This window comes from Uloborus diversus, chromosome 1 (genome assembly GCF_026930045.1).
Source record: "Uloborus diversus isolate 005 chromosome 1, Udiv.v.3.1, whole genome shotgun sequence".
In the NCBI taxonomy this organism is placed as follows: Eukaryota; Metazoa; Arthropoda; class Arachnida; order Araneae; family Uloboridae; genus Uloborus; species Uloborus diversus.
This window is the reverse complement of record NC_072731.1, coordinates 169,713,612-169,857,790: the sequence shown is the minus strand read 5'-3', so window position 1 is coordinate 169,857,790 and position 144,179 is coordinate 169,713,612. Positions and strand designations below refer to the sequence as shown.

General features: G+C 33.4%; 3 protein-coding genes and 1 long non-coding RNA gene across 4 annotated transcripts in view; 2 read left to right on the top strand and 2 right to left on the bottom strand.

Moving 5' to 3' along the window:
* The window catches only part of LOC129217008 (fibroblast growth factor receptor 2-like), a 47,334-nt gene extending 1,373 nt beyond the window's left edge, over positions 1-45,961 (top strand). The window contains exons 2-14 of the mRNA XM_054851240.1: positions 2,746-2,806; positions 19,028-19,104; positions 19,753-19,921; positions 20,688-20,875; positions 24,432-24,549; positions 27,381-27,517; positions 31,002-31,173; positions 31,973-32,148; positions 34,127-34,172; positions 38,326-38,387; positions 40,264-40,478; positions 43,878-44,015; positions 45,516-45,961. Of these exons, the coding sequence (XP_054707215.1) occupies positions 2,746-2,806; positions 19,028-19,104; positions 19,753-19,921; positions 20,688-20,875; positions 24,432-24,549; positions 27,381-27,517; positions 31,002-31,173; positions 31,973-32,148; positions 34,127-34,172; positions 38,326-38,387; positions 40,264-40,478; positions 43,878-44,015; positions 45,516-45,642 (1,686 nt within the window). The 3' untranslated portion in view covers positions 45,643-45,961. The remainder of the gene's footprint in view (positions 1-2,745; positions 2,807-19,027; positions 19,105-19,752; positions 19,922-20,687; positions 20,876-24,431; positions 24,550-27,380; positions 27,518-31,001; positions 31,174-31,972; positions 32,149-34,126; positions 34,173-38,325; positions 38,388-40,263; positions 40,479-43,877; positions 44,016-45,515) is intronic.
* A 9,900-nt stretch (positions 45,962-55,861) lies between these two features.
* LOC129222900 (biogenesis of lysosome-related organelles complex 1 subunit 3-like) lies at positions 55,862-81,404 on the top strand. Its single transcript, XM_054857465.1, has 6 exons — positions 55,862-56,079; positions 62,240-62,333; positions 62,406-62,499; positions 67,845-67,864; positions 70,222-70,343; positions 77,031-81,404. Exons 1-6 carry the CDS (start codon positions 55,975-55,977, stop codon positions 77,148-77,150), a joined length of 555 nt encoding a protein of 184 aa, XP_054713440.1. The 5' UTR covers positions 55,862-55,974; the 3' UTR covers positions 77,151-81,404.
* Positions 81,405-85,110: 3,706 nt separating this feature from the next.
* Positions 85,111-113,044, bottom strand: LOC129222893 (uncharacterized). Its single transcript, XR_008580623.1, has 2 exons — positions 112,989-113,044; positions 85,111-85,854 (listed from the first exon to the last, which is right to left on the bottom strand). It is a non-coding gene; the product is annotated as an uncharacterized LOC129222893 (long non-coding RNA).
* An 8,002-nt stretch (positions 113,045-121,046) lies between these two features.
* Positions 121,047-143,779, bottom strand: LOC129222884 (transmembrane emp24 domain-containing protein 1-like). Its single transcript, XM_054857451.1, has 4 exons — positions 143,586-143,779; positions 135,107-135,228; positions 126,627-126,810; positions 121,047-121,403 (listed from the first exon to the last, which is right to left on the bottom strand). Exons 1-4 carry the CDS (start codon positions 143,766-143,768, stop codon positions 121,167-121,169), a joined length of 726 nt encoding a protein of 241 aa, XP_054713426.1. The 5' UTR covers positions 143,769-143,779; the 3' UTR covers positions 121,047-121,166.
* Positions 143,780-144,179: the final 400 nt, after the last annotated feature.

The following is a 144,179-nucleotide window of genomic DNA, read 5'->3' as shown; positions in this document are numbered from 1 at the left end:
CGTAAAATTTCCCTTCGTTGCTGACAGATCCCCTAACGTCAATAAAAAAACACTAAAAGAGACAATTTTTCAAAAAAAATTGGGAGCAAACTCAACGCGCCCTTTCTAATAAGTTAACTAAAATTGCGGTTTTTGACTTAAATTTAGCAATTTTCTCCAAATGTGGGCCCTTATCCCCCCCCCTTTTTTTTCTTTGGAAAGTATCTAGAGAATAATAGTCTTATTTTCTCATCAATTAAATTTCTAGCTTTAATTTAAACACGCTTGACAGTTTTGTATTAGCTATTTCACAATGAAAGGGCGGCAAATTGAGGAACCACCCCGGGCGGCAAACACGGTAGTTACGCCACTGATCATATTGTAGCATAAGTATATGGACAAAGCGCAAAAATTGTCTTGGGGTAAAAAAAGCTGAAAAACTAGTTAAAGTTCAGCGTTTTCTGAAGAAAAGTATAAAAGATGACGAAACCCAAGAATTGTGAAGTTTCAGATTTTTTAGTTTCCATGATTACCAACAGTTAAGGCAAAGTTACTTCTTGAGTGATAAAATCTATTGATCGTTTTTAATTACTACATTTTTTTTTTTTTTTGCATTTTACTTCATTGTATTTTATTTTGCTATGCAAAACTAGTAGAACCTCAAGTAGTTTAAATCCTTTTTTACTGAATTCCAGCTTAATCAAGACATTTCTTTGAATTTTATGTTACCTGTTTTTCTATTTCTGTGTACAGAGTAACAAATATTAAACTTTTTTTGTAAGATAATGAAAATACTGTACATCCTATTCTGTTTTCTGTCTGACCATTTGTAAAACCTGTTAATTTCTAAAAAAAATATACCTTGTTTATTCGAGATTTGTGACATGTTGGTTTGCAGAAAATAATTCACATGAAAGCCTTTTAGCTAGAGTAGTTTCCTCTCTACAATCTACAAATATTGAGAAAATCAGACATGACAGGACTTAGTCAAGATAATTTGAGTTATTTATTGACCAGTTAAAGAAAAAAATTAAATATATTTATTTAAAATCTTTGAAGTATTTTTTTAATGTCGTTAAGAAATACTCTTATAGTTAAAAATTCATTTTTTTATGTCCATTGTCTGTGGTGAAGACCAAATAAAAAAAGAAGTTTAAATTAAAAGTATTTAAATTAATTAATTTTTTAAAAAACTTCTCAGAAAATTAAAAAAAAAACCCGAAAGTGGGCTAAATAATGGATTTTTTTTAAATAGGTTTTTTTCAAAAGAACCCATTGAGTCAAACCCAATTGGATCCAATCCAGCCAACCCTGCTTTAAGGTTTTAGAAAACTTGTATTGGAAGTGAATTTTCTGCAAAAGAAACTTGATTTTTTTATTTCAAAACAACAAAAAACACCCTTCTAATTTTTGGAATATAGCAAGAGTTTGATTTATTTATACTAGCAAAAAAAAAAAAAAAAAAGACCCAAGTATAAGTTGGTACACTGGAGATATGACTTATTGAATCTCTCAATTACAAAGCATAAAAACTGATTTTAGATGAGGAGTGGCACCACTCTTCTTGTCTCAGGGTACTTTCTATTCTTTATACTGAAAAGCAAAAGTATTAGCTTGAAATAGATACCTAAATCAACTTAATTGGTTGAACAATAAAGAAATTATTTGGAAGATTTTCTAAATTTGTACCAAAAAAGCAACTCTAAAAAGTGATCAAAAACAAATTTTTAAAAAAATTCTTCAAAACCTAGTTTTTATTCAAAAGTATCTAAAAATTACTTTGAGCTTCTCTTATCAATATCTATTCAAAAAAAAAAAATTAAAAAATCTGAGATATGACGGCTTAGCTGACTATTTAATTTGGATGATTTTACGTTTAATAATCCAGGTTTTAATGTAGTAGTATTCACAACTGTCTGAATTAATATTTTGAAATGTCTGTTACATGGTTTGGTTTATTGACAACATACATTTTGAGTTCGTGTACTTGGTCACACAGGACCCACTTATAAACTCAGGTCCAATATGACAGATGGCACAATACAGTCACATAGGACAGAATTAAGAACACAACCATAAGTTACAACCAGGGCAAATTACGAGAATCCTATCCATCAGCTCGGGATTACTACAATGACACCCGAACCATTTGGGCTACTGAGACCCCCTGTTACACGTAAGAAGTATTTTTTCAACGGAAAAGTGAAGAGTTTACAGAAAGTTTTACATAAAAGAGTTTATCTCAAGGATAATCTCAAGGTTTTTACTGTATACATTAAAAATGGAGATGATGTACTTTCTATTATTGGTACAGTAATCTGTAATATATAAGTAAGTTATGATAGTTTTCTAATTCAAGCAATAAATTAAATGTTTTATAAACAGTGTTATTCCTATAAGTGGATGCAAATGCTGTATGTAAATCACATTTTATCATGCTGCAGTAAACCAGACTTATCAGTTCTTCTCTTTGTTGCAGTTACTTTAGAACTTGAACCAACAAAATTCAGTAAGGTGAAAACATGTTGGTTAATGGTCAAAATATATTGCATTAATTTGCTTTTCTGATTCAATTGTTCAAAGTAACTGGTTTAAATTCTATATAAAGATTACTACTTATTTGAAAGATTCCTTTCAAATAAGCAAAAGACTTATATCTAATCTGTGTAAATTAATTGCTATGCTGAATCACACACATAGTTTAATGTTGATCATTAATAATGTGTTCATCTGCTTTCTAATATAAATTATTTAACTTTTTTGCAGGAAAAATCTGCTTTTTGTGCCTCTTGCTTCAGTCTGAATTCTGGTAATGAATTGCTGCAAAGTATGTAAGGTTTTTAAAACTCTCATTTTTTTTTTAAATCTGTCTCCAGAAAAGTATTTAGTCAAAATATGCATAGCACAATAAGAAAGAATTGAATTAAATATGCTTTACAATAACAGCAAAATGGAAATCCCACACAAAAAAAAAAGAATGTCATTTAAGTACTCATTTTAATTAGAACAAATTAAATATCCCCTTCCTCCTGAAAAAAAGTTGTTTTCATTAAAATATGCTCCTCTTTTTTTGAATTAAGGCTCAACCAAAAAATTGTCCCCTGAGGAGTTATTACAGTTGTCTTCATTTGAAAAATTTATGAGGGAATAAACAAGGCTTTTGAAGAGCAAATTGATTTTGTTTTTGTCTGAAATCATTGTAAAAAAGAACTGCTTTCATGAATCATTTTTTTTTCTCTTACTTAATTCTTTTGTTAGTTGATATAAGTACCAGGGTTCGTACGGGTCATGGAAATCCTGGAAAGTCATGGGAAAAAAATAACAGAATTTCAGACCTGGAAAAGTCATGGAAAATTGAAATTTTCATTGAAAGTCATGGAAAATTATTTCAAGTCATGGAAAAATGTCCTGGACAAAGAGAAAGGAACAGTAGCTAAAGGAGCATTACAACTCTTGAGTGATTTACAGTATAGCACATAAAAGCTATTAAAAGTGGAAAATTTAACTATCCAAAAATCAAATCTGAATTTTGAAATCTAATAGCATCCACTTCTCTCGCAGCCTCTTGCCATTTTTTGCGATGTGATTTTACGGCCTGGACATCACTTATTTTGAATTTTCTGTTATTTTCAACATTTCTTATGTTTCATATTCTGTAGTAGCAAAATTTCACGTTCTTAGTTTTGCCATGCCCACTCAAAAAAATGTAATTCAATCTCATGCGAGTTCGATTCCATCACTCGTTAGGACTGTATTATTAAATTTGTCAGAGTTTATCTTAATTTGTTGAATGTTTTAGAAAATAAAGATTTTAAGTCAGGCGATATAATACAGAAAAAGAGGAATTCTAATGCTCTAAAACAGTAGTGCCCAACATATGGCACGCTAATCTAATCCATGCGACCACTGCTACGTTCAATGTCGGGAATGAAACGTGTTCTGGAATTTCTGAACCTATTAATTTCTATGCATTTGAAAATCTGCAAATGGTTTAAAAAAAAAAAAAATCGGGTTTAGAAACAAAGAACTAAACTATGTGGCTTTACTTTAAAGAACCAAAATACTGTCAAGTTACGTGGATGATTAAAGGCACTGTTGACACTAAAAGGTAACTTTTGAAGCAAATTTATTGAAACTTAGTGATGACTCATTCAACCTTTGTCCCATTCAATATCATTCTGCCTGTTTAAAAAAGAATATCAGACAAACTAAGCATCATCATATTCGCTTCACTGCATTTTTACTTTACTTAAATTTATATGATGAATACAAATAAGAATAGAGTTTAGTTTTTTAAGTGTGCACTTATATTTTTTCTATTACGAGTAAGTGCTTCAATGAGGCTGTGGCATTCATATAGACATTTGGCTAATGCTCATTTCCAAATATTACCAAGTTTGAGATTAAATAGTGCTATTCTCTTCGTGTAACGAGGTCATGAAAAATTTCATTGAAGTCATGAAAAAGTCTTGGAAAAGTCATGGAATTTTTTCATCCAAATAGAGTATGAACCCTGAAGTACAAATGTGACGACCAGCAACAGGCTCTAGACCCAGCTAGGCTGGTCCTAATCAATTAATTAGTTCTCAATGAATATCAATGGCCCTCTTAAAACTATCTACCCCCTTGCTCATTACCGCCTCTTCCGGTAAGCTGTTCCAAGTGCCCACAACCCTACTGAAGTAGTAGTTTTTCCTGATTGCCAAGTTACCCTGAGATTTAAATAGTTTGAAACAATGACTCCCTCGTCCTGCTTTCCATGCAAAAATTTAATCCATTTACATCTTTCATTTTGATAAATTTAAATAACTGAATCATGTCCCCTCTGACCAGTGGCGTACCGAAGGGGGGGCGGAGGGGGCGGTCCGCCCCAGGCCCCGCTTTGACATAGGCCCCTAAATTTCTGTTTTTGGTTTTCACCAATATTGTCGCATATCTTGGTTTGAATGCTTAAGGGGCATTCCACAGTATTTTCGACATTATGTAGAGTCCCTAACGTGACCTTTTTTTGCCATAACTTTTTAATTTACCGTTTGATTTGCAAATTATTTTAATTTGAGCTGGTGTGTTGATAGGAAAAGATCAAAATAAAATAATATGCTAATCAAACAGTAAATTAAAAAGTTATGACAAAAAAGGTCACGTTACGGACTTTACATAAATGTCAAAAATACCGTGGAATGCCCCTTAAACAAGTTGGCTTAATAAATCATAATTTTTTTAAAGAACAAATATTTGTTTACAGTGACTCCTCTTTGGGATCAATGGAGGGTTTATGATACCCAGGCCTCGCTTTGACATAGGCCCCAAAATTTTAATTCGTTTTCTTTTTCGCCAGACCTGCCTTATGTCATGGTTTAGATAAATAAAAAGTTGTCTTTTTATGTAGAATGAATATTTTCTCAGTGCAGGGTTGCCACGCACCGGGAAAACCTGGAATTGTCAGGGAAAATGAAAATGGCCGAAAATCAGGGAAATGTCAGGGAAAATGAAAAATTGCATAATCCGATCGTTCTTAGTGCGGCCTGCGGTCTATGACGTCAAAAAAAAAACTTTCTGCCTTGTTTTTTTCGCCGCCATTCCCTTCCCATTCGTCGTTTTGTCATTCCCTTTTTCTTTTTCCCCCTGCAGTTCTTTTTATCAACAACTCTGCCATTGGCACGTGCGCCATAGCAGTCGGCGTGCACCATAGCAGTCAGCGGCGGACATGCGCAGAAGGTACTTCTTTTCTTCCTCGTTTGAGCGGGCTCTGTTTAAGCGCTGCTTGTTTACGTCAGCAGTTCTGAAGTTGTTATGATGCACAGCACGTTGTTTTGTCTGGGAGTGCCACTGAAGTTTTTAATGAGCTGCAATAATCTTTTCATATTTTATATTATTTCTTTAAATTAATTAATGTAATCGTATTATTCTAAACAATTTTGTTCTGTACATTTAGTTCATTAGACAATTTTAAACTTAGAAAGTTTCTTTTTTACAGAAGTATCGCTAATCTTTTAGTATTTTGGTAGTGATCTTTTAAGACTTCCAATGTGCTTCTTTCTTTCAAAATAAAAGTAATCCGATTAAAAAAAAATCTGCACATCAGAGAAGTTTCTGATCAATGCTCAAACTTTAACTTTATGACAGGGTGCCCACAGGAGTGATTATGGCGAAAGTTGCGCCATCAATTTTTTTTTTGGGGGGGGGGGGGGATTTTTTAATTATTTATTTTACTTTATTTTAATTCAAATTATTTACTCATATTATTTTACTTTATTATTTTCATCTGTGTGTGTGTATTTTATTGGGGAGCGAGCACACTTTTTTTCAAAACAACAATAATTAAAAATAAATAAATAGGTAAAAAAAATAAAAAAAGAGGGTTAAAAATAAAAAAAGCGCTAAGGCGTTCAGAAATATTGGGGGGGGGGGGAGCACCCTTGTGTTATGAGCAACAAACAGGGGAAATATGTGAAGCTAAAAGGTGCATGATTTTTTTAAAGGCCAAAGTCTAAAAGCGCTTTGAGTTCAATGGATTGGAGGGGTAGACAGCAATAATTGAAAAAGTTTAGGTTTCATTAGTTTTAGTTCAGATTATTTTAGCAACTAACTTTATTTTTGTGATACAGATGTCACAATTGCTAATTCTGCAGTTCTTTCACTTGATGTAAGGCAGTGGCTCCTCGCTATTGAAAATTATGTATGCTACATTTACATTAATTGTTTATTACAGTGATTTGCTTCACTTGTGTTAGTACATTCGGGGAAGTTCAAAAATACACTTTAAAAAAAAAGTTTTCTCCTAGAAAACAGGACACCACTCAATGTTTTTAGACTTGTGGATAGTAAAATACTGGAGGAATTTTAACTTCCTATTCCAACTGAAAGAGGGTGCTCGACCCCCTCCCTCAAACTTCATAAGTATGAGGAGAGGGTTAAAAAAATTCATTGAACTGAATAAACAATGTTACATACTATAATCTACACGAGTTATATGCATATCCATTGCAATAAAATAATTACTTACATAAAAAAAAAACAGCTGGGGAAATTAAATGTTTCTAAATTTGACTTTTTCTATGCTAGAGCTAATGTTAAATGGAGGGGTCATTGAGCACCCTCCTAAAATTTGAGCAAGAAGCTAAAACTTTTACAGCACAATACTATTAGTAAGTCTAAAAAAAATAAGGGGTGTCTTGGACTCGAGCCGACAGAGGAAAAAAAAATTGAACCACCCTTAGTACATATTTTTGATTATTTCAGCTTGAGTAAATTAAATTTGGTAGCCATTGTTTGTAAAGTTTGAAAATGAGGTAAATTTTATAAAAATTTGAGATGTATATATTAATGTTGCAAGATGAAGGTGGAGATTGATAACCTGGAATTTTTCTCAAAACCAACTGGAAAACCTGGAAATGTCAGGGAATTTCATTCTTGAACTTCTGTGGCAACCCTGTCAGTGCCTCTTGCCTAAACAAAAAGAGGGCAAATTATGTCCCACAGGCCCCGCTTTGACATAGGCCCCGAAATTGTATCTTATTTTTTTCCAATAGACCTGTCATATACATCATGATTAGAAATATTAATCAGTTACCTATATATGCGAGTATATATCATAAATTTTGTTAAATATGACTTTTTGTTTCACAGTGACCCGTCCTAGTGTACAAAGGCACATGAGCGCTTGGGCCACGAACTTAATGGGGGCCCCAAATTTTTAAATTAACCAAACCTATAAAAATCGTTTGCTTTTATTTCGTTAAGTGCTTTCAGCAAAGTTTTATGCATTTTTGCAACAATTTATAATAATAATAAAAAAAAAAACGAATGCATAACAGATGCACGTTTATAATTTTTGATAATTACAGTATACAGCTAAAATATCTGTTTTATGTTATGTTTTGTGTATTAAGATTACGATGGTCTAGTCTTAATTCATACACTATTTTTGAAACCAAATTCAAACATATAACCAAGAAAATCCATTCCTAAATGAGCAGTTGTCTATCCTTTGGGGCGTTGGAAGAATCAGCCAGATAAATTTTTCTTTTTACCAGCTGCACTTCTGTAGTTTTAAGTTTCGTCTTCTGCCCGAAGCTATATAACTTCTAAGAGCAAATCGGACGGACCCCTTCTGACTCAAGCAAAGGGGACTTCCTTTTTGCTATGCCCCTTTCGACAGCATAAAACTGTTTAATTGGTCAATCCTTCGGGACCAGGGCCGATCCTAGGGTGTCGGCCGCCCGTGAGCTAAGACCTAATGCGCCGCCCCTGAAGAGCAATTTGCATGTTTTGACTAATACTTAACACCCATATAAATCTTTCTTCAAATTTCTCTATCAAGTTCTAATCATAAAAAAAAAAAAAAAAAAAAAAGCAGAAGAAGGATGAATTTATGCAAAAAATTAGAAACTCCTTAGGTACAATTTATATCTTTGAAGAAAGTAAAAGATACCGAAATTTACTAGTCGTAACAACGCATTTTATAGTCTGTCTTTGGTGACATCAGAGGAAGGGGGGGGGATCGTCTCCAGAAAATTTACGAAATTGGCGTATGGAAAATAGCTGTAATTTATCTTTGGTTGTGTTTGGTTGCACGGACAACGGAGTCGGGAACATTCAAGGTCCATGAAGAAATTTTCAATATTGACGTCAAAAATAGCAATTTTATCAAATTTTTCGAGATTTGACGGGAAAGTAATGTTGGAGTTCTTTCCTGAAATTCTTTCAAAACTGATGTCAAATTGCAGCTATTTTGTGTGACCTTAGTTTAGGAAGGATCGGCGCTCTTCTCGAAAATTTTCTGAAACAGAAATTTTAAACATGCAATTTCGGGTTATCTTTGTTGAAATTGCTGGAGGGAGGAAGGTTCAGTCGTCTCCTATCGGAAGTTTTCGAAATTGAAGTTTAATACTCAAATTTAGGCTGTCTTTGGTGACGTTATGTCTTCATTGTTTAGGGTTAATCAAAACTTGGGAGGCTGGGTGAAGAATTAGTGGTCTTTATAGAAGGCATCCTTTCATGCTTCAGGGGAGGGGGGAGGATTTTCATCACTGCCCCTCCCCTGTATCCATGCCTGATTATCAGTTCTGTCACAAACTTTGCAACTAAATGAAATATGTGTGTGAAAAGTTGATATTAATGGATGATAGAGCAACACAATGTGCTCTAACATTCCATTTTTCTTAATATGCTATGCTGTTGGAAAATTGTCCCTTATTTTGATAATTGAACATTTAAAATTCAGCATATTTATTCGACTTATTATGTTATCTTGTGAGAAATTCTTGTGGAATTTTGCTTGATTAAAAGAACTATATGATACGCGGCCTGCGGCCGCCCCTTGCTTTGGCCGCCCGTGTGCGGTGCACACTCTGCACACCTGCTAGGATCGGCCTAGTTCGGGACTTTTGACCTTGACTGCATAATACCTTTAATTTTGTAATGAAGAATTGCAACTTCTATACAACTAGATTAGAATTAGCTGCTTTAATTTGTTTTATATGTTTTTAAATATATACTTGGATGTTCAGATGCAATAAATTTTTAAGATACAATATAATTTTAAGACTTTTTTCTGTTTTTGATATTTTCCGACAAAGCACAATTTTATTAAAAATATAGTATTTACTTAATTTCACTTAAAACCATGTGTTTTACTGTGGTATTTACAATAGTGTCCGAAATCAAACCAACACTACCTGAAATATGTAAAACTGTACCACTTAAAAGTAATTACTGTAATATATGGTACGTACACATAGTTTGAGAAACTTCAGTTTCAATACCAGATAGGCCCCCATTTCGAGTAGCGCCCCAGGCCCCCATCCGTCTTGGTACGCCACTGCCTCTGACTCTCCTTTGCTCCAGACTATACATATTAAGCCTATTAAGTCTGGTATCCTAATCTAAGTCTGAAAGTCCCCTTACTAGTCTAGTTACCCTTCTTTGAACTCTTTCCAATACAGAAATATCTTTCTTCAGATAAGGCGACCAAAACTGAACAGCATACTCTAAATGAGGTCTTACTAAACTCCTATATAAAGGCAGAAGAACTTTCTTAGATTTGTTTGAAATAGATCTATTGATAAACCCAAGCATTTTGTTGGCTTTGTTACTTGCAATGCTGCACTGTTCACTAAACTTGAAGTCCCACAGGACCCACTGGATCCGATTTATTAAGATACCCAGATCCATAACATTTTCTGCCTGACTAATGACTGAACCGTGTAAACGATAACTCATACGCTTATTTCCATGACCTAAGTGTAGCCCTTGACATTTCCCTACATTAACTGCCATACCCTATTTATTTATCTGCCCACTTAGTAATATGATCTAAATCCCCTAGAAGCTGTTTTACTATTCTTCATTTTCGACAATCCCCATCACTTTTATATCATCAGCAAAACAATTCATGCTTCCAGAAATATTATCATTGATGTCATTCATAAAGATAATTAACAAAAGAGGCCCTAAAACTGATCCCTGAGGAACCTCGCTTAAAACATCACTCCATTTAGAATGATTTCCTCTCTCAACTACTCTTTGCTTCCTACCTGTGAGCCAATTTCTAATCCAAAGTAAAGTTTTTCCTCATATTCCTATGTCGGCTAGCCGCTGAGCAACATGCGGTCAAAAGCTTTTTGAAAATTAATATAAACAACATCCACACATTTTTTGTTATCTAAAGCTAAGATAACCTTGTCATAGAAATGCAATAAATTAGTAGCACAGGATTTACCTTTCCTGAAACCATACTGCAAACTAGTCAACAGACTATTAGTCTCTAAGAAATTCATGATCTTAATTTTCATCAAAGCTTCAAAAATCTTACTAATCACTGAAGTCAGACTTACATGTCTATAATTCCCAGCATTACCTTTAGACCCCTTCTTAAAAGTGGAGTTAAGTTAGCCAGCTTCCAGTCTTCTGGCACTGTCCCCGAGTTATAAGAAGCATTAAAAATATTTAAAATAACATTCACTAATTCCTCTGCACATTCAACTAAAATTTTTGGATAAATATTATCTGGTCCCAGAGCTTTAGTAGCTTTAATTTTTTTTCAAATGAAATAGAACCTCCTCCCTAGAAAATACAAAATCCTCAAGCTGTATAATAGCTTGTGTCTTGTTCGTGTTAGCTGTTGAGATACCGTTATCGTTACACACACTGGTTAAAAAGTTATTTAGAACATTTGCAACATCCCTGTTATTTTGGATTAAATTTCCGTAGTACTAATCAACCAATGGCCCTATTTGACTGTTTCGAGCTTTCCTTGTATTAGTGTAAGCAAAAAACCTTTTAGGGTTTGCATCAATGTCATCTGCTAGCCCTTGCTCCAATTCCCTTTTCTGAATCTGTACCAAACACTAAAAAGTTTGCCTGGCCTTACCATACTGGAGCCTGTCCGCACTCTGACCAGTTTCTTTAAACTGACAAAAAGCGGCTTGCTTATAATTTAGAGCTTCCTTAGTCTCCCTGGAGAACCACATCCGGGCCAAATTTTGGTACTAACACCTTTTTTCCTAAATGGAACATAATCCCCAACCGTTTTAGCAAGTTTTTCCTTAAATTCCATCCTCTGCTGATCTACATCGGGGCAGTTCTCAAAAGGTGGGAACAAAAAAGTTAACTTTGAGCAATTTCAAAAATTTTCGCTTTTGACATGAATTTTGCTTTTATTCTATAGTATGCTTACATAGAACACAATATATGAACATGAAAAGACAGCAGGTATTTGTAAAAATTGTTAATTAGCAAATTAAATCAGCAGTATGTAGGTAACAGATTTTGGACATTGTTGTCCTGTAGGTAACGGATTTTGGACATCATCTTAATGTAAGTTTCACTATTTTTGACAACTGTTAATCTGATTTTTAACTTTTCCAATGAAAATTTTATTTACTACTTTTTAAATTTTGCAATTTAATAATAAAGAGGATATTAATGAAATACTTGAATGGCTATACATGCTGCTCCTTACATATAATAAAGTTTTGGAATGATTTTGAAGAAATTGATGCAAGGTTAAAAAAAGCTTCAAATTAAAAATAATACAATTGTAAAAAGTGACATCAGTTTTAATAATGAATATTTTTTCTAATGTCATAAGAATTAAAATGATGTCTGAAAAAATTATTGAAGAAAGAAATTCGTATTTCTATTTGGAGATCGTTAAATTATGCTTCCAAACGAAAGAAGAGAAAAAGAATTCTAAAATAATAAAAGCGGAAAAAAAAAAATGCTAACGCAGGTGATAAAGTCTCCAAAACTGGTACAGCTGACGATAAACTACATTTGTCAAATTGGAATTCCCCTCTGGTAACCTTTAGCTTATCGTATACTGTGTTGTCGCCAACAGAGGTTTGCTTGGCGATTTTAGCGCAAAATGGCTTTTGGTTCGATCATAACCAGCCATGTTTCTACTGTAATTTATGTATTGTTCAATGTGTAACATATTAATTTTGCAAAATACCAATGGATTAAAGAAGATAACATTATAATAACGTTTTTTATTGAGGTTAGAAGACAGTAGATCATCAAAAATTATGAATAAATGGACAGAATTATCGGCGTCAAGATCGTAACGCCATTTGGACATCTCACATGTACGTTTAAAAAAAATTATTTTTCTTCTAAGATACTGCATAAAAGCTTATGAAAACACTTTTAAACAATTAAAAATTGATTCTGAGGCTCGATAAACACCTTTAAAATGAAAACATCATATACTTAGTTCTCAAAAAATAGCATTGTAAAGATCGTAAATTTTGGACATGCATCAAATTTCAAACTTACTATTTTCTAAAATCGTTTACAAAGTGAATAATCTGTCTTTACTTTTGTTATTTGTGTAAAATATTAACAAAAAATTATTCAGTGTAAGATTCATACCTTTGAATTTTTTTTTGAAACGTATGGAAATAATTTTAAAAAATTTTTCTTTAATGGTACATTTGCTCAGTTAACATTTTGGTATGTCCAAAATTGCGCCTTTTAGCAAAGAAAATATTTTTTTAAGGGCATTTAAAGAGCATTTTTTCCATAATTTATGTCAATTCTTGTCTCTATACAGTATTATAATTTAACTCAAAAATTTTTGAGTTAATTAAAATGAAAGTTATTTGGTGTTGAAGCTTCAAAGTTGAGGTCTGTGTTTGCTCCCACCTTTTGAGAACTGCCTAACGGCAACAAAATCAGTGTTTCTGAAATTGGGCACAAACCTAAAATTATCATCTTTGTACACTTCAAATCTAATCCGGAACCTAATGCTGTTATGATTGCTATCTCCAATATGATCCCCTACACACAACCCCTGAACAAAGCGTCCTATGTCAGAAAAAACTAGATACAAAATCGCCTCCTCTCGAGTTCCCTGAGTTACAACTTTGATCTAAATCCCCTATTATGATAACTGATCCCTTACTGGACATGTCACTAATAATACGATACATCTGTTCATCTTGTCCCTGGTTTGAATTAGGTGGCCTATATATGTTTCCAAAGCTTAGTTTTTTGCCCTTATTGCTCATCAACTCCAGCCAAACCATATCAGTATCATTTTTGACCAATTCATTGCAAATGAAATTGTTTCTAACATAAAATAAAACCCCACCACCTCTTTTGCCTAATCTATCTTGTCGGAACAAATTATACCCAGCAATATGTAATAACTCTGCATCAAATTCGGTAGCCCATGTCTCTGTAATTCCAATAACATCCAACTTTTCATCTGCAGTTATGATTTTCAATTCATCCATCTTGTTCCTAATACTTCGAGCATTGGTACAGAAAACTTTAAGCATCCCTAAATTGCTTTTATTTAACACCCTGAACTTTCCTAAATCACAATTGTTAAAATTACTACTCTTGTTTGACACTTTATTTCCATTTCTAATAATACCCAAAAAAATTTCATCCTCTCGATACCTGATGCTTGAACCATGCCCCATGCCTATAATTTCTGTAAGCTAAAAAATAGTCATATTAGGCTTTGTTTTCTTTTAATGAAGATTTTCTCTATTGCAATTAAAAAAATATTTCTGTGGTTTTTGAATTAATTTTTTTAAAGCTTCAGCAGTTATGAATTTTTCGACACCTCAAATTGTTTGCCAAGAATTACTTCACAGCAAGAAGAAGACTTATGGGCAGCTTTTCTTAGCATGGGAATTTAGAAGCACTTTCGACTTTTCCTTTGCTTTCTTGATTGAAGTTAAGAATGCTACGACTAATGGAGCTTGGCATTTTATTGGAATGGTAATTTAAATGTAGTTAATCCTATCATTGATGTTTTTATGAGTTCAACTGTTAAGTTGAAAAGTAGTATCACCCTAAATGTTTTTTGTACATTATTTTGATTTCACATATCCCAGCTTGTAACTTACATTCAAATATTTTAGACATGTAGAGATAATAAATACCTAGTTTTGAGTGAATGATAGTAAAAAATAATATAAAAAGAAAAAAATTAAATTATGATTTATATTGTGAATTTGAATTATTTAAATGAAATTAAATATGTTCAAGCATAATAAAATATATCAAAAATGAATATGACAGTAACAACACGCATTTTCATGTATCTTACCTTTGTTTCTCCTATGTTCATATCGTCGCCTGAGAGCAATAATAAGATATCTAGTGTTATTTCTGGGATTAGATATCTTACTGTGCTCTGAGGCGACAACATGTACTGTTTCAATTTGAAGGATTATAGCTGTTTCATTTTGCATACTTTAGCTAATAAAGCTGTTCTCTATTAACTTTTTCAACTATTACATACTGAATAGCCTAAATTTTCATACAAAATGTGCTGTAGCTCAAGGATTTCTCAATAAAATCTCAATTTGATTACATATTTTTTAGACAAATGAAACTACTGCAAAAATTACTAATTTAGAACTTCAAGTGAAGTATCGGTTTCGGGTCACTCCTGTTGCAGTATTCCATAAAAAATATGAAGCATTATTATCTGACTGGATTTTAATACCAGGTAAATATAATTCATAGTACAATGATTCAAAATTTTTTAAGTACACTCTCCACCAAATTAAAAAATAAATAAATAATTGTATTGTTTATTTTCTTACATAACAACTAATTTTATTTTAATAGTTTCTTCTTATTATTGATTTTCATGATTCAATTAAGAATTTTCCTATTACCTACCAGTAATGGGATCCTTTTTTAGAAGGCTAATTCATGAGCATTTTAGGATCAAAGCTGCTCTGCATGGTTGTCTTTTTTATAATAATGCTTTTTGGCAATGTTTTTACAACAAGCAGATTATTTGTGAAGCAGAATTGATTAAATGAAAGCCTTTTTTATGCTACTTTCTTCATATAATGTGAGTTTTTTTTTTTTTAACTTAAAAATGCTCAACAGATTTTTCATTATTTTGCTACATAAATTGCAGAAATCAAAGAAATTGTATAAGTGAAATAAAGACAAATGAATTAATTGATAAGAAGCAGACATAAAATTTTAAACTGTCTGTGAACTCAAATGAGTGCTTGAAAATTTTCTGCCAAAACTCTAAAGTTGAAAGTGAGTAGAGTGTACTACACTATGCAACCAGAAAGCTTTTCCAATTAAATTTACTGGTTTTATAATATTATTGATTGGGATGCCCCAAAATTGGAGATCAACATTTGTTGTTCATCAAAGAAAGAAAGTAATATCTCAGAAATTCGATATTGTTTTAAAAAATACCAAAATTTTCTGCAAATAGCCTTTGTGTGCTTGTCTATATTATCTTGGTCTGATAATAAGTATTGCTATTAAAATTTTGAGTTAATTTTATTTTTACAATATCATTTTTTTAATAAATACTTAAGATGTACTGATGCACACAGTATTTCTTTCGCGTTTTGAATGAAATCAGTTTTTTTTTTTTTTTTGCACCAATGTAATTATTTTTCATGCTTTTTTTGTAAATTATATTTTTTCTTTCCAGACGGTAAAGGAAACATTAGTTCACCTAGAGAAATCAGAGCTAACAATTTTGATTTTGGCCAAAATCAAATTGCTGCTACAATTGAATGGAGTGCATCTAAAGGTATTACTTCATTCATTTAACTGTAGGATATTTGTTCATTTTCGTTCGTACATTTTTTTTTTGAACATTATGCAATGTACATGTTGTGATGTAAAAAAAAGGTGCAATGAACAGTGATCTTTAAAAGAGTAAGAAGTCTAAAGACCCCCTTTAAGTCCATGTCTAAATTTTTTTTTTTCGCTTGCAAGAATGCAACACATTTCAGGTTTTTTTCTTAGAATTATATTTTCTCCCTTTTTGAACCAGCCTATCATCTATCAGGCATTGAAACAGAATACTGCTCAGACTGATTTTTGATGTTCCATTTCAAACCTGTGAATTAAATATGCATGTGTTCATGACAGTACCCCATTCCACTCCAGAACAACAGGGCTGCTAAATTCATCCATTAAGAATGCATAAAATACTTTTTACGTATTCTTAAATGCTACTAGATATACCAAAACTGGAACCATTTTAGAGTGTAACATGTCCCATGTATGTAGAACCGGGCTCTGATATGCCAGAGTAATGTGCTTCTACAATTGTTCTTTGAAACTGCTTGTGCTCGAAGGTTTTTAATTTTTAAGTTTTGTCAGATCTATTAGTATTCTTTTGCACTTGGCGTTTCTGGAGGAATTTCGTTTCTGTAACATCAATACATCCAATGTACATTTTTCTTTCCGTTCTTTAGTTAATGTGAAACGCCTGCTCAACTGCAGAAACTTTTTTTCTTTCAAACCAATAAATCCTTATAAGTCGCTCAGATACAGGCAGATACGTCAATTATTTTTATTTTTGCTCCCATTTAAAAGTCCACATGGAATGAATGCATTGACGTATACATTTTCAATCTTCAATGCAGCAGTTTCTGCAATAAGTGAAAAGCATGGTTCTTTGTTTCCACTATTTTTGCAACCAATACGTCATCCCTCGCAAGAGCAACTTCTTATGATGTCCTCAGTGGCGGCTCGTGGAAGGGGCCAGAGGGGGCCCGGGCCCCCTCAGTTTTTCAAGGCATGAGCCACCATTGGATGTCCTCATGTGCTGGCTGTATGAGTAAAAAATCTTTTGGTGTTCCAGAAATAGGGCATAGCAACATTTGTCAACTTGAAAACTTTAAATGCGAGGATTTTGGCATTTCTAATATTTAGCAATATCTCTAATCAGAAAATAATGACAAAATCCACAAAGTAACAATACAGATTTGTTAAAAAAAGACTGCAGAGGAAGCAAGTGAAAATACTGTAAAGGAATTGAAAGGATATAGCTTTAAACGAGTTAATGCCACTTGAAACAGGCATATGCTTTTAGTGCAGATCTACTATGCTTAGCTAGACAAAAAAGACTGGTCATGTGATTTACTGACTACTTCTATTTGCTTCTTGAGGGAAAAATAGGTGTATTTCACATTTTTGGCAGAACGCAAACAAGGGCGCCCATATAGGGGGGCAAGAGGGGCTTAAGCCCCCCTTTGAAATTAGAACTTCCTTGCTTTTAGTACTTTTTTTCTTTGCAGAGATGTAAAAATATTTCTTCTCCAGCCATTAATGAATAAGTTATTAAAAATGTCGAATTTTAATGACTCTAATCTGTCCTGAAATCAGTTTCCACGGGGAAAATATCCAGCTAAACCAAGGGGAAAATATTTGAGCCCCCCCCCCTAGAAACTTTGCATATGGTTGCCTATGAACGCGAACCTAATTTGCCGTGATTGTGAATTATGCAAGCAGCAAACAGTTTTTCAGCACCAAAATGCGTCAAAATTTCTAAAATTTGATACCAATGAGGTGGCAGAAGATATTAACTTATATTTCTAAATTCTTTTATGTTTAATGTTGTTGCAAATAAACAACTTTTAGGCACTACCCCTAACTTATCAAAAATATCTGGTATTACTTATTAATTTTTGTAGTTTGAACATTTTTAGTCCAATTTTCAAAACGTTTGGCCCACTGCACCGACAGAAGATATCAACCTAGAGTTTTAAGATTTCTGACACATTTTAACAATGGCAGTTCACAGCTTTTTCGCACTACCCCTAAAAGATCTGTGAAATTTCGATTTTTTTCTATATGCCGTATTGTGCAGCCAATCTGAGACGATCCCTCTTAAAAATAAGAAAGTGTCTTCTACTCCACCTAGATCTATCTGACTGTTGTGCGTACATGTATATTTTGTGTTGAATAGAAATAAAAATATTAGATAATAAATGTTGAAATAATAGTTTCATTAAATCAGAGGTGCCAAACCTATAGCTCATAAAGCTGAGTCATGTGGTCAGTTATTATGTTCCATGTCACTGATCGAAAAATATGTTTTGGAATGTTCCAAAACAACAGATCATTTTCACTCAGTATTACGGATGATTGTTTTTAATTTAAGCCAACTAGTCAGAAATTGGTTTCTGAAAACAAATGGAAATTTAGTATCTGTAAAATAAGCATATAGTGATAATAATTACAATTCCTGCGCTAGGATTAATTTTCTTTCTTTTTCTACATTTCTCCATGTGTTGGGGTTGAACGTTATCTCGTCAACTCTAGCTGCTTCTTGGTAGGCTTTCATTTCTTGGCGACTTCCACTGATGTCTCTCCAATGCACCGCACAATCGCTATGTTGATGTACTACCATTTGTCTTATAAGTTTCTTTTCAAATAAATGCACAATTATAATGATTGCTATCTAATTATTGAGCTCTTGTGCAATAAACAAGACCATGTTATATAAAAATGTTTAAATATATTTTAATTTTATATGTGTTCTGGCCCGCGAGATTCATCCTTAGTATAAGGTGTGGTCTGCAGGTAAAAAAAAAGGTTGGGCATTGCTGCATTACATGAACTCTAGAATTCATTTGCTCCCTGTGTGTATGGGTAAAAATATAAAAAAACTGATATCAAATCTTTTAAAACTAAGAAAATAACCAAGTATGAAGCTAAATCTGTGTAATAATGTGTGCTATCTTCAAGATATTGAAAAGAGTTTCTTTAAATTCAATAAATTTTATCATTCAGTTGTATTTTTCAGAGAGGCCGTGTTCATATCAACTCTACTGGTTACCATCCCTTGGTGGTGAATTCTTTGAACAAAAGACAGTTACTCTGGTATGGTTTTTGTTGCTTTTCTTCAGTCAGAATAATATATCCATCTTATAACACATTCTCTACATTGGTGTCATTTTTTGACTTTCATCAAATCCTGATAACTTTTTTGAACCCTTAAACAACCAGAACCACCAAGAGCCAAGACAGACCTTTTGTTATTTCGGTTGCCAGTTCCTCTTCCCCATAAAACTTACAAATCCCCCCCCCCCCCCCGCCAAGAGCCGGGCTCCTGGTTTCCGACTAGGCTGACATAACCTCTCTTTGACTGCATATTCAATTCTAGCATATTTGTATTTGGTAATTTGTTTGGTTGATTGCTTCATCATATAAAACAGTAGCTGGTTTTTTAAATTTCTACATTATTAGGTATTGCTACAAATAATTGCTATAAAAAAACTTGCTTTAAAAAAGGTATTGTTATGAAAAAATGTAATATAAGTTTCAGAAATGGATATAAGGCTGAAAATGATATTACATTTAATTCTATCTATGAACCCTCAAAATGAGGAACAACATTCAACTCCTTTTATCACATTCCTTTTCTTGGCATAAGCCCTTTAAAAGATTATTCTTTAATGTTTTTTTTTAATTTTAAATAATTTAAATTTTCTTTCTTTATCTTAACTGCAATATGACAATTTTTTTTAGCCTGGTGATAATTTATCTGCCATTTTACCTGGACTAAATTTTGAGACGAATTATACGATTAAAATATCGCCCTATGAAGAGCGTGAAGTAAGAAAAGTTTTTCCAGCTCAAGGATGGTTCATCACTCCATCCTGCTTATCCATCACGAATGGAAATTTTTCCTTGTGTGGTGAGTAATTGTTCCTTTTTTTTTTTTTGAAATTTATTAATTGTATTTCTATTTATTTTTTAGTGAAGAATCTTTTGTAAAGTTTAGTAATTTAAAAAACCACACGAGAATCAACAGAAAAAAATCTTTTTTTTTTCTTCTAATGAGACAAAAAGTTATAGCTACACTCCTACACTGAAAGAATGTTTTTTTTTTTAAGTAACTTATCATTATAGTAAAAAAATTATGGTCAACAGGACAGAATAATATCAGAAAGACTTTTAATGTGTGACTTTTAAATCATTTCTGAGAATACCAATTATCTCAATCTTTATTAAGCCTTACCATATTTTTAACCAAGCAGTTTTTTAAGCACTGCTAACTTTAATGAAATTTGAAAGTACCTTTAAATTTAACTAACTTTTAATGTTTCTGGTACTGCTTGTTTTGAGAAAATAAAAAGATTAACAGTATGTGATACCTCAAACATCTAAGCCTGTAAATATTCAATTTATAAACTTGTATGTTTAGAGAAACAAAATGAAACAAATTCTGTTGATTGTTGGCTAGTGATATTTGTTTAAAAGTAGTCAAATAATTTGAAAGGCAATTTTTACTTTTTCATGAAAGTTTTTAAGTTTTTTAATGCTAAATAAGGGATATTCTATTTTATTGGCCAACAACAACAAAGTATTACAATTCGGTACTGAACATTTGCTACATCTGTTCACAAGCAGCCTATATGCATGAATTTTACAACAGAACTACTTATAATTTCCTTCTCTAGCTCCTGGCCCACCATTAAACGTTACTGTATTTTGGTCCCCAACTGCATTGGAAGCTGTTCTTGTGTGGCTGCCCCCACTTTTTTCTTCAGTGAGCAATGAAGTTAGCAATTACTACTTGGCAGTTGCTGAAATCTCTGAAAAATTTGAAAGCATAATGCAGTATAGGGACCATATTCTTTTAGAAAAGGTAAGCAAATATATAATGTAACAGTTACACATGTTATATAAATACACATATGTATACAGAATGAGCTTTTTAGAACAGTACCCATCGTTTTTCATATTGCCTTTAAATCTGACAAATATGGCAACTATTGTATTTTAAGAGTGTAGTAATGTTGTTTTAATTTTACTTTGCCTTAGTATGAACCATTTCTTACGCTTATTAAACTCTTACAAATTTATTTGTGAGTTGAAACTAAGCTGTACGTTAAGTTCTAGAAGGATAAGACTGGGCTAAATGGTTTGTTCTCGATGTTCTGAATCTGGTTGTACTCATCTTGACCTGGAATAGACAGGCAGTCAAATAGACATGCAAAGATTTTAATATAATTTGGTGGTTTTATTGTTTTAGTCAAGAAAATTTTGTTTGCATTCCTTCTTAGTAAATTTCTTTCTGTGTCGGAATTTTGATTTTGAGCTGTACTTATTACTGTACATAGTACATACTGAAAATGTGTCAATAGAGAATATTGTTTGAGAGATGAGTTGTTTAGTTTGTGTGTTGAAACATCTCAGAGAAAATCTGAACATGTGACTAGAAAATGCATGGATTTCATAGATCGTTAGTACTTTGTTATAAAATGTCATGAATGTAGAAAGTAGTTGATTCCAGTTAATAGGGTCACTTCGGAACAGGATCATTTTGGTCCTACTGGCTGGTCCGATTAAACAAACAGGGTCTGTGTATCTTGACAAGCATGCTGTACAAAAAGCATTTAAACGTCTTTATGATTATTGTGAGTCCCCACTTGTATGGCAAATATACAAAGAAAAAACATTGTTGTTAATGAAATTTTACCATTAAAAGATAAATTAAAAATTTTTTATGCTTGTTCAACATACCAATACGATTTTAGTTAATTCCTTTCAGTCAGTATCGATTCAACTCAATAACCAGAAGAAACTTAAAGTGTGAGAGTGAAAAAATAAGTGCTAAAAAGTACTAATCGGTCATTAAAATTTCAATGAAATGTAAATTATGTATTTTACAACTAAACTCTTTTTTTGGAAAAAATAACATAGCATTCAACGTGCTACCTAAACTGAAGAAATTAGAAATTTCTCTGGAATTTTGATCTCGGCTGGAACAGTGAAACCATACAATGGGAGTTTTGTTAGCCCCTTTTTTCCCCTGTAAATATTGCTGGGTTTAGTTGAAAGTTAAAAATAGTCATTATTAATTTTTATTGCTCTAACTATTAAGTTCGTTGACTCACTAGAAACTTGCTTTAACCGGGCAATTTTTAATTTTTTCTCAATTTGTTCGCATGTTCCTCGGTCCGATTAAACGGGTTTTGGTCACAATAAGCGAATAATATTAGTAGGGTTGCCACTGGCGACTAAAAAGGCGACTATTTCTGACTGAAGGCGACTGTGGCGACTTTTTTGATCAAAACCGGCCTAAAAGCGCCTATTTTTAAAAAATTGGCGGCATTTTACAGTTTTAGGCGACTTTTTTCATATTTTGTGTTATTCATTGAAAAAAAAGGAGAAAGAACGATAGGTACCATGTGCTCAACACGTGTGTCAAGAAAAATTTTCCTTTGTTTTAGATTTCAGTCCTTTTGCATCTTGTAACAATTTTGATTTTTTTGACAATCGGAAATAATTTTGACATCTGCTATCTTTGATTAACTTATCTTTTGTTTTATTTTTCGTAAATAATAATTACATAAATTTTTGGAAGCATTCCAACATTTAACACGCTCGTCACTGATTATTCTTCCCATGTTTGAGATTTCAATACTTTTGCATCTAGTAAATATTTTTATATTTTTAACAATTAAACGTTAGATTGATTGTATGCTACCTTAAATTAATTTATTTTTGTTTTTATTTCAACAACTAACAAATTTTATAGAATTTTGATGACAAATAAATGCTACTTAAAGAGTCTATTAAAATCTGAACTCCTGACTATTAATACAAAAATAAATCTACACAAAACCCTTATTAGACCAATTATTTGATATGGTAGTGAGACATAGACAATTAAAAAAAAAAAAAATAGCTGCTCATTTTTGAACGAAAGATTCTGCGGCCAATTTTAATAATGAAAGAACTATAAAAAATGGCATATAAGGCACACAAGTTATATAAAAATTATTTGGGGGAACTAAGACAGTTGATAGAACACTTTGAAGGAAAATACAGCGGAAAGAGGAATAAATCAAATCTGAAACAAAATCAACTGAACAACTCAAAAGACAAGGCATAGCTGATTACACTGAAAAGAAACGCAATCAGGAGTCTCCAGATTTTGTATTAAAATTAGCAAACCAATGACTGAAATCAGCTATTGAGAAAAGTGATTTGTCCAAAATTAGCATAGCAAAGGGAATGATAGAAGGTGCGGAAAAGTTACAAGAAGGGGAAGAACAAAAAAAAAAAACTTATTATTAGCAAAAGAAAAACCAAGTTTTATTAATTATGTAACTAAAACCCCAAGAAATGTCTTAAGTTTTACTTTTTGTCATCAAATTTTAAAATTAAATGTTTAAATTTTTAACTATGCAGTAATTATATGCTTGTTTTAATCACACACAAAATCAATTTATGAATCCTTTATGTTTTTAAAACCAGGTAAGTATGTTTAATTTACCTTTTGTAATTAAAAAAAATACCTTAATTAAGTTTTCCTTTTACTTTGTGACACTTAAAACGTGACGTTGCATGTAAACACCTTCATGACATTACGTGAAAAGTAACTTCTGTTTTTAAAACAGTAATTCCATTCAAAAATGCTAAAAATAAACTAAGTTAATATTGAAACAGTTGTTAAATCTGAGAAATTAAGTTTTGATGTTCTTGTATTTACTAGATGTAGTCATGTTTCAAGATGTGTGGTGTGGTTGTGTCATACAATGTAGTTTTGGAGTTAGCAAATTAAAAAGAAATTATTGGTAAAATCAACTTTACAGGTTCAAAGTGCAACGCAACTGTTCCTCTGAAGAGACTATTTAGGCGACTATTTTTTAAATTTTAAGCTACCAAAGTAACTATTTTCAAGTAAAATCTTGATGGCAACCCTATATTAGGCTTGTGTAGTGAGATTTGTTTTGGTTCTTTAAGATTTGGTTGGAATAAGCCCCTAGTCCGATTAACCGATAGTCTAATTAAGCCTATTCCACTGTATTTTAAGGTAAAAAAAAGCTTGACAGTCTTGCCTGCTTGTGCTCCATAAGAACAAAACTTGAATGTATTGATTTTTTTTTTTTTGGCATGAACATTGTTTGGTTTTTTGACAGTTCTGTCTTAACAGATGAACCTTCCTGATGTGCAGAGGATTTCACTTTTATGGTGGCAGAGTGCCACTATAAAAGCAAAATATCTATGACATGTTATAATTAAATACCAAACTATTTTTAAATGAAACTATGTGATTTTTTAAGATAAGATTCTAAGAAAAAAAGAGAAACTTAGTGATTTCTAAAAGCCCTACCATTTGCATTTTAATAATCACAATATAATTTTTTTTTAGTTATATATATTAATGAATTTTTACTACAATATTATTTCAGAATTCATCATTTTTAACGCTAACTGACTTACAACCATATGGACTTTATATGTTTGAATTAAGAGCAATTAGTCCTGGCGGTACTGGTCCACCTGCAGTGACTGAACTCAACACAAAAAGTATTCATAAAAATGATTTAATATTTATGTTCTCTTTTATACATCTTCTCTTTTATGTATCAATGCATTGTTATTACCTATCGTTGCTTTTCAGATCTTTGCTCATGTAATAGTTTTAATTTTCTTAATGTCTAGTAATGTCAGTGTTTGAAACAGTTTTCATGAATATTTTATCACATATACATATCATTTATACATATCTGCCATTGTTTATCCAAGACATATGAAATTTTACTAAATTATTAATGACTGTTTATATTTATTGCTTTATCATATATTAGGCTGTTATGTTTCACGGATTTCAGCCTTTTCAAATATTATTTCATGAGTGTTAAGACCTTTGTAAATTTATTGTAGTTAAAATACGCATACTTTTAAAAGTTACCATACGCAGATATAAGCCTGAAGATCTGGAGGGGCGATGTTTTTTAAAGTTTATAGCAGTATTACGAACCAGTTTTTATGAGAACCGGGCAGAAATGGGGTGTTCGGATATACACCATTTTTGATTTTGCTCAAATTTTTATGGTGGATTCTTTTATAGATTTTAAAAGATACGTTTTTTTTTCTTTTCCTCCAAAAAATTTTTTGGTTACTTGTAAAAATTCGTAAAGTGAAGCCCGACGTAGAGGTTTTCCAAATCAGAGTTTTTAAAAATTTGATTATTTCTCTGCATTGAGCATCCGCCAAAAAAATTCTTGTGTTGACAATATGACATTCAATACCCAAATTGAAATATATCGAAAATTTTGTGGATGACCTTCAGTGAACCCTGGCAGGGGTGGCTTAACTGGGCCAAAGAAAGTGAAAAAGGCCAAAGAAAATGAGAAAAACCCTAAGGTAAGACCAACTTTTGGAATATTTGTGGGTCACAAAAAATTTCTTTGGAAGAAAAGAAAAAATAAGCATCTTCTAAAATCATTCGAAGAATTCACTGTAAAATTTTTAGCGAAATCTAAAATGGCATGTATCTGACCTGCTTGGCTATTATAAAAACTGGGTCTTAATTATTTGTATTATGACATTTTAGATGGCTAACAGGGGGGGGGGGACAGCTCTTCCGTGCTCTTGAACATATGTATGCAGCTACATTTTTGTTGCAATATTTGGTTTTCACTGTTTCTATAACTAGAGCTTGGATTATATGCAAATGCATCATGGGCGCCCATATGCAAAATTGTAAGGGGGAGGGGACTCAAATATTTTAACCATGGTTTAGCAGGATATTTTCCACATGGAAACAGTTTTCAGGACAGATTAGAGTCATTAAAATTTGACATTTTTAATTACTTATTCATTAATGGCTGGAGAACAAATGTTTTTACAATTTTTGCAAAGAAAAAAGTATTAAAAGCAAGGAAGTTCTCATTTCTAAAGGGGGGCTCTTGCCCCCCTATATGGGCACCCTTGAAATGCATATGTGCATATGCAGTTGCATATTCTTGTTTCTTTTCACATTACTGCGCTGATGAGGAGACTTTCAATGAACATTTATTGAATTCCCTTAAAATAAAGACAACAGTCTTTAAATTACAAAAAGTAACTAAAATATCATGTAACCCATTCTCTATCTCATTGGCTATTCAAACTACAATGCACGAAGTGCCAGTTGCTACAATTTGCATGACAGGGAATCCTAATTCTCTAAAACTTAATTGCATGCCTCACAAATAAATTTGCATTAACTAATGCAAAGAGCGGATACTGCGGGACTATTTCCCAGCAAGCCGTCTGTGGCCTTGTGATACAGTCAAGTAGCAAACGATCACTGACACACCTGCTTGCTGGCTGATGGAGATAAGAAAAAGTAAACACAAACCTAAAAACTTTTTAAGTATAATTGGACATCAGCATCAAATCTCCCAAATGAATGTACATCGCAGCCAAACACGGAGTACACCATCCAATTGTTTCAGAAGTTTCTATGTGATGTCATTCGCTACTGAGTTCCTGCCATGAGGCGAACAAAGGCAGGAGAAACAAACATACTAATCAACGTGAATCAATACCAGTAAGCTTTCGCCTTCCCTCCCCCCCTCTTGCAGAAGCCAAAGATAAGACGTTGCGAGGAACAAAAACATATTCATTCTTTACTATTGTTGTGAGTTGTTGAAATAGACTTAACTGTTGTGGCTAACAGGCATTTATGCACAACATACATTTTACTGCATAAAATGGAAAATTTTCAAAATCACTGCATATTACTGTATTTTTTACTCACTTTTCAATTTTTTTTAATGAAAGAAAGATTTTAAGCACAAAAAATTTTAACTTATTACCCAAAACACAAAAAGGCCATTCATGTTTTTATTCGGATGGGCTATATTATAAACTTTTTTGCATGACTAAAAAAATTTCAGTGCATATTTTTTGAATTTTCAGTTTTGATGATCTTATTTTCATATAAAATTTGATCTCTGTTTATGACTTGTTTATATGCAAAAATTATCCATTATATGAGATTTTTTTTGTTGTTGTTTATTCACATTGGGCCACTTCACAGTGTTTTGTCCAAATGTAGAGTCTGCAACGTGATGCTTTTTTGCCATAGCTATTTACTTTACTGTTTGATTTGCATATTATTTTATTTTGAGCTAGTTCTACCAACCCACAAACTCAAAACATAAAAATGTGCTAATCAAACAGTAAGTTAAATAGTTATTGCAAAAAAAGTGTCATCTTGCTACATTTAGACAAAATACTGTGAAATGGCCCTATTGTTGTTATTATTTTACGCTTACTTGAAAAAGAATTTTGTTCCAAGTTGCTTTATATTTAAAAAATATTAATGAATACCATTACTTGACAAACCAAATTTCATTTTTTTACAGCAGTAAAAATCTATACTTTCCATTTTGATGAAATACCTTGGCATTACATTATACCAAGTGGCATATGTTTACTGTGTGTTTTGACAGCTGCTGCCATACTTCAAATCATTCAATCTCGCCGAAAAGCAAAAACCCTGGTATTTTCTTTGTTTATATTTTTTCTTGTTTTTCATTTTTCTGGAAATTTTATATATTTTATTTAATATTAAATGTCTGCTTTATTTATTATTATTATTATTTTTTATTTTTTTTTTGAAAAGTGTTAGGAAAATTGTCATGATAATTTAAGTGTTTTTCTTCCTACAATTAAAATTTTTTTTGCTTCCTATTAACCGTGTACACTTTCATGTTCACAACCAACTCCCTGAACATTTAAATAATCAATCAAAATATCAGCCAAATTATAAAAGTTATCAAAGCAGAGCAATTTTCAAACAAAAACATAAAATATGATTACTACCTATGCTAGATTTTACAAATTCTTTGGCACCACAAAAAGAAAAATCATAGAATTTCAAATTTGTAAAATAAAAAATACACCAAATATTGGGATACCCTCTATATTATTTATATTTCCACAATGGGCTATATTAAAAACACTTTTTGTCTTATAAGGTGGATGAAATACATTTATGTTAGCACAGTGAAACCTCTGATAACAGGTAAGTCTTAAGCAGACCTGTCATTTGGGCAAACAGAGGGGTGGGGGTACCCCAAGGATTTTAGAAGCATAATTAAATTACGCACTTGTAATTTCTTTTTATATTTTTCTATTTGTGAAATGTATTGAATACAAACCCTTGCCCCCCCCCCCTCTTGAAAGTTTTGAAATGACAGACCTGGAATCCTCTTTGTATGAGCCCTTAGCAGACACTATCATTAATAGACCCAAAATTAGATTTGTAGCAAGTTTAAATTTGTGAAGTAAATGGCAAATTGTTAAATCTGAGTAAAATATTATTCAGTGTATTTATTCTGAAACATTTTAACAATTTTCCTTTTGAGAACATTTGAGCATCAGCAAGTAAACTAACTTGCATCCCTCATAGACATCTTTTGTCTGAAAGTACTCTTATGTGTCAGGATTGATATTTGTTGCTTCAGTAACAAAACCTACATACTTTCTATCTTCTACTGAAAGACTCATTTCAAACATAGTTTAACAAGAGCTAGAAAGAAAATACAGTATAATCCCTGAAACCCAATTTAGCGATTGTTAATTAACTGGAAAAAGTTATCTCTAAATCAAGGGTATTGTTAAATTGAAGAGTATTGACATTCAATGCAGTCAAATCCGGACCAGTGAAATGTATCATTAAATTGAGGAAATCGTTAAATCGGGTATGGTTAAATCGTTAAATCGAAGGTATACTGTATACTACAGCCCCCTCCCCCTTTAAATGAGATCCATTTTGTCAGTATCATTAAATGAGTTAAAAAGCCATTTGTTATTGATTTAGTGTACTAAATCATTTTAAATGCAGTTTCTAAATTTCATATATGAGTTTTCATCAGGTCCCAAATTCTTAAGACTGTTTTGGACACTTCCCATAACTCGAACTACCAATAACTCGAACGTTTTAGCCGGTCTCTTGGGAGTTCGAGTTATCGAGAGTCAAGGGCGGATCCAGACAGAATTCTCGGAGGGGGCCATTTGGAAAAATACGATGCTTTGGAAAATTTTTGAATTTTACAATTATCAATTGAGCCCAGCTTTAACTAGAGCATTTTTTAAAGAATTTTTCACTAGGCGACGCAAGTTTAACATAAAGGCTGTAAAATTCCCAATAATTTTCCTCCTTTCTTAACAACCGTGTGCCCATATCGTCGCCTCCAAGTGGTATTTCGCGTGATCAGTACTGTTTGTTTTGAGGCGCCTACATAGGACTTTTGATTTAAGAGGAACCCGATTTGAACCAACCGTAAGTATAATAATATTAATTCCGAAGTAAAGGGGGTACAAGGGTTTATCCCCCGAAAAATTTTTGAATTTGTAGTCGTAAAAATGCATTTTAGACGATCTTTGGTAATTTTAGGGAAGAAGAGGTTGGGTGGCGCTCCCCTGTCTATTTTTTGAAATTGTAACTCTAAGAATGCAGTTTTAGACGATCTTTGGTTATGTTAGAGGGAGGAGAGATTTGAGGGCCCATCTAAGGAAATTTTTCTGATTTGCAATCTTAGAAATGCATTTTCACTGTCTTTGGTAATATTTAGCGCTGGGGTGTAACCCCCCCCCCCGCCCATTTTTTGAAATTGAAGCCATAAAAATGCAAACATTACCTCCAGTAATGTTAAGAGGAGGGAGGGTGGGGGTTTCTCCGGCAGATTTATTTATTTATTTATTATTATTATTATTATTATTTGCAATTGTAATGCCAAAAACGAAGTTTAATACGGTGAAACGTTTAGGAGAAATTCGAGGGCCCACACCAAGTCTTAAAGATGCATTCTAATTATCTATGGTAATGGTAGGGCAGAAGAGGTTTGGAGCGCTCCCCTGAAATTGTAGCTCTAAAAGGCTGTTTTAGACGATTTTTGGTGATTTTAAGGGGAGGAGAGATTAAAAGGCCCATCGCAGGAAATTTTACTAATTTTTAGACTTAAAAACGCATTCCAGACGTTAGTAAGGTTAGGGGTTGAAGAGATTCTGAGGTCCACTCTCAAATTTTTTTTCAAAATTGAACTCTTTAAATTGCAAATGTAGGCAATCCATGATTCATGAGTAACTTTTAGCGGACCAGCAATTTTTAGAAATAGAAGCTCCAGAAACGTAATTTTTGTCTCTTTGATCTGGCTATTCTTGCTTGCTTTGTGGGAGACACTGGGTCATAAATCTTTCGGACACAAACTAACACATATCCCTTTTCTTTCCCCCATGGGGAATGTAAACGCATCTAACAAGACGAGCCCATTATGCTAAATGAACCCAAATATTTGGTATTCACTTGATATTTTTGAAATTTTTTTTTTTGGGGGGGGGGGGGCATGCCCTCCCTCTGGCACTGTTTCCATTCTTGTTAGACTGCACATGAATTTCAATGCAGTTTTATTTCAATTTAAGCTAGGAAAGAGTTTAAAAAACTATACTTGAAACTTTCTCAGTGTGATTTTATGGCTCCCAGGCATTTTTATATTCTTGTTCGACTTCGAGGAATAATAAAGATTTTTTCATATTTAGCTCAAAAAAGGTTTTTAACTATTTTTGAAACTTTTTCAAGGTTCCCATGACCCTCCTCTCATTGTTTTCCTTATTGTTAGACTTTGTAAGTATTATAAGGGAGTTTTTTTGCATTTTCTCTCAAAAAAGGGGATTTTTACTGTTCTTGAAATTTTCTCGGAGGGGGGCATGACCCCCCATGGCCCCCTCCCTGGATCCGCCCATGTCGAGAGTTGACTGTATTTGATTCAAGTAAGCAAATTGTATCCTTATCTGTAAGATTGTAAAAGTTTTTAATTTTATTTTGTTATTGCTGACTAAGTATGATAGCTTCATTTCAAAATTATTTTAATGGAAATTGGTTGAGATTACTTAAAGAGATTTATTTTATATTAGATTTCAATGTATGCAAGTTCATTTAAATTTAACACTTTTTAAAATTACTATTTTCCAATGGTTTATAGATATATCCTAATGGGCTGGCGGATGTTCCTGATCATTTACTACCTTCTTTGGTGCCTTCAAATAAAATTGAGCTTCAAGATATCTTAGGACACGGTGCATTTGGTGTTGTTCATAAAGGAATGTATGCCCATAAAAAGAGTAAAAAAGAAGTTGCAGTCAAGACGTACCCTGGTATGCGTCATTTCAAGATATTTTTCACATTGAATTGACATAGGTTGTTTTTTTCTCTGTAACCTAATATTTTGTTTTGGTTATTTTTCTTGTTTATAACTCAGTTTCAATTTAGACAACATGGTGATTAGGAGAGCAACATTTTTTTCGATGGTTTCGAAAAACATCAATGTTTCCATCATCAATGTTTAAGGTTAACATTTTTCTAACCTCGATCCTTGGAAGAACACGGATGTCAGTAGAATAAAACCCAAAAAGAGGATTTGTTCATTCATTTTGATATTTGATATAGTTTTGTAAATGGCCTAAATGTTAATAAGTATATTAATTCCCATTGAAGTTGATCTTTCTTTCAAATTTTTTTTTTACTTATGGAAGATTTTTTCATTGGATATTTTATGAAGTGTTTGGTATGTACGTAATATTTAAAATATGTATAAATGTTAAGCTGTTTTGTTGTAAAATTTTCAGAATTTTTTCGGGTAAATGTTTTTGTGAATTTTAATAGTTTTGTATTTTTCTTAAACATTAAATGTAATTATTGACAAATTTTATGTTGTTAGAGACAAATCTACTGTGAAACTGCGCATCTTTTTTTTGCTTTGCCAATACAAAAAATTGAATCTGTTAAGTATGTGTATATAATTTTCATTGTAATGTGTCAAGGAGTGATGAATTTATTTGTGAGTAATAAGTGTAACATTAATCTGTAAAATAAAATATTCATGTCTGTATGTAATTTATATTCTGAACTTTATTAATAAGATAACATATAAAAGTATTAATTCTTTATTATTAGCTGAAACTTCAACTAGAAAAAGATTGCTGGATGAAATTGATATCTTACGGTTGATAGGCCGACATGATCATGTGGTTTCACTAGTTGGATTTTCATTAAATATAGACAAAATGTATTTAATATTAGAGCTCTGTGCTATGGGAGATTTGCAGTCATATCTTCCCAGATTGAAAAAGGTGAGTTCAAATAGGGATGTGCCATTCATGAACGAATGGTTCTAATAGACAGATTTCTTAAAATGAATGATGCAGTACCATCTCTTAAAAGATGAACGGTCGTTCTTTTGAACGAAAATATTTTTTTAAATATAATTCTCTCTGTATCATTAGATTTTTTAAATTAATTTTGTTTTTCAAATGTGTTTTTTGGTATTATTTTTCATTTACACATTCAAAATCTTTCTTTTTTTGCTTTAATTTGTTTTAAAGGTTTTATATGCTGGTTTTCAACGTTTTTTTTTTTTTTTTTTTTTTTAAGTTTATTATTTTTTTATGATCAATTTTAAAATTTTTTTGACGCCATGTCAATTTCCTTTCTTCCTTTTTATTCCATACAATTTCATATTTTAAGTTTGGATCATGCAGGAATCCAGCTTGCAACTTTTATAATAAAATGTCTTACCACTTGATTACCGAAAAATAGCTAACAAAATGAACTATAATTGCTTTATACAGCTAAGCCAAAATAAAATATTTTTTGATTAAATTTTTATTGTTTTTTTTTTCTAAGTGTTATGTAGTTTTAGTTTCTTTTTCTTAAAAGAGTAATGAACTCAATGAAACATTTTCAAAGTACGAGTATGTTAGTAAGTCTTGTAGAAATATCACCTGCAACTTTTTTAATTGAAAAAAGTCGTTCATAGGAACGATTTCAGTTGTATGGGTCAAAAATCCTCTCATCCTTAAAAAGAACGATAATGCTCATCTCTACTTTCAAAATCAAACTTATAACGAATAACATTCCAGGGAAAATGCATTTCACTTATAAATGAGTCATCATTTACCTTAAAATATCATTGAATAGCTATGTGTATATTTGGTAAATAAGTTTTTTGGATAATTTAAGTTTTTATACATTTTTAGTATTTTTCAAAGTATTTCTAAAGATCTTTCCAAATAGAAATGTCTGTTTAAAATATTTTCTTTTGTTTGTTGCTCAATTCTGTATTTAGTGTCCATTTTATCCAGTCCATTATCCAGTTCCATTTTATTAAGTCCTTCTAGTGTTGCTGTATGCCTTTCATATGCACTGTGTCTGGACTTTTTTGCCATATTTTATCATTTTTATTGCTTTATGCTATGGTTTTATATCATAGTCGTTTATTTTGCATGTTAGGAAGAAATTTCACTATAACTATGTAATGCAGTAATATTCAAAAGCATTTCTTGACCAAAGATTTACAAAGGTTTTAAAAATATGCTCATTGAGGTTTTTTTTTTTTTTTTTTTTTTTGTGTGTGTCTTAATTCACTGTTTACCACCGATTTTTGTAGTTAAAAAAAAACAGCTAAAAAGTTGAGTTGATTAATGATTTATTAAATTTGCATTAAAAACACCTTCGGAAGAAAAATTATGCAATTTTGAGCAGATACTTAAATGTTTTGAAATATATATTTTGCCCGTATGTAGAATTTGCTTCACTGTTTAGGGGTATTTTGAACGATACTCCTATTCTTCATTGTAGTAGGATGTAGGATCCATTGCAAAGAACTATAACCAGGTGACAACACATAATACTTATTATTTATAACACAAAGCACAAGACAAAACACACGCGGGAAAAAAGACATCCGCCATCGCAGAACATAAACAGGCGTCTCTCCTCTTCCACGAACTCTCCGCCTGAGGGCAGGGTTGTACGGAATGAACATGATTCAGTTGCCAGCTTATTACGTACATGTATTTGTGGCATTTTAAGGTACCTTTTTTTGTTTTAAATATTTTTATATGTTTGTGTATTTTGCTAGAAATTACTCTAAAGGTTTTACACATTTGTTTCAATTTATTTTATTCTTATTATAATTTAATACCCAAAAGGAAAGGAAAACGAAAAAACAATCTCTTTTTTATGTATTTATGTAGTTATCCTAATGTATTGTAGGTACAGTTTTCATGTGTTCAAATATTGCTGTACTCATGTTTTTTTTTTCCCCAGCTTGTACAAGATTTAAAACGTCAGCAAAATATAGGTGGGTCTATCAGTAAGTGTTTCATAATGTTAATAACTTTTTTACACTCTTCTAATCTTTTGAGGCACAATGCAAAAAATATGGATTAAGTTATGCATAGTTTTAGACTGGTAAACATTTTTCAATGTGTTCTTCCACTCAGTTTTATTGCAAACTAGCTGGATTGCCCGCCTTTGCGACCTGGAAAATACAAGTAATGTCAAGTGACATGTGTTCAACAAACAATTAAGCTTAAATAATGGGAAAAAACAAAATAAAAATTCGTTAAAATTTCCTGTCAATAAAATGACCACAGTCTCTAAAATTCCCCATGAAAATTTGGACAACAATCCTTAAAAACCCCTGACAAAATAAGAGTTATAGTTTTTAAATCAAGGACAACTTTAAAAATATCTACATAGCTGGGTAAAATAACTCCAAACACCCTTATCATAATGAGAAAAATTTTCCAAACAACATCGGCATTCTTTTTTTATATCCCATCAGATTCAGAATAATAGCATCAAAAAAGTTCCTTTTGAATAGTTTAATATTCTCTAAAAGTTATCGTTAGAATAACAGCGTCAGTTCCTCAAAATCCACACTAGCAGCAACCATTCTTAAATAACGTCAATGGCAAATCTGAAAGTTCTGATTAAATTAAACACAACCCTTCATTAATACAAGTAACATACTTGGTTATCTTCTGCTGACAGTGCAAAAAAAAAAATTAAAAAAAAAACTGTAATTTGAATTCCGAAACTTTGAATTCAAATAATGTTTTTCGCAATCACAAGTTGCGACAAGACTCGACTGGTTAGAGTTATTGTTCCTAGAAATGGCTCCCCCGCCCAAGCATGTCCCTCCTCCTGGGTGCTTACGTGTATATAGTTGTGTGCGTGTGTGTGTAGGCTTACGAATGTGCATGTAGGCGTGTGTATGTGTATAAAGGCGTGCGCGCGTAGGCGACTGTGTATGAGTATGCGTGTGTAGGACATGGATGCCACCACCCAGCAAAAGTGGATTGCGGGGGACAGTGCTCAGGACCAGCCGCGCCGCCGCTGGTAGACGGTGGTGCTGCAGGCCTGTTTCCAGCTGAAAAAGGAACCGGAACATCAAGGACTGTCAAGTGAGAACAATAAGCAATCGTGATTGCTCAAAAAAAAAAAAGAGAAATGGCCAAAAAATAATCGAAAAGGGAAATTTTTAACTTTTTCTGTTACAGGAAAAGACTGAAAGCAAGAATTTTATTTGTTCTCACTCAAAAAAAACAACACATATTTCTTTTCAATGATTTTATTCACGCTGATTAAAACTGAGCTCGTGCAGATGATAAATTTCTAATTTAAAATTGATTTTCCCTCACTTAAAAATGCTTATAACTAGGGATGCGACGATTAATCTGCCATAATCAGCGACTTTGCCAATTATTTATAATCGGCTACATATTGCCGATTAATCGTTGAAAAAAATACTTTCCAAAATATATATATATATATTTTTGAGCATACCTTCAACAAGAAACTATGATGAACACATTCATTAGCAATAAATAAATGTCATTTTCTGCAAACATTACTGTAACTTGTAATATAAAGTACAGAGTAAAAACAAAGCAAACAGTTTAGAAAGTGCATTAAACTGAATGATATATTAAAGGATAATTGTTTTTTAATTTATGTTATGGCATATTTCACCCTAGGTTTTGATGACACATTTTTTTTTAGTTCTTTTGTTCCTTCTAACTATACATTTGATTGCATCATACATTTTACAACATACTCTTTAAATTATTAGATTTTAATTCAAAAAACATTATTATTAAATGTCATTTAGTTAAAAAAAACATGTACATACTTTATTATTATTATTTTTTATTTACAAACTGATAGTTGAAGTAAAGTTATTTTTATAATTTAATTTTTTCTATTTTGAATAAATACACATGTATTCAAAGCTGCAACATTTTTCATGTGTCAATACTTTACTTTTCTTCTTTTGTACAGTGCTTTTAGATAGCCTTATAATTTTTATAGGAAATAAAAGTCTCTGAATAAATGGCTACTTATAATTAAAAAATAAATTTAAATGAAAAGTGTTATTTAGTCTGGTGACCACAGGCGACAACTTAATATTTTTAAATTTTCATCTCTAGTTAACATTATGTAATTTTATTAACAATAACGTGAAAATAGGCTCAGAAAAACTGGATGAAATTATTTTGGGAAAATTTGAGAAGTGGAGAAAAATAAATCAGCTCTCAGAAATAAACTATTTACATTTCTTAAGTCAAAATTCTAAAAGAAAAAATATGATGGAGGAATTATTAGCAGTAAAAATAATTATTATGATCAATAATCGGCAGATTATCAAATGCTGATTCATTTTGCTTATTGGCGCATCCCTACTTATAACTTTTCTGTTGGTGATTTTAGGCGCTTGGTGGTTTCAAATCTGAAGGCCAAAAATCTCCTAAAGATGTATTTTTCCCGCACTTTCAAATGAAAGTAAAATCAAACCCATCGGATAATTATTTTAGGTATAAGAGCTATTTAATGCCATTTTCAGGTACTAAAATTAAAATTTGAACGGTTTAGTATTTTTTGGCATTCAAAATCGCTCTAAGTTCCTTCTAGGGTGCCCAAGTACCTACCTCCCTGCCAAATTTGGTTGAGATACGACGTAAACTGAATCAATTATTTCAGAAAGGGCATTAGTCCTACAGAAATCCATTGTACTTACGACTTTTCTGAAATAATAGATTCAACTGTGAATTTGTTTGGGGACATAAATATATATATATTCTCCATTTTATTTATATAGATTTGCAATTTAATTTTTCAATATACAGGGGTCGAAGTAGTCTTATATATCCTATATTTCCTATATTTTCAAAAAAAGCATCAAAATCGTCCTATATTTCCTATATTTTTCAAAAATGTCATATTTCCTATATTCCCGTTTTTTACCCTATATATCTTTTAAAAAGAACAGTAAATAAACTTTCTGACATCGGATTTTTCGGTGAAAGAACATGCCCAAACGAATTTCAAATTAAAAAACTCAACAGCCTAAATTCTACAACAGACATCTTCTCTCATTGGTTACAGTAATGTGACGTCACTCTATAGTGGACGGAGTTTCGAGAACTAAAGCTGAAGTTGGTTTTAGAATTTTGCGCTTGGGGGGGGGGCAACAGCCGTTTGTTTTGTTTTCCATCGTGGTTTTCGTTGGTACATTTTTGTGTTGAGTGCATTTTCTGATCGAAATGTTCTAATTTTCTTTTTGCAATTTTTTCTTTTTGTGGAATTTTGTGACCGTGGAATGTTAGTTCCTTATGATGTTAAAACGTATTTTGTTGTAACAAGTGGAATTATAATGGAGAAATCGCATTGCTTAACAAAATTTCGTGTGGAGTTCTTGAACCAGGAGGACGTTAATTCTGCAAATTTTGGTGCATGGTGCATAAAGGAAAAGATGATTTTACCGCTTTTTGCCATTTTTGCAACTGTTCAGTGCCCATAAGCAATAGTGGATTTTCGCAATCGAGGCAGCATGCTAAAACATTCAACCATAAAGAAAATTCTGAAAAACATCTGAAGGATCCTTCTCAAGCTTTGCTTTTCCTTAATACAATTGGTAAAGGGTTCAGTTTAGATATAAAATCAAAGAACAGTGGAATTGGTCATGAGTGAGGAAGAGAAATTTAAAATTACCTTTTTGTTATTTAGTCTATAAAGTACACTTTTTTCAAAAATTATTCTTTCAGCTACAGGAAAGTCATTTCAGATGTAAGGTATAATTTTGTTTGAGGGTTTTTTTTTAAACAAAATCATTGATAAGAATAAATAATATATGATATGTATTATTTCTTTTTTCGTAGCAGAATTATTCATATAATGTGTCCTATATTTGTCCTATATGTTTTGTGGAAAATGTCCTATACGTGACAAGTCAGTCACTTCTACCCCTGAATATACATTAAGTGTTGCTAGCATCTCTAAATTTTTCTTTTCAAACTTTGCATTTGTTTCTTTTAAAGGTTTGAGCTTCTTCTCAGAAATTCTTTGTCTTAAAAAGAAAAAGAAAAGGAATAAATAAAAATAAATAACAAAGCATGATCTTTCATTTGTGTAATTAAGTATATCATTGATTTATATAGTTATGGACTTGGAAATATTTTTAGGTTGTGGTCGAAAATATGCACTACAGTTGTGCCGTTATATTTATCAAGTAGCTGTTGGAATGGTATGCATGAATTTATCATCTTTTCTCTTTGCTTGTAATTGCATGAAAATTAGCAGTAATATGTTCATGTGTGAAATGAGTTTTCCTCCAATTTTTTACGTTGTATGAGGAGGAAATACATGCAAAATAATTCTCATGTTTGTACATTTTTTATGATCTCATCAAATGATAGGTTTTAATCAAATGTTCAGAATGATGTTGTAAAGTTTCTGAATAAGCATTGAAAAATAAAACTTGAAAATCTCTGAGTTTCAGCATAGACTTTTAGAATTTTAAACCTGTGTTAAAATTTAGATTATATTTTTAAGTATCAAAATATATTTTAGGATTTGTAATTATTTTTTCCCATATTGGAAGAATTTTACAGTAAATTTATGGTTGAACAAAAGAAAAGCTGTTAGATTAAAAGTGAGAATATTATGCTGTTAAATACTGTCAGTAAATAAAAATAAAAACTTTTCTGCAATAACTGAAGATTAAAAAACAATTATACTGAAAAAAAAGCCTTTCAATGAACAATACCAAAATAAATACAAATACAAAAGTGACGACCAGCAACAGGCTCTGGGCCCAGCTAGACTGGTCCTAGTCAATTTGGATTTACAAAGTAATAAAGGTAAACATTTTCCTTATTAAATTTTTACTTTTAAGGAAAGATTCATTATTAACTCACTTCATTCAAGTAACATGCAAAATAAGAGGGGGGAGACTTTTAATTATAAGAATTAACTCTAAAGAAAGAAAATTAGAATAGCTTCTCAGTTAAGTAATAACTTCTGCAATAAATATTCTTTTTCGAATTTAAAATGGCGACTAGGCTTGAAAAATATTTAATACACATGATAAATAAAACCATTGAAAATTCTGTAAGGAAAAATGAAGTAAAACTTTTGTAATAACCTTATAACATTTTCTAACAATGAAAATTTTTGTTTTCAAATATTAAATATTTAAGTATCCAATCTGAAACTAATTAAATCAAATGCACTTGGTTTTACTGAAGGATAGACTTTTGTGAGCATAGTTGATTGTTTTATCTTTAAACTAGCAAACCTACCTCACGTTGCCTGGGTCAGTAAGAATATTGAGAAACAATTTTTACTGTCCTTTATTTATTTTTAGCTGTGACCCGCGGTTTCACCCGCATTAATAAGACAACACTATTAAAAAACTATTTTGAGTACATCACGCTGTGATGCATATATGAAAAATATTTATAGAAAACAATTACACTCCCTTATCCATATCAATGCTTTCCGTTAAATAAAAAATCAGAAAAAAAAATCAATAAAAAGAATTGAAAACCCTTCATTTGTAAATTAGTTAATTTAATGAGTCAGGCAATAAATGCTGAAAATCTTCCCGCCCGCAGCCGGGTTGGATCCGAGACCCTAGGGTTGCTGGCCGAGCGCTTTACCAACTGAGGTATTCGGGCGACGAAAGTTCAAGCTATTGCTGCAACAAAAAATGCATCATGATTGCTATTGATTCAATTTCAATTCATTGCTGCTCTACTCCTATTAGTCAAAGCATGATGCTATATAGCCTTAATCAATAAATGGACTATTCAGCACAAAAAGAATTTTTCAATTCGAACCAGTAGTTCCTGAGATTAGCCGTTCAAAAAACAAACTCTTCAGCTTTATATTATTAGTATAGATAGAGAAAACAATCAAATATGCTATTGAAAAATTACTTTGAAGAATACATAGCTTAAGTCTTCCTGATGATGATTTTTTTTCTTTTTATTCAATAGTTTGCTAAATTTTTTATGAAGTTTTGCCCATACTTGTTGGAATTTCTCTTTGTTTTCCTTTACAAAATTAAATGTTATAACTTTGATATAACTACTCATGCAAAATATATTTGATTTCAGGAGCATATTTCCTCTTTGAAACTCATCCATAGAGACATTGCTGCACGAAACATTCTTATGTGTAGTGAAGAACATGTCAAAATTGCAGACTTTGGATTGTCTAAGGACATTTATGAAACACAAAATTACCATTCTATCACTCAACAAAGATTGCCTATTAAGTGGATGGCCCCTGAAGCAATAGAAAAGCGAAGATTTAATGTTCGAACTGACGTGTAGGACATGCATTTTAGTTATTTTGACTTTTGTCTGCATTAATGCTATCTATTTCTATATGAATACTCAATAGAATTGATTTGAATGCTCACAAGGATTCTATTTTTAACATTTAGTTTTCTTGCTAGTCATTCATCTCATGTTTCAATTTTATGGGATTACTATAAACAAGAGTATGAGTAGCTCAAGGGCCAAATTGCAAGTTGTTAGAAGCCAGTCAGACCAACACTCCAACAATATTTCAGTTCAAATCGTGTGGGTAGCCCTAGCTCCCAGCCCCCATATCAAAGGTAGATCCAGCTTCTGGTTTTGGAAATGGTTAAAGTGCAATTTTCAAGCTCAAAAAGGGTATACAAGGGCAATTTAAGAAAGAAAGAAATTAGTTTCCAAAGTGCCATTTTGGGCTATATTTGGTAGAGAACCCCTCTGGATCTGCATCTGGCCGATACACTGAAGGTTTTTTTTTTTTTTTAAATCAAGCTCTTGGTGGTAATTTTTGAGATTTTCTGGACATAGTTTTCTTTGAAAATGCTTAAAGGGAAATGGTTTGGTTCTCTTAATATGACCACGCTTAGTACAAAATCCTGACTAAAAAGGGCTATTTTTGTTGAACTTAGCTCCGTATTTTATTACATTCAAAATATCATGCATAATATGAAAATTTTGGGTTAAGATAAACAAAAATTTCTAACTAGTTCAGTAAAAACGTATCAAATTGAATACTGTAATTTTCTTCTTTTTCAGAAATTGTTCTGTGAGGTTGTAGAAAGCCTATTTTGTATTGAGAAGTATATTTTGAATAATTTTTATTGAGAACAAAAGCCATATATTAGTTTACGTGTGGACATTTCAAATTTGATTAGAGATAAAGCTGTCTATCTTTTATTTTTAATTACAACCTGTCACTCAATTGTAAATTATCATTTTCTCTCCCAATTGTTTCAAAAAACTTGAAAGTTTAAGAAGTAAGAATTTTTTTCTTGAATGTACTAATAATTAAATTACAAAGGTGTATAAGCAATATTAAATAGTAGTATTTCTTTTCAATTTGTGAAAACTTCTCATGGACTGGACAATATTTGTTCACGAGCCATAGGTTGGAGACCCCTGGTTTAGGAAATTCATACCACATTATCTTCTTTTAAATTTATCTTGAGTATGAGAATTTGAGGTGCGAAAGTATAAATTTTTTTTCATGCATTTTTCTATTAAGATTTTCCTCAGGGGTTATAATAATTTGAGGTGTATAAGTTTGTTTCATAAATTTCCTTATTAAGTATTCAGTACAAAAAAAAAAAAAAAAAAAGACTTAAACAAGCTTACAATGAGAATTTCTGAATCTAATGAAGGTTAATAATTTAACTAAGCTACACATTAGCCTCAGCTAGACCTTTGTTTCAGATATATTATTCAAAACAGCTTATTTCTTAGAAAGGATAGCAGTGAATCTTGTCACGTATGAAAATTACTGCCAGCTCAGTTATTCCATCCGAAGACTGCAGTTTCGTGCTTTTTAGCACTCATCAGCCCGGAATAGGAATCACATGAGCTGGAGGCGAAAAATCTCTTAAGGGAGCCAAGAGAGCCAAACAAACTGGTAGCTAAAGCAGAATTAGCAAACTAGATGAGCGACCGCAGCAATGGTGCGGTTCAACTCAAAGATTGAGGGCAAAGCTAAGGACTCATCAGCCCGGATTCCGGGCTGATGAGTGCTAAAAAGCATGAAACTGCAGTCCTCGGATGGAATAACTGAGCTGGCGGTGTATTTTAAGTATTTCTGCCTTAGCCCTGGCTTTTAGGTGGTAACTTACTACAAAATGTAAGTATAGCTGTAATTTTGAACCAGTGGAGGATGGGGGCTCTTAGTTAGATATGTGGTTCACTCAACTAGTAAAGTAACATAAATGGATTATTTTGTAGGTCACTAGTACTATTAAAAACTTCCATAGACTACGATATAATTTCGAAAACTTTAAATACCATTTCCAATCCAAAAATGTTGCACAAAAAGCAACATCTGAGCAGTTTTAAAAAGTAATGCAAGTCTTTGAGCAGAGTGTATTTAGGTATTCCTAGAAAAGCCAATTATGTAGTCTACCAACATTTTAAAGCTGTTTAAAAAAAAACAAATCTTTTCCCAGGAGTAAAAAAACAAATTTATTTCAGAGGAGGTCTTGGCCTTTGCCTCTATCTTTCTCATGTATGCCCCTGTTTTTGAATTTGAGTACAAATTGAAGGTCTACCATGCTGGGTCAAGGTGGGAGCAAGCCAGAGTCCTTGCCACGTGCGGCTACTTCTGAGGGGTGGGGACAAAGTCCCTTATCTCTATGTTTTTTACTTCCTTTTACAAAAAAGGAAGTATTGTATTCGTGAAAAAATGTTCACTCAAAAATTGGCCCTAATTTCCATTTTTCTCACCCCTGAATGAATGTTGAATTTTTTTTCAACCCGACCACACGTGGATAAGTGCCTAAGAAGGTATAAACCCCCGAAATATCCATTTTGACAATCCCCGAGCTAATTACTAAGAGTTTTCTCGTGACGTCCATATGTATGTATGTTGCATAACGCAAGAACGGTATGTTCTAGAAAGTTGAAATTCGGTATGTAGACTCCTAGTGGGGTCTAGTTGTGTACCTCCCCTTTTGGGGGAAAATCGTTGTTAACTTCAATGCAAACTCATGTGATTTTATAATTTAACGGACACTTGGCGATATATCGCCAGTCTTTTTGTCCCCAACTTGGCGACAAATTTGGCGATTTTTTTTTAAAAATCTGGTTTCAATTTGGTCATTGTTGGGGATATTTTGAGAGTTTACTATTGAATCACATTAAAATTGCCAATAATGGGGAAATAATATTAAATTGGTGTAAAAGGAAATCATGTGATGCACACATCAGCTCGTTTCATTGAAACTTGATGAAAGATTGTTAAGGATGTCAGTTTTAAGTTTTTGCTATTGCTTGGAAAAATCTTAGATCCGGCACAGGGAGTGGAGTCTCTGATGAAAAAATAATTTTGTCTCCCCCCCCCCCCACATTCCAAAAAAATATTTTAATATAAACTTTTAAAAGACAAGAACAGTTTCGAAAAAATTGGAAAAGAAAAAAGCCACAGAACTTCTTGTACTAATTTTTATATTTTTATAATACTTTAATAATGTTTATTGACCTACTTTTTTACTGTTTAAAAACAATAGCTTGCTAATGAAGTTATTTCTTGTTTTCCTTTTTATATGCACAGTATTAATCTTAGATATTCGTTCTTATTAGCAATTTCATGTTTTTCTCTGTTTAATTTATGACTCTTTAGTTTATTTTGAGCATGTGTTTACTTTTAGTAAAAAGGGTACACTAAATAAAATAGCTTTTTTTTTTGTTGTTGTTGTTTTTTGCAGGTGGTCATTTGGCGTGTTAATGTGGGAAATCTTTGAATTTGGTCAAGAACCTTACAAGGGGTACTCAAATTCTGAAATTTTGCCATTTCTGAAAAGTGGTCGCAGATTAGTGAAACCAGATGCATCAAATAAAGAATGGTACTTCTTGAATTATTATTTTTTACAACATATTTTCTCTCTGTGTTACGAAGTTTTATTCAAACTGAAATTGAAGTAAGAATGCTTACACATGTTCTTTTAGCTTTTTCTTCTTCTTTTTTCTTTTTTTTTTCAAAACATATTTTTTAATTTTTTTGACTTTAAATAAGATTTTTAAATTGTAATGTTCAAGAAAAATTATTAGTTACTTTAAGTTATGTATAAGCTTTTCATCTGGCAAGAATTTAAAAAGGGAACATGTTACTATATACTTGAGTTTATGCATAAATTTCAGTTGTATTATTTTATAAAACAAGCTGCATTATTTTATAAAATAAAAATCTGTACCTATAATGACTGCTGGATGACGAAAGGGAAAATCTTTTGACCTTATACTTATATAGTTTGATTATAAAGGAAAAAAAGTAAGAATGTTCTTGTGCAACATTTTTACAGGTCAGAACCGCTGCAGACCTCCACCAGAGTTTCATCTGGCCTCGTCTAGCAACATTTGTACAGCAGCACTAAAGTGAAAAAAATGTAGAAACTTTTTAAATATTAATTAGTTTTTCATGCACATTCTTTTAATGAATGTGTATGAAAATGTAAATGATTATTGCAGGGAAGAAATAAATGTTTTTAAAACAGTTTTGTAGTCCTACAGCAGTTTGCGAGTCATTTGTAGCTTTTCAAGATAAATTGTGCAACTCTTATGCAAATAATAACTAGCTGCTTTGAACTACTGTGAGGTGTCTATCAGCAATTTTATTACTTCCAGCCAAACGCTATTTTGTCAAAATATATAATCCGTTCGAAAAAATGGAGGTGATGAAGTGTCAGAGAAGAGAATCCAACTAATATGGTAAAGATTGTGCCATTGTTTGAAGCTTGTAAAAAAAAAAAAAAAAAAAAAGAAAAAAGACTTTGCCTCGAAAAAGGGAAGTTGAATTTCTTCTGCATCATATTAAAGCTGGTAAAATTGATGACTAGGTGTAAAATTATGACTTTAAAGTTATTTCTTTCAGTAAAAGTTAGGGATAAAAAATGATGACTGGATCTGAAATCATGATCCTCAGCTAGTGGTGACATCTACTGGTTAACTTATTTGTAAGTTTACTTCTGCTGTGGGAAAGTAAATGGCAGTATCCTTAGAAATGAGTTTTCGAAACGTTTGAAGAAGCATGTTATGCATTCAAAACTGGCTACACGGAAATGTCCAATTAAGCTTTTTTTCAGCGGAAACCAAATAAGCACGCTTGTACAATAAAGCAAAAGTAAAATAGATGACAAAAATGTAAAATTTGCTGTTGCTGCCCCTTGCCTACTCATGGCAGAATTGTTATGCAAGCGTGCGAAGTAAAGGCAGCTTACAAGTGTCATCATACTTTACCTTTTTATTTAGTGTTTGCCAAGATGTATCAATTAAGTGTGACTAAATAATTGATCCTCCATTTTTTATTCTGAAATTTTATTTTCTTTCGCCCTCCTATCGTCATTTAGGTATGACCTTATGCTTGAATGTTGGCGTGCAGATCCTAAAAGGAGGCCATCTTTCAGAGAGCTAGTTCAGAAGAGTGGAGATACTATTGCAAAGATGAGTAACTACACTAACGTTGTTAATACTTGACCCTAACTGCAAAAAGTCTTGAATTTTGAAACAGCTGGAAAGTTCCTAAAAATTAAATATCATTTGGTGCTATTTTATTAATGTTATATGTGATCTTAAATGCAGCATTTCAAGTCTCACAGTTTTATACTTTATTTGTAATCATTTTCAGAGACATGAAAATACAACATATATACAAATGAGCTTATCATCCTTCAAATGTTGTGATTTCATTTTTATTCTTGACTTGATTGCAAAATCGATTTTTGTAAATCTTTGAATGAAGTATACAAATGTTTAGTTCATTGTTTGTATGTCATTACCTAGTTGTTTTACGTTACTACTCTCATTGCATTTGTTACATTATATATAAGTAAAAATGTACTTTTGACACAAAAATAAAAATAAAAGCCAAGTTTGAAATTATGCCTAGATATTATCCTTTTTTTTTAATATCCTTTGTTCATTTGTTATGCATGAAGCTGCCAAACTTCATTCTGGAAAAATTTCAAATGAAAAGCTAAAACAATTTTTTTCTTTTTTCCCCAAATATTTTTCGTCAATTTTATCACATTCATGCTTTTTCTTTTCAAAGGAGCATTTGAATTTTTAGTATTCAGTTTGTTGCATTTCTGAAACAAATGTTGCTCTTGAGATTTATAACGTGGTTGTTTCCTTCAGTCAAAAGTATTACTTTTAATCACTGAAAGTGAAGGGATAAAAAAAAAACATGGAGGAAGAAAAAAAAAACTTTTATTTTCCCAACGCTTAATTTTTAATTAATTTTTTAAAATGTCCAATTTTTCGAACAAGACGTGGTCTTAATGACGTCACAAATGATGCTATTTGTCCGGTGCATCTTTCTTCCACATTTTCACATTATGATAATCAAGAAGCGAATTAAAATTGTGCTCTACGCTTGCTACCAACCATATCATTGCCAATATATGTGAGTAAAGATGCAATTTAAATATTTTGCTCTGTGGATGGCAACACAGAATAGCATTTCATCATTTGTGATGTCATCAGACAGAAGCATACACATTGAAAGCACACCGATGAAAGTAATTTTTAGAAAATATTAAACTTAAACAAATTAAATACTGTTTAAGGCTTTCACGGCCGGCGTCAATATGAGGAGATAACATTTTCGGGCTTATTGGCCGTGGTCTAGTTGGAGTAGAAATTCCAGACGTTTCGGCTTGCTTTGCTGCAGCCATCATCAGTGGTTTGAGTATGGTGAGACTGATTTCTGGCTTCGGTGGCTCCAGTATTTAAGCAAACTGCTGCTGCTGCGCTGCTGGTCCTGATTGGGAGGCGTTCTCAAGCCGCAGGTGGAATGGTTGGGGTTCCGATGGGTTTCCTTGGTTCTGATACGTTGATGACACTTTTGCAGTGTGGAGCCATGGAGAAGAAGACCTGCAGTTGTTTCTTCAACATCTAAATAGCATTCATCCCAGTATTCAGTTCACCATGGAGAAGGGAGCAATAATCAGCTGCCTTTCCTCGACGTTCTTGTGACGAAAAAGGAAGACGGGACGCTCGGCCACCAAGTGTACCGCAAGCCCACACACACAGACCGTTACCTTCATAAGAACTCAAACCACCACCCGAGACAAAAAATGGCTGTCATGAATACCCTCATGCACCGAGCAGAAAGAATCTACGAAAAAGACACATTTGAAGGAGGAACTGAAACACCTTGAGCTAGCATTTCAAGCCAATGGATTCACTAGAGGAGAAATTAGAAGAGCCCTTCATCCTAGGAAGTCCCAAAATAACGAACAGAAGCCTACCCCATCTGAACCATTAGGGAAAGTGTTCTTACCCTACCTACACAGAGTTACTGACCGAATTGGAAAACTCCTTGAAAAACACAACATCAAGACCATTTTCAAGCCCACCACTCAACTTAGGAATTGTTATCGCCCGGTGAAAGACCCCCGTGACCCTTTCTCCACATTTGGAGTTTACAAAATTTCGTGCTCCTGTGGATCAGTTTATGTTGGAACTACAAAGCGCAGCATCAAGACATGCCTTTCTGAGCATGTTCGTCATTGCCGTTTAGGAAACTATGATAAGTCAGCCGTAGCCGAACACAGCCAACAAGAAGGAGTCCACAACATCAAATTTAAAGACACAGAAATCTTGGCTACAACATCTCATTACTTTGCCCGTCTTCATCCCGAAGCTACAGAAATTTTCAAACATCACTTTAATTTCAACAGAAAAGAGGAGAATTTCAATTTACCAAAAACATGGCACCCTGCCCTCAGATCCACTCGCCACAACAGTCTAAAACATACTGTGGTCCCATCCAATCAGAAACCGGCAGCCACCACGGCTTGTGAATCTCATCCAATCAGGTACCAGGATCACCCAGCGGCTTGAATCTCATCCATTCAGGAACCTTATTCCACCAGCGGCTTGAGAATGCCTCCCAATCAGGACCAGCAGCAGTTTGCTTAAATACCAGATACACCGAAGCCAGGAATCAGTCTCACCATACTCAAACCACTGATGATGGCTGCAGCAAAGCAAGCCAAAACGTCTGGAATTTCTACTCCAACTAGACCACGGCCAATAAGCCCGAAAATGTTATCTCCTCATATTAAACAAATTATTTAAAAAATGGTGAGATCCTATGTTTTTAAGCATGCTCTTTCAGAAAAAAATACTTTTGAAATTTTGGAAACGACTCCATTCTTAATTTATCTCTTGTAGATTGCAGTTTGTTGATGTTTATTTTTATTACAAAAAATGGCGTACAGTTGAACTCTGTTAACACAACCACGGCTAATATGAAGTCACGGCTCACACAAACAATTTGTTAATTAAGGTTGGTTTACTACAGTGAAACCTCAATAAGTAGTCGACCGGTTAAGTGGTCACTCCGTTTAAGTGGTCATTTTTCTTTGGTCCCGAGAAGGTCTCATTCACAGTAATGTAAAATGATCCTCCTTTACTGGTCACCAAATTTAATTTTACCCGGTTAACTAGTCATTAAAAAATTGTTTTTGAAAATTCCTTTTACTTATCGGCTCTTAGAGAATAGTGTCGGACTTAGTTGAAGGAAGGCTGTTTGATAGTCATTTTTCTTGAAATCTTGATCCTCAGTTCTGGTCATTCAAAGCATACTTCTTGCTGTGACTCTGCCAAGTGCCAAGAGTATGAATTAAACTCCTTTCAGCAAGACATACAAAATCTAATACCTTGAGAAAGTTAGTCAGTATTTAACATCCGTCCAAAGAACTACAAACACAGAATTTAAAGCTTGATGTATGTTAGAAGAGATCGTTCTTTTCCGTAAGCAACAACTTCATAAGTTAACGTTGAATGATTCTATTAATGTACCGTAATTATACTAAGTTAAAATAAATTGTTGTTATTTATCAATGTATAAGTAAGAAAAAATAAAACAAAGTAACTATCATAAGTATTTTCCCCTTTTTAATATTTGCACTAATTTATAGATATTGATTACATAAGCTATTGTTTTTCTCACAAAATTCTACAGCTATTCATGAATGTTTGTAAGGCTTTTTTTTTCTTCCTTAATTTCCCACTCCACATAAGTAGTCACTCCGCATAAGTGGTCGAAAATTTTTGGTCCCTTGAGTGACGACTTAACGAGGTTTTACTGTATTTAATTACATTAAAAATGTCATGGATATTACATAGACCAGAATGAAAGTTTCGGTTAAGACAAACAAAACTTCTGACCTCGTCCTAGAAAAAAAACTTGAGTGCTTCAATTTTAATTTTTCAGCAATGTTTTATCACTTTAGAAAGCTCCCCATGTATTCCAAAATCCAGTAATTAACTTCCAACCCTTTTCTTTTAGTCATCAAGTAGTGACAGCTATTCTACCTTTTCCGGGGGGGGGGGGCACTGAAATTTTTCATTGAAAGTGTCAACGGTGGTATTATCCCCCAATTGTCCTTTATATCACATCACATCAAAAATTACGCGACCCAACCAACCGCAATTTGCGGAAGTGGCAGTTGGCAGCCACCCGTAGTGCAATGGACGGCCTCCGGCTGTGGAAGTCCCCTCCATGATCAAGGCATTCTGGACGCCAAGTCTGCACACCTGCCTCTTCTTAATCTTGAACACACATCCCAAGTTCATACTTGTTAGCTCTCAAGGGTTGGAAAATATTCTTTGCTGCCTTGAGCTATTGTTGGTAGCCAAGGCCTCTGCTATTCTAAAAGAGTTAAAGCTCATTACACCTGTTTATTTTTGGACAGGTCATCTTTACATTTGGGTATTACTACCTGTCCCTCACATTATCACCTTTCCACGAATTGGTTCTTCAGGCATTGTTAAAAGAATTTTACACAATAAGAACTAATGTTCCACTATTTCCGACCCTTCTATTTAGTCTCTTCTGGAATATCAATAAAGCACGCTATTTCATGCTGTGAATAATCTTAGCTTTTTCTGGTTTGTGCAAGAAAAAATTCCATTGTATCGATCCTGCCTGGTAATCCGACGATTCTTATAAACTGAATTTCACTTTATTTGATAGCCCATTAAAAGTTAAAGATGGCGAGCGTAAACAGAAAAGCACTAACGATTTGTGAAAAGGTAGACATTGTAAATGAGTAGCAAAGCAATTCTGTTCTATATTTACATACATTTTTTATTGTTCCTCATTTAACTTATTCACGGTTGTTACGAATAATGGTTAATACAAACAAATTCATGAATTTTAGTATTGTTGAACAAACAAGAAGCTCTGTCTAGACCTAAGCAAGCATCTTTCTTGTATTCCAATATCAAATTTCTAACATCAGATAAATATTTTTTCAATTAGCTAAGATTGCAAATTATGTCTGATACCCTTTTAACATATAACAGCTCTCATCTTTTGTGAAAAAAAAAAAAACCACTATAATATTAAAATCTGTTCGCGTCCGTCTGTCTGTCTGAAGATCGATCTTCTCTAGAACCACTGCGAATCGAGAGTCAAACGAGATACCGATCAATGCGGAATTTTGCAAAGAAAACAATAGGACCAATCTCGTAATTGTGCGACTTTAATTAGCGGAGATATTAATTAAAACGTTAATTAACATAACGTTATTCAGGAATTTTTATTTCTTTCCTGTTGCCATTTTGCATATGCGTGAGCAAGTAAAATTCTAATAATTGTTTTAAAAGAGATTTTTTTGACTGCTGTCCAAATCTTAAAACAACGTTTCCATCTAGAATTTCATTTTAAATTAGTTTAAAATTGGTTACCCTATTCGGACATAGCCTTTATTTTATCGTCTGTCCTTTTTTTATATTTTACATTCAACGTTCTTAAAACTCTTTTCAGCATATGAAAATTGTTTTTTTAGTTATGTTTATTGATTGTAGTGTAAGTTTATCATTCACCGGCCTCATATTTGGTACACTTAGGATGTGCGACTTATTATGTTTATTTTGTTGGACTTTTTCCCGTCACATAGGTGAGTTTTCGAATTGTAATAACTCTCTTTTTCCTTCCTGTTTCTATTTTTAAAATACAGTTTATATCGTTAAAAGAACATGTTAAATTTAGATTGTTTGGATATCTTTGTGACACAGAGTTGAACAAAAACGATTGTTTTTAAGGATTTTAATAAAGCTAAATTGGAATCTGATGACTTGGTATTAAATTAATGCTTATTGATAATTATTTAGTTTTGGTGCTTTAGTTTCACGTAATCAACCAAAAAGTATGTGTCATTCTATGTAAAAAACTGATTGTAATTGTACATAAATAGTTCAGATATAGTCTATCAGATATAATTCATTTTAACGTGAGCACAGATTATAGTTGATAATGCATATATTTTCATCTTTTGTACTAATGGAAAATACTCATAACTTGTATCATTGATAACTATGATTAACGTTAAAGAGATTTTTGACAAAAATATGCTCTACTGGTGTTTTGCAAACATTGCATTACGCGTATTTTTTTATTCCTCAGCGCTTTAGAAACTGATGTCAGAGTAATACAAAAACACCAATTGGACATCTCTTTCATTTTTTAAGTAGCCCGTGCAATGCCGGGAACGCAACTACTTGATATTAAGTCCTGTTGCTCAAATTGTTAGGATTTATAAATAGTTTTTAGTAGTGTTGGATTTTGGACTAGAAAGTTAAAAATTATCCCATAGGGGATAACATTATTATTATTTTTTTTTTTTGCATTGTTCATTTTGAGCATTTGTTTCTGAACATTTTCTTTGTCAAGAGCTTTTTTCAACAAAGTTGGTTTCAAGCTAATATGCTTTTAAGTTTGGAAACTATTTGCCTTCAGGGCCAAAAAGGTTTTTGTTCAAATCAAAAAATGAAACACAAGAGGGAGATTTCCTCGAGATCTTTCAAAGAAAAAAAGGTTTGTTCAAATCTGATCTATTCCTTCAAAAGTATTATTCTCATACAGACATACACACTTTTCCCATCTCAAAACCCAATTTTTAATTTTTCCCTATTTATTTGAGCAATTTATTTTATTTATTTCTGACCCTTATTTTTGTTTTAAGCTATATTTTTAAGATGCATTAAGCCTTCTTTAATGCTGTTTTCTGCTTTCTTTCTTTTACTTATGGGGAAAGTACTCCAAAACAGCAACTTTTATTTTATATATATTTTTTGCTGAAAACAACGAAATTTGTAATATTAGCTTTGATGAAAGAAATGAAATGAAAAAAAAAAAAAAAACACACACATCGCTTGCGTTTGGCGAACCTCACAGGTCGACCGGTTGCTAACCGCTGTGTTCTTGAGAGCTACCGACTTAATTGGTTGCTTCCAATGTCTTTTTATGATACTCACCGGTTGATCTATCAGTCAACCGCAACTCTAGCTGGTTAATTGGTTGATGGAACTACGTGACATTTTTGTCCAATTATATGTCTTTTTCACTTGCGTGTTATTTGTCTGCGTCATGTCTGCGCAAGTAACCGGTGATCAACCAAAAGCGTTTGATGAAGCATTGGTTCGTAAACAACCGGTTAGTAACCGCTGATGTCATTGCTGTCACATGATTAACCAACCGATTGCCACCTGTCGTGCTCATCGAATGTAAGCATCCTTGAATAATGCTTAGTTTTGCGAGGAATAACTTTAATCGCTATACTCATATTGTTTATTTTCCCCTTAGAAACCATTGCTGCCCCTGAAGACAATTATGCTTTAATTCTCACAAAGAAATAACTTTCAGTAAAAAGGAGTAGTTTTACAAATACAAATGTGATGACCAGCAACAGGCTCTGGGCCCAGCTAGGCTGATCCAAGTCAATCAATTAGTCCTCAATGAAGATCAATGGCCTTCTTAAAGCTATCCACCCCCTTGCTCATTACCGCCTCTTCTGGTTAGGTATTCCAAGTGCCCACAACCCTACTAAAGTAGTAGTTTTTCCCAATTTCTAAGTTAGCCTGAGATTTAAATAGCTTAAAACAATGACCCCTCGTCCCGCTTTCCGTTCAAAAATTTAATCCATTTACATCTTTCAATTTGATAAATTTAAATAACTGAAACATGTCCCCTCTGACTCTCCTTTGCTCCAAGCTATACATGTTAAGACTATTAAGTCTGGTATCATAATCTAAATCTAAAAGTCCCCTTACTAATCTAGTTACCCTTCTTTGAACCCTTTCCAATACAAAAATATCTTTCTAGATAAGGCGACCAAAACTGCCTATTCCAAATGAGGTCTTACTAAACTCCTATATAAAGGCAGAAGAACCTTCTTAGATTTGTTTGAAATAGATCTATTGATAAACCCAAGCATTTTGTTGGCTTTGTTACTAGCAATGCTGCACTGTTGACTAAACTTGAAGTCCTGATTTATTAAGATGCCCAGATCCATAACATTTTCTGCCTGATTAATGACTGAACCCTGCAAACAATATCTCGTACGCTTATTTCCATGACCTAAGTGTAGCACTTGACATTTCCCTACATTAACTGCCATACCCCATTTATCTGCCCACTTAGTAATATGATCTAAATCCTCTTGAAGCTGTTTTACTTTTTCTTCATTTTCGACAATCCCCATCACTTTTATATCATCAGCAAAACAATTCATGCTTCCAGAAATATTATCATTGATGTCATTCATAAAGATAATAAATAAAAGAGGCCCTGAAACTGATCTCTGAGGAACCCCGCTTAAAACATCACTCCATTTAGAATGATTTCCTCTCACAACTACTCTTAGTTTCCTACCAGTGAGCCAATTTCTAACCCAAAGTAAAGTTTTTCCTTCCACTCCTACGTCAGCTAGTTTGCTGATAATAGCAACATGCGGTACCTTGTCAAAAGCTTTTTGAAAATTAATATAAACAACATCCACACATTTTTTTGTTATCTAAAGCTGAGGTATCCTTGTCGTAGAAATGCAATAAATTAGTAGCACAGGATTTAACTTTCCTGAAACCATACAACAAACTAGTCAACAGACTATTAGTATCTTAATTTTAATCAAAGTTTTGAAAATCTTAAACATTACTGAAGTGAATCTTACAGGTCTATAATCCCCAGCATTATCTTTAGACCCCTTCTTGAAGAGTGGTGTTATGTTAACCAGTTTTCCAGTCTTCTGGCTCCTTCCCCGAGGAAAAGAAGCAGTGAAAATATTCAAAATAACATTCACTAATTCCTCTGCACATTCAACTAAAATTTTTGGATAAATATTGTCTGGTCCCGGAGCTTTGATTGCTTTAATCTTTTTCAAATAAAATAGAACCTCCTCCATGGAAAATACGAAATCTTCAAACTGTATAGTAGCTTGTGTCTTGTTAGTGTCAACTGTTGAGATACAGTTATCGTTAAACACACTGGAAAAAAAGTTATTTAGAACAATATCCCTATCGTTTTGGATTAAATTTCCATACTCATCAATCAATGACCCTATTTGACTGTTTCGAGCTTTCCTAGAATTATCGTAAGCAAAAAACCTTTTCGGGTTCCGATCAATGTAATCTGCTAGCCTTTGCTCCAATTCCCTTTTCTGAAATCCGTACCAAATACTTAAGATTTCGCCTTGCCTTACCATACTGCACTCTGGGCCTCTCTGCACTCTGAGCAGTTTCTTTAAACTGACAAAAAGCGGCTTGCTTATAATTAAGAGCTTCTTTAGTCTCCCTGGAGAACCAGAACCACATGGGCCAAATTTTGGTACTAACATCTTTTCTCCTAAATGGAACATAATCCCCAACTGTTTTAGCAAGTTCTTCCTTAAATTCTGTCCACTGCTGATCTGCGTCGCTATTTTCCAATCCTGACGAAAAAACCTCTATCAAGCTCTGCCTAAGTGCAACAAAATCAGTATTTCTGAAATTGGGCTCAAACCTAAAATTATCATCTTTGTACACTTCAAATTTAATCCAGAACCTAATGCTGTTATAATCACTATCTCCAATATAATTCCCCTACACACAACCCCAGAACAAAACTTCCTGTCACAAAAAACTAGATACAAAATCGCCTCCTCTCGAGTTCCCTGAGTTACAACTTGATCTATTGTCTCAACAAAAAGCGAAATTACCCGAAAGGTACTTTTAATCGGTGCTATGACGAAACCGTACGCAAATGCGTAGCAGACGACAAAGGTCCTTCGTTGATGCATTAAAAAAAACATCTCTTATTGGTTGCGTTCGACGAAACTCACCGGTCTACCGGTAAGTAACTGGTACTAACCGAAGCGTTCTATGAGCAACTGGTTACCATTCTAAGCAGTTGATTAGTATATTGAAGCACGTGATCATTAGCTGTCACGTGATTAACTAACCGGTCGCTCTCGGTCTAGCTCGTCGAACGCAACCATTATATATCAATCTGCAGTATGTATAGCAATCGTGGGCAAAAGCATAGTTTTATTTTCATAGTTTCTATTTTTCCTAACGAAAATAAAGTTTTCAAATTTACGCTGAAGCGGAGATTTATCTTTTTAGCTTAGCTTATGCTCGACAACCTTGACCGGTAGCTACCAGTTAGCTGATCACGTGACAATTTATGATCACGTTCTCTAATCAATCAATCAACAGTTAAAAATGGTAACCGGTAGGGCAACCGGTGATCATAGAACGCTGCGGTTAGTCACCGCTCGACCGGTTGAGTTCATGGAGCAGACGTTACAAAATATTCAACAGCTGATATTTCGGTCGTCATTAGCTGTAACTGCAGCTTATTGTTGACTCGCTAGCAATCTTGTGATTTTAGAGTAGTTTTGTTTATGTAAAATTGTTTGGGGGCCGTTTACTCAAATTAAGCTTTTTGCAAGGTTTCGGTAGAGATATCGTTTTTTAAGTTTGCGAGTGCTAAAATGATTGCGTTTTTGTAATTGCTGATTTGTAACCATCAAAATTATGGCTAATTCTGTCGACGTTACTTCGGGTTCAAGTGTATCTGATACAAATGTGTCAGAGCCTCAAGATGAAGTTAGAATCGTTTTCCCTTCTTCTGGCTATGCTGTAAGTGTTAACTTTTATTCGATATTTTCTTTCTAGATCGAAGGACTTGTTCTTCGAATAACTTTTACTTATAATCTAATAATTTATTCATTACTTTGGGCGAGACTGATTTTCATTAACAGGAATGAACTTGCGGTGGGGGACGAAGAGACATATTGTAGGGAAAACACATATTAGTACTTCTCAATGCATATTATAGGTTGAAAATTAAGATGCATTTTCACATTCATATATTTACATTATTTTTCTGAAATACAGGTGTGCGATTGACCCCCTGATCCCCCAAATCACCTTACTGATTGACTAGTACTTAATCTATATTGCTGCTAATCAATGTGGTTAGTGTAATTGTTCTTCGCAATGTGTGAACATGGAAAATTGTAGGGCATTGAAATTTGCTTTTTACGACTCTTCCATGTTTATTGCTAGCATGATAATAAAAAAAAGCGTTTTTAATTCATAAAACGTAATACTTTAGCGTTATCTGTTTTTTTTCTTTTCAGTTCAATATTGATATTTTTGTTGAATTGGGAAATTCTCATGTATTTTTTGTTGCAAGTGTTGCTTTTAAAGATGTTGAAGCATACAAATGGAAATAATTAGATTTGAAGCAAATTTTTAGTGGGCTGAATAGTCAGCTTGCTTTTAAAAATGTTTTGTGAACATTGTTTGGTCATTTTGACTACTTTTCAAGAGAGAGGAAAAATATTTGCTTGTCGCATGCTAATATCCACATTCCACAATTACACCATGTACCATCTTTATTAGGTAGGCAAAGTGAATGGGACTAGCCCAAGGACTTTTAGATGGCCTAATAATTCTCTGCTGCAATAAGAATAATTGCTTTTTAAGAATAGCCAACTTTTCTGCGTTCAACCGTCGAGGTTTAGAAAACACAGTAGAACCTGTTGTTTCAATATAGTGGATTAAAGACGCAAGTTTTTGGCTTAGTATTTAAGTTAGCAGAAAAAAGATCCAGGGTATTTTTCAAGTATCGCATGATAAGGAAGGAGTCTGTCCAGGATTTTTCAGAGTCCGTTTTTTGTGAAAAATCAAATAATTTTGTAAAAAATTAATTTTGAAAAATCAAATAATTCTGCAAAAAAAAAAAAAAATTTTAGAATTTTGAGGTGACGCAAACTGCATCATTGACACTTATTTCTGTTGAGAATATCATTTTTGAGTGTTTTTCGAGTATTGGGGGGGGGGGGGCGTCGCTTCCTGGGAGGGCACCCCTCAAGTATCAATATTTATTTGTCATTCTACATTATGTTAATTTTTCTAGAAATGTTATATGTATAGTATTTAAAATAATTGTAACAAAGAAATTCAGGCAGGGGTTCAGCATTTAACTTTTTGACCCAAGACACTGTTAAAGAGCACAGAATTTCGTTTAAAACTTATAAACTCCATGATTTTTACAAAAATAAAAAAATATTTTATTTGTTTACCTCTTAACAAAGTGTACTAAACATTGAAAATTCCAAAAATTAAATTCCCATAGCAGATGAAAAGAGATCGCAATCCTCAAAGTGAAGGTATCAAAAGTATAAAAATGGCTTGTAAAATAAATATTTTTGATAAAATTACTTTAGAATTGCATTTAGAGTCTTATATTAAACATATCATTGATATCTGGACACAGTTGAAACAAAATAAATGAAATAAAAAATAAACCATTGATTCAGCATTTTAATTTGTGACTCATAAAAGAAAATGGAATTTTGCTTTATTATTTTTATTCAGCTTCATGATTATTATTTTACTTACATTTGTATTTCCACTCAAACATGAACATAATTATCCATGTGTTAATTCTGAATCTTGGTACAGTCATAGAAAAAAAAAACGAAACACTCGATCGTATTCAAAGACTATTAACACTAGAGACACGTGTAAGGTGTCATTGTTTCAGAAATAAAAAGTTCTACATAATTATGGTAAAAAATTGTTGTTAAGGGGTCGTCTTCATATTAAAACGAGCATCAACTTCAAATTTTTCAATGAGAACCCCCTTTTTTTTATCACATACTTGTAATCAGCATCCTTTTTTAACTTTGTATGCAAAGTTTTGTTTGATTCGATCCAGCCGTTACTTCAGAATCGAATTTTGAAAAATTCCTTTCGTAATGTTAAAACGTATTTTGATATTTTTACTCATAACACAAAAACTGGATTAGGCATGGCAAAGATTGTTTTTTTATATCAAAATATGAATCAATCCAATAATAAGTATATAATTTACAACACCTAAAATGTAATTTTAGTTTTTTTATGAATTATTTTAATATTTTTTGAAAAAAATATGATCTGAAACTATATTAAATTTTAACAGAGAAACAATCTAGAGGAGCTTTTATGTAGGAATCCAAAATTTGAGCTCAAAATATTCAGTAGTTTTTGCGCTATGCTTAAAAATTCATTTTTTCCTACTTTAGGGGCCCGTATACTTTTTTAAAACAGAAAATATGAAAGTTGGTTTCTTCATGAAAAAAGAAAAAAATTGTTCAACAAAATAAGCAAACCAATTATAACGTGATTTTTCTATATTAGAGGTTGCCGTCTATGAATTCTTTAAATGTATAAATTTTTTCGCTGTCTCTGCAGAAGAACAACACAGTATTGCAACCGTCAGTTTTTTGTGGATATCGTTCAGACGTCAATGTTTAAATAATGCGAAACACTACTTCATTGTCTAATAAAAGAATATTTTATAGAACTTTTTAAACTAAAAGCTACACTTAAAATACTTTTGTTTTTTTTTTTTTTTTGAGCAATCACGATTGCTTTTTGTTCTCATTTGACTGTTTTTGATGTTCCGTGCCTTTTTTAGCTTGGACCAGAAGCCTCTGCAGCACCACCGACCACCGTCCTCTGCAGGCGGCGTGGCGCGGCTGCTCCGGTCTTGAGCTATCCGCTTCTCCTGGTCGGAGGCGTCCATGTCCTACACACATACACACACACACTCACACATGCCTACGTGCATACACACAGGTCTACGCACACACACAAGCCTACACTCTTACACACACAACTATGCACACGTAACCGCCCAGGAGGAGAGGCAGGCTTGGGGGGGGGGACAGGAGCTGTTTCCAGAAACAATAACTCCAATGAGTAGGGTCCCAGTTCATGATTGCGAAAAACATAATTTGAATTCAAAATTTCAGAATTCAAATTAATTTAAATTTTTTATTTTATCCTGGACGGTTACGTGTGCATAGTTGTGTGTGTAAGTGAAGTAGGCTTGTGTACGTGCATAGACCTGTGTGTATGCACGTAGGCGTGTGTGAGTGTATGAGTGTGAAGTCGTGTGTGTGTATGTGTATGAGCGCGTGTGTGTAGGACATGGACGCCATCGACCAAGAGAAACGGATTCCAGGAGGCAGTGCTCGGAGCCGCGCCTGCAGAGGCCGGTGGGCGGTGGTGCTGGTCAAGCTGAAAAAGGAACCACAACATCAGGGACGGTGAAATGAAAGCAATAAGCAATCGTGATTGATCAAAAAAATTAACATGCACAACTTTTTCACAGAAACATACAACAAAACCTCATTGTCTTGCTAGTCATGTTGCAATAGACAGTGTAGAATTAATGGCTCTTTCCGGTGATAATTTACTAAAAGGAAAAATTATTGCCTTGCCAAAATCGGGAAAAAGCACTTGAAAAATAGCCAACAGTGTGAAGTTTCGACTTTAACAGTATTCAGATGGGTGAAAAATATTTGCTCTTAGATAAATTTACTGGTTTTTAGAAATTATTATTATTATTATTATTTTTTGTATAGTGTTTGAATAATTTTCAATTGTTAAGATGTAAGAAGGGAAATGTCAGTCGCATTAGTGGACCGCGTGCTTTGAGCTGTATTCTGCACAAAAGTAGTAGTTGTGGCTAATTGTGAACTTTTTTTTTTTTTGACTTCATCAAAGATTTAACAAAACATTAATTTGCGTGTTAGATTAAGTTGAGTATTTGTCTATTCTTAACTGTAATTAAAATACTTATTTTTCTATTTACTTTCTCGGTCATTTTGTCCGTGTATTTCTATTAAAATCATCCTCGCAAGAAAAAGATAAAATTTCAAATTATTTTCATTTTTGAATAACATGGAAAAATATCGACGAAAAAAGAGTTATAATAAATTATTGTTATCAACTACTATATGCCTATCTTATTAAATGCATGTTTTTCAGAATCCAATATCTAAATATTCGGCTCCAACTTTATGACACTGGAATTAATCCTACTTTCTGATCTTAATCTTAAAGCAAACATCGGGCCACACGCACCAACTTCAAAGGCTGCATATGGCCCGCGTCTTCACTGCGATATAATTACCCCATTCGATGGCTGCTGTGAGTCTTAATAATGAGCACAACTGCCCTGAACTAGCTATAACCAAACACTGAAGCAGGTGTCATGTCATTGAAGCTGAGAGTGCCTACAAACTGGTGGATGAAGAAAATTTATCTCACCAGTGAGATGCCTTAAACATACAGCAGATAAATTTACTTTACCTACCAGTTTGTTCGAACTCTCAGCTTCAATAAGATGACTTCTGCCTCTCACACGATTAGTTTCGATTCCAGTCTGAAAAATTGTAGTCTCGGCTGGATAGATCAATCCACCTGTCGGGTATGCTGCGTATAGTATTGCTATACGTGCGCCATCCTGATTCCTGATATTACAAAAAATGTTTTTCGCAGGTATATAGTGCGCGAAACAAAATCAAATAATGCTAAGTTTTGTTTGTAATGTTGTAAAATCGGAGAAATGACAAGAAGTCAGATTTCGGTTCACCTTGGTTTAAGCTAAAATAACTTTTGTCTTTTTAAATTACGGATTGGACCATCTCGAATCTCGTTGCTAGAAACAGCATTGGGAAATTACTTTCCTAAATTGCTTTTAAGAGACATTACATGTTTAACTAAAACCGCCGATTGTGTTATACTTTTTAAATAATACCACGCATTATGATCTTTATCATCAAATTTGGATTTGAAACAAAGTCTCTTTTTTTATTACAAAAAAGCCGCTAGAACTATTACTGTGATTGTCCACTGTGTTAATTCAAATAACCAAATTTTTCCCAAATAAAGTTCGAGTATGAACGGTTTGCTTATTAACGGGTAATTATATTCTGTTTCTGTTTTATTTTTTAGATTGATACTTCGTTCATTGTATGTACTTACAGCAAATTTTCACGGAATAAATTGACCTTGCTTCGCTCGAGTCTCCAATCTATTTAATGCTGCGTCTTACAACGTAGTGCGGTACATTTTTTATATTTTTGTGTTCGATGACCCAAACTTCTGCCGATGTTCTGCGAAATTAAAAACGCGCAATTCCATTTTACATCAAAAGACTTTCTGTTCATTCCAAAATAAACCTGCAACATAGGTGCAATACATTTTTCAAGCATATTCACATCATATTTCTAGTTATAAGGTTGCATATTTACATTTCTATGAGGCTAATTTGCTGAATGATTATATAAGCAATCCAATAGGTTCATATTAAAAAAGGCAAAAAGTTCCGTTACTTTTAATTTGTCATTATTCGATTTACTAAACAACGATCTATACGATGGACCCGCCAAACCCCATCCATCTTTCATAGATTAATCCAGATAGACAAAAAGCAATAAATATTTAAATATTTTAACTTTTTTTTTCAAAAAAAAAAGTTTTCGACTGTAAATCGCTTTTTGCCGCTACATAATCGGCTAAAAAGTATTGAATTACGGAAAAAAAAGAGAACTTCAAAAAATCATGAATTGAGCTGTATAATCTCGATTTTTTAAGTGCTTACATTCCGTTTAAGCCGTGACCTTGAAAGAAGCGTTTTCAATGTGGTGACGGTCCCTAAAACGTTTTTCGTTAATAACTCTTGTTCTACTGCACGGAATGCAGTGAAATTTCGTACCCTGGCTGTATTTTGCGGTCTAAACATAATTATGTAGCAAAAATTAGGGGTTCCCATTCGAAAATCAAGAGTTGGTACTCATTTTGCTTTGTATATGGTCCCTTATCAAAATTTTACCTACGAAGTTTTAAAGAAGACTTTAAACCAAGTCGGATGACACCTTTCTTTCCTTCCTACCATGTATAAAGGCTGAATAATTAAAAGTGTTTCGTTTTTTTTTTCTATGACTGTACCTAGGCTGCTTCAAGGATTCCTCATGGAATTGTAATATCTGGAGAAGCTTCTGAATCGGATGAAGAAATCGACACTCATCATGCTTTACCACAATCAGGTACCATAGAATATGTGAGCATATTTTAAATTTTTATTCTTAAAACATATTAAAGCAACACAATCTTTTCAGCCAGTGACTTTTCCATCAGCGATTGGGGAAAGAGTTCAGCCGAATTACCCGGCAAAGATGCAACAAGAGAAGGTTCTTCTGTGCAGTATAATACGTAAGATACCTCTTTCATGTGCATGTGTGTTACATGAACACTTTAAACAGCATTTATTTCTGAAAATTACTTTTATTTCCTCAATTTGAATAACTAGAGATGAATTAACTGATTGATTAATTAGTTTGCTCCATTGAAAATTGCAAAAAAATATAGAGATATCAAATATTGTTACAGTGAAACTTCGATAAGTCGAACTTCGATGAGTCGAAAACTTCGACAAGCCGAAGTGGTTATTAATTCCCATCCAACTGAACGGAGAATGCATGTTAATTATTTTCGATAAACCGAATTTCGTTGAGTCGAAATATTCGATGAGCCGAATTTTCCCCCCTGACCTTGTCAAATTTTCCATGCTAATGTAACTCTGTAAGTCGAAATCGTTTTTTTTCTTCTAGTATGAACAAAAAGAAAAAAGCTGGCGCCACTGCATTGCATCAAAAGGCGTCTAGACCAAGTAGATCTAATAAATAGGAATTCGATATTTTGTAGGTAACCTTGTAAATGTTTTATCTTTTTTGTTCCTAAAGGTATTGTTTGCTTCATTTTTTTTCTTAAAAAGAAAAACCTGCACAGGGGGAAACCAAAGCTCTGACTTTGCAGAGCCCGGGACAGAAAAAAATAGAGAAAGGGGGGGGGGGTGTACATTTAGGACTGAAATATCCACTTTTGGGGAAAAAAGGTCGGGCGGGGACTTGTCTCGACAGAAGGGATTCTTTCTCGAATTAGCGTTTTGTTCTACAAAGCTGTAAGGGCGTTCTAAATTTGCTGTTTTTCTTTATGTGTTAAAGAAAGCGTGTGATTGAGGGGCTGTCTCGCTTATCCCTCAAAGTTTAGACCTTAAAAAAATGACTAAGAGAAAACTTAAAATTTTTAATTTGCAAGAAAAAGTTGAGCTGATCAAAGAAGTCAATTTAGGCATAGCAAAAAAGAAGGACATTGCATTGAAGTTTGGTGTGCCTCCAAGTACGCTTTCAACAATTTTAAAAAACCGGAATGTCTACCTCCAAGCGGTTGCTGACGAAAAATTTAATGCAAAAAGAAAACGCCTTAAGGATGGAAGGTATCCAGAGCTTGAAGAGGCCTTAGTAAAGTGGATGCTAGTAGCGAGAGAGAAAAATGTTCCGTTATCTGGACCAATCATACGTGAAAAAGCAGAAACTTTCGCAAAAAATATCGGCATTTCAAATTTTGAAGCTAGCGCAGGTTGGCTAGACAAATTTAAAACTCGACACAACATTGTGTACCGAACCATTTGTGGCGAAAGCGCAGTAGTGGATGAAAAAATTTGCGAAGAATGGAAAGAAAAAGTATTAAAAACTATTCTAATGGAGTACAATGAAAATGATATTTTTAATGCAGATGAGACGGGACTTTTTTTCAAATGTCTCCCTGACAAAACTTTTACTATAAAAGGTGACACATTTTCGGGTGGAGAGCGGAGCAAAGAACGCATAACTGTTATGGTAGCAAGCAATATGTCAGGCACGGAGAAGCTGCCTTTGCTTGTTATCGGTAAGGCTAAGAAGCCGAGATGCTTTAACAGCGTCAAGTCTTTGCCAGTCGATTACACAAGCAATAGTAAAGCCTGGATGTCTTCAGAGGTGTTCAATTCTTGGCTTAAAAAAATAGATAATAAATTTATCTCAGCTGGAAGAAAAATTGTAATGTTTATTGATAATTGCCCTGCACATCCCAAGGCAGCGGCAAATAACTTAACTGAAATTAAATTGGAATTTCGGTACAGATGTGATATACCCCCCCCCCCCCCCATTTGGCGACATCCGATTTTTTGCACAAAATTGAAATATTTTTCTCGCCAATGAGGCGATAAATTTTTAAGCATGGCATCCCTGGTGAAACTAACCTGCGGTTGGCAATGCGAAGGCAAACTTGTTCGAACTTGTTTACTTGGGTTCTTGGTTTTACGCAGGAGAGATACGTGTTGTTTTGTGCAATATACCTTACAGGAATGCTTATTTTGTGTTAGTTTAGATTCAGTAGTTGTGTTTTGAAGTAAAAACATTAGAAAATGCCAGTTTCTTCAAACTTGAAGGTTAATTAAAAGTTAACTCCAACGTGGTGTGTATCTGTAACGTGCCATTGTCAGATGATGTTTTGTTTTGGACTGAGTGTGAGGATTTATACCATAAAAAGGTAAGTTCTTTATTTTAGAATTCACATAAAAATTCTCACTTCGGAAATTCTTTGTTTTTTACAAATCCTTGAGGGGTTCTTGTAGCTTTTAACTTTATTTTTACTGTATGTTAATTAATTTTACAAAAATAGTTCGGTTATTTTGTTCTAAAAGTTAATTCTTATCGATGCCACGAATTATTTAGACATTAACGTGCCTCCTTTAGGTACTGAGTTTTATGTTAACAATTGAAAGTTCTTTCGGTTGTACTCTTAAAAATGCTGAATTTTATTAATAAATCTGCTCAATAATGGTGCATATTTCACACTTAAAACTGTGTCATTATTGTACACTGAACGGAAGGAGCCACCCTTGGGTGTACATACACATGAATATGCATAATATACATAAATATACATAATTGTGACCATACTCCGACTGCAATGTATATTAACAGTCGGAGGGATAACGGACCGAGCGGAGCGAGGTCCTGGCGAGCCAGAGGTCTCATAGTACTTTCGTAATGAGACCGAGGCAGGGCCGGCAAGCCGAGGTCTCATTACGAAAGTACTATGAGACCGAGGGCTCGTATCCCGGAGAAATGATGAAAAAACAATTAATGCATTAATTTCGACTTGTAATTAATGCAATAATTTATTTCATTGTATTTTAATATGTTTACAAAAAACCCCGGCCCTGTACATTTTTGAAGCATATATTCGTGATGTTTTTTGTTGTGCTTTTATGTTTTTATATATATTGTGTTCTGAAGTGCTTTGATCATGTTTTTTTATCTGATTTTTTCCTGTTGGTGCTAAAAAAGCATCGCTAAGAACGATGTATGACATATGTCGTCATACATCGTTTTCTTGGCGACGCTTTCTTGGCGCCAACAGGAAAAAGTCGCCAAGGGTGGGGTATATCACATCAGTTCCGGAATTTTTTCCTCCGAACACAACTTCTATCATGCAGCCTATGGATCAGGGCATCATAAAAAATTTAAAGGTTTCACTACAGAAAACGTGTTGTATCAAAAATTCTACAGTGTCTGGAAGAGAATTCGGTTCCGTGCATTACTCTGCTCGACAGTCTCCGGGAACTGCGGAAAGCATGGAGTGATGTTACACAACCGACAATTGTTAACTGTTTTAAAAAGGCTGGTTTTGTAAAAGATACATCTTGTTTGGAGCTAGATAATGAATACGAAGAAGACGAAAATATGGACGATATAAATTTTCAAAGTGAGTGGAGCGTTTTACAAAATAAAATAAACATTCCTACCGACAGAGATTTTATGGATTTTGTGTCGGTTGATGACGGAGTTTTAGTGACTGAATACCCGACAGATGAAGAAATTTTATCAAGCATAACGGAAAAAAGCGAAAAAGATTCTGGTGATGAAGAGGTAGAAGTATTTGAGCCAGTGATAAAATTACCTTCGATTCAAGATGGAAAACGAGCAGCAGATATATTGCGCGTTTTTGTAGAATCGCGTCCGAATGTTCCAGACTCTCTTTGATGCATTAAAAGTATCCGAAGATTATTTAGTGAAAGAACAAATATCCGCGCAAAAGCAATGTTTGATTACAGATTTTTTTAAAAAATGATACCTATGTCTTTTTTGGTAAGTTAAAAAGTTGTTCATTATGCATACAAATTTAAATTTGTTTTTCAACCTACATAAATTCTTTAATTTTTACAATTATATGTTAATTATGTCATGTATGTATATAGTATCACTGGTACATTATTTTATCACTTTTTTGAGCATGTTATAAATTTTTTAAGTTTTAGTGGTATCATTTTCTTTTTCTTCTATAGGAACTTCGAGTTATCGAAGTTTCACTGTATATGGTTAGCAAGGGCTATCGGCAGGTCCGTCATTTCGAATTTATTCAGGGGGGGGGGAAGCAAAGGGTATATACCAGTGCTAGAAGTAAGAATTTATATTTAAGCATCATGATGAGCCTAATTTTAATTTCTAGGCACAAAAATTAACAATGTAGGTGCCACTTTTAATTAATCAATTACAAACATTTGGGACTATAAAACAAATCTTTAGTAAACAGAAACAACTTCTAGTAGCATATTTTAAAAAAAAATCTGTAAAATATAAATGAGAAGATGATTTTTTACAAAGACAAATTTGATTATTTTGAAATTAAGTTTTCCAATTTTTTTCTTCTTGTCAGTCAATGGTCTCAGTTACAATGAGTCAGGAAAGAACTTCTGTATGATCCAAACTTTTAGTCATCGAATTCGGCACCTAGGTTTGGAATTCTAAACAGCAAATCAAAGTTTTAGATTTCAAAATGTGACTAACAATGGGTTGTTTATTACACTGGGCTTGCTTTACTTTAAATATAGAAAACCAAATGTATCAACTAATTCTTTTGTGTCAAAAATGTATTTGAGTTATTTATTAAAATAATAGAAAATTCACAGGAATGTTTATTCAAACTTCTGTCAAAGTTTTTGAAAAAAGATCATGTTTTTTAAAGTGATTTTAGACATGATTGTTACTACTGATTTAAGACACTTTATTTAAATCACTGAGTTCTGAAAGTTATTTTGTTTCTTTTACATTTTAAACCTTAAACATAACTAAACACTCATATATGGGTACTTTGTATAAAGTTGAGCCTTTTTGAAATATGTTCCACATTCTGAGTGCTATGCAAATAAATTAGGTGGTTACTCATTTTTGTAATGAGAAAAGAAACATTGCTCTTTCGCTGAGCGTTCCAAAGAAGGTTCAAATAACAAATGAGGTAGTGAGAAGCAATGGGATGCAAGTGGCAAAATTAAAAATTTGGAGTAAAAATGGAAGGTGAACCCTTCCTCTGTCTTGGGGCAAGAGATAGTACTAGCAGCCCTAGTAGGTGCTGCTGTACAACATGATTTAGAAAAAAAATCAATGGAAGCCTACCTAGGACGTAACCTTTATACGCATTTTGCTCAAAACTTGAAAATGTCCACTTACATCCCTTTGCTTCTCACTGCCTCAAATGTGAACTCCTAAGATATGCTTAACTTTCTGAGATTTTCTTTTCAATAATGATGGGAGTAGGTTTTCAAAATACCTGGAGGTTGGTTTTACTTGGTTTTACTTGCTACTTCAGTATTTCTTTAAGTAAAAGTATCTGATTCTGCATTTGTAAAATATGTTTTGTACATTTGAGTAATTTATTCATTTTTGTTTTTTTAGGTTGCTTCATAAGAAACTTAGTAAGTAAATCTTATAATCTTATAATGTTTTTTACAAGTAAAATTAAAATACAGTAGCCACTCCATTTCCCAAACCTCTTAACTTAAAACACTCATGATTTTGAAAACAGCTTACCGGTCCCGAATTGCCTTTTATTGAAGCAATGCTCTTCCCTTTTAAGAACTGTCAGTTTAATGAACACTTTTCATGGTAAATCACAAATTTAAGCGTTGCAAGTGTTATATTAAACAATACTGAATGCTGTAAATCAGGGTTGGCAAGTTTTTGCCGAAGCGGTTAATACCACTGGTAGAAACCGGTTAAAACTGGCATAGCAAAAACCGCTTTCTGCTACATTTGCGGCAGACGCTGGTTAAAACTCACAAAATGACAAAAAAATTAATTATTGACATACAATAGAAAATGCATGGAAAGATAATTAATTTTTAACCAAAGTACAATTTAATTACAATAATATAACAATTAAAAATCAAATGTTACATTTTTTGGACCCCGCTGTTGCCTCTTTGAAAAGGTGATTTCAAAAATCTAAATAGTTTCTCGATTTAATGTACACAAATGAGAAACTGAAGAATATTCTTGCAACGGAAGAGCTAGCAGGCAATGCATCAAGGAACAAGCAATGTCCATAAAACTTTTGTCTATTGTATACATACACATTTTTTATGCTGGTCCACCATGTAGTAACTGGGGATAGTGAATCTTTGACTGGAAAAATAAATTTCAAGAAGTCTGGGCAATTTGTTTTGCAAAGATATGACATTAGGTACAAAATCTAGGTTTATATTGGCAAGTAAAATTCTAGCACTTTCTTTTTGAAGCACATGATAATTTTAATCACAAGCAATTTAGATGAAGCATATAAGTGAGCAAATTACAATCAGTAATGCCTGTTTAGTTCTGAATGTCACTCCTCTTTCCTAAGCACCCATATGATTTTTCGTCCTTTCTTAGATTTAAATCCAAATGTTACAAGCATCTGCAATTGATAAGTTTCCTTTCTGAACTAAATTAAAGGCACTAGAATAGGATTTTTTTTTTTACAATGATGAAATGAACTTAATTTTTTAGTTTACTCAAACGAATATCATTTAGTAATTACTTGAGTTATTAAAGACGCTTTTAAGTTTTTGCCTGTTTCTGCCGGTTTCTACCGGTTATAACCAGTTTCTGCCAGCAGAAAGCCAACCCTGCTGTAAATACAAACTATGAAGATTAATCAGAAATATAAAGTTATAGTTTCCTAAATGTCATCCAGTCTTAAATGTCCTTAAATGTTGCTGAGAAATTAAATTTTCTAGCTAAACTTTGTTGATATGTAGGAAACTGACGTCGGGCAGAGTAGTTTACCGATAAACCCACTCAAATCCTTGTTGCAACTGCTGGTGGTGGGACACAGGTGACAATTCGAGAGCACTCATGACGTTCATTCAACTTTAGTTCTTGGAATTGGAGCACGTAGAAGCAAGGAGGTGTAAGTGCTTATGTTGAAAATGTGGTAATATAGAAGGAGAATCGTCTGTTTTGGGGCAAGAGATGGCCATAGTAGCCCTCCTGAAAGGCGTTAACACCATAATTTAAGAAAATGTTTCAATGAAACCCTACCTAAGGTTTATACTTTGCACATGTTTAACTCAAATACCACTTACATCCCTTGCTTCTCACTGCATCAATTGTACTAGAATGCCAATAAAATGTGAACTGAAATCACAGTGGAAAATAAAGTTAGGAAACTACAGTTACCTTTTTAACTGACGTCAAAAATGAGATGGTGTAAGAATAATGTTAGTTTCAATGAGGACCTGGTGGGACCAATGATATATTCAGGGCCGGATTTAGGGGAGGGCAGGCGGGACTACTGCCCCTGGGCCTCCACAACAAAGGGGCCCCCACAATATAATTTTTACAAAATATCCTTACTTTCACGGATCAAAAATATCGGATATATACATATGTATAACAAAATATTCGGATATATATCAAAGTATCAGATATTTTCGAAAACTTGATGATCTTTTCGAACCCTGGTTCCCTTCGTTGCCTCCACTCCTTCGTTGCCTCGGGACCTCCACACTTCCAAATCCGGCCCTGGATATAGTGAAGGCATAACAGATGCATTGTTAAAAAGGGTATCCTTGTAAACAACTGATTATGTGTATACATTTATCTGTAATGTTAAATGTATTATCTTTTTTAAAAAGTGTTTAAATTCTAAAGGTTTTTAATTTAGTGTAGTGTTCTTCAATCTTAAAATAATATCTTTAGAATGCAAAAAATTTTCTGTGCTTTCATCATGCTATTTTTTGTGTTACTTTCAAGGATAGATAAGCTAAATAATTGTCTTAATTTTTTTTAGGAGAGAAAAACCAGGGTTTACGAAAAAATATTGTAGAATTAGTAACTCAACCATATGAATCTGCTAGCAAAGAAATCCATACTATCTCTCAACAACTCATCAAGTCTCAACTTCTGGTTCAAGTAATAAATTGAAAATATATGAATACATTTGTTATTATTAAAAAGTTTGAATTCTAGTTTTTATGGGTATGAAGGTAGTTTTATATACTTTGCTTCGTGTAGGAAATCGAAATTTTTCATTTGTATTGTATGTAATGCTTTTATAATTTTCTATCCCTTTTCATTTTTTACATTTACCGTTTGGTTAAGTTTAAACTTATTTTCACTACTAGGTGCATCTTGTGGTGTAAAAATGAGTAATTCTATTTTATTTTTTAAAAAAATGTTCCAAACACTTTTTTTCACATTTATTCTTGTATTCCGATGAATGCTTTGCATCAATTATTACAAATGCTTGCTCCCATTTGTTGATGTCAAATAACATCAACTTCTTAAAATATGTGAGCAATTCTTACCTTTTATTTTTATCATGGTATAAAATTAAAGGTTAAAAATAGCTGATCTTTTTTCTTTCTTTTTTTTCTGTGTGTGTGTGTTGATATAAATAACTTAAAAATTTTTGTACTATCTAAAATAATAAGTTTCTTATGCATTATAGCTCAACTGCAAAATTGATATTAAACCTAAACTAAGCACTAGTATTTTTTTTTTAAGTTCAAGTTTGAAATTTTTAAGAGATTCTTAAAATTAGGTCGGGATCTATAAATTTAGGCTTCTTTACAAAAAAATAGGAGGGAACAAACCATCTACTGCAGTTTTTCTCAACCTTTTTGGGCCCATAGTCTCTCTCTAGAGATTGACTGACATCAATTCCTGCCTCCCCTTCTTCGTTGAAAAAAACATAAGTTGCTGCTAGTGGACATTGATATTATTAAAAATATAACAGTCTAATTTTAATTTGAAGTAAAATGTATGTAAGCAAGCAATTTCATTCAATCACTTTTAAGCTAAAAAGTAAAAATAAACACATAAAAGTATAGTAGAATTTCTTTTAGTTGGCTCCTGTTTATCCGGAACTCCAATAATCCGGATCAGATTTGTAGATTATTAAAACAGTTTTATATTCACACAAATAATAATTTTAAATTATGGTAACAGAACTATGAGTGTGCCAAGCCTTTCCTTTTTATCTTTATTGAAAGTAAAACTCGTGCATACATGGCACAACAGATTACAGTATAGTATTCTAACAAACACCGTGGTGTACTTCGAGCATCAGTCCGACACCACCGCAACTGAACGATAAAGTGCTTGATTGAATAATATAAATAAGAAAGTGGATTATGTGAAACAATCTATTAAATTTTCCAAGCAATTGTTTTTACTCTGAAAGTTGTTTGCCTTCTTATTTTCCACCGGGCATAAAACTGGTCAGTACAAGTCAGTATTCTTCATCTTAATCAGTATTTGTCAGTTTTTTCCAAATTTAGTCAGTAAAGTCTACTTTTTTGCAAATTTGCCGAAGAATTCATTTTAAGAAATATCAGAAGTGGTATTTTTCCTGTTTTCCGTATAAACTTTATAAAATGCCAAAAAAGTGAGACATTGCCAATACGGCAACCTAATTTTCTCAACCTGGTAAAGTTTGCATTATTTTATAAGAATAATTTGCTGTTAGCTTCTTTTTAGTTTACTTTATACAAATATTTTAAAGAAAGAATAAATTTCTGCTTAGTCTGTTGTAAAAGAATTCTTAAAAAGAAATAACTGTCAAATAAGTAACTCAGTGTTAATGAATACTGCAAAATAAATATTTTGAAAGTGAGGTATTAAATTGAAGAAATATGTGCCTTTTTCTGTTGGATCGACCCCCCCCCCCTCCCACTGTTGGGGGAAACCATTTTTTGTTGAAAAAATCTTGTTGAATTGGAGATCATTCACTCCCCCCCCCCCCACCCAATGGTTCAAAAATGAAACATAAGAACCTATGCGAAAATTGTAAGAAAGATCTTGAACTAAAAGGGAGATTAATTTTGAACAAACTTATTTAAAGATAGCTTGACATATAAAAATATTTCTCAAATTTGTCTGTTTTAAGGGTATTTTTGAGAAATTTAAATTTTTTAAACATTAATGCTGATTTAAATACTTTATTTAAAACTGTGCCAAAAGTAATTTTTTATTGCAAATATTTACAAAGTAAGCGTATGTTTATAGTTTTTTTTAAATTTTTATTTTATTTATTTTTTGTTATTATTATTTTTAAATTTTCATCATATCATAGGAATTATGTAAACTTTCAGTCTTTAGTCAAAATTTTATTTTAGGTTTATATTACAAATTAGGCATCGCCATACATCTTTATCTTTACTAATAACTAGTGGTACCCGCACGGCTTTGCCCGTAATAGAAAAATTAAAAAGTCTTTTGGTTCGCCTGTATATTTACAAATAATGTATGGTGAATTTTCTCGCCAATTGGCTTTTACCCCTGTTACGGTTCCACGTTATGATAATTTTGGAATTTAATTATCCATCTTATGATAGTTTTGTTCTTAAAATTGGAATAGAAAAAGAAACACATCGAATTTTCGAAAAATCTCTTCAAGGTGCACACCCCCATGCTGCAAACTAACTTTGCGCCAAATTTCATGAAAATCGGCCGAACGGTCTAGGCGCTATGCGCGTCACAGAGATCCAGACAGACATCCAGACATCCTCTGGACAGAGAGACTTTCAGCTTTAGTATTAGTAAAGAAGATAAAGCACAAAGTCTGTCTGTAGGATGTCTGTGACACGCATAGCACCTAGACCGTTCGGCCGATTTTCATAAAATTTGGCACAAAGTTAGTTTGTAACATGGGGGTGTGCACCTCGAAGCGATTTTTTGAAAATTCGATTTTGTTCTTTTTATATTCTTATTTTAAGAAACTTTTTCCGAGCAAATGATCACAACGTGGAATAGTAAATTATGAAATCATCATAACGTGGAACCGTAACATGGACGAGCCATTTAACATAGCCAATAGGCGAGAAATTCATCCTCCATTATTTGTTAGTATACAGGCGAACCAAATGACCTTTTAATTTTCTACTACAGGCAAAGCCCTGCATGTGCCACTAGATAATAATAGAGCTGAAAGTCTCTCTGTTTGGATATCTGAATCTCTGTCTGTCAGGATCTCTGTGACGCGCAGAGCGCCTAGAACGTTCGGCCGATTTTCATGAAATTTGGTACAAAATTAGTTTGTAGCATGGGAGTGTGCACCTCGAAGCAATTTTTCGAAAATTCGATTTTGTTCTTTTTCTATTCCAGTTTTAAGAACATTTTATCGAACAAGTTATCATAACGTGGACAAGTAAATGACCAAATTATCATAACATGGAACCGTAACATGGGCGAGCAAATTGGCAAGAAATTCACCATCCATTTTTTGTAAATATACAGGCAAACGAAATGATTTTTTACTTTTCTACTACGGGCAAAGCTGTGTGGGTAACACTAGTTACAAATAAAACAAGCATCCATTTTACAACGCATAATATCGCTGATTATTCTGAAGTTAGTCAGTATTTTAAAATGTTTGTTACTATTTAGTTAGTGTCAGAAAGTTTTGATCTTACAAGCAGTTTTACCCCCTGATACTTTCTCTTTAAGTATAGAATGCAAGAGTAATTTTCGAAACTTATTAAATAAATTGCTTTACATATTTAATAAAAGTAAAACTCGAGTATCATAGAAACATTACTGTGTTTTTTAACCACTACAGTCCATTGCTCACACCCACAATAGTTTACAAAGTATTATGCATATGTGTAATGCGTATATACTAATGTCTGTGAAAATAAACTAGTATTTTCCAATTATTTTGCATATTTACTAGAATATATATGATCTGTTTTCACTGCATAAGAGCTTGGATGTTTTAATCTTGGATGTTTTAATGGGTATATGTAATGAACTTGGATGTTTTAATCTTTAAATTTATACAACCATTAATTATGCTTTACGTTCTTATAATACTCTGCATTTTATCATCATTGAAAAAATCTCTTAGAAAAATTTCAAAGTGTAAAGTAAGATGAAGATAATATCAAAGCAACAAGGTATACTTGACAACTACATTTGTGTAAAATTTCGAGGTGAGAAAGAAAAAATGTTTAAATTGTTATCTTTATTTGCTGCCTTTAACTTTCATTATAAGTTGTTGCAGTAAAAATGACCTTAGTTTCTGTACTTAAAAAAATATTTACTAACTGGTAAATAAAACAATCTTCTAAATACATGAAATACACCGCCAGCTCAGTCATTTCCAGCCGAGGACTGCTGTTTCGTGCTTATTAGCACTCATCAGCCCGGCATAGGAAAGTGACTGAGCTGGAGATGGAAAACCTCTTAAGGTAGCCAAGAGTGCCAAACAAACAGGTAGCTAATATGGAATTAGCGCTGACCAGACAAGTGACCGAAGCAATGGTTCAGTTCAACTCGAGGACTGAAGGCAAGTCATGGTATATTCGGTAAATTACCGCCCACTAGCCAGGGATAAAACAGAAATACATGAAATACAATTTTAATTTACTGAATATAATCTTCCAAATGTCTTATGGGTTTCACTAAAATATTTTTAAACTAAAAATTAACAGGGTTAAACGTACAATTTGTAGTTTTTTTTTCACTTAATATTTCCTGACATCAGAATTTTCCTTAAAGTTGTTTTCCAGCGAGTTTTCAAAGAAAAAAAATGAATTCCTGGTGAAATGTGGATTCCTCACTGCTCTTAATCATTTAATAATATTTTGACCAGTTACAAGATCTTTTAATTTATTTTCCTAGTTTCAAAAAAAGTTTTATTCATTATTCAGTAAATATAGGGCTTCAACTCACAACTTTCAATCAAAATTTGTACCAAAAAAGCTTTGCATCTTGTTGCTGCACATTACAAAAAAAGGAGCATCTATTTCACTAACTATGATATTCTTTGAAAGTATTGGATTCATGCAAATTGTGTGTGTGTCTGTGTGTCGCACCAGTTTTTTGTGGCCGCTCTACAGCAAAAACTACTGCATGAAATCGAAAGAAATTCGGTACACATATGTGCCCCTATGTGAACTTGTGCCCATTGGTTCTTGGCGCGAAAAACCAGTGGAGCAATGGGACGTTTTTTGAGTTATGCGTGCTTGCTATTCCTCAGGAAGTAACTGGTGGAATTGAACAAAATTTGGTCCATACATTACCCTTAACAGGCACAGGTGCTGATTCAATTTTAGCGTCAATAGCTCAAACGGGGGGTGGAGCTATAGAACGTTTTTTGTCATCAATTGTGACTGCTATATCTCAAGAAATAATGAACGTAATCAAACAAAAACAACAAGTAGCCCTTAGAGGGTATGAGAAATGATTCTATTTTAGCGTCAGCAAATGAAAAGGGGGTGGCGCAATCGAACGTTCTTTTTTTTCATTGTGAGTGCCATATCTCAAGAAGTAATGCTACGTTCTGGATAAAATTTAGAATAAATATAAATCCATATGTAGCAGGCGTTGGTTCAATTTTGGCAGCCAATCGCTCCATGGGGGGCTGATTTTTTTTTAATTTGTGTGAATAAAAATAGCTTTACAATTACAACAATAAGAAAGATAAATCGTAATGGACTGTCGTCTGCATATATCTCGTGATTGCATGGAAATCATCGAAAATATTATCTCAATGATTTAAAATTTTTGACTATTGCCATCTTGTGTTTGTTATCAAATAAATGTTTGTAATTATTTTAAGCAAGGCTTTTAAAATAATTTTCAATTTCCATTGTTTGCTTTTGAGATAAATCAGGAATTGGGATGTCATCAAATTTTTGCATGTGTAATTTTGTTTTTGTTGGGAATATTGCTTCCTCGTTAAGCATTTGGGGGGGGGGGATCAGAATTATAAGAAAGATATAGAAGAAAGTTTCGTGATGGCTACAACATACTAGTTTGTTACGCCAAAGTTTTTAAATTTTAGTCAATATTTAGTCAGTATTGGTCAGGATTTCATAAATTTTGGTCAGTAAACTGAGTATTTTTTCCATTCCAAACAGTCTTACCCGTGTTTCCATACTGCTTCAATTATACAGATTTTTGTTTATCTGGATTGCCTTTGGTCCAAGTTAGTCCGGATAAATAAGGTTCTACTTTACCTTCTTTTCGTTTATTTTTCTTTCTTTTACAAAACAACTTGATTGGTATTTGAAGGGAAATACTTAACTAAGATCATTAAAGTGCTTTTCAAAAACAGAAGTACAATTTTCATGAAATTATTTTCTTTTTTAAATTGGAATCTGGGGAATTAAAAACAGTAACATTTGCAACAAAAAGTAATGATATTTTGAAAATTCACAAACTTGGCAACAAATGATGAAATATTTCTTTATGGTTCAACCAAGGTCTGTGGAAACTTTGATTTGTTTCTTTTTAAAATTGTGAATCCTTGTCTAAACTAGGGCAGGGCAAATAATCATCAGTGTTTATAGCTTTGATAATACAATAATTTTGAATTTACATATAGCATATTATCAAGGTGTTTTCTACTTTTATGGGTTGTTTTATATGTTCGTTTTAAAAAATTCACTTGTGTGCTTTTTTTTTTTTTTTTTTTTGGTCCTTTCTTGAACCTATAAACAGTCATCACTGTAGTTATAGCCTTGTAGTTATTGCATGTAACTAAGTATTTAATCAGCTGAGAAATTGTGTTTTATTAGACTTTTATTAATTAATGAAGAAAGATTTATATTGCGATATCTTGTAATTATAGATGTTTTTTTTTCTTTGTAGGAGCTAAGAAATACAATACAAAGGCTTACAAATGATTTATTTGATATGGAAGATAAAATGGAAGCCTTAAGAACTGGAGCATTTTTACCGGAAATGCTAAATACCCCTACATCTGAATGATTTGACTTCATTGTGTATGTGTATATTTGTGTCTGTACATATCAAAATACAATGTTACTTGACAGTAAAAGTTAATTATTTAATTCATGTATATAATATGAATGTGTACAGAAATACCTCACTTAATACTGTCAACTCATCCCCCTACCTTTTCAGTTGAACAGAATTGTTTTGGCTATGCTTAGGTTCCAAAGAGTCATAACATTCATTTGGGTGCTGCTAATACTTCTTCAAAACAACTTTTCTGTGAATGAGTATTTATGTTTTATAATAATGAATACACAAAATTATCTCTTTTTATTATTACACTGTTTTGAAGTCAGTAAATAGTATTAAAATTCAGAAAAGTATAGGATTTTTATTCTTTTTTGTTAGATTGAATCACTTAATAGAAAACGACTTCAATGTGTCTAGTTAATTACATAACAGTTAATAAATAAATCACATATGGTATTAAAAATGAGTCACTACATTGTTAATTCAAATTAAAGTTACCAAAAGTTTTTTATTTTTGGAAGAAATACTATGTACCAAGCATTTTTTTACTTTCTTCGATATCGAATATATAGAAGAAAGTTTTGGTTTCGTGCAAATTTTCGAATTTTAACAGATTTGTACATTTTGAGGTTTGCTGAGTCCATTTCGACCATTTTTGGCAAATGTCTATCTGTATGTGTGTGACCGTTTTTTTTTATAGCCTCTCTACAGCAAAAACTACCACATGAAATCAAACAAAAGTTGGTACACATACGTGCCCCTATGTGAATTTGTGCCGAGTAGTTTTTGGCGCGAATTCTTCCAAGGAGGGTAGAGCAGTGGAACGTTTCTTGAGTTAGGCGTGCCTGCTATTCCCCAGGAAGTAACTGGTAGAATAAAACAAAATTTGGTCCATATGTTGTCCTTAACAGATACAGGTGCTGATTCAATTTCAGTGTCAATAGCTCAAACGAGGGTTGAGCTATCGAACGTTTATTGTCGACACTTGTGACTGCTATTTTTCAAGAAATAATAAACAGAATCAAATAAAAATTTATCGACAATTAGCCCTTAGAGAGCACAAGACTGATTCTATTTTGGCGTCAATAGCTGAAAAGGGGGTGGTACAATCAAACCTTCTTTGTTTTTAATTACGAGTGCTATATCTCAAGAAAGAATGCTAGGTTCTGGATTAAGTTTGGAATACATGTGAACCTATATGTAAACGGGCGATGATTCAATTTTGGCGCCAATCGCTTCGAAGGGGGCTTAATTTTTTTTTGTGCATATAAGAATAGCTTTATTAATGTAAGAAGAAGAAAGACAAATCGTAATAGACTGTCGTCTGTATATTTCGCATGATTTTAATTGTGGGAAATGATCAGAAATAATATCTCAGTGATTTAAAAATTTTAACTGTTACCTTCTTATGTTTGTTAACAGATAAAATATTTAATTAATTCAAACAAGGCTTTTGAAATAACTTTTAATTTTTGTTCTTTGCTTTGCTTTTGCGATAATTCAGAAATTTGGGTGGTCGTCAAGTTTTTGCGTGCATGATTCTGTTTTTGTTGAGAATATTGCTTCCTTGTCAAGCATAGGGGAGGGATCAGAATTCATAAGAAGGACATAGAAGAAAGTTTTGTATTGGCTGCAACATATTAGTTTTGTTTGGTTTAACTGTGTTATGTGGAAAAATTTGGTTCAGCAGAGTCTCAGTTGCTAAATGCTACTCTAAAGTAGCACACCAAATGTCTCCAGTTTTTAGCCTTTTCCCCCTTCTTTCGTTGTGCATCATGCACTCATGCACATAACATTTCCAAATTTTCACCTTGTTAACAAGGTGTTTTATACAAAATTTTTAAGTTTCTTTGTTTTAATGATATTCTACTTTCCTTATAAATGTACTAATTTCTGTTTGTTTTGTTCATTACAGCTAGAATCAGATTGTAAATTCTCATTCCTTTCTTAGCAGTAAAATTTTATTGGAAATGTTTTGGCGACAATATTTTGCACAAAATCTTTTCGAAGGGAATGAATCCGTAGTCAATACTAGTACTCAATACTCAAGTTACTTATCGCTTTAGGGGAGGATTATTATTGGAATTAGCTTACTTTAATGAGATTAGCAGTGTATAAAGCCAAACTAAGTGAGGTATTCCTACATTTATGTATATATAGTTATAAGAGGGCTGTTTTGTTTTCAACTTCCGATCGTGCCGCCAGACGGCAGGGCGAGCGACATCGGCCAGTAATGTGCGGCAGTCAACTGCGCACCTCTTCCACTTCAACCTCACTCGTTTTCGGACGTCCGGCGCCATTACCAGTTTATCTAGCGACACATAAACATGGCCACCATGATAGAATTTCCCGCCAAGTGTGAGATTCACCGTAGAATGAAACGAGTATACGGTGAAAGCTTTATGAGTGACAGTGCAGTGCGTGATTGGTGTAGGAAATTAAAAGATGGACGAGGTGATATTCATGATGAAGGGGGCCAAGGATGAAAGTCGGTCGCAAACGAAGACCTCGTTGATCGAGTTGACCAAACTGTAAGAAGCAATCGGAGGTTTACGATTACGGACCTATCCTTTCAGTTTCCTGAGATTTCAAGGTCAGCCCTATACACTATCGTAACTAACAAGTTAGGCTACAAAAACGCCTTGAAAACCCATCTCAAATTGCTGGCGGCAAACTTCTATGAAGAAGGTATTAAGAAACTTGTACCCAGGTATGAAAAATGCCTCAATTTAAATGGCGATTATGCTGAAAAGTAACTAATAATGTACCTAACTTTTGATAATAAATTTATTTAATTACTCTCACTAGTTTTATTTTTACACCACATCGGAAATTGATGAAAAAACAGCCCTCGTATATACAAGGATTGTCTGGAAGGTAATGTCAGCCAGCCAATTGGTAGATATTTATATTGATACGAACTTTACATGACATTTGAAAGGTACAAAATAGACTCCTTCTGCAACCTCTTCTATGGAGATTTTACGATAAATGGCCATCGTTGGCCTTTTCCATAATCGCTTTCAGAACTTGAGGACAAGGCAAAACTTTGCCAACTGTCTCAAAATATCCTTTCATGTAAGTTTTAAAACACTGGAATAAAAAGAAATTGAGGGGAGCCACATCAGGGTTGCAGGGCATCTGGGGCATTACCCACACTTTTTTCAATCAGCCAAGAGGCTGGTCACCAGCTTTGTGCTCTTTTTGCATTTGCACATTTTAGATCACCATCTCTTAAACAGTACTTTTTAGAATGTTTAATGTCTGTGCCATTTAATGAACTCCCTAAACGATTCTTAGTTTAAAAGTTCAGTCACATTCACCACATTTTTTTCTGTGGTGGTTGTTCATGGCCTTAAAGAGCAACCTCCATAGCTGATCCTTTTGCAGCCTTATGCTGATGGCAGACTTGGCGTTCCATTAACCACTCATCATCATAAACTCTCTTTATCATGGGACCACTATGGGCTTGCCGAGTTTTGCACAAAATATGATGTCAATATTTTGCCCAATTGAGCTTGGTTTGCCCAGGAGACAAGGACAAGGCTCGTGAAAATGCCTCTCTTTTCACTCCAAACATTCCAGTCATTTCAAATGTTTCCGGGAAGGGGGTCATAAAGCATATGTTTAATGTGGGTTGTACAGAATAACAGCAAAATCAATGCCTATATTTATATAACCATATTAATTTCTCGGAACAAGGGGAGGGTACTATCCCCCCCCCCCCCTCCCAATGACGGGACTGTCTCCAGATGGTCGAGATGACTAAACAAAGGTGCATTTCATAAACTGACTCCTTTATGGATCCTTGCTTCTCCAAGCGTACTTTGGTTCGTATTCACTTCACAGTAAAAATTAATGACATTACTTTCCTGACAAACCCTGTATTTGTATGTAATGAATATACATATTTTGTGTATAGAATCTCTATTGCACATTTCAGTTACGCTTGTTTTGAGCAACTAATGCAATTTTTGCTTCAAATTGCAGTTATTGTAATTTAAAACTACTTTGAAAGTGTAAATATGTTGTCACAATTTCAATGAAATAAATGTTAATTCATACTTAATAGTTATTGTGTTTTAGTTTGCATTAAACTTAGTGCAGAAATATGCTGTCACAACTCCTTACCCTTTTGCACATCATTTTAGATGTTTGGTACAAATAATTTATATTTAACATGTTTATTTAGCTGTTTGTAAATTTTATTGTAATAATTTCAATAAAGGATCTTTGTAAACTTGTTCAACTAAATAATCCAAGCTTTTGTGTTTAATTTCATAGAATACCTATAGTTGGGACAAACCTAACCTGACTGCATCGTAATGCAGTGATTAGGATCTGTGTAGCCTTCACAATGCTGCCAGGTTAGGATTGCCCCAAGTATAGTTGTGTGTTTGATAAAGTGAATAGTAGTTCCAAAGGGTACTTTATTTTTTTGGAGTCAGAAAGCTGAACGTTGAAATGAAAAAAAAATACAGTAAAACCCCTCCAAACGGACACCCTTCAAATGCAGACATTTTTTAATTCCCCAATTCCAAGTCAAACAGCATTATTAAACCCCTGTTCCGCGGACACCCCTCTGTTGAGAACAAAAAAAATTGTCCCGTTAGTGTCTGCATTGGAGGTTTTTCTTTTTTTTACCATGGAGCGCCCATATAAGGGGCAAGGGGGGGGGGAGGCTCGAGCCTTCCCCTAGAGATTAAAACTTCCTTGCTTTTAGAACTTGTTTCTTTGCATAAATGTAAAAACATTTCTTCTCCAGCCATCAATGAATAAGTTATTAAAAATGTCAAATTTTCATGACTCTTAATCTGTCATGAAATCTGTTTCCATGTAGAAAATATACTGCTAAACCATGGGGAAAATATTCGAGCCCTCCCCTTATAATTTTGCATATGGGCGCCCTTGGTTTTTACTGTATTTTTAATACACATAATTTTTTTTTTTGGCAGATAATTTTATGGCATTAAGGTTCGAAAATGATTTCAGGCATATGGCACTATTGCTGGCACATTCATGGGATGATCTGGAATTCATTTTTTATTCTTCACAGTTCTTTTCCAAATAGTAGCTTTGAAATGCTCAATTGTTCCTGTTTCAAAGATACCACTTTACATATCCCCAGAGAAACTAATCTAGAGGCGTCAAGTCCATTTCGTGAAACTAATCGTTTCCTTCTGAGCAGGGGCGGCAAATAGGGGGGTCAAGAGGGGGTGGTCGCACCCCCAAATTTTTTGAGAGGAACGATAAAAAACGAGCAAATTCAATTTACGTAAATCGCAAACCAATCATCATGAAAAAAGAATCTTGCTGGTTTTCCGTAATGGTTGAAGAAACTCGACATATTTTCAGACATGAGCAAGTGTTTTGCGTTTTTTTTTAAATAATTAGAAATTCATCAAGCCTTTACTGGCCTTTTCAGAACAGAAAACACTGATAAAGAATCATGATTAATTTTAACTAGAGACGTAAACTTCATATAGGTTAAATATTTCATTTTGGTGTGCTCTGTGTAACGACGGTTGTGAGAGGTTCCTGCAGTGGTGTGGCTGCATGATTTTCACTAAATGCCTTGGCTTTTTACATTCGTTGTTATGCTCATCTTTTAAGAGTGTCTATTTAATGAGTGTTCATCACTTTCTTCTACTAGAAACACATTTCAACTGCTCAATGCATAGTATACTTTTGATAGATACGTCTTAAAAATGCATACTGTTTAAGAAAAAAATATCTCACATCAACAAATATCTTTTCTGTGGGCTCTTCAAAAATACAATCTCAGGATGACATAAGAGGGCTTTCAAGAGACTACACAAAATGGTGTTTTAAACCATAAAAACCCTTCTTGATAATTTCCAAGCATTGATTTTGGAAAATAACTCTTTCAATAATGAAGAAGCTAATGTCCTTTAACATGTCTTCATATGAATTTTTATTCGTTTTGTTTGTATTGCAGAGAGTTTTTGAACAATGATTTACTCTATCAAAACATCTTCAATCAGCTAACCTTAATTTTTGGACTGTTCAAGCTCCAATTTAAGCTGCAATTGAAACTATTAATAAATTTCACGTGTATGTATATTTCAACCAAGCGTTAATTTTTTCAAAAAAATTCTTACTCCGCGCCAATTTTAAAAAGGCGCTAAGAATATTCAAAGGAATTTAGAAGAGGTGACCAAAATGCACATGATGATGTAAAGTCAAACATTGATTTAACATATTGTATAAAATAATAGATTCAGTTTCTAATGAAATTAACACAAGATTTGATGATAAATATTTCCCTGTATTCTTGGCTCTTTATTATCTGGATTGGATGCTGAAAACAAAAATAAATTGTTTCAATTAGAGTAAAATTTATAGCATGAGGCAAGAAAAGTTGTTTAGAGACTAGCCTAGAATAGAATATTCATTTATGAAAAATGAAGATTATCACAATTTTTAAAGTTACCTGGGTGATTTTGAAGAGCAAGATGTGAAAGGTGTGTTTTCATACGTAACTTTGTTACTTCAATTATTTTTCAGCTATTCCAATCAGTTCAGCTAATAGAGAAAAATCGTTTTCGTGTTTCAGGAGGTTAGAGAATTGTTTTCGAAGCACAATGGGGAAAATATACTTAGCTGAAGAAAGAGCATGACACTCGGCATTGGTGGATCAGTAACAAGATTTCCTGTTCTTCCATATTTTAAAAATCAAACATCAAAACTTTATCAAAAAGTGAAAACTGTAATACCAAAGCACTTGCTATGATAACATATTCTGAAACGAACTACAAATTTTGTCATAAAAATTTAAATTGTTTTAGAACACTTAATTTTATTAATTCTAAACCCATACCATGATTACTTGCTGTTAGCCAATATGTGTTTTGGTTCCATACTGTGGTAATTCATATTTAAGAAACTCAACCCCCCCAAATGAAATGTTGAAATGCCGCTCCTGCTTCTGAGAATACGCTATATAATTCACATGCCAGCTTTGATGACCACATACCCCAGATCAAATTCCATAAAACTATCTGTCGAACTCAGTCTATGTCTTGAAGCATTTTCATAACTTAAAAAACATTTTCCTGTGTTTTATTTCAGCTTGAATTTCTTCACCTCTAAAAATGCAACTTTTATATCAACTCTGCTGAAAAAATATATTGATACATCTGTACTTTGGAACAACACTGACAATCAATGTCAAATTTTGACCAAATTTAGTTTATGATAGAAATCTGTCCATTGAGTTGTAAACTTTTCAATGTATCAACAAACAACATGATACAGTGCTCTAATATTAGTAAAATTAGGTAAACGCAAAAACTAATGTTGACCATTGGTGTAGTTTTTGTTTTCTCAACCATCAGTATTTTCATTTAGAACTAAAACAACAAATATTACTTGTAATTCAAGTATAACTAAACTTACTTTAAAATTATATGTACATTCCCAATGAAACACAAGACAACCTCTTGAAGTGCTCAAAAATGAGCGAGAAAATGATTCAGATACTTTGCAACCACCTTTTATAAAATTTACACTTTTGACATTGGGTCACTGTGGCATAGCAAGAAATTTTTAATGGGGGGGGGGGGGGATCCTGGGGTGTTTGAGGTCCGAAATTTCAGAAAATATTGGGTTGCCGTTTCTGAAAATTTTCGGCTGACAGCACATTTTAAAACTGAAAGGTTATATTTAAAAAAAAAAAAAACTTTTTAAATGATGTTTTTCCATGATTTTAATGATTTTCGTATGTATATTTGAAGAGTTTTTACGAGGGGTGTGTGTGAAATTAAAAGCCGAAAAGTACAATTCTAAGTATTTGCAAGTGCATCCATGCATATAATTTTGTTGCTTCATGTGGGGGAGGGGATATGAACCCCCCTCCTCCCTCTCTTGGCTAGGCCACTGTTGGGTGTTGTAGTTCCAAAGTACAAATATATTATTTCACAGCTACTATCAGAAAGCTAAAAAATATATAAAAAAATTTATTTATGAAACATAATGCAACAAATGTGAAGTTTCTTATGTACTTAATGAATCCTAAAAAAATGGAACATCAAATTCTGTGTTATATACTGTCCTTGGGTAAAGTGCAGGTTCAGAAAACTTTGGTCTTTCATTAAACTTGGAATCCAATAAAAATGTTTCTGATTTTGCATTAAAACTTTTTAAACTTTCTCGAACTGGTTTTCCATGTATGATTTCAGGAAATGGAGGTACAGCATTTGTAGGGTAAGGGAAATGCTGGGTTTTTGCTGGGATCGATTCTTCATTCTTCAAATTCTTGATCCATTCTGGTTTTTTTGTTAAAAGATTGCTTTTGGTGTTCAGATTTTTTCTTTCCTTCTTCTTGTTTTGAAATTGTTTCCTTCGTTAAAAACGCATCTTCGGTTTTATAAGGCATGGCTTCAGAATTTGGCATATTTCTTTCAGTTGTATTGTAGTTGAGCTCTGATTGGTCTTTTGAGTTTTGTGCAATGTTGTATCTTTCGTTGTTCAATCCGTCTCTTCCATCCTTTACATTTCCATTATAAACAAACTGTACTATAACTGATCCACCACTTTTTGAATCTTGTTCCTCTACAATAACTACTAAAGGCTCGTCAGTGTTCTTCGTATTAAATGGATCATTTAATTTTGGCTTGTATTCTACTATTGTCTGACTTGGAAAGGAAAATGAGGCCACCATTAGAGCACTGAACACAAAACCAACCTAGAGGGGAGGAAAATGAGAATAATTTTCTTCTTGCATACACATAGATCATAATTTCTGAACATTAAAAATGTCATTAAAGATAAAACTTCTGCTCTTAATGTGTTTCATTTTTCTTGACTTCGTTTTTAGGTTATTTTTTAGCTCTTATTTTGAAAATTAGTATTTCTCCCAATTGCATCACAATCTTTTACAAATATCAAAATTGCCAAGATATGTTTATTTTTCAAGCTATCTCATTAGATAATTAGCAGTCTAATAGTAATAGTCTGTGTAATTTTAATTTGAGATGTTAGTTAATGTTTTTAAAAGGTTTAGGAAGGGGGCAATGTTACAAATTCTGTAAATTTTTAATTATTTTTGTGATTAATTTGTTGTAATCTAGCCAAATTTGGCGTTCATTCCATTATCTTTCATCTAAAATTATCTTACTAATGTAACCTGTAAATAGTTCCTTGTAATGTACATACAACCCCCTAACATTCGACAGAAGTATACGGTCCCTCCATTTTTGAACGATAAGATTTGTGAATGGAATAAAAAGAAAATATAAGAAATTTGTAGAACTTTGTAGGATTTTCTAAATATTTATTCGCTCGGTATAAAACGCCGGGCGTCTTGTGAATGGAGGAGTCTGTTTGTTTTCTAACTGTGGAGTCTCGTTTTCAACGTTCCGCTGGAAGTGTGTATTAGCCTTTGCGCTGTGTTTTTGCATATTTTGATGTGAATACGTGTGTGACCGTTGAGTTTACGGTGTTAATTGATATTTGACTAATTGCTAGGGTTAATTTGGCTGTTGCTAACAATATTTCTTGTACATAGTTGTAAATAAATCTCCTGTGTTTTCTGAAGAACTGTGTCGTCATTTAAAGAAAGTTTGAAGTTGCAACTGAACTTTTAACAATACTTTCCGGACAAGTAAAACGTAATGTTTAATGCCAACATTTTGCAGCTAGTAAAGCTAGGAAAAAATGCATAAAACAGTGTATGTTTTTAGTTTAACGTAAAAGTTTTGTGTTTTGTAGTTCTACTTAACACAAAATATTACATCGAAATTACAGATTGGATTAATGTTGAAGAGAACTGCAAGTATTTGGGGGACATTGTCGAAGAATGACTGTTTACCCCGCATATTAATTATATGTTGCGGGCTTGATTTAGTTCTATATGACTATATGAGGTATAGTGTGCATGGCCGTAACCAGAAAATAATTTCGGGGAGGGTTTAGAAACTTTCATGTGGAGTTTTGCGCTATTTGTGCTAATGTTCAACTCGTCAGGTTATCTATTATGAAAGCGTTTTATGCAACATATATTTTCATATGTATACACATACATATGAAAGACATTTTGGAACAATATTTTTTGGAAATTTTTGAATATAAACGAACATTTAAATGTCATACCGATCTTTTCGGGGGTTAGGGGTTTGAATCCTAAGAACCCCCTCCCCTTGTATACGGCCCTGATGTGTGCAAAATCTAATAACTCCTGAAAACCAAAGCCGAATATCTAAATGAGGGCGGACAATTTTCAGGAGCGATAAAATTTTCGTGCAATCATTTTTTACTTCTTGAAAATAAAATTTCAGTATTTTCTTACTTTCCATAGTGAAATATGTAAAATTCAGTATTTAAAAAAATTTGAAAGGTTTTTTTCCCTTTTAGTACCAAGCATTTATATGAAAAAAGAAGGTGAAGTTTCGAAAGGGTATAAAAAAATTTTGAAAAAAAAATAGAACCGACTTCAAAATTGCTCTAAAAAGTGAAAAATAATTTTATTCTTTAAACACCATCGATAATGCTTTTAAACATAATTTTTGAAGTTGGCGCAAAAACAAAACGTAAAATCCAGTGTAACCATGCTTCGTTCATATTTTTTTTTCAGAAAAGCATCCAAAATTACGAACGAAACATTTATATCGCTATTCAAATATGCTGTCATCAATGCATAATGTATGTGATAGTGAAGAAACTGGTCCTGGTTAAATTTATAGTTGTATTTGAGTTATGGCTGTGAATGATTTTATCTATCGTTTTTGCGCCAACTTCAAAAATTATGTTTAAAAGCATTATCGATGGTGTTTAAAGAATAAAATTATTTTTCACTTTTTAGAGCAATTTTGAAGTCGGTTCTATTTTTTTTTCAAAATTTTTTTATTTCATTCTTTTTAGTGTAAATGTAAGTATTTCAGAAATAATAAGAAGTTACCATCACAAAACTTCACATTTTTTTCTTAAAAATGCTCCATACTAAAAAAAAAAAAAAAAAAAAAACTATTGACACGCGTTAAACTTTAAGCGATTGGCACTAAAAACTTATCTTTGTTCCTCTCTGGAAATCATGCGTAGTTAATTTAACTATAACCATTTAAGTATTACGTTTTTCCTAACTAATTTACATTCCACAGCATCTAAGTTGCTCATGATGCAATCCTGTATTTTCTTACTTAGCCCCGATCATCTGTTATCGGCATAGATGATAACGATAAAAATACTACAGAGTAGGTGAGTCAAACCTAATGGTAGCATTGTGAAGGCTAAGCAGATCCTAATCACTGCATCACCTCGCTTCCAGGTTAGGTTTACCCCTACTATGGAGCAATATTACTGAAGAAAGGAAGATTTTGATAATTCACATAGGGTTACTATAAATCAACAGGATTACTAAAATAAAATTATTTACGCCAAAAATGAGACGACAACGCCAGATTCCCTATGATCGAAATATCCCTCGAAGAAATTTGATGCTTGCTTCAGAGAAGCCTTCATTCAAAATTATCATTACAATTACTATTAATGTTACTGTTATACGGCACCAAACTTTTATAACAATGAGTTTCATATTGTCGCGTAGATGAAGATAGCGAAGACAATGTGAAAGCCAAATGAAGCGAATACTCGTTAGTCTCAACTCGAGATCTTTATTCAGAACCACGAATGAACGTTACATCTCCTTATATACAACTTGAGAAAGTGCTGGAACTTTCCAGACTTGGAAAGATACAGAAATTAATAGAAGATTCGAGAAAATACGGGAAACAGTGGAAACGAAATTTTAGTAAAATTCACTTTGTCCTAGTCGGGATTTGAACCCAGGTCGCTCGTGTGGGAGGCGAGAATTCTACTACTGAGCCACTGTTATCCATGGATGAAAAGTGCGAACTTCGCTACAAAATCATTTAATAGGGAAATTGCATAAAATTTACTGTTTTTTGCTCATAACTTTTTTTCTAAAGAACAAATATGGTCAAACAAAGTAATGGGACCTAAGTTGAGCCATCCCCTATCCATTAAAAAAAGAATCATCAAAATCGGTTCACTAGGTGAGACGCTATGAGTGGACAAACAAAAAAAACAAAACATACATACGGTATGAATTGATAACCGCCTCCTTTTTGAAGTCGGTTAAAAATTATTGTATTCCTAAAATACATTTACACTAAAAAGAATAAAAAAACAAATTTTTTTTCAAAAATACCAAGCACTTTTCATAATGCATTTAAAGGGACAAAATAACTTTTCTGGGTCAGGAAGGACAATTTAAGAATTTTTGTAGTTTTCGAAAATTCCGAGAAAATGACACCACAAATGAAGAAAAGTGCAGTTCTAGTCATTTCAAACAAAACTTTTCCAATAAGACACACACTTATTGGGAAAGTGTTTTTTGAGTGTTGAAATAACTTTCAACACTCAAAGTTATGATTGAAAGCTAGATAATGATAATAAATTCTCTTCATGACCTGAGCCGCACTTTTCTTCGTTTGTGGTGTCAATTTCTTGGAATTTTCGAAAGCTACAGGATTTCTTAAATTGTCCTTTCTAACCCAGAAAAGTTATTTTGTCCTTTTGAGTGCATTATGAAAAGTGCTTGGTATTTTTTTAAAAAAATCTGTTATTCTTTATTGCAAAAAAAAAAAAAAAAAAAAAAAAAAAACTTAACTAGTTCAAAATTTTTGCTATCGAAAACTGTTGAGAAGAGCTTTGCTAGAGGAGAGGAGTTTGAGTAAGCTACTTGTGTAATCTCTTATTCGGCTCATGAGTTTCTCTCATTAATTTTTACTTTTTAAAATAAAATAAAAGAGCAGAAGCTTTTAGCAAACCATAGAATGAGAGACTATGGCTTAGAAAGTTACATCTAACTGAAACCAAAAGTTAATTACCATAACAGTATTAAAGGCGCACGGTACCCCCTAGAAGGCGAATAGGCACAAATGTTCGCAGGTGCAAAAAAAAAAAAAAAACAAAAAAAAAAAAAAACAATGAAATAAATTTAAAACAAAGACGCACACATTCGAGAGTGCAAAAAAAAAAAAAGACAAAAAAAAAAAAAAAAAAAAACCGAAGACGCAGAGGTTTGAGGGCGCAATGCGCCGGCTGGCCGGTCCGCCCCTGAACATTATACTTAAAAAAAAATTTTCTTGTTTTTTTGTTTTTCGTATTATAATTCTGATGTTTCATTAACATGAATAAAATATTATTTTTGGGGTGTTTATGATCCAAAATTTCCGAAAATTTTGGGTTGCCGTTTCCGGGAGTTTTGGACTGAAAACACATTCCAAAACTGAAAAATTATATATATATATATATATATATATATATATATATATATATATATATATATATATATATATGTATATATATATATATATATTGGTATATATATACATATATATATATATAATTTTTTAAAATGATTTTTTTAAGGATTTTTGTATGCTTGTTTGAAGAGTTTTTATGGGGGCGGGGGAGGGGGGTATCGAACTTCCTAATGGTTTCAGAAAATTTTACTTGCATCCACTATCTCCCCTGTATTATATATTAATTTTGATCTTACTAGAAGACACATAATGGTACTTGAAGGGTTAAAGACTGACAAGATATAAAAGTACAAATCAACTGGTACAAACCGGTGGTTAGTATCAAAATAAACTTCTATCTTTCAGGCACCATCCAATGAAATCTTATGTATACCGACCAGATGAGCTGTAATTGGGGACGGGAGGGGAGGGAGCGTCTCTCGAAATATTTAGTTTTTTATTGTAAAAATAATGCAAATGTAATATAAATTGGTTTGCTATCACCTTTTATTTTGGTGATTCCCCCCAAACCCCAAGGAGAGCTCCCCCAAATATTTTATTCCAACTACCGCATTGCTATATTTGCTGGTACATTGCTGTACAAGCGAATGAACAGCTGTTAATGCTTCTAAAAAAAAGGTTTCAACTTTCCTGAGATGAATTGCAGTGTAGAAACTTCCGTACATACATTTCCAAAAAGAAAACAATTAAAAATGCTGTATTTGTCCGCTGGTTGGGGGTGTTCATTCTTCATTCATGCGGTTGTGTGATGCACATTTGTTCGTTTCCATCCTCGAAAAATCAGACGCCGCAGAACTGTAAAATCTTTTCCAACTTCAAAAAAGTAATTACATGTATCAGTTAAAATGTTTTTACCGTCTTGTGCCAAATGCAATAGTTTTTATCGATGTTAAGAATTTTCGAATCTTCCACACGCTTAAGATTTAACAAATGACTACGACATTAGTAAGTTTTCTGAAAGAATTCAGTTATAAATAGTAATAATAATCTATCATATAATAAACAACATCAAATAGCTATCCATAATTGGTAGAATTCTAAATATGCTGAAATAAGTCAAATACGGATAAAAGTTAATAATTATTATATGCGAGGCAAAGGTTGGCGCGTGACAAGCAATGCAATTAGAATCTTCAATTAGAAACACGTGTGAAAGTACGCCGTAAAATGTATAAAAAATTAAATTCATTCTGGAAAAAAACTCGCAACATAAATAAGCAAACCAAAAGGATAAAATCAGATACATGAATACCCTCACGTAGAAGGGGCTAGGAGCAGGCAAAACAGAACTACCTGCCACTGCAGAGACGGGGCCCGAGATTTAAAGAAAGAAAATGAGATTAATGTTTTTGTACCTATTCTTAATGGCAAGGGACCCGTGACGAAATTATCCCGAAATAAATGTGAGAGTCGTGTCAATTTAAAAAAGAAAGGTTTTTCTTGAATAAATTAATTTTTACACTAGGCTGTAGTTAGGGAAGAAGAGGAAGCCTTCCCTCGAAATATTTGGTTCTTTCTTATTGTAAAAATAAGGCAAATTTAATGTAAAGTGGTTTCCAACCACCTTTGCTTTGGATGAGTCCCCCCAAACCGCGGATGCGTAGTCCCAAACATTTTTTTTTTCTAACCTAGTGATCATATGCCAGAGTGGATAGATCATCCACCTATGGCGGATTGGTGTACTCTGCGTTCGACGTGTACTTTGGAAGCTTTGCCCCTTCTTGAAGCCTGCGGTGGTGCATTAATTAATGAGCAATGCATTAATTAATCCCCTTTTAACTTTATCTGCTTTCACTCGAACATAGCCAGTGTTAAGAGTCATTTTTCTTCCTTTTACAAAATAGGAAGTATTGTATTCGCGAAAAAAATGTCAGGCACGATTGGTTTGTCCTAAGCTGTGTACATTTGAGATTGGACAACATGATACATATAAAGATGGTAGGTACGTAAAAGTTTGGTGCTTTCAGGGAACCACCATAAGTCAAAGAAGGCTGAGAGCCCCTGGTCTCTACCAAGACTTTCGGAGTCACGGATTTTTTTGAGCATGTATTTCAAACCCGAAAATCTCCGATTTCGAGTTCAACGCCCTCCGCTGGTCTATAACACAATAACACATTTACAATCTTATATATGTATTAATACATCGTCGCCTCAGAGCAACAGTAAGACATCTAATCCCAGAAATAACACTAAGATATCCTACTGTTGCTCTGAGGCGACAACATATTGAATGCGTCTGCGCTCGAACATGCGCAATATTGCTATGAGATTTTTGATATTAAAACACAAGGCAAACGGTGTTTTTTCTCCCACCATAAATGCATTGTTTCGCTGAAATTTAAGTACACAGTTTGGATCTTTTGTACAGTGCCTGAGTGCCTCTGAAAACAAACGGTAAGACACTTAAAATGAACTGTTGGACTCTTACGAGGAACAAGCATAAGAATGCTCCAAAATACATCTAACATAGAGGTGATGAATTAATGATCAACAGGTAATGGATTGGCAAGGAAATGTCATCCAAATAATCTGACCTTGGAATTAAACCTTAAGAATAGAAATTCGAGAGAAAGTGCATCAGGAATTCCGGTCCACGCCCCACTGAAGTAGATCTGGTTTATTTTTCTTCCAGAAGGTCACCTTTCGTTAGACGTCCTGTTCCTTTAATTCAAAATTTAACTTCGTTTAAGGATCCACGTGAAGGTGTCCTTCGAATAATTTAACATAAAGGAAAAATTGTCTGGAATCGGAAGAAATACATTCTGAAGCTAAAGTTCATTAACAATCGTGATGAGGAGTTCCGTCTTTTGCTGTTCTTAAATTTACCGTAATTTACTTGCTTTCAATATGGCTCGCTATAACTCAGCGCGGTTTTCATCCTGGGGAGCGCGTCGCCTAGGGGGCACAGAAGAGTTTCAAATTAGATATAGGTATATAAAAAATAAAATGAAAGTGGCTCAAACAATTGAAGCACAGTGACTTAATGGTAGCGCTTCCATGCCGCAGACCCGGGTTCTATTCCCAGGTCAGGCCCGATTGACTCAACCTCCCGTTCAGTGGGTCGATTAAATGTGTACCGAGCTTACTTGGGAGCTAAACGGTGGGGGGTTCTGCGTTCGGTTGAACACCTAACCGGATTAGAGCCCTCGGTCTCGTAAACTGAGATGGGCACAGTAAGTCTTGGCCCCCGTGGGCTGCTGCCGCACTGAGTATAGTTTAACGCAAGGAATAATGTACTCAATTTTGTGATCACACATCTAATTTAGGGGTGCCATCCCTCCTAAGGGCAAAAACACCCCCAAGTTCCACAAAGCCCCCTAAAAATTTCAATGGTGCTGTGTGCTGTCTGCACCTTGATCTTCCCTAAATAGGCATCTCTGTTTTATAAAAAAAACACATAAGGCATTTTTTTATGAAGTATTGCAAAACGGCATCAAAACTTCGAAGCGTCAGACAAAATTTGCCGGTTAATTACATTTTTGAGAGGCTACAACGACCTCCCATCGGAGCGTCACTGATCATTACTAAAAGCGCTACCCACAAACAAAATTTTCTCGTAAAAACTTATAATTACCATTATTAGCATATTTTTTTTTGCATAACGTTGACAATAACTAGAAGTTCGTTCTTTACTAAACTTCTGCTTTCATTGTATACCCAGTGCTGTAGTTAGTAGGGAGGAGGGGGGGGGGGCTCCCTACTAACTACAGGGTCATTCCATGCGAAATGAGCAAATCTTCTGTGGCTGACATGTCACAGATTTCAATGAAAATTTTTATTTAGGTAAACCATGCAGATCTATGAGGGAATGCAAAGTATGGAAGTTTAAAAACGGTTTGTTACTTTGTTATTGAAATTAGAAGTTGATGCTTACGCTAAGCCTGAATTTTCAGAGTTCATGGCGGACAGTTTGTGACTCAATTACTCCATAAGTTATAAACGTACACTTGAAAAATAAATATCTCCATATTCTATAAACAAATCTCTGTTGGAAAATAGCAAAGTAAAATTTATTAGGATTATTTTTTTGAATCTGAGATATTAACAAAGATTGAAATTTTGCCAATTTACTTCAGATTTCAATTCACTCTTCCAGCTCTTTTAATGAAAATATGACAGTAAAAATGATTCAGATTGAAAAACTATCTATAACTGATTATTTGCTCTAATTTCGTAATTGTTTATGAATTTCTTAATGACGAAATCGTACTTTAAAAAATCAAAAATTTCCGAAAATTTCATTTTTTCCTCTATTTCAGATGTTTTTTTTTTTTGAAGATGAGGGAATGCTCTAAATTTACTCAATTTTTTTTACGTAACACATTGAAGTGTCTTTTAGATGCTACTAAATTTTAATCAATGGTATCAGTGTATTTTTGTTGCTTCTTGAACTAAGGTAAAATTTCATTAGTTACTTCTTTTTATTGTAAGTTTAGCAAAACTAACCTTTTCTTTCGTGTTTCATTTTCTCAAAAGCATGTTTATGAAGTACTTGCTGAAATGTTTCCTTAATTATTGTGTTGAATTTTCCTCTCCATTCGTGATATAGGAGAAAAAAAAGCTCTTAGAGAACATACTAAGTTTAAAGATATGGGCAGAGGACCATCTCGTCTAATTCACAATAGCATTTGAGATTGGATTATGAGTTTGAGGAAATTTGTTTTATCCATGAATAAGATATTTGACGAAATACACTTCATCCCCTTTTGGTTTACAGGGGTCTAAAAATGTCATTTTTGTCATTTTTCCGATTTTTGAGGGGTTGTAATCTATAATGGGTACACAAACACACAGCAACAGTTACATATTCTTTTTAGCATGGTTCCAGTAATTAGTTTTTGCCGTATTTCATTTTGTGTTTCCGTCCCCTACGCGAGTTATCCCCCTTTGAAATGAGTAAAATTTTTACATTTGACCTTGAACTTCAACCTGTTGCCATTATTTTAATTATTATCTTACAGCTACGTAACTCAGCATGTAAGACTATCAACTTATGCACTTTAACATCAAAGATTTAAATTAACTATCATAAATGTAATTCAAATAGATTTTGGACAAAATGCAAAAAGTCCCTTTTTTGACTACGAAAATCCCTTTTGATGACCTCTAAAAAATCAAAGGTCCAGTTGAGAGAAAAAATAAAAGTGGTTTTAAACATCTTTCATATGCAGCTTTAAGGGATATGAATTTCAAAAAAAAAAAAAAAAAATTAAAATGGTCGAGCGCACGCATTCGTCAAATCTGTATGGATGACCCATAAAACACAAAGAAAATGCTATTTTTCTGAATTTTATTTTAAGTTTGGAAATTGAAAAAAAATTTCGAGTTTCTTCAAGCAAATAGTAGAAACACAGCTCTATATTCATGCAAAATTTTAAAGTTGTCTGAATTTTCCCTCATTTGAATTTTTGTGTCTATGTGAAGGAGAAAATCATCATTTTACAAAATGTCACTAAGTTTAAAACTGATTTTGAAGACAAAGGAGTTCAACTTCAAAAGTAAGGTAGTTTTTTTATGATACTAAGCACATTATTGGGTATTAATTTCAGCAAAGCTAACGCATTCCTTAAAGATTGAGATTGAAAAATAAAATGCTTAATTATGAGAAAACTGAAATATTTTCAGTTTTTGAAACTCGGTTAAAAGTCAACTATAATAACTTTGAAAATTTTATTGATATCAGATTAATTACTCTACTCCATAGATTGCAACAACATATAACTTTTATGTTTTCATTAAATAGTTAATAAGATACAAGCCTTCAAAAATGCAACATTTAGCATTAATGAGAATGCTGTTCAGTTCGACCAATTTTCAATCGCATGTAACTATTCAAATAAAAAATATTAAGCAAAAATATTTTAGATATTTTTATACAGGCATAAAAGGAACCTGTATACCAAATTTCATAAAATTCTGTTACCATGCCGCCACTACTTTTTTGTGAATTTTGCTCATTTCATATGGAATGACCCTACAGCAAATTATTTTCCCAATTACAGCACTGCGTAAACATGCATCCGAATTTCTACAACTATATATCACTCTCATAATTGGCGTAGTCTCCAGATTGTATACCTTTCTAAAAGTTGAAGCAAAAAAAGCATTTTTTAAAACAAACTGTGTGTGTTTTTGTATGAAAAAGAAAAATATTAGTTATTACAAAATGATATTACATTCGTTTTTTCAAAGTATCAGACTTTTAAGTTTCAGGAAGTTTCAAGCATTAGTAACCTATATTGTTTTAAAACAGGGGTTATCAGCAGTGGCGGATTGGACCATAAGCCGATGCGCCCTCGAACACCCACTGTGCGGATTCGTTTTTTTTCCGCCCTCAAATCTGTTTGACCCTTTGACCCCCCCCCCCACCCCCCACCCCTTGTTTGACCCTTAGACTATTGAGAGATAGATGAACCCTTCAATTCACTCACTATTACATGCACTGAAGCAGGAGTAAGCACGACAGGTATTATATAAATCACATTTTTAAAAACCGATTAAGAGATGTGTTGAAATACGAAGCGGAAGAAAATCATGTCTAAAAATTGACTAAATTAATTGCCGACAAATATTTAAAAATTCGAATGCATCACTTTGGGAAAAATATCAATAAATCCAAAAGTACACCAAAAGTACGCGGCAAATGCACAAAATTAATTTCGTTAAAAAAAAAAAAAAAATGTCTTTTTCTCGAATCTTGTGTTACAACTAATTTTATTAGCAAATATTTTTTTCTCCAAACAATTACAAACGATGAAGATAGCATATTTGAGTAATGTTATTTGAAAGTTGAAAGACTTATACTGGAAAGTGAGAATTAATTTAGATATATAGCATAAGGTCTAACTTAGCAAAAAAAAAAAAAAAGATATATATATATATATATATATATATATATATACATAAATGGATGTGTGATTGTGTGTGGGTGGGTGTGCTTGCTATTCATACAAATACATAATTTTCGTAGGATTTTTACCAAATTTGGCACATAGGTTCCACTTTTAAATGCATTTTGGATATCATTCCCCAAACAGGTGTTCTCCACTCAATCACTTCCCCCGTCGTGATGCCACTGCATTTGATAGATGAAATATAATTTCAAATATATCAGAATTTCAATATTCGCAATTTTCAGTAACTGTTACTAGCATTTTAGTTGCAACTCCACCCAGAAGGGTGTCACTTGGTGGTGAAGGGGGGGGGGGAGGTTTGATAAAATTATTGTTAGTATTTGATAAAATAATAACAATTATTTTATCAAAACCTTTTTTTTTCCCCTCTGTCCTGTAAAACAATATTAATACTTTTTTCATTTCACCAACCACTTTTACACGCATTCAAATGATGTGAGTAATGAAAGTACTTCTCTAAAATCAGCCAATCTCTAACTTGTGAAGTATATGGGAAATTGCATTTCGGATTTCACAAAGAACGTTTTTTGAATTCTGAACACAAAGTATTAAAAATGTTTAGATTTTCTAAAATTTTCTCTATTATTCAGCGACCGAATTCGTCTTTTAAAAGTTTTCTTTTTTTTTTTTCATCATTCAATTTATTTATTTTTGATTTTTTTTTTTTTTTTTTTTTGTGGTTTTTGCAATAGATAAAATCTTTTCATTAATTTTCTTAAAGAAAAAAAAAATTACGGGGAAAATAGACTAAAAAAAAGTTTGAAATAAATTACCATTTAAAACTTTTAACATAATTTCCCCAAATTAATATTTCATTCATTCCCAATAGGCATGAAATAGTAAATGAATTAGCAAAAAAAAAAGCAAAAAAAAAAAAAAACTATCTTGCACTATAAAGGGAAAGAGAAAAAGAATAAGGAAATTTCCATTCATTGTAAAGAACTCTACTTTGCTGCTATTTACTTAAGTTTCGAAAACATGTGTGAAATAACTTTTAGAAACATTTTTAAATCTGCATAACTCAAAAACTTACTGTAGAAATTGAAAAAAAAAAAAAAAAAAAAAAATTCCATGAATCAGTAAACTATGCGTTTGCGGGTGACAGAAAAAAAAAATGTGCGAAAACATTTAAGGCAAAAGGTGAAAAATTAAAATCGACTACTATTCAAATACCTACGAGAATTAGTGTAGCTCTGGGGAAACGTCTTCCGTGAAAGGTCGCAGTCACGTGGTCTCCCCTCTCATTTTTCCCCCCACGAAGATTCCTGCCTCAACAACCACTCCCACTTGCTTTATCCCGCTTGCTCAATGATTTAAGGTTTGACCCTACTTGCTCGTTACGTTGACCGCCAGTTTCTGTTCTTTGGATATAGAAACACGCGTTCTAGTTGCATACTAACTATGTGTTTAAATCCTGCTGTAGTGCGATATCAAATTCATATTTAAAAAAAAAAAAAAAAAAAAAAAAAAAAACAGAAAAAGATTTGGTGACCACCAAACTTTGTCACTCAATGCAGCGGGTACCCATGCTTTGATCTGGCCTGTATATCTTGTCGGCACCATGCTAAAGTAACGAATGTGACAAATCGCGAATCGCGTTTTTCAAATTGGATGGTTTGCCGTAGTACTCAAGAAGGGCTACCTTTATTTATTTAGTAGCTAAGCAGCTTCACATACATAGAGGGCTGCATGTAAAGCGCTTTGCCTCCGGATACACACAAGAACGATATACAACACAAGAGATGGAAATAACATCCGGGGCACCGGCGGGAATCGAACCCACGACTTTCAACTTAGAAGACGAAGCTTCTACCGCAGAGCCACGGAGGCCCCAAAAAGGGCAACGTACCGGTTATAACTACTTTAAACGAGTTTTACACTTCAAGTTATGTAAAAATTAAAACATTGAAAATAACCAAACGTGTCAGCTGGATTTTTTTTTTTTTTTTGGCTCTCCTGAAAAGTGTTTATTTTCACAAACGTTAAATATGTCTATGCCGTATGAATATTAGGGTGGGCCGAAATAAGCCGAAATTTTTTTTTTTTTCGAAATCAATTTTTGGATAGCGCGCAAAAGTTGCGTAGTGAGCTAGTTAGCACTCACAAAAAATTTCTTGGATATTAAAAAATATCTAGCCGGCGCTATTTGACATTGAAAAACCGTAAAAAAAGAGAAAAATGAATTTTTGTCGAAATTTTTTTAAAAAACTAAATTCCAAATATTTTGCTGGAATGCACCGAAAATGTTATATAATGAGTCAGTTCGAGCCCATAAAATGTTTCATTGATTTTAATGAGCATTTAACCGCTCCTTTCCGACATCAAAAATTGGAGAAAAATGATAAAATATTGAATTTCTTTAAAAACCAATGTGAAAATTATTTTTCAAAATTAAATCATAGACTAATTAATTAAATAGCACTATGAATCATAGTAATTATTATCACGCAATAGTATCATACATTTTCTAGAATTACATATATAGATAATAAAATTTTAAAAAAGAAATCTTCAAATTTGATTTATAATACCTCATGCATAATGAATATTATTTTTTGGAATAATATTGTCCCTTGTTATCAAATGATGGAAGTTCTTTCCTAGCTTGAAGTTAGGCACGAATGTATCTATCTCGTGCAGTTTTACCACGAACTTTTATTGCAGTTTCGGTTATTAGTTTCACACAACGTTTCACAGCTTGCGTGTGACAGGGAAATTTCTCGAAAGTAAACTCTGTAGAATGTTCTTTGCACATTTCATTCCATTGTTGGTCTTTTAGATGCATTGTAAGAGTTGGCTCTGTTACAACACAGTTTGCCCAAATAACTAAATCAACATAATCAATGGCTTCAAAATTGAGTTTAGGACGCTCAAAAAATCGTACACCATCCGAGCTCTTCATCATCTTATTTCTAGAGTTCAGAATGCGCCTAACAGCTAATTCCCGAATGTATTTTCTTGAGTCGAACAACATTGTCAACAGTAGCTGTTCAGGATGAGCGAAATATGCATTACTTGAGAGAACTTTGAAAATTATCTCCTTAACGTTGTCTGGAAACTGCCTTCCAAGAGAAATCATTTTCCAAAAATGTTGGGCGCCGTACTGGCAGTTCGGTTTTATTTTTATTTCAAACCACATTGGAGCATAAACTAACATTACATACTTTACAAGTATTGTAAGATTTTCTGATGGAGTTGGAGTGCCTATATACAAGCGTAACAAATGGTTTGCAGTTGTCAGCCATCGCGCACGACTGACTGAGTTTGCCTGGGCTACTGTCAGCCACGCTTGAAGGACAACTGACCATCTTTTACGGCAAGACAGATTCTATACAAATATTGTTGTTCAATACTTAAATTTTTTATATCTTCCATGTCCAAAACCAGAAAATTGCAGTCAATTTTATCAAATTTGACCACCGGATTTTTTTACAATCTCTAAGAAGTTGTTCGATAGCTCCAGAATATGAATGTGGACTTTGTGCAACCATCCAATTCCAGTATAAGATGCCTCAGTGGCAACTCATTGTGGACATTGGACGCAAGAGAGGACCCCTTTAATTGCTTAACTCCCAGCTGTGGAGGTGTAGAATTACAGCATTTCTTAAAGAAGAATACTTGCGTTCAATTCATTAATCAGTTCAAAGGACTTCAGAGGATTCACATTTTTTTTTTTTTTAATACTCAAGGGCTCTATTTGTCAAATATATATAAAATAGTTATAAAATAATCTTAGGAACAATAGAAGTAGTTGAGCGCCGTTTATTATCCCGAAGAAACTACTGGAACCAAAGATTAAAAAATTAGCATCTTATGTAACTATTTTTTATTTGAGTGTGTGCATTTTTAAAATTGGCGTACAAATGTCGCATAAAATTGATTGAATTTTCACTGTTTTTTTCTAGGTAACGTATTGCGTAACATTTCAGTACTTACTTATTTCGAAACTACTTTTAATTTTTTTTTTTTTTTTTTTCATTTTTCCAATGTTTCAGTCTTAAAAGAGCGTAGCTAAATATTCTACGAAATGTATAAAAAACTTTGAGGATTTCAACTAATGCACTGACAGATACTTCTAATGTTTGTTGAAACTAGCTTCAAACTTTTATTTTTGCCCCCCCCCTCTTTTTTTTTTTTGAAAAAAGTGCATTTGTCGTTTTTTTTTTTCAGTTTTTCAAGGTCAAATAGCGCCGGCTAAATATTAAACAAATTTAGCGAAATTTTTTATGGGTAATAACGGGTCTATATAGCAACTTTTCCGCACTATCCAAAAACAGATTTCCAAAAAAAGGTTTTTCGGCCCACCCTAATGAATATACCACCTGATAGCTGAAGGAGTTTAAAAAAAAAGTATAGGATTCGCTTCAGAAATTCTAATTTATATTCAAAAAGTTGAATTTCTAAAAATATTTGTCAAACTCACGAACCGTGAAATCGGAAGCAGTATATAAATCCTTTTGCAAAAAGCGAGAGAAAGAGATAATAGTTAAATTCATTATCAAAACATTAGACTTTTCATTTCATGCGGAAAATAGATGCAGTTGGAAAATAATTTCCAGAGGTTTAACCTTTTCGTGTGTATGAAGCCGTTATCAACCTTCAAATTCCACGCCGTAAAGGATCGTTTAACAACGGAGGAATAATTTTATTTCTTTGTTTTGACTAGTTTGCGAAATCCATTTGTTTGTTTGTTTTTGCGTATGCGGCAAATTTTTAGCGGTACACGCCATTTCCTCTGGTTATTGTTCTATTGGCGACATTTAGATGAATGAAATATTTGACCGAATGGACAGGAAAAACAAAATGAGAATTCAATTAAAGTTTTTTCATCTCATGCATACCTGTCAACACCCGAAGAAAAGATTATTGCGATGGATCGTATTAGGACATTTTTCATTGTTATATAGGGAAAAATACGGGTATTTTACTGTCCCTAAAAGCAGTGGCGTAGCTATATTATTTGCCGCCCGGGGTGGTTCCTAAATTTACCGCCCTTTCGTTGTGAAATAGCTAATACACAAAACTGTCAAACGTGTTTAAATTAAAAGTAGAAATTTAATTGAAGAAAAATAAGACCTTATTATTATCTATATACTTTCAAAAGAAAAAAAAAGGGGGAGGGGTGATTTAAAATGCATCTTAGGCTACTTAGTAGAAGTCAAGAAAATCGGAAATGGTCGGATACTCAATGCGAAAATTTTAAGCTCTGAAATATGCAATTTTAGGCTATCTTTGGCAACGCAATTGTATGCGTACTCTAACGCAGTTGTAGGCGTAAGGGGAGAGAGGGGGGCTGAGGTTTCTTACTGAAATGTTTTTTTTAATTAAAATCAATTTCAAGGATATCTTTGGTGGTCTGGTTGAAAGGGAGAAGGTTCGGGTTCTTTCTTTGGAAATTTTTCGGCACCGAAGTCTCAAAAATACAATTCTAGGCAGTCTTTGGTGACGTTGAGAGTTTCCGTAATATCTTTAAAATGTTGTGAAGCCAAGCAGTTCTCTCCTGAAAAATTTCCGTAATTGATGTCCGACTTTGAACTTTGTTTTATAATGTTAGGAGGAAGAGGGGACAGAGGGAGGTTTCCTTCTAAAAATCATCCTTAAAGTTGAAGTTCATTTTAGATTATCTGTCAGAAGGAAGGGTATAAGCGAGCTCTCCTACTCACGCAAATCTTTAAGAAAGAAAATTTTGGGCTATCTTTGGGGACGTGAGAAAAATGGGTGAAGAGTTCTTCCCTCGGAAATTTTTCAAAATTGAATTTTTAAAAACGCAGTTTTAATCTTTTGAGACGTTAGGTGAGAGAGGGAGGGCAACTAAGATATCTGTCTCGGAAAAATTCCAAAATTGAACCCCTAAAAATGTGTTTTAGGCTATATTTAATCACTTTAGGAGATCAAGGACAGTCAGGGTTCAAATGCTGTTTTCACTAATTGATATTGAAGCATCAGAGCTTTAAAAACGTAATTTTAAGCAACATGTTGAGACTTTAGAAAAGAGGGTGGGAGTTTTCTCCAGGAAAGTTTTCATAATTAAAGGCCTAAATATATACTTTTTGGCTGTGTTTGCTACGTTAGAGGAAACGGTAAGGTTAGGGACTTTGCCCAGAAATTTTCCAACATTAAGGTCTAAAATCGTATTTCTAAACTACTTTTAGTGATATCAAGAAAAGGGATGAGATATTACAGTGCTCTCCCGCCTAAAATCATTTTCGCACTGTTAGACTACAAATTGAGTGTGGGAGAGGATCTCAACCGAAATTATTTGAAACTGAGTACTTTAAAACGCATTTTAGGCTATGTTTGGATAAGTTGAGGGTCCAACTCAAATGTTGAAAAATGAAATTCGCTTACCTTCCATAAGGTATAGATTAACATGTGATCTAAAATTGTCGGATAGATTATCTACTCTCAAAAGCGAGAAAACGGAAATCCTTTATACTTCGTTTGAAGAAGACAACTCTTGTAAAGAGTGGGAAATCAAAGCAAACTCTGAAACATATAAAGTGTGATGAGTAATAAATTGTTTCGTGTAACATTTTACATCTACCTCTCTTTTACTTACTCTTGTCAGCATTTTCCAGAAGTAAAAAAAAGGGAAGTTTTTGTTTCAAGAGCAGGCTTTCCAGAAACTCGTAACTTAAAGTCCTGTACTAGCTTTTTCTTATAACAAAAATTGGAAAAGTTGATTGTTTTCGTCTTCCTGAAGTTAACCTCTACAGTCTAAATAACAGAATTTTTAAAAATACTATGCACTTTTCATAATGCTTTCAAAAAGACAAAATAACTTTTCTGGGTCAAAATGGAATATTTAAGTATTTATTCCTTTAGTTTTCAATTATTCCAATAAAATGACACCGCAAACGAAGAAAAGAGTGGCTTAAGTCAGGTAGAGAATTTCTTATTATTATCGAGCTTTCAATCATAAATTTGCGTGTTGAAACACGCATATTTTTCTGGGAAAGTTTGGTTTGAAATGACTTGAGCCGCACTTTTCTTCGTTTGTGGTGTCACTTTCTTGGAATAATTAAAAACTACAGGAATACTTAAATTGTCCAGTATGCCCCAGAAAAGTTAGTTTGTCCTTTTGAGTGCTTTAAGATGATATTTTCTTGCCTGCAGTAATATATTAAAACCATAATTTCTTTATTTGGAAAATACATTTAATTTTTCCGCATCAAAAGGGCCAATTTGCCGGCCCTAGAAAAGTGCCGCCCGGGGCGGACCGCCCCCTTCGCCCCCCCCTCCTTAGCTACGCCACTGTCTCAAAGTACAATAAATGCAAGTTCCTTACATCAATACAATCGGGAGAAATGTTCACTAGAGTGGGTCGAAAAAATCAAAATTTTACAGAGCACTTAGCCTTAGTGCGAAAATTAGTGACTTCCTAACACCATGGGTGCAAGTTTGGTGATGTGCTCGAGACGGAAAATATTTTCAGCACCCCCCCCCTCCCAAGCATGCGTGCTTAAAGAAAAAATTATGTGCATAAATATTGTAGATTTTAACTATGTAAGTTTTGGAATTTAGTACGTTTGATTTGAATTTTAAGCTTTTGATTTTTCTAATAACAAGAACTTAGTTTAAATCGTTATATTTAAGCGTTTTGATATCGTAATTCCAAAAACCTAAAAGCCACCAATAACGGGGGGTCTGGGGGATCTCCCCCAGAATTTTTTTTTAAACTGAAGTCCAAATAACGCAATGGTAGGCCATTTTGGTAAAGTTCTGGGAAAGGATAAGTTCAGATACTCTCTTACCTCAATTTTTTCAAAATGATCGTCCCAAAATCGCAATATTGGACGAACTTCAAAAATATTAGAGAAAAAGGGGGTGAAGCTTTAAAAACGAAATTGTACTCCATGTAACGTTTATGCGCTTTTTGAATGCATTATCGAAGCGATGGAGTTCAGAAACTCTCCATCGGCAATATTTCGAAATTGAAATTTCCAAAACGCAATTTTAGACGATGTTGCATAATGTTAAGGGTAAAAGCGTTTGGGGCTCCCCGCCATTAGTTTTTTGCCAATCGTAAACATTTTCATTGCAACAATAAAATCGCTTGGGACATAAGATTTTCACTTTAGCAACAGAAATCAGTTCTGATCGGAAAGTCTACCCAAGCGCCAACACACCAGAAAAGAAGGAAAGGTGGGGGAAGGGTATGGACGACTAATGATAATAAACTCGCACCATTCCCCATACAGTCTTCATTTTAACAAGATTTATTTAACAAGGTAAGATTTATTAACCAAAACACACATACATAACAAACAGTAAGCAAAATAAAATAAAGTTAAAACATACAACTTGAATTGTAAAACATAAATTACAAACGTCAATCACAAAACATTAAGAAATTCTTGATTATAGTTCAACATGAGTTAGTAGTAAAAATTTTACACTAAAGAGCGCCAAAGACACTGTCCGCAGTGTTATTAAATCGGTTTTATTTGGAGTACAAACACATAAATATGTATTAAACAAAAAATATTTACAAATTAATTATACAGTAAATATTTCACACAGAACAATAATTTGACCGTTTGACTCCAGAAAAAAAAAACACAATAACTCGCATTGAAACATTTTATATTATAAAAAATACAATACAAAATCCCCCCCCCCCCGGTTGGCAAGTCAGTATATTTTATCAGCTAAAAGTTTATTATATATTGTTTACCTGAAATTCGAGTATTTTCTTGTTTTTCATTAATTTCAAACCAGTTATTGTTGTTATGTAAAAAATACAATATTCTCTGTGCATATATTTCTCTGATATTATAGATTTTCTTTGATTCTTGTAAAATAGTATCATTTTTATTAAATTCTCGTTTATATCCATAAATTATTTTCAACATTTTTGCTTAAGTTCTATTTAAATTGGTAAGATTTTCTTCATAATCACCTCCCCATGCACAAATACCATTCGTAATTATTGAATTGATACCGGCATAAAATAAACATCTAAGAAACTTTCCCCAAACTAAATAGATAAAGCCAATGTATTCTACATCTTAATTTCTTCACAAGTTTATCAGTATGGTATTTCCATTTTAAATTTTCACGAAAAGTTATAACCAAATAATTTATATTTTCGACTCTTTCTTTGGTAGGGCAGTTACAGTTATTTGTGCAATCACATATTGGTTCGTGATATTTTATACCTAAATCAATTTTATTAATTTCTTTCTTTTTAAATCACACTTTATATTTTATATATATATATATTTTTTATATTAAGAGATAACATATTGTCAGTTAACCATTTATTTATAGCAGTTGAATCTAGTTCTATTTGGTTCTTTATATCATCAATGCTCCTTACACAATATGTTAATGCTGTATCATCTGCATATAGAGTAATTGTACCGTATAATTTAATGTATGACATGTGATTAATATATATTAAAAAAGTAAGGGATCTAATATTGATCCCTGAGGGACTCCCATTTTTGTCGTTTTATATTTGCTTATACAGTTATTTAATTTTGATGCTTGTTTTCTGTCCCTGAGATAGGATAATATCCATTTGTAAGGTATTCCTCTTATTCCAACATTGTATAACTTTTTTACCAAAATCTTTATGCTCACAAGCTCATCACACTGTCAAATGCTTTGCGTAAATCCAAGAACACTTCTGAAGTTTCATAGTTTTCGTTACTGCCCGCATAAATTTCACCTGTTAATTTAATACAGCTTTTTCAGTATTTCTGTTTTGCCTAAATCCGTATTGTGCGTTATGAAAAAAAATCATATTTTTCTAAGAAATTCATCAACTGAGAGCTATAACATTTTCCCAATAATTTTGAGAATATTGGCAGAACTGAAATAGGTCTGAAATTAGTACAGTCATCTTTAGCACCTGATTTGTGTGTCGGTGTAATTATTGCTTTTTTTAGATCTTCTCTGAAGTCACCTCTTTGTAGACTAATATTGATGATTTTTGTCACAATTTCAATATGATAATTAGCAACTATCTTAAGTGCTTTACTTTTAATTCCGTCATGTCCCGGTGTTTTATCATTTTGCACATTATCAATAATATTTTTAACCTTACTTATTTCCACTGGGTAAATATACATAGAATTTGTTCGGTGTGTGATGTTATTATCATAGTATGATGCTCTACCGCCGTTTATTTCCGCACAACAATTTGTAAAAAAGTCATTAAATTTTTCACCCAGTTCATTTCTATTATCTACATCGATGGAATTCTTTTTCTTAACCCCTATAATATCTTTAATAATATTCCATTGTTTTCTTCCATTTTTCCCAGCATGGACAATTTTTTTGTGAAAAAAATCATCTTTTTATTTTTTAATCAACTTTTTAAAATGTTTATTGTATTCTTTATAATTATTTTTATATTCCTTATTATAAGAAAATTGTATTGATTTTTTTATATAATTTTTCTTTTTTATTGATCATATTTACCAACTCTTGTGTAATCCATTGTGTTTTTAATTTATTAGCATTTTTTTATCTTTTTGTTTTTTTCCATGGATTCCTTAATTTAATTGATAAAAGTGTTATAAATCTCATTTATCTCCATGTTTTCATCTGTTAAGCTTGAGAAATTAATTTCTTTAATATCCTGTTCAAAAGTTCTATAATCGATGCATGTTTTAATTATTTGCTCGCTACTCCGACTTCGTTTCAAATGTTTTTCTAATAAATTTTTGTTATCAATTTTTACTAGTAATGCATAGTGATCGGTTATTGTTGTTTTATGTACTGCAACTGTTACTGCCCTATCTATTCTATAATTACATCTATAAGAGACATGATCGATACAGGATGAGCTTAGGTCATTACACCTAGTTGGTAGATCAACATATTGCTTGAAACCCATAGTGTACATAGTGTTAATATAATCATTCGCTGTCGTGTTATTCGGTAAAGTATCAATGTTTATGTCACCAATATACAAAATGTTTTTACATGCAATTCCTTTTACCTTTTGTTCAAGTTCTGATATACATTCATTTATACTAAACTAGCAAAAATACCCGGCGTTGCCTGGGTTAGCAATAATTATGAGAAAGAACCGTTACTTGCATTTGTTTTCTGTTTTAAGTGTAAGAATTTAAAACACACCTTTTTGACGTGATTTAAAATCTAGCTTCTTCCTTACTCATAAAACTAAAGTAGAAGTAAATAAAAAGAGCAAAATTGTATTCATTTAGAAACGAAAACACGAAATTTAAGAATATACAAATTTGAAGAATTTCCGAAATATGAAACTAAACTTCACATGTTTAAAAATATTTATCACTTAATACTACTTATTTTTTTTATTTTTTTTTTGCATGGAGTCTTATCTTCTCTGTATGTCTATTGAAGTATGAACTGTTTAAAAAAATGTAGCCGCGCTCCCGTAATCCCCTTAACCTTGCTTTAGTTATTTTGGAAAATTTCAGTTATTGTGGGTTCTTGGTGCGATTTAAAATAGTACCGTATTTACGGGAATCGTTTTGGGATACCTTTGATAATGCTCCCCCTCCATACTTTGTAAAACGGCATGTTACTAATTTTGTTAAAGAGATATTGTCGCCAGATGCTGAGATACTTTTGGTCACCATAAAATGGCGCTAAATGTTTCCAAAATAAGTAGTAAAATTTTGCGATGGTTTGAATTTGTGCACAAAGTCACATTAATATAATTTTTTGTGCTGTTTATGGATTTGCCTAATTTAGTTGCTGGATTATTTTACAGTAAAAAAAGTTTTTAAAGATTCTGTGATTGGCGATATTTTGTTTACATGGTGAAAGTTGACAAACATTATTGCGTAGTCTTTGGCTTCAAAAACCACGACAGTTGAAAAAACTGCCAAATGCATCCGCTACTGAAATCTTTCTGCATAAATTTTGGCGAGGTTTCTGCTGTTAGATTGGATAATGATTAAGTGTCCAATCAGCACAAATAATAAAAAAAAACCATTAATTACACTAAAGTTCCGTTTAAATGGAAAATAATCAACCAAATCTAGTTATTATTAGCCAATCTTGGGGAAAAAACGTTACTTTAATATTTGACTTGAGAAAAGCCTCAAGCAGTCACAGACGAAACACAAAAACATTCAACAATTCTAGCTATGAGCTGGGAGTTGAGATGATACACTAAATAATGAATTGGGTTAAGGAAAGCCTTCGAACATGGAACAAAAAAAGCTCATAACTCGTTTTTCATACAACTTAGAACTTTCTAACAGATGCCATCTTCAGCAGAAAAATAAGCGCTTTCGATGGACACATATAATTTTAATATGTGCACGTATTTTTTCACCGTCATATTGGGGCATTTATGTGAAAATTTGGACAAATTAGAATAAAAAAGGAACTATCAATCGGATTTTTTTCGAACTGGTCTACAAACCTCCCCAGTACCAAAAAGAACAAACGGTGAAAGTTTCAGCCAAATCTGCCGGGTAGTTTCTGAGATCTTAGGGAACAATATTACCAAACTCCATTTTTATATATATAGATTAAATAGCCCTGTAAATAAAAACTATAAAACAATCAAGTTCCCTATTGTACAAGTATAATGCCTCAGCAGTAGTCATTAATATCCTCTGATCAGAAAAGTAGTATTTCTCTTTAATATAAGCTATGCCTCCCCCTGATCTATTTCTTTCTCTAGTATTATAAAGCTTGTTATACCCCTTAAGATTATAATTTTCAATTTCACATTCCTTAATCCATATTTCACTTAACAACAAAATATCTATATCCATATTTTCAATTATTATTAAGAGTTCATCCAAATTTTGCCTTATGCTCCTTATGTTTAGATGATAAATGTTTAACACCGCTGTATTGTCTTTTATAAGAAATGTCTCTGCTTCGTCCACATTATTTAGTTCAGTGATTTTTTTCAATTGAATCATAATCCATGAACACCCGTTCACCTCTCTTTAGATCATGGTCTTCCATCGCACAAAAACTGGTCCGTATTATTTCTCAATTTATCCAAGTTCTCTTTCCTCCTTACCTGTATTACTCTATCATTCTCACTTTTTTGAAGAAAGACCTTCCCTCCTTTCATCCAAACAAATTTATAATAATTTTCACTCTTGAATTTTCTGGCTATATAATGTAATTCCTTAACCTTTCTTCTAACATGTTCATTGATGAAAATCTTTTGCTCTTCAAATTTATTGTTAATCATGGTCACAGTTAAATTTTTATTATCTTTGGTAGCTCTGAGCCATATATTACGTTTGAGAATATCCTTAAATCTCACTATAATAGGTTTTATTTTATTTTTACTGTGCGTTGGAACTCGGTGCAAGTTAATAATTTCACCTTTTTCTTCTAGATGCAACTCAGTAGCCATCTTTCCAATTATATCATTCAGGTTCTCTCCTTTTTCCTCAGGATAGTTGTTAATTTCAATGTTGTTTTCTTTCGATCGAAGTTCGATTGCATCTATTTTCAAAAGGAATCCATGAAAAAGAATTCTTTTATAAGATAGCAGGTGGTGAAATTATCCATAAAAAAACACTTCATTGAAGTAGATACATTTTTTAAACGAGGTTCCAATATTCATCAATTGAAAAAAGTTACCAAAAAAGAAAGCAATGAAAAATCTGACTATTTATATATTCAGCACGACTTTGGTGAAATCAAGCAGTATTCACCCCATGCGCAATGAATCAAATTCACTGATACAATGAACAACAATAATTAAGCAACAGGTATTATCAATGCAAATTAAATTGTATACAACAAAATAAATATCCAGCAGACATCGTTTTTGTCCGAATTTTTGCAGTTCTTGAACAAAAACCCAGCACAAGAAAAGAAAAATCTATTTCAGAAGGCGGTGAAGTTATTGCGGATCTTCTTCTAATGGCCACAATTATTTAATTTTAGTTAAACCAACTGCAGTGGAGCCACAGCACGTGTTTTCATCAAGCGCATTATTTTTAGAGTAAAAATCCTTTACCATCCCATACGAACGGCACACCTTTGCTTACCAAACGATAATTGCTGATTAGGATATGACTTTGTCGTGCTTTACTATTGCTGTGTACGGAATTCAAGAAGACTATTAATTCAAGTAATAAAAGCAGTCCTTCCTAAAAAGCACAACCTTTTCTCTTTGTCATAAAAATTTAATTTTTTAGAAGAATCAAGTCATCCCGCGTGATCTCGGGATCCCACGGGATTGACTCTTTACAATAGCGGAATAACGCGGGACTGAATTCGACGCGGGATTGGAAACCCTAGTAAGTGTGTATGTGTATGAGCGTGAGTGCGAGTTAGGACATAAACGCCACCGACCAGGAGAAGCGAATTCCGGCGGACAGTGCAGGACCGGAGGAGCCGCGCCTGCAGTGGACGGTGGGATTAAAAAAGGAACCAAACATCAAGGACGGTCAAATAAAAACAATTTGCAATCGCGATTGCTCAAAAAAAAAAAAAAAAAAAAAAAAAAACAGAGCTGTCTTTAGGACCTCGTCCAACCGATTAAATCGCTGATTAAATCGCGTTTAGGGGTAAGTTCGAGAGACCCTGGAGTGTAATGTAATATAACGTTGTACCATAGATGATTAATATTGAAATTCTAGAAGGTGTGCACAAGTAGCGCTTTCGGGAATTGGAAGGAGTGATATTTTCCCCATAAAATACTTCTTCTATTAGTCATCTTGTTTTTATCAAACAAAATTGATTTATCTCTTGATTTTTTTTACTAAGGCGGTAAATGCATGTTAGAGCAAATATTTACACGGAAGCTGACATGCACATTAATTGTTTTAACTACAATAAATCAGTATAGGGTTTTATTTTGTTAAAAATTGTCTTTTTTTATTGAATATCATTTTCTAAGCATGTAAACATCCTTTCAACTTCTACAAAACTTCGAAACAGTAAAAAAAAAAAAAAAATCCAGTGGAAAAATTCAGTAATATGCATTTGTTTTTTAAAGCTAAAGTTTTGAGCATTTATATGCTCTAACGTCAAAAGGGGCTAAAATATGCAGTTTCATATGCACATATCGCACCCCGGCAAGGAAATTTACACAATTCAAATATCACAATACGTGCAAAAATATTTTAATGTGATGTTTACAGGTTAGTTTTTGTTGTCTAATAAAAAGTGCTTACTTGAAGTTCGAAACTATTTCTTCTGTATTATAAAATTTAAATGATGCGTCACTATTAAGTATATTGTTTTTAAGCAACCATATACCAGTTATGTAAACTAACTTTGTGCGAGATTGTGGAAAGAAAGAGCATTAAATTTGATGTCTTTGTATCCAAAAGCGCATTTCGCATTGAAAAAGGAGTTTCCTTGAAACTCCGAAACACGTGTATGCAGTAATGTACTGATTTTGTGCGTTGAAACGCTGTTGATTTTGTTCTAATTTTCTTCCCAAATTTATTTATTTGTTTCTTATTTATTTTTTCAATAGCTAGTTTGTCTTTCCCAAATTTTGAGTTGTGTCACTTTTTTTTTGCCGGGGTGCGATATAAATTTTCATACAATCCCGGTTCAAAACAAAATTCTACGCGGATTTTGCGCGAAATATTTCAACGAAAGCAAAAAAAAAGAAAGAAATTAGGCAGGAAACGCGCCGAATTTTGAATGAATCGCTCGAAGAAAGTGAATCTACTCACCCGTTGGATCATGGCGCTGCCTGGAAGCAGGAGCGTGGGAAGAGCGGCGATTCCAATGGTTCCCGGTTTTTATATCTCTCGCGTGCGTCGGAAAAGTCCAAGGTCGGGCCCCGCCTCACCTGCGAGGACGAGGCTCGATTCACCTGTTGCTCGAGAGGTGCTGTCACTCATACCAATTCATTTTCAACACGAAATTGACGTGTTTTTTCGTGAACAGTAGAACGTCAAAAATCCGAACGTCGAAAATCCGAAACGTCAAAAATCCGAACGCATGAGGCTCGATTCACCTGTTGTCCGAGAGATGCTTTCACTCATACCTATTCATTTTCAACACGAAATTGACGTGTTTTTTCGTGAACAGTAGAACGTCAAAAATCCGAACGTCGAAAATCCGAAACGTCAAAAATCCGAACGCATGAGGCTCGATTCACCTGTTGTCCGAGAGATGCTTTCACTCATACCAATTCATTTTCAACACGAAATTGACGTGTTTTTTCGTGAACAGTAGAACGTCAAAAATCCGAACGTCGAAAATCCGAAACGTCAAAAATCCGAACGCATGAGGCTCGATTCACCTGTTGTCCGAGAGATGTTTTCACTCATACCAATTCATTTTCAACACGAAATTGACGTGTTTTTTCGTGAACAGTAGAACGTCAAAAATCCGAACGTCGAAAATCCGAAACGTCAAAAATCCGAACGCATGAGGCTCGATTCACCTGTTGTCCGAGAGATGCTGTCAACTCATACCAATTCATTTTCAACACGAAATTGAAACGGTCTTTTTTTTGTGAACAGCAGAACGTCAAAAATCCGAACGTCAAAGATCCGAAACGTCAAAGATCCGAAACGTCAAAAATCCGAAACGTCAAAAATCCGAATGCATGAGGCCCGATTCACCTGTTGTCCGGGAGGTGTTCCCTCCCACTCATACCAATTCATTTTTAACACGAAATTGACATGTTTTCATGAACATTGGATTGTCATAAATCCGAAACATCAAAAATCCGAATGTACGAGGCAAGATTCACCCATTGCCAGAGAGGTGCTCTCACACTCTTACCTGTTCATTTTTTTAAACATGAAATGGACATGTTTTCCATGTTCAGTAGAACATGAAAAATCTGAACGCGGAAGTCTCAATTCCCTTGTTGCCCGAGAGGGTTGCTTTCACACATACCAATTCATTTTCAACACGAAATTGACATGTTTTTCATATTATTCGAATCCTAACGCACATTCGTAAGCTCTCCCTAAGCCGAAAACATTTACTAAAAACAGTTTCATTTAGTGATGAATTTCACCATTCTTGCTGTTTTTGATGTGTTTCCATTAAACTCATACATGCTATACGCTGGGATAATCGGAAACAACAAGTTTGTCATTCTTAGCTTTTTTCTTTTTGAAAGAAATTTTTTTGATGTAAATCTTATGTGTGCGTTTCAGATAAGTTTTGCGCGTAATTAAATTTTTTGTATGATTTTTCTTTTTAAATGAAGTCAGTTTACATTTGGAGGATTCAGCGGATCGCATGTGACCTACAGATCACAGATTGAGCATTGACGGTATAAAAATTCTCAAATTTCTAAGCTGATTGTGTACATATTGCGATTGGGACTGAAATTAGTGTTTCCATTTGCTCCCTAGTCTCGAGAGTAAATGGAAACACGCTGGGAGAAATTTAAACAGATTTTCATCGATTGTTAACAAACAGTCATAAAGTCAAAATTCTCAGTTAGTTGATCTCTCCTTTGAACAAAATGCACAAAATTTTATCTCTCGATCAGGGCCGGATTAAGCCAGCGCGGGGCCCGTAGCAAATGTTTCCAAGGGGCCCTGGTTTTTGCATGATATAGTAAACAATAAAACTCTTCTTCATAGAGACGGGTGGTGCACTTATAACACGCATGTATACATAAATGTGGATATCATTTTAGAGCTTTACGATGGTCAGGACCCCGTTACTACACGTTTTCAACTTCTAATTCCAAAAACGCAAATTTTGGACGATATAAAGGAAGGGGGGGGGGGGGGGGGGGTCCGGGGACTTACCCCCGGAAATTTTTCGATATTTCAATACTAAAAACTCACTTCTAACGATTCCTGGTGACATTAGGAAATGACTCCTGGTGATATTAGGAAGAGAAGATTCGGAGGTCATCATTTGGAGAAACTGAAGTCAAAGAACGCCATTGCATCCTATCTCATCAGGTAAGATCAAAGGAAAAAATTTGGGTTCACAGCGACTCTCTCCAGGCAGTTTTTTAAAATTGAAGCCTTAAATAAAACTAGATTTTCTTTAATAATGTTGCAGAGAGAGGGAAGAGGGATGTTCAAGGAGGTCCCATTGGAAAATTTTCGAGTTTTTTACCTATTATTAATCTAAAAACACAATTTTAAGCAAAATTTCTTGAAATTATATACTCTGAAAGGGTAGTTTTTTTTACCTTCTTTGGTGATTTTGGGGCGGAATTCACGAAAGCCATCCCCTGGAAATTTCTCGAAAGTGAAGTTGTGAAAACGTGATAGATTGAAGGCCATTTGCGGGTTACGTTTCAGTATGGGATGGGGTTCAAAAATTGACATGAAGTTAAGTAACCAAAGAGGATTTAAGGATGACTAACAATTACCTTTTCAGGACTCCAATTTCGAAAGCTTTAAGAAGAAAGCCACTTTCAAACAATTTCAGGATTGTAACCCTTTCCCATCTCTTGTCTAACATTGCCAAAGAGAGCTTTGAAATGTAGTTTTATGATTTGTGCTTTAAGAGTTTCAGCATCCTTCTTCTCCGGCTATCAACAAAAATTGCTTAAATTTTTAGACCCTAAATTCCGGAAAAAGCCCTTGAACCATCTCGATTTCAAAATTTCAAAAAAATTTCCAAAGGCTTCTCAACATTCGGGGAGAAAGGTTCCAAACTACCACTCTTTACCCAGAGCTAAAACTAAAGATAGCCTGCGTCTTGAAATATTTCAGTTTCTAACATTTTACGTAGCAAACCCGTAACCCCCCCTCCCCGGATAACGCCACCAGTGATAATCTAAAACCGCGTCAGAATTGTTTCTGTAGGAGTTAGTTCCCTTTCTCTAATCTATTCCCACATAGCTTGAAATTTTATTTTCAGCTATACCATGGGACGATCCTTAAATCCTTTTCTCCTAAAGATAGCCTGAAATTGACTTCAGTTTTGAACACAATTTCAGGAAAGAACCCCTTCTCTTAACCTACGGCCCGCGAGCTCGTTGGAAATTGAGACAATATTTTTAATTACAAATAGTTACTTAAAATCTTTTTACCGTTAACTTAAATTGTATTCTGATCATTTTTTACTGTTAACTACGTTTGCAGCCAGGGCCGTATCCTGACGGGCCCGCCCCCCCCCCAAAACCCGAAATGTTTTGTACCGTAAAACAGAAGGTTTTTTTTCTTTAAATTCCTAAAGTCAGAAAAGGAAAATAACAAAGTTTTTTTTATTCTTAATTTTGCTACTATTCAAAATTTATAATATTTTGCAGAAATGCAGAAAAAGCAGTTCTAGTTCTCATTAGCTGCAAGGCACACTTGAAATTTAGACCTTTAATTAGGACTTCCTGCTCTCTTTCCCAATTCAGTTCAGGGAAGTCCAGGGTTAAAGCAGGCCTTTTGTCAGTTCGGTAGACTTTTCAAATCTACCAAACTGACTTCTGTGCACTTCCTCCTCCAGGGGCTTGCACAGAAATTTTGGGGCTGTCACAAATGCTTCTTTTGGGCCCCCTCCATATTGTTTACCCATATTTTCAACCCTAGGTTTAAAAATATTAGGCCCCATTTAAGCTCGGGCCCGGGCCAACAGGTGTCACTTCTCCCCTCTGTGCACGACCCTGCCCTCCTCCCCCTAAAACTCTTATAAAACTTACACTGTACTGATTTCGAGCCGAGGACTCCCCAAAGGCTGGGCCCCTAGTTTCCGATTAGGCGAGTATCTTGTTACCAAGATGTGCCAAATTCAGCTCCTTGATACATCCTGAGTAAAAAATGCAAAAATCACGATTCTCGCGTTTTTGTAGCATAATTTTCAAGATCATTTTTGTGACTGATATGTTTCTTGTCTTGCATTTATTTAATGCCGAATTCAGTATCGTGTAAGTTCTTTTGTTATTGCTTGTTTTTTCTCTTACTTCTACTGCATACTGTTAATGCCTTTAGTATGAGGAAAAAAATAACACTTACTCTACTCTCTTTCATTTTCTGCACTACTTGTGATGAAAAAAAAAGTTTGTTTCGAGAAATATTTCGTTGCATTTATTTTTAACTTAAAACGGGTGTGTCTTACAAAGTTAAAATCATTTTGTAAGACTGTGCAATCAACTTCTGAAAAGTGTAAATAAAGAACTTCAAATAATTTCAACTGTTCGAGAGTCTTTGAAAATTATTTAAGTTTCGGAAATTCCTTGAAAAGTTCTTCAATTTTGTATCTTATCAAGAAAATAAAGTATGAATTGTCCAAAAGGCCAGAATATTACTCTTCCGTTCTTATTTTCTGAATGTCTACACCATTTCTTTTAAACTATTTTGTACAATTTTCATACTATATGGCATTTAATGAAAAAAATGGGAGTAGGGTTAGTGATCAAAAACAAACTTCACTAAAAGCCGATGTGAGCAGATGACTGGGTGCTTCTCTTTTCTCCTCTCTCATTTTTCCTCTCTGTCCATTAAGTTCCATGATTTGTCGAGCAAGCAATTTTTATTTTGTTTGATCTTGATTTGCAAAAGAATGTAGCTTTTAAAAGACTTTGTATGCCTAGTTTTTTTTCATATTTTTGTTGTCTCAATTACCTAATATAAGGCCTCAAAATACAGATTTTTTTTTTCGAAAATTTCTGGGGGGAAAACCCCCGGACCCCCTGAAATTTTGGGTGTTCTACATCCGACTTAAAGGGACACTCTCCTGTTATCCTTACCACTAAAGGTGAATAAGAAAAATAATAAGAAATTAAAATAACAACGTCCAAACAGTGGAATCATTAAAAATCGAGACAAAAAGTCTTCTATGTTAACATTTTTATGCGTTTGTTGTGTCTATTTATACTATATGTGTGTGTGTGTGTGTGTTAGGGCAATGTGCTAATCCGGGCCCCTCCCGAAAAAAATTTCTGGATACGCCCTTGTTTGCAGCACCCATCACTCTTTTTGCTCTTTCCAATATTAAATATCTTTTCTTTGCGCCACATTCTCCCACTTGTCCCCTGACATTGAGTTTTCATTGAGTTGAGCCATTTTACAGTTCTCCACCAGAAAATGACTTTCTAAAAAATTCATGCTAAAGCTATGTTTTTGCATTTACTTGCAAGTGTGAACAGACATTTTTAAAATTATGTTGAAGCTAAATATAGATTTTCTTTATCAGACGAACATTTAAAATTTCTCTTAATTATTGAAGTACGAATTTTGTGTCTGAATGAACTGACATTTTTAGCAATAAACGAATGCAATCTTCTCATTAATTTTTAAACTTTTTTATTATTTTTTTAAAAGCTTTACACGTGTTGTGTTCTTATTTATTTCCAAATGTTTAATCGTCATTGATTGAATAAAAAAAAAGTTGAAGTACATTTTGACTTGTATCATTCACTCATTAGCCTTTAAAAAAAAAAAAAAAACTTCACTTTATTAAATTGTGACAAAGAATACTTTTTGTTTCAGTTTCCTGAACTATTCTAAATTTTACAAGACCCACTATCGTTATATTACTAGAGATTTGTTGCCACATAAAATGTAATTTGATTTAACTTACAGTAAATATGTATAAGGAAATATAGCAACTTAGAAGCAAGCCCACAAATTTTCAAAAACCACCACTGAGCGTTTAATATATATATATATATATATATATATATTCGCTATGTATGGGTAGAGGTGGGGGGGAATAGTGCTAAATAGATCATCTCAGCTAAAATATTGTTGGACTGGCCCACCTCGCTTCCAAAAATTTACAATGTGGCCCGCGAGGGAAAAAGGTTGGTGACCCCTTATCAAATAACCTAAATTTTCTTTTTTTTAATTTTTTTTTATTTAGGCTTGAATAGCTAAAATTTTTAGGACCCTAACTCCTTAAATTTCTTAAGTTACCTTAAAATTGACTTCATTTTGCAACAAAAAAAAAAGAGAAAAAAATATCTAGAGAAAACCCAATTCTCCGTTCTCCAAACATTGCCTAAAATTGTAATTTTTAGGTCAGTTTTGAAACTTTTCTGACCCAACGGAGCTTTTTCTCCTTCCACTGAGAAAGATCAACTAAAATTGCGTTTTAAGACTTCAATTGAGAGAAATTTCTGGAAAGTAATCCAACGAAAAAATAAGATTTTTACTTTACTTGAGCATTTAGAAAAGCTAGATCTAAATAAAAAGAGGAAGATGGAGATAAGTTTAAAACGGATTCAGTGCGGAAAGTAGTTTTTTTTTCCCTGGAATTATTTCTCATGGCGCGGGGCCCCCAGAAGCGCGGGGTCCGTAGCATTTGCTACTTCTGCTCTATGGCTAATCCGGCCCTGCTCTCGATTCATCCGAAAGAAAGGGAAGAATCTAAAGTTCAAATATTGAAATTCTGTTTACATTTACCTCATTCCACCCTATGGATTCTATGTTCCTGGAAGTAAGTACCTTGTAGACTTAGAGAGAGTAGCAATGTTATTATTGCTTTCGACTAATTCTTCATTACGAAACATGTAAGCAGTCAAAAACAAATTCAAACTATTATTTTCTTTCTTTCTTTCTTTCCTTTTTCTTTTTTTTTTTTTGTTGATGATTTATAGTGTCAATATTTGGAAATCAATGAGTCTAGAATTTTTGCAACTTTAGATCATTATCTAGTTCTGTTCGTATAGAGTAGTTATGGCAACGACGCAACGAAAGAATAACAAAATCGAACTTTTTCAACTTTTAGTTAGAACATGTCTAACAAAACGGAATTCAATGGAAAACAACAGAGAACCGCGGTTTATAGAATGAATTTCTGTAGCTAAGATTTTTTTTTTTTTTTCGTTTTACTTCTACGGTTGCCGGCTAAAGAGAAAGGAATTAAGAGCAAGTTTTTATAAGAGTCAGGCGGGTCAGATACATGCCATTTTTGATTTCTCTAAAAATTTTACAGTGGTTTCTTCGAATGATTTTAGAAGACATATTTTTTCTTTTCTTCCAAAAAAATTTTTTGTGACCCACAAAAAATCCGAATGTTGGTCCCAACTTAGGGTTTTTCTCAAATTGACATTTTTTAATATTCAATTATCTCTGCGCATTGAGCATCAGCAAAAGTAATCTTTGGGATTACAACGTGATATTTAGTGCCTCAAATGAAATATATCGTAAATTTTATGGCTGACCTTCAGTGGACCGTGGCAGGGGTGGCTAAACTGTGCCGAAGAAAGTGAAAATGTGTCATGTTTGAGGCATCCTGGTTCCATGCACTGAGGTTCAACCATAGTTTTTGCGAGCAATTTGTGTAGTGATGTATATAAATTATTAAATAGGCTCATTAAATCCATGGTTAATGCTCACTGCTGCGAAAAAATAACAGTTTTGTCATTAAAATATGATAAAAAGTGTACTTTTTAGGGGCTTGTATCTCAGTGCACTGTGGGTATAGAACTTACTGCCTGCATTTCAAACTAGAGTATGTGTATTTTCACAACCAAGTGACAGAACAATGGGCAAATTATTTTCAAGAACACAGTACGTATTTCAAAACAGTAAAATGAACTATTTAGTTTTCAATTTAATCAACATATCCGGATTTAAACTTTCCTCCTTGGACTTCCAGATACTATTTAAATTTCAGATTTTTTTTAAAAACACTAAGCACTTTTCATAATGCACTCAAAATGACAAAATAACTTTTCTGGGTAAAGTTTACTTGCATTAATTGCTGTATATTTTAGCAATTGTGACGAAATGTTTGTAAATACTGTAAATTACATTTGCTTTGTTTTAATGAGGACGAAGTGATATATTTTTCAAGGACACCTGATTAAAGGCAAACTCACAACAATTTACTAGTTATTTACACTTCTTTATTTTGATTCGCTTTTTATAGCTTTCTGTAACATTAAAAGTCACTACAAGGATTCTGTAATAACGTCAAAGAAAACTGTCCCACTGGGTGATTTTAAACTCCATAAAATTCGACTGCACGGAAAGTTTTCAGCATACTTTTCGAATTAGTTTGTACAAGAAACTTGATGGTCTAAACATGCTTTTCAAAACAAAAAGGTGAAATGCGCCAATTAGCATCATGCACACAATTGTGAGCGACGAAAGCGCGTTAACTTTAACCAAATTTTTCTCCATTATGTTTAGGTCTCTCGCTTCCACTGCTCGAAATGTATCTTGGTAGTGTTTTAATGATTCCAGATCATCTTTCAATTTATCAGCAGCTCTCTGAAAGGAAATGATAAGAAAAGAATAACTATTTGATGCATTTTAACAATGTTACTTTAATTAAGTCATTTATTTATATTTTTACCACTTTTATTAATCGGCATTTCTTGAAAATGTCCCAGTTTTTAAGAATTTTAAACATTTTGAGCTGTACAGAGCAGAATTCCTTCTTTGATAGTTGATCTCACTTTGTTTAATAAAAATTGAGAGGTACCAGCACGAATTCATTCCGCTTCTAATTGATGACATAACTCATTACTCTTTCCCCAGATCGTCTCCACGCAGAAATTACGCAAACGGGAGGAGTTATGACGTCAATCCGAAGCAGAATGCTACCTAGTTTTTCTAGAATAGGGCCCAAATAGTAAATGTTACTCATATAGATGTACAATGCGTTTTATTTGAATCTATCTCGGTTGGATCTCTGGCTTAAATGAAAATTAAATCAAACTATAGTTAATTGATGCAAAACAATGCTAAAAGCTGAAGAAATTTTCGTTTGACAAAAATGTCAAAAATCTTGTCTTAGTTGATGAATTACTAGTAATAGATGGTAAACCAGCTGGTCATTGAAGGCGGCTATAGAGCTAGGTAAATTTATTATCACCATATTTAAAGAAACTCCTGGTCACCATTTGTAATTTTTGTTCGTCTATCAATGTATTAAAATGTTCTATTGCTGTCGGGCTGTTAATTTTGCAGTAAGTACTTTGTATTCTTGTGGTCCTTTTATGGTGTGCAACGAGAGTTTAAACATCAAGGCTCAACAAAGATAGAAAATCCTATCGTGCTAAGATTGATAATGAATACAGGTTTCGCAACAACTATGCTCTTTGAAACATCCGATCGTTCTAGCTCTTATGCAACTTCACCAAGAATGGAGAGGCATACTAAATACAGCGTTTTTTTTTTTTTTTTAAAGAATTCACTCTCTTTACTCCTTTTCCAACTACAATTATTATTTATTGAATTAACAGAGGTTTTGCTTCCGCAGAGAGAGTCCAGAATGAGGAAGTGTAAATTAGTTTAAGGCCTCCTATAGACAATTTTAAAATATTTAAGTCATGGTTTATATTTCAATCTTTCCGTTTACTTACATGACATGACCTTTTTGACTATATCCAAGTTCTAAAGACCTCAATCTCCAAACACTCGCAAGCACGGTTTAATATATGTATGGGTTGATTATGCAGAAAATTCAAAACGGTATGCGTGCAGGGGCGCCCCGCCCCCATTTCTTTTGCTATAACTAAAAGAAATGAAGGAAAAAAGGTGAAAGTTTTTCACTCAAAGTTAAAAACAATTTGCGGAAAACCAAAATAATACCATGTGCACTGTTGAATTTTTCCGAAGCTCTATTTATGTTTCGACACCCGTTACGTAGCCCTTAAGTCTAAAATATTTCTGCGGTTCAAAGTTGTGTCTCTGGTACAAAGTTGGCTTACCTTTTTTTTTTTTTTTAGTTTTTCTGTTTACATTGATGGTATACAAAAAAAAAGCGAAAATTTAGAAAAACTTCAATTATTTTTTCAAAACCAAATTTGTTAATGAATTTAACAAATGATTTGTTACTTTCATCCGCTGTTTAATTCAGACACTTCAAAGTTGTTTTTGTTACATGTCATGCTGAAAAATTCTATCTGGAAAGTTACTGTTAACGTAGATTTAGAAGAAAAATTATTTGCTTCGGTTTTGAGAACGATCACACATCACAATACATTTAATCCCGCTCGTAAAATACAACATACTTCAAATACTTATATCTTACACAACTATATAAACCACACTAGTAGCCATACAGACCAATATTCGGTGGCTATGGAATTTATTTCGGTTTATTTCAGTTACCGATGCTCTTCTGTGGTAGATTCAGGGCCGGATTTAGACTGAACAGGGCCCTAAGCTATTTTCAGGTATGGGGCTCCTTTTGTAGTTTAAACAACGTTTCTCTCGGTAGTGAAAGAGGCAATTATTTTTCCTCTTTACTATGTTTGTTTCTTTACTCTGATACGTACAACATAATAGCAATACTTTTACTTTGTTGATCATGTTTTCCCTGATGCCCTGTGTTAGATTGACCTTAAGAGGGGGAATGGCATCAAAAGAGTGACCCAGAACTCCCCTTTAAGTGGAGTATAGAATATTCCCAATGGGGTCGTTTCCAATATTTTAAGAGTATTTTTTTCTGAAAGAACATGCTTAAAAACATAGGATCTAACCATTTTTTAAATAATTTGTTTAAGATTAATATTTAAAAAAAATTACTCAAATCGGTGATGTTTCATTGTTTACATTTCTTGCCGATAACATCACAAATGATGAAATGCCATTCCGTGTTGCCATTCACAGAGCAAAATATTTAATTCGCATCTTTACTCACGTGGATTGGCAACGATATGGTTGATAGCAAGCGTAGAGAACAATTTTAATTCGCTTCTTGATTATCATAACGTGCAAACGCGGTACAAAGATGGGCCAAAAAGCATCATTTGTGACGTCATAAAGATCACGCCTTGTTTGAAAAATCGGACACTAAAAAAAATATAATAATAATAATTAAAAAATAACTGTTGGGAATATGAAAGAATTTTCTGGGACCATGTTACTTTTTTTTGCTTGTTGTATCAATTTCAGTGACTAAAAGTACTACTTTTGACTGAAGGAAACAACCCCATTGTAGGTGGTCCGGGGGTTTCTCCCCCGGAGGAAATTTTGAAAATGGACCCAAAATTCTGCATTTTGAAGCCTTATAAGATGTAGTTGGAACTACAAAAATGTAGGAACAGAAATAGGCAAACAACACTTTTTTAAAATCATAATATACTCTTTCAAAATTTATAAAATAATAACAACAAAAATTGTCCTTGATTCGACAAACCAATGACTGCAGTTGACAGAGAGAAAGAGAGTGGTAAGAGAAAAGACAAAGCATTGTTATTTGCTCACACGCTTACAGTGGCTTTCGATACAATTAATTTTCAATCACCCCTCCAACCGACCGACAAATACAGCAATGAATTAAATTTTAAATGATCAATAGTAAAAATTGCTTTAAAAGAAATGGTGTACAGTTTTAGAAAGTAGGTAACAACAGAGTAACATACTGTCCATTTGAACAATTCATAATTTATACTCTCGATGAGAAATGAAACTGGAGTCCACTTTACTTCGGATTTTCAAAGACTTGTCTAATTATTTTCAAGGATAAGAACAATTAAAATTATTTAACGTATTTCATTTGTACTTTATAGTCTTTGATATTTTAGTACTTGATTGTAAACTTGTTACAGTCCTGTTCTAACTCTGTAAGAACGAGTTATTTTAAATTTAAAAGAAAAAAGAAACTATAGTTTCTCATGACAACAACTTTGCTTCAGTTGCAAGTGGGGCAGAAAACTAAAAGGAATGGAGGTAACGTGTTTTTATATTTTCCCCATGCTAAACAGGTTGACAATATGCGGAAGAAGTAAACTAAAAGCAAGAAATAACAAAAGAATTTCCAAAATACTGCATTTGGAATTATGTAAATAGCAAGATATGAAAAATGTGAGTCACAAAAATTTGTAATATGTTTCAGAAATGTGAGAACCGTGGTTTTAACATTTTTGGTGCAGGATGTAGCAAGGAGCTGAATTTGACATATATTAGCATTTCTTCTCCCTACCCCTCCCATTTGTGGTGTATAGCCACACTTCTCCAAATTTTCAAGCACTAGAAAATAAAATTAATTTTTCAAGTTTTTTTTTTTTTTTGAACGAATCATACTAATTACCGAGAGTTGGGGGCCCCTAATAAAGCGGCGGCCCTGAGCTATAGCTTGCTTAGCTTGTACGTAAATCCAGGCCTGGGTAGATTCTTGGCGTAAAATTTAATGTAGCAACTGATGATATTCTGAGACGACTGTAGTTTATTTCTCAACATTAGCAATACGTTATTTCTCTCTTGAGCAAGATCCGTCGATCTGGCAGGCTGTGAAAGGGTGACAATAGGATATTTGTTTCCATCGTAGCGAAAATCGTGCTGTATGTGTTTGAGCGTTTTCTTGCTGATAAATGGTGCTTGAGGGACATGATATCATAGGCATTAAAGCTTGACCACGGAGAGATGGCGGATAACCTTGAAGCGGAAGCATTATATTTGTATCATTTTTTGTACTAGTGTCAGCCTGAAAGAGCCGAGTAGTAAGGGACAATTACAAATGATTCAAGTGATGCTTCTACTTCAAGGTCATCTGCCATCTTTCCGTGGTTAAACTTTATTACTGATTGCAGAATGTCGTTTGCGTATCTGAGAGCAATATGACTAGATGATTGGCTAGTACTCTCGACTGTTACACCCGATTTTAAAGCGATTTGATTTTGATTCTCATCAACTAATGTTGAGCTGGACTGCTGATCTTTTTTCACCACATACGTCTTTGTTGGTCATCATAACTGAGAAAGAAGCGAGATTCTCCTCTGAAGAGTACATTTCGCTAATCTGATGCTGTTCAGCTTTCCTGAGATCAGCATATATTAAGACGACGCTGATTTGTTGATGAATGCTTCAATTGAAGTTCACTCCAGTGTCAGCAAATCGCTCATGAATGGTATACCTTGACGATGGGCGCTCACCTGGGGAGGGGGGTGGTCTTTGAAATTTTTCGGGGGTTGTTTCGACGAGTATTTTTTTTCATTTTGGGGGTGGAGAGTCTTTGCGATATTTGGGGGGGGGGGGGCACCTCTGTGATACTGATTCTAAACTAGCAAATGGCTTTGATTGGATAATGACATCGATGTTGATGTAAACGTGGATTCTCCCTTGACTGTTTGATCCTTTCTTGCAGTTAGTACCTGTAAACGCCCTGAGTCGATGCAGTATGGTTTGCTCGGCTTTCTCTGATCTTCTGCTCGCATCGTAACTGACATATCGCGGTGTGTGATCCACCAACCTATATATTAAGAACTAACAAGGTGACTCATCTTTTTTGAAGTCAGTCAGATAAGTGCACGAAGGAAGCAACGACCAGTTAATGACGTCAAACACAAAACATGTAGCACAAATATATCCCATGCATAGAAAAATTCCTGAAATATGGTAGACATTTGTATAAGAGATACAAGAAAATCTTTCAACATTCCGCGTAGAGACATTCTGATTCGAAATCCTCAGCACTCAGAATGTTTTCTGTGATTTAATAAATTTTTTTAAAGTAATTTGTTTCACTACTACATTAGTACTTACTCGAAGCATGCTTATCGTATCGTTGCCTTTCTTGTCCGCTTCAATCATCTCATGCAGGACTTCCCACCGACTTTCATCGTTACTAATATCTAGAGACATTTCGAAGAAGACAGTTTTTGCTGACGAATGGCTGAAGCTGTTGTCCAGACAAATTTGAAAATCGCCTGGTATTTTGACTGAATGTCTGGAAAAGAATGCTGAATGAATTAATAATATGAAAATTTTTTTAATTAAATTTTTATTATAAAGTGCGTTTTTGAACATAAAATTATAGAAAATATCTGATCAAGTGTCAAATTAGTAGTGTTGGATTACTAATGCATGACTGTTTCCCCTTCAAATTGTACTAAAATATGTTGTTTCTGTAGGCTCGAAAATATTTGCATGTCTAAAAACAAGATAATCAAATTATAACAAATAATATGCTTTTCCCGTACATTGTTTTGGCTTGTTATTCTACTATTTTCAAGCTTTAGATGGCAATGAAAAAAAAAAAACAAAATTTTCATAGAAGCATGAAATTTTTTTTTCCAACGACTATAAGACTTATTAATTTTTTTGATCAAAAAGACTCTGCGTTTTTTTTTTTTTTTTGTCAAAAAGCATATAGTACACATAAAACCGTAAAACCAATAACAATCATTCGCTGTTTTTTAGGCAGAAGAAACGACAATTTTGTTGGCTGATTAAATGTTCAAAAATCATTCTGCTGTCCAAAAATAAACGAGCTGATGTGTGTATCACATGACTTGCTTTTTACTCCAATTTAATGTCATTTCCCCATTATTGGCATTTTAATGTGTTTCAATTGTTTACTCTCTAAATATCATCAACAGTGGCCTAATTGAAACAGATTTTTAAAAAAAATCGCCAAATTTGTCGCCAAGTTCGCGACAAAACTTGGCGACCAAAAGACTGGCGATGTATCGCAAGTGTCCGACAAATTATAACACCACTTGAGTTTACATCGAAATTAACAATGATTTCCCCCCAAAAAGGAGCTAAAGACCCCCCTTAGGAACATCCGAATGCAACCAAAAGGGAAGGTGCACCATATTTCAACTTTCTAGGACGTACCGTTTTTGAGTTATGCGAGATACATACGCACATACACACATACGTACATACGGACGTCACGAGAAAATTCGTTGTAATTAACTCGGGGGTTGTCAAAATGGATATTTCGGGTGTTTGGACGTTCCTAGGCATATATCCACGTGTGGTCGGGTCGAAAAAAAAACTCAACATTCATTCGGGGCTGAGAAAAATGGAAATTAATGCCGATTTTTGAGTGAAAATGTTTTTGTGAATACAATACTTATGTAAAAGGAAGTAAAAATGAACGCATCAACAGAAATTGCAGCAGGATTGCAGTAAAAACTACTTAGCAAAAAAAAAAAATTTAGGGCATTTCATTGTAAATCGAAAATACCATTTACTTTTTCGTGCAATAAATAAATGAATTGAAAAAATAAAGACTATGTTTGCACAAACTGTGTAGCACAAAGTGAAACAACGTAATACGGCTTAAATTCCAGTGATAAGCGGATGCTGTAATTTTAGACAGTTTAGAAAATAGAATATGACATAATAAATAGCTAAATATTTCATTCACAATAGCTACTTTTCATACAAGCTTTGTTTGCTGATCTGAAGACGGAATTCTTTGTAACTTAGCATTTTCTTTTACTTCCTGCCAGTGCTGTAGCAGTTAGTAAAAATATTTTGAAGAACTCCTGTTTTAATTTTTTTATATGTGGTTGGGGATGGTTGGGGATTGCAATACCAGACCAAATATGCAATACCGGTGTTCAGTATTTTTAAAACGTGACACCGGAATACCGGTATTAATGCCGGTATTTGGAACTTCTCAATAAATGATCAATAAATATTGTTTATTTGCCATATTTCATAATTTTGTGCAAAAAGGGCATTATTTAAGAAAATTTATTTTGAACAAATATAAAATGAAGGAACAAATGTTATAATAAGAAATCAGTGATAATAAGAAACATAATACGTATATTTAACTGTCATTAAACATGGAACTCGTTTTAATGTACCGATTTTCTGCAGTTGAAAATCCTCTTTCTGAATTTCTACTGGTCGGTGGTATTGTTAATAATGCGCGGGCTTCTTTTCTAGTGTGTGCAGTGTTTATTTTTTAAAATTATTACACCCGGTTGTAATTTCGCTTCGAGAGAAAATTCTTTTCGAATATTAACATCATCTTCAACAACTTTCTCTTGATCAGGGTAGGCTTGTGTTTGTGTTTTATTAAGCGTTTGGTTTGAAATTTATGAACTTAACTAATCTTGATCTTTTTTGCTAGTTTTTTTTTCTCGGTTTCGTTTTCTTTTCAAAACTCTTTACAAAAATATCTGAGAATATGTTCTAGTTGATTATTCCTTTCCTCAATGTAATTTTTTGAGGTACTATATTTTTTGTAAGTGTTGTCTTGAAAATAGCCTTTGTTATGCAACCAAGCAGTGGCGGCGCGAGAGCAAAAGTAAACGTCGGCGATGCAGTTTTGCGAGGCCCTTTTAATCATAAAATATTGTGAGACAAATAATTGAATTCATAGAATTAGTTTTTGTACTAACTATTGGCACTTAGGGTTCCCAATTCACTTAATTGCTGGGACAAAAACATTTCATGATTAGTAGCACAATCAAAAAGAAGTTTTTTTCGTGGTGGGGGGAGGAGCCGGCACTTTGACTGTGGAAAAAATTACCTGATAGAAAGGGGGGTCTGGGGGTTCTCCCCCGGAAAGATTTCGAAATTTTTAGTTTTAAAACGCCATTTTGGGCTTTCTTTGCTGATGTTAAGGTAAAAAAGGTACAGGGAGTCTCGGTGGAAATTTCTAGAAATTGAAGCCTTAAAAATGCAATTATAGGCCATATTTATTGACTTTAGGGTCAGAGACGGTCACAGATCGATTCTTAAAAAAAAAAAAAAGGAAAAAAAAAGTCAAAATCAATTTCCTGCAAATTTTCGAAATCGAAGTTTCAAAAACGGAATTTTAGACAAACTTTGAAGATTTTACCGGAAGGAAGGGAAATTTTTGAAAATTATGGTCCTAAAAACTTAGGAATATTTTATATTCAGGAGCCATTCCACTTGAACTTTCTGTTAATGAAGTTTAAAAAGCCTAATTGCTTATGATATAAAAGAAAGGCGATATGGGGACCCTTGCCCGAATATTTTCTGAAATTCAATCCTTAAAAATGCGATTGTATTGCCATATTTTGTAATATTACTCTCGGTGATTTTTGAAATTCAAGCTAAAAAAACGCAATTTTAAGCGATTTTCGACGTTGTTGAGCATATGGGAGCTTTAAGCTGGAAATATCGCGAAGTTTAAGATCTGGGCGGTCATTCCAAGCTCGTCAGCTTGCGAGATCGAGATTCTCGCTCACGTGATCGGTTGTGACGTAGAAATGCCGCAAAGTAGTATTCTAATCGACTCGAACCTAGCTGCAAGATAAGTTCGAGTAGATTAAAATGCTATTTTGTAACATTTCTACGTCACAACCGATCACGTGAGCGAAAATCTCGATCTCGCAAGCTGACGAGCTTGGAATGACCGCCCTGGAAACAAAATTTCAGTTGCTCCATAATGCTTTCGGTGTGTGTGTGTGTGTGTGTGTGGAGGGGGAAGAGTTCGGAGGAGCAGCATTTTGGATATTTTCTTACTTTTAGATGAACTTAGGAAACAAAAGAAAAAAGAAAAGAACTGAAAAGAAGAGAAAAAAGAAAGGGGGGGGATAGAGTTAGCTGATCAATTAGCTGTTGCCAATGAATATTTTTAATTCAGGCCCCGACAGAATTGGGCCAAACATTTGCTAAGGCTGACTCTGTGCAGTCTCTCCTGCACGCACTATTTTGATTACTTTTGGGTCTGTTATATTTAATGAGAGCTTCAATCGAAAACATGGAAATATCTTAAAACTTCTGAGAATTTTGCGAGGCCCTATCTGCGCGAGGCCGTCGGCAGTTGCCGACGTCGCCGACGCCTAGCGCCGCCACTGCAACCAAGAAAAGGTTTTTATCAAAATTCAGTACAGTTCAGTCAAATATTTAAAAAAAAACATATGTCATAAAATATTGTTGCAACTGATGGTTGGAATATATTATTCGTAGTACAAATACATTCACAATTGAAATTAACTTTTACAAAAAGACAAGTGAGAAATCAAGGATATTTAAAAAATAACGAGCTGATGTGTGCAACACATGACTTCCTTTTACTCCAATTTAATGTCATTTCCTCACTGCTGGCAATTTTAATGTGATTCAATAGTTTACTCTCTAAATATCACCAACAGTGGCCAAATTGAAACAAAATTTAAAAAAAAAAAAAAAAAAAAATGCCAAATTTGTCGCCAAGTTGGTGACAAAACTTGGCGACCAAAAGACTGGCGATATATCGCCAAGTGTCCGCGAAATTATAACATCACTTGAGTTTACATCGAAATTAACAATAATTTCACCCCAAATAGGAGGAAAATACCCCTTTAGAAACACCCGAATGCAACCAAAAGAGGAGGTGCACAACTCGACTCCACTAGGAGTCTACGTACCAAATTTCAACTCTTTTGGACTTACCGTTCTTGAGTTATGCGACATACATCCGCACATCCGCACATACATACATACGTACATACAGACATCACGAGAAAATTCGTTGTAATTAACCAGGGGATCGTCATTTTGGATATTTCGCGTGTCTATACGTTCTTAGGCACTTATCCACGTGTGGTCGAGTCGAAAAAAAAAAAAAAAAAAACTCAATATTCATTCGGGGGTAAGTAAAATGGAAATTAAGGTCAATTTTTGAGTGAAATTTTTTTTGTGAATACAATACTTCTTTTTATGTAAAAAAAAAGTAAAAACATAGTGCACATAACGTGCGAAAAACTTTCAACCATTGATATTCTATTAATTCGTGATTTTGAGGCCAAATTTTTACATCAATAGATTGATTTTGGTATTGTCTCATAAACGAACTGATTTGTGCATCACATGACTTCCTTTTACTCCATTTTAATGTCATTCCCCATTACTGGCAATTTTAATGTGATTCAATATTTTACTCTCTAAACATCACCAACAGTGGCCAAATTGAAATCAGATTTTAAAAAAAAATCGCCAAAATTTGTCGCGACAAAACTTAGCAACCAAAAGACTGGCGATATATCGCCAAGTGTCCGCCAAATTATAACACCACTTGAGTTTACATCGAAATTAACAATGATTTCCCCCTAAAAAGGGGCAAAAGCCCCCTTTAGAACCATCCGAAAGCATTCAAAAGGGGGAGGTGCACAACTAGACCCCACTAGGAGTCTACATATTAAATTTCAACTTTCTAGGTCTTACCGTTCTTGAGTTATGCGACATACATACGCACATCCGCACATACATACATACGTACATACAGACGTCACGAGAAAATTCTTTGTAATCATCTCGCGAATCGTCAAAATGGTTATTTTGCGAGTTTATATGTTTTTAGGCACTTATCCACGTGTGGTCAAGTCGAAAAAAAAAAAAAAAAAAAACTCAACATTCTTTCGGGGGTGAGCAAAATGGAAATTAAGGTCGATTTTTGAGTGAAAATTTTTTCGCGAATACAATACTTCCTTTTTGGTAAAAGGAAGTAAAAAGAGAAAGGAAGAATAATCAGAGAAGTTATACATGATAAATTATGAAAACACTAACTCTTCAAAAATGAGAAGAAATTATGAACCATCCAAAGGGAAACCAACAAAGATATGCATGGAATGAAAGCTAGGCAAAAAATAATAATTTATTACACACACAAATACGATTGCATAAATATTTACATTGTAAGATATAAAAAGTTCATTTTTTAAATGTAAACTTCCTCAATCTGAGTTTCTAAAAATTCATTTATATTGCTGGTCGTATCTAAAACAGTTGAAGGAATGTTTATATTCGGAATGAAATTTTACGTCCTGTTATTGATCAGCCTCGAAAAATCAGGAATTTTAAAAAGCTTTTCATGTTTCGTACACGACAAATAATTTCCTGTTTATTATGTCGGAGAGTATCCCGTATTTCCGGTGCACGCTAGGTTTGAAAATGGAGATGTTCGTTTTCTTTTTTTCCTAAAATTAAATTCAGAACTTTTGCTTCGGCTAATGCATCTAAGAATAAATAACAAAGCTTATTATTATTAAGGCCATAAAAGTCGTGCGGCAAAATGAATCTGTACAATGTTTGGAAGGTTATTCCATCCTTCGGAGCTCTTTTTATAAAAAAATATAAAATATATCATTTTCAAGGTTGTAGTCTTTGATTATCTTACGTGTTTAATCGTTTATACTTTTGACTGTTTGTTTGACGGTTGGTTTTACTGAAAGTGTTTTGAAATGGTAAGGCTCAATGGCTTATACATTGTTAACTTTCGATTACGAAATCCTGTTGACTATTTCATAATAATGTTTTGGGATCTGAATATCTGAATGACCACTAATTACTGTCCGCCTCTGGCAAGTTGAGCTCCGTTGGCCGGCGGATTATACGATTCCATTTGCTGAAATAGGGGTGAGGAAAAACGACTGACGGTCAAAAGGCTTGATCATAGCCCAATTCTGCGCTAACAATTCCTCTTCTTACTGTTTGCTCTCTCTTGAAAGAAATGGACTTGCCCAAGGCCACAGCTCAACTTCTCAGAGGCGGACAGTAGTTCTGAGTGGATCGCGCAAGCAATGGCCACAGAATGTAGATCTGGGTGACATCAGGCCAACGTTTCAGTCTATGATTCACGATGTTGATGATACTGACTTATATTCTATTGCACGGATTGATCATAAAAAAGTTGTCATTCGGATGCGTCTGAAAAACTATTCATAGACTTTTACAATTTTTTTAAAAATATAAATTAAATCCGAAACATAATTTGTGTTCAATGTAATGTTAATGGAAATTTGAGTACGTAAATATATATCGCTCTGAACTCATTGCAGAATTCCGAGCTACTATTCTGCTGTTGTTAAAATCAGGAAACAAGACATTGACTTTAGTATGGTAAATCGCAGTAGAACTTTTGAAAATATTTTAACAAAATAGAAACATCGATAATAATTTATTTTATTGCTTTATTACGTATTGCCAAGATGGAAGACCCATTAGCTCAATTGATATAACAGCGTTCTGTAAATAACTCGAAGGCTATGGAATCGATCCTCCCTTAGGCCAGAAAATGTAGCTTTTGAATGACTAATCTTCCTGAATTCTGATCCTAATTTCCATTAGTAGGGGAGAGCGTTATACCTTGGGATACTTTTCATATTTTAATTTTTAACGTCGATAATTTAAATCAAATTTAAAATCTAAAAGTCACATTAAAATACCCCAACATATTTCCCTGCAATATATTTTTTTTTTAATTCAGACAGTTTGAAAATAAATAATGCCAGCCATTTAAAGTAACATCCCAAACAACATCCTATTGTACCTTGAGACACATCCTGTTGTACCATGCGAAACTCTTGATTCAAGAAACAGTCATATACTTAAACCAATTTTGCACCAAAAAAAAAAAAAAAAACTTTTTTCATGGAATCTTGAATAATGAATAATGATTTAATGAATTATTATCTAACATTAAACGTGTTTAAAAGACTACATCAGATTAGAACATTTTTCCATGTTCCTAAACATATCTTAATTATTAATAACCATGCATTTGTTGCACCTTGGGACGTGTTCTAAGGTAAAATATGTTGTCTGTCTCAAGGTACAATTACCACGTGATTTAATAAAAACCAAAATGGTCGTCAATCTAGATGCACTATCATTATTTTCTCATAACCAAAATATTTAAAGTACTTCTCTTTTATAATAAAGTAAAATTCAGTTGATTAGATTTACAAATACAAAGACAGAAACGGAAATAAAAATGAAAAAAAATATATTTACTTTGGAGTCATAAAATTTTCTTTTTCTCACAAAATCATCAATTTAACTCATTTTATTCTGATTGTTACGATGACACCATTTAGCGGTGAAGGTTGCTATTGGAGATTACAAAAAATATGACTGCTAGAAATAGATTCTTTGAAATTAGCAGAGTCCCAAGGTACAACACTCCCCCTATGTAACCTTAACTCATTGGGCACAGTATTCAAAATCAGTTTCGTTCTTGCATTCAAATCAGAAAAAAATTAACATGGTAAACTGCGTATACATTATTCCCCAGAGGTGGTTTTGTGGGCATGGGTACGACATAACTTCAATAATATTTCATCAAATTTCAGAAGTAAGACATCATTTTAAGATTTTTTCACCCCTATCAGCTAAAAATAAATAAACAAGTCACACTTTTGTTATTATCAAAGAAAAAAACTTAAAAAAAAAAAACGGGTTTTTAAATTCTTTTCGTTAAGTGCGAATGCTTCGCACCGGTCAGCTAGTATGTGTGTGTAAGCGCGCGCACGTGTGTCTCAACTTACTTGAATATTCCGTTAGATTTCTTGATCTCCTTCACTACGACTTTTTGATTCGGTGCGACAACATAAAATGTTATGAGCAAGTCACTTGTTCCACTGAATACGCTATAATCAGAGTTGACAACCTGTAAAAAGGAAGTTGTACATTTTGTGCAATACATTTTTATGCATGCGTTTCGGTACCATACATTCGGTACCATAAATTGTTTAGATGAAATAAAAGTTTATTAGTTTCTTGGTGAAATACTACTAAAAACAAATTTTCCATTTGTTATTTTTCTATAATCATCAATTTTAGTTTGTTTTAATTTCAACTTTCTACAGTTGGAGCAAGCCTAACCAGGTAGTATTTTGAAGGCTCCGCAGCTCCTAATCGCAGCATTGCGAAGCTGCCAGGGTAGGTTTGCCGCAACTATAAGTTGTTTGTTATCGAAGAAAATTGAAAATTTCTGAATCTATAGAATCCAGTGAACTTATTGGTAAAAATATGGAATGTAATTCAAATTTTAAAGTCCCAAAAAACAGTTATAATTGCCTAAATAGCAATACCAATAAAATTTCAGGATGACAAGAAATCCCTTCTTCAATGCAGAAGAAAAAGAAAAGGAGCTTGTTAATAAAAAGACAATTGGTATAAAACCACGATATGGATCGAATAGTACATTTTAGATAGATTATCACTGGAGCTTTTTATCCGTAACTCTGAGAAGCTTTTAATCTTTATATTTAAGCAGTGTAGTTTTGCTGTAATTCAGAATAAAAAGTATTTGAGGGAACTCATCTTAGGGTTTGGGGGGACTCACTAAAGGAAAAGGTTGTTTGAAACCAATTTACAGTACAGTACATTTGCATTAAAACAATGACCTCTCGTCTTGCTTTCCGCGCAAAAATTTAACCCATCAACATCTTTTATTTTGATAACTTTATACAACACTGAGTCATGTCCTCTATAACTCTTCTTTGCTCCAGGCTATACCTATTAAGTCTTTTAGATCTGAAAGAGTACCAGCCTAGTAGCCCTTCTCTGAACCCTTTCCAGTGAAGAAGTATCTTTCTTGAGATAAGGAGACCAAAACTGAACAGCATTCTCCAAATGAGATCTTTCCAATCCTTAATATAAAAACAGAACCTTCGTCGATTTGTTTGCAATAGATCAATTGATAAACCCAAGGCCTTGTTACTAACATTGAATTTAGAAAACTTGCGTTATAATTGTTCAAATGAGGATATATAAATGTATGTCAAAACGTTTATTTTGTTAAATGGAAGAGATGACTTATAGAAGATGATGAAATCCATATTTATATTTTAATATATCAATAGATGCAAATGGAGATTTAGTCTCATTTAAACACTTCCTTGGTTTTCTATCCATTTTTTTTTTTTTTAAATCTTCATATACATTCTGTATTTCTTTTTTTAACTACTCCCAGTTTTTCTATAGACAATGAAACTTGATGGAACTACAAACAATAGAAATTAAGGTTGAAATATCGAGAATTAAATACTTTTAGACGAACATGCTGCCGCTCTCTTCAAAATGATGATGAGAATTATTCTTGAAGATGCAAATGTATTCGCTAGTTGTCGACTAAGAGAAAAAACTACCAAGGAGGAAAATTAAATATATGAAATGCAAACAAGGACATTACAAGAGTTAGAACTAAACGCTTTCGCTGTAGGAAAATTCCTAGTTATGGTACAAGATTTTGCTACTTTTGGTGTACAATAATAAAGTCTCGAAAACTCGGCCTAATGTGGACAAAAAGTGGCAGAGTTTCAAAATGTCAGGTTATTGGGAATGCGCACGCACGCAACAGGTTTTTTCCGTGCGACTAATTTGGTTGGACTGTACAGAGCCGCGTTTTCGGTACTCTAACTCTAAAATCCCTCTCAGCCCAAACTTTATTTTTAAATGTCCTGCGGTTTAAGGTTCATGCATCATGTTGGGGAATTCCCCCTTATGCATACAATTCTATTCTGAAAATATTAATAACATCTCTAAAAGTGTTTTACCTGCTCCTAATTTCGCATAAAATTACCGTTTTTTTTTTATAGACATACACCAACCAACCAATTAAATGATGATCTTGTGTGAATCCATTCATGTCAATCTGACACGCGCCAAAAAAATTCAGCGAAATATGAAATGATTAGGGCTCGACCGATGGCATTTTTTGGCCGATGGGCCGATGCCGATTGTTGGCCGATTGCTCAAATATGGCCGATGGCCGATGGCCGATGCCGTTGGCCGATGGTAAAAAAAAAATCAAACAGAAATAAATTGATAAAATTGTCATGGATTTGAAGGATCATTGATTCATTTCTCTTTACTTCCTTTCTACGAATAAAGAATTGTAATCACAAAAAAAATCAGATTTTGACCTAAATTTCTATTTACGATCACCCAGTTTAAACTTCACAAGTTTTTTCGGCACATCTGTACATGCATATGTACCTAAGAACATATAAGTGACCGAAATATCCATTTTGAACGCCTCCTCAGTTAATTATCGCAAATTCTCTTGTGATGTCTTCATGCACGTAAACTTGCGTCACTCAAAAACGTTATGAAATAGTAAGTTGAAAACTCATACGTACGTAGTATGATCTAAAAGTTCGAGGACAAGTTGTATGAAACCTTACCCTGAATAGTTCACATTACCGAAGCACATCTATCTACAAAATAGTCACCTTGAACGACTATGCACTTCTGCCAACGTTCGTACAGCTTTTAGAAGCACTCCTGGGAGACATTTTTCGCAACCGCCTGTAAGGCGTCTTGCGCTGCTGCTTTAACTTCATCTTGGGGAAGAAGGCGACTTTCATGTTGAGGATGCACGGTTCGATTGGTCAATACTCTGATATGACAAACAAGTAACATAACGTTTCGTCGGACTTAGCTCCGTTTGACTTTTACCTGTTCCCAGAAAAAAACATGTGCATGAACGCCGCTTTCTTCCGTCAGGAGAAGATAAAGCTTCATCACAGAAGGTAGCGAAAAATGGCTTCCAGGAGTGTTTCCAAAAGTTATATGAACACTGTTAGAAGTATATAGTCCCTCCAGCTAACCTTTTGAAGGTGGATGTGCTTCGGTAATGTGAACTATTCTGGGTAAGGTTTTATACAGCTTGTCCCCGAAATTTTGGACCGTAATGCGTACAATCTGTATAGGGTGTAGTTATGCTTCTCCTTTTTTGACTGCTGTATGATGAAAGAGAAAGAACAACAGCCAAAAAAAAAAAAAAGAAAGAAAAGAAAGAAAGAAAAGGAAGAAAAACGAAGAGACTGTTTAATAACCAATTGATTTTTTTTTAAATTGAACATATAACTAAGATTTTAGTAATATTGTAATGATGTATGGACTTAGGTACACTAAACATAGTTAAAAAAACATTAAATTATGTTGTTTAATCATTCCAAAAAAAAAAAAAAAAGAAGAATAAAACTATGAAACTGTCAACAAATTACGCAATTAAAGTGGAAAGATTGCACGTAGACATTTTTAGTCATCAAATTAAACTAAAAAGGTAACAGATAAATTACAATATTAAATCATAATAGGAATATATTTATACTATTTAAAATTTATGAATAGAAAATTTTGCATTTTTCAAAAAACTAAAACAGTGACATAATTTTGCTGAAAAAAAATAGGCATCAAAAGAGCGAGGTTCTTAAAACGCAGCTACAATAAACAAACTCAATATTTACAACATGTTAATAACTGAATACTTGATCTGATGTTTGCACACATAATATTGACTAATTTGATTGTTTAATCTTTTATGAAGCTTTACAAACAAGTTCAAACCAAATTGTTCAATTAATAATAATTTTCTGAAATTTAAAGAATTGCATAATAGAAAATCCTTGAAATGTTTCTATTAAAAACGAAAATAACTTATTCATTGATTTTACATAAATACATAAAAAGAGTTACTTGCAACAGAAAAGAAAATCGATCGCTATTAATGATGCAAAAAAGATGGCGCATTACGAAATGGAGGGGGGGTCACCCTCTGATTTTGCAGTAACTCATACTTCGGCTAAAACCTCGGCCAAATTTTTTTAGTACAAAACCGCTAAAACCAACGCCTTGGAAAGTTTCTGAATCTATTTCAGCACCTCCGAAGAAAAAATTCAAAAGTCCCTTCGATTTCCGAATTATGTCACCATTCAAAACGTCTTTAATCAATTTCAAATTCTTCCTAAACAACAGATAAAGTTTGAAAAAAAAAGTCTCTAATTTTATGAATGGTGTTATTTTAAACAACTCAGAAGTACAACTAGAGTTTAATTTCAGAAATTGAGGGAGTGGGAGGAGGGGCACGCAAGTGTTGTCGGAAATTCAAAAAATAGTCGTAAAAAGTAGAGTTCAAAATAATCATAAACATTATGCAGAAAAACCCTTTCAAAACTTGCACCCGAGTTTGTTTTGACGTGCAGTGGCGGATTTAAAATATAGCAAATGTTGCAATTGCGCGAGAGGCCCTATAACCATATTAGCACCGTAGGAGTTACAAAAATGCTTATGATAAATGTTTTACAACTTCTGTGATAGAGAAATAGGGCCCCAAACTTGTAACTCCGCTGAAGCGATACAGAAAAGACTGCATTACTGTGATTTATATTACAAATATCGAAAAATTAAAAATTACCGTCGGCTCAACGAGAATCTAACAAAATGACACAAAAACCAGTTTCGCCATCTCATATTTGTTTTAATGGTCTCCAATTCGGCAATATATCACCAAATGATCGTCAGTCTGAGACGCTATATTAGTATTGCATTGAAATAAGTAATTAATAGCCACAACAAAAATTAGTAAATAGGCTTTTTAGAACACCCGATCGAAAACAAAACGGGAAGTGCACAACTGGAACGTACGCACACCCCACATGCGAAAATTTATCCTTCTACAGCTTACCATTTTTGAGTAATGACTTATGAGAGACTAGCTGCGTTGCCCGGCTTTGCCCGGTCCACCTTGAAAATAAAAATTGTGTCAAGTGACGTATATTCAACAATCAGGCGCGAAAAATAAATTAAACTAGTATGTTGTGGCCATTACGAAACTTTCTTCTATATTTTTCTTTTTTTTTTCTGATCCCTCCCTATGCTTGACGAGGAAGCAATATTCCCAACAAAAACAAAATGACACATGCAAAAACTTGACGACCATCCCAATTTCTGAATTATTGCAAACGCAAAGCAAAGAGCGAAAATTGAAAGTTATTTTAAAAGCCTTGCTTGAATTAATTACAAATATTTTATTTCTTAACAAACATAGGATGGCAACAGTTAAAAATTTTAAATCATCGAGATAATATTTCCAATCATTTCCATACAATTAAAATCACGAGAAATACGCAGACGACAATCTATTGCGATTTATCTTTCTTATTGTTGCAATTATAAAGCTATTTTTATTCGCAAAAAAAAAAAAAAAAAAAAAAAAAAAAAAAAAAAAAAAAATCAACACCTCTTCGAGCGATTGGCGCCAAAATTGAACCAAAGACTGTTTACATATGGATTCACATATATTCCAAACTTCAACCAGAACGTAGCATTACTTCTTGAGATAGGGCACTCACAATGGAAAAAAAGAACGGGTGATTGCGCTACCCCCCTTTTTAGCTGTCGACCCCAAAATAAAATCAGCTCTTATACCCACTAAGGGCTACTTGCCGATAAAGTTTTCTTTCATTCCGTTCATTATTTCTTGAGATACAGCAGTCACAATTGACGACAAAAAACGTTCTATAGCTCAACCCCCGTTTGAGTTATTGACACCAAAATTGAATCAGCACCTGTTCCTGTTAATGGCAACATATGGACTAAATTTTGTTTGATTCCGCCAGTTACTTCCTGAGCAATAGCAAGCACGCGTAACTCAAAAAACGTCCCATTGCTCCACCCCCCTTGGAGGAATTTGCGCCAAAAACCAATGGGCACAAGTTCACATAAGGGCACATATGTGTACCAAACTTCGTTCGATTTCATGCGGTAGTTTTTGCTGTAGAGCGGCCACAAAAAACTGGTCACACACAGACGTGACACACACACATACACACACACAGACAGACAGACATTTTCCAAAAATAGTCGAAATGGACTCAGCATACCTCAAAACGTTCGAATCCGTCAAAATTCGAAATTCGAAAATTTGCACGAATCCAATACTTTCTTCTATATATTAGATATAGAAGAAAGTAAAAAAAAAAAATATCATGATTTCCCTTCCAAACAATGACGACAGATATTAAAGTACTTTTAAGAAATTAAATCCAGAAAGATGGATTTAAAATACGTAACCATGGAAACACAAAATAAAATAATTTTAATAATTAAAATGCGAAAGAAAATGGTTCACAATTTGAATGGAATCGAAACTTCTTAAACTTGATTTAAAAAGGCTTGTAACTTTTTTTCCTTTCGAGAAAGGTCGCTTTTTACAATGGCGTCAAAAAGAAAGTTGTGGGACAATTCCTTCACTTTTTATTGATTTATTTAATGAAGAAAGTAGTGCCTAAATTTCAGCTACTCCGAAAAAAATTCGAGCTAAAAACGCAAATAACTCCCGCCGTAATGAAGTTAGAGCATTGAAACAAATTAAGTAGAACGCGGAAAATTCTAACCTTTCGAACGATATGTAATATTAATATGTACAAGTAATTTTCACCCCCATATTTGAGAATTTATGTGAAAATTGGACGTAAATTGGAATAAAAAAAGAACTATTCATCGAATTTTATTCGAAATGGTCTGCAAACCTTTTCAGGACTTAAAGGAGCAAACGGTGAAAATTTCAGCGCAATCGGCCTGGTAGTTCTCGGGTTTTGCGAGTTCAAACACACAGACGCTTTTTGGGGACTTCATTTTATTACTTTCTTCTATATCTAATATATAGAAGAAAGTATTGGATTCGTGCAAAATTTCGAATTTTGACGGATTCGAACGTTTTGAGGTGTGCTGAGTCCATTTCGACCATTTTTGGAAAATGTCTGTCTGTCTGTGTGTGTGTGTGTATGTATGTGTGTGTGTATGTATGTGTGTCACGTCTGTGTGTGACCAGTTTTTTGTGGCTGCTCTACAACAAAAACTACCGCATGAAATCGAACGAAATTTAGTACACATATGTGCCCCTATGTGAACTTGTGCCCATTAGTTTTTGGCGCGAATTCCTCCAAGGGGGGTGGAGCAATGGGACGTTTTTCGAGTTACGCGTGCTTGCTATTCCTCAGGAAGTTACAGGCGGAATCAAACAAAATTTGGTCCATATGTTGGTATTAACAGGAACAGGTGCTGATTCAATTTTGGTGTCAATAACTCAAACGGGGGTTGAGCTATAGAACATTTTTTGTCGTCAATTGTGACTGCTGTATCTCAAGAAATAATGAACGGAATGAAAGAAAAATTTATCGGCAAGTAGCCCTTAGTGGGTATAAGAACTGATTTTATTTTTGTGTCAACAGCTAAAAAGGGGGTAGCGCAATCACCCGTTCTTTTTTTCCATTTTGAGTGCCCTATCTCAAGAAGTAATGCTACGTTCTGGTTGAAATTTGGAATATATGTGAATCCATATGTAAACAGGCTTTGGTTCTATTTTGACGCCGATCGCTCCAAGAGGTGTTGATTTTTTTTTTTTGCGAATAAAAATATTTTTATTAATGCAACAATAAGAAAGATAAATCGTAGTAGATTGTCGTCTGCGTATTTCTCGTGATTTTAATTGTATGGAAATGATAGGAAATATTATCTCAATGATTTAAAATTTTTAACTGTTGCCATCTTATGTTTGTTAACAAATAAAATATTTGTAATTAATTCAAGCAAGGCTTTTAAAATAACTTTCAATTTTCGCCCTTTGCTTTGCTTTTGCAATAATTCAGACATTGGGTCAAGTTTTTGCATGTGTAATTTTGTTTTTGTTGGGAATATTGCTTCCTCGTGAAGCATGGGGAGGGATCAGAAAAGAAAAAAGAAAAAGAAAAATATAGAAGAAAGTTTCGTGATGGCCACAGCATACTAGTTTTATACTATGTAGAGATACACACGTACATCCAGCTGCAAGAAACAACGCAATAATTAACTTGTTTGGTACCTGAATGTCGTATTAAAAACTCTTTCATGGGTGTTTAAAATAGAAATTCATACTGAAATTTAGTAAACAATTTTATATGAAAACAACCTTTACATTGTATTAAAAAGTAAAACATCAAAGGTCCTTTTTTTTTTTTTTTTTCAAAAACATCGGCCAATTCCATCGGCTTTTCGATGTTTTTAAGGCCGATTGGCCGATGTTTCCTGCAATTTAGCATCGGCAGCCGATGCCGATGCCGATGGCTAAATTGTTGAACCATCGGCGCCGATGCATCGGCCAGGCCGATGCATCGGTCGAGTCCTAGAAATGATCATCCGTTTTTTCATAAACAAAGGTAATAGTCTCTTTCGATAAATTTCAAAAATGTATCTTACCCTATATTCAAACCGCAGTGTTTGTTTTGGCTTTGCATATTGATAAAAACAATCCACTTCTTTAGCTTTTACTAAAGTCGTTAGTTCCACGTCAGAGAAGTTAAAGTTATGATGAGTATAAGCAAGTGTCGAATTAGTGAAAACGGCTATAAAAAACAATACCAAATTAATCATTTTCATCATCAAAAGCGAATAGCTTCAGGACGTGTTTTCAGGGGCGAATAATCTCTGGAACTACCAACACTCGAATAAACCGCTGTTCGCCATGGCAACAAACGAGCCCAAAACCAATAAGCTGTGCATTTATAAATCATAAAAGTCAATGGAAGGGAAATATGGATTGCGTGCCAACTAGAGAAACGGTACCAAGCTTAACATGCAACATTCGCAAGTACCATTCATTGAAAATAAGTATTAATTTGAACTACTTATTTAAAAATAAATAAGTAAGTTTTAGGTTCTTTTGAACGGAATTACTAACGTTTTTCGGACATGCACGATCTTCATAGTAAAAATTATGTCACTTTGACAAAAATTTACACCTCTCGGTTGTTACACAATAGAGGAGACTATGTATACTTGATTGCCCTTTTT

Coding starts and splice junctions, on each gene's coding strand:
- LOC129222900 (XM_054857465.1), top strand. CDS start 55,975: ATGGCTAATTCTGTCGACGTTACTTCGGGTTCAAGTGTATCTGATACA. Junction 62,500..67,844: donor TCTTCTGTGCAGTATAATAC/GTAAGATACCTC, acceptor TTGTTTTTTTAG/GTTGCTTCATAAGAAACTTA. Junction 70,344..77,030: donor AGTCTCAACTTCTGGTTCAA/GTAATAAATTGA, acceptor TTTTCTTTGTAG/GAGCTAAGAAATACAATACA.
- LOC129222884 (XM_054857451.1), bottom strand. CDS start 143,768: ATGATGAAAATGATTAATTTGGTATTGTTTTTTATAGCCGTTTTCACT. Junction 135,229..143,585: donor CACTGCGGTTTGAATATAGG/GTAAGATACATT, acceptor TCCTTTTTACAG/GTTGTCAACTCTGATTATAG. Junction 121,404..126,626: donor ATACGATAAGCATGCTTCGA/GTAAGTACTAAT, acceptor ATTTCCTTTCAG/AGAGCTGCTGATAAATTGAA.